The 144179-nt window shown below is 37.2% G+C and overlaps 4 protein-coding genes across 9 annotated transcripts in view; 2 read left to right on the forward strand and 2 right to left on the reverse strand.

The window, feature by feature from the left end:
• Positions 1-1730, forward strand: part of LOC115213022 — a 15339-nt gene extending 13609 nt beyond the window's left edge. For both annotated transcript variants that reach the window (XM_036504023.1, XM_029781921.2), the window contains exon 2: positions 1039-1730. In XM_036504023.1, the coding sequence (XP_036359916.1) occupies positions 1067-1498 (432 nt within the window). In that variant the 5' untranslated portion in view covers positions 1039-1066 and the 3' untranslated portion in view covers positions 1499-1730. The remainder of the gene's footprint in view (positions 1-1038) is intronic.
• Positions 1731-7179: 5449 nt separating this feature from the next.
• On the reverse strand, positions 7180-65391 carry LOC115212972 (exocyst complex component 7). Of its 2 annotated transcripts, XM_029781835.2 has the most exons (23): positions 65187-65391; positions 62884-63049; positions 58855-58939; positions 57587-57695; positions 54677-54794; positions 53579-53747; positions 51675-51744; positions 49464-49522; positions 45156-45205; positions 42800-42906; positions 42101-42205; positions 40730-40849; positions 39608-39667; positions 39402-39440; positions 35120-35182; positions 33857-33923; positions 32397-32438; positions 23426-23497; positions 18969-19089; positions 15236-15331; positions 13232-13313; positions 12265-12306; positions 7180-7747 (listed from the first exon to the last, which is right to left on the reverse strand). In XM_029781835.2, the coding sequence occupies exons 1-23, from the start codon at positions 65241-65243 to the stop codon at positions 7511-7513; spliced, it is 2136 nt and encodes a 711-aa protein (XP_029637695.1). In that variant the 5' UTR covers positions 65244-65391; the 3' UTR covers positions 7180-7510. The 2 variants fall into 2 exon arrangements, with proteins under 2 accessions (XP_029637695.1, XP_029637696.1); XM_029781836.2 differs by lacking the exon at positions 32397-32438 and having other exon boundaries at positions 65187-65390.
• Positions 65392-65583: 192 nt separating this feature from the next.
• LOC115213315 (WW domain-binding protein 11) lies at positions 65584-85813 on the forward strand. 2 transcript variants are annotated; one of them, XM_029782251.2, is made up of 14 exons: positions 65584-65757; positions 68830-68861; positions 69145-69238; positions 70768-70865; positions 72265-72352; positions 74648-74719; positions 75734-75839; positions 77936-78063; positions 79535-79627; positions 80410-80732; positions 82559-82748; positions 83580-83765; positions 84523-84828; positions 85345-85813. In XM_029782251.2, exons 1-14 carry the CDS (start codon positions 65694-65696, stop codon positions 85479-85481), a joined length of 1917 nt encoding a protein of 638 aa, XP_029638111.1. In that variant the 5' UTR covers positions 65584-65693; the 3' UTR covers positions 85482-85813. The 2 variants fall into 2 exon arrangements, with proteins under 2 accessions (XP_029638111.1, XP_036359917.1); XM_036504024.1 differs by having other exon boundaries at positions 65643-65757; positions 68830-68865.
• Positions 85814-95791: 9978 nt separating this feature from the next.
• The window catches only part of LOC115213529 (forkhead box protein J1-B-like), a 228762-nt gene continuing 180374 nt past the window's right edge, over positions 95792-144179 (reverse strand). For all 3 annotated transcript variants that reach the window (XM_029782550.2, XM_029782549.2, XM_036504025.1), the window contains 2 exons: positions 143668-144179; positions 95792-97406 (listed from right to left, as the gene is read on the reverse strand). The exon at positions 143668-144179 is cut by the window's right edge and continues 85 nt beyond it. In XM_029782550.2, the coding sequence (XP_029638410.1) occupies positions 96597-97406; positions 143668-144179 (1322 nt within the window). In that variant the 3' untranslated portion in view covers positions 95792-96596. The remainder of the gene's footprint in view (positions 97407-143667) is intronic.

Genomic DNA, 144179 nt, shown 5'->3' on the forward strand with positions numbered 1-144179 from the left:
GATTTGGCATGGTTTCTATGGCTGGATGCCCTTCCTAACACCAACCTCTCAGAGTGTAATGAGTGCTTTTATGTGCCACCAGCTCAGGTAAAAGTTGCATGATACCAATATCCACCATGACTACGATTTCACTTGGTTTAAAGGTTCTTCTTCTCAAGCACAGCATATTACCAAAGGTCCTGATCATTTGTCATTGCCTCTGTGAGGCCCAATGCTCGAAGGGTGCTTTTTACATGCCACTGGCACAGGTGCCAATTACATGATAATGGCATCGGCCACATTGTCTCCATGAGGCCCAATGCTTGACAGGTACTTTTTACATGCCACCAGCATGTGTGTCAGATGCTTCTGTGAGGCCCAATGCTTGAAAGATGTTTTTTATGTGCCACTGGTACAGGTACCACTTATGCAACACTGACATCAACCACATTGACTCTGTAAGGCCCAGTGCTCCACAGGTGTATGTACCACTGGCATGGGTGCCAGGTATGCGACACAGGTAATAAATATTACATACACATACAGACAATCTATGTATGTCTCCTTACTACAGTCATAGAAGTATTGAATACATAACTGTTTTCCATTTGTTAATCAATTGTACTGTCACATAATTTGATACTGGAACCTTTGCTTATTAATGAATTTGTAGGTGTACATCTTTTTTGTTTGTTTTCTTTTTTATCCAACACTGTTATTGAAAACTATCATTGTTTACTGATTTGCTGGAGCTTATACTATTTCAAACAAATGAAGATATAGTTTACAGTTTTTGAGTCTAGTTTAGTAAGCTAGAAGAGAATGCATTAATTATAATGTGCATATACTATCTCAACAGTAAGTAAACCACCTCATGGCACTTATTTAGAACACGAACAGAAAAAATTGTCTTAAACCCTCACCTTTAGACCTGGAGGCCAATACTTTATTGATTTAGTCAGCTGTGACTCAATACATGTATATTAAACATATTAACAACAAAGAATTATACAATTATGTTATTCTTAATTTCTTTAAAGATTTTTCTCTTGTTTTCAGTAAAACCAAAACGTTCAAATACACAAATATGACTGGCGTTCCTGAAGGTGATAAGAGTGACAAATATGATTGCATTATAGTCTATTGTGAAAAAGATGAAGATAGAGCTAAAGACATACAAAATGAATTGCTAAAAATTGAACTAAATGATAAAAAACCTCTCAATATTGAACTGGAGGAATATGTTGGTGGTACATCATTTAAACGACCTGAACATTTACAAAAACTTAAAGACAAGGCGTTATTCATTTGTGTTTTAATTTCAGACAAAATAACTGACATTACTAAACATGAATATCATGAACTCTTAAATGACAACCATGGTGGGATACTGCCAATCCTCTTGCATTGTCATTGTATGATTTCTGGTTTCCAAAGTCTTAATTATATTGATTGGACTAACAAACATAAACTAGACAAATTTAAAAACATTGTCAACAGGAAAAGGAAGGGAGACTAAAATTACTCAGGAAGTACAAAATGAATTGAATAGGTTAAATTTCAAATTAGTTTTCTGTTAAAATTAAGGCAATTTATAGAATGGCAAAAATTAAACTACTCTGGTGAATATAGTTCTATATTTAAGAGATGAGGAATTATGTACATTATTTACATTTGACAGATATTTGTCCTCATCTTTGTTGCTAACACAATGTTTCAGCTGATATACCTTCCAGCCTTCTTCAGGTACCTTGGGGAAATTTCAAACCTGGGTTCTCATTCCTAAGGTATTTTTTGATGTTTTTATTATTATTATTATTCAGGTCACTGCCTGGAATCGAACTTGGAATCTTGGAGTTAATAGCCCTCGCTCTTAACCACTACACCAGATGCCCATGGGAATCTGGTGTAGTGGCCAATTTCCCCAAGACACCTGATGAAGGCTGGAGGGTATATCAGCTGAAACGTTGTGTTAACAAACAAATAAGATGAGGACAAATATCTGTCAAATGTAAATAATGTCTGGTGAATATGTTTGGAAAGACTGAGTGAGTGAACAAGCTAAAGATGTATAATGAAAAATTTGATGCAAAGGAACAAAGAAATGAATACAATACTGTATGTCTTATGAACATGTCAATTTTTCTCTATATTAAATGTCTTAACATACATGTATCAAAAATATATAATCCTCTATATATGTGAATAGTATTTCATACTATTTTTTATTAATTTTCCCATGGTTATATGGACAAGACAGTTTGCACAGAAATTAATCAACCAACAAGAACACATTCATCAGCCTACAAAAGCACATAACGACATCTCATCTTACACATACACACATATCCTGACTGAACTGCCCACTCTCTTGGACTTGCATATCTTAACCACTTTCAGCACCTCTCCTCATCTACATACCAGCACTCTACCTGGATTACCACTGGATCTTCGTACTCTTTTGGACTCTTCATGGACCTCACTGATTTATTTTTGTTGATGTAAATTGCTCTAATCTACCATGACTTTTGAACTTTCTGAACTCCACATGTTCTTCTTATTTCTTTCTGTTGAAGAGCATAGTCTTGAAACGTAAAAGATTTTTTCATTTTCCCCCAGCATCAAACTAAAACACTTGCTTATTGTTCCTTCACCTGTCATCTTTCTTTTTCTATAAATTTGAACCATATATATATAAATATCATTTATCATCATCATTTTTATGTCTAGTTTTCCATCCTTGCATGAATTGGACAGAGTTTATTGAGGCAGATTTTCTATTGTCATATCGATAGAATAAGTACTAGGCCGACAAAGAATAAGTCCTGGAGTCGATTTGTTCAACTAAAGGCAGTGCTCCAGCATGGCTGCAGTCAAAATGACAACCAAATAAAAGAATATGTATACTAGACTACCTGTGACTTGGTAGGTCACCAGTAATTCAAGGTACCTGGAAAGACTGAGTTTCCCAGAAACGGAGTTTTGTTTCGTGGGTTTTTTTTCCTTTTCTATGTCATTTTGCATGCTTTCAACAAATGTGACATTGAAATCACGCAGTAAATGGCTCCTTTCCCCAGAAAAAGAAAGATTTGGCTGTTATTTCTTGCATGCTCTGCTACAAAGTAACAAGTATTTTGGGTCCTTTATTGTAAACAACTCTTATGCAGAGTAGGGCATGCTAGAAATAGCAGCCAAATCTTTGGAGGTGAGATATGTTGAATGCACTCAAAAGAGACCTATGGAAAAAAACTATTTCACACTGATGTTACGAACGGGTTTTTACAAAATATTTACAGCATTTTTAAAGTCATTTTCACTTTAAAATATTTTGATTATTATAATGTGTCTAATGGAAAGGTTAGTTTCTTCCCTTTCAGGGTTATTTTCCCATTATGCAGTTTTGGGTATTTATACCCCCAGAACCCCGAATATCTCAATAACTACTGGTCTGATTTATGCGAAACTTGTTTTATTCCGTTTGCATTCACATTTCAAACTATTTTCCCATTATGCGCTGGTTTGGTTGTGTAACATTGCAAGCAAGCAAGATTGAAGTTGATTTTTAATGTAATACTAGACTACCCATGACCCATTGGGTCACTGGGAAACTGAGTTTCCTAGCAACAAAGTTTTGTTTCATGGGTTTTTTTCGTTTCCAGGTTATTTTGCATGCTTTCAACGAATGTGACTTCGAAATCATGTCTAAATGGTTCCTTTCCCCAGAAAAGGAAAGATTTGGCTGCTATTTCTTGCAAGCCATGCTTCCACGTAACAGGTATTTTGGGTCCTTTATGGCAAATAACTGTTACATTGTAGCATGTAACAGTTAAAATACTGTGTTTAACAAAAGTGAAAATAGAAACATTTACTGTAAAAAAAAAATCGTATTTTTTTTTGCTGTCAACTCAGTCTAATTGAAAGGTAAGAGTTTCTTCCCTTTCAGGATGAAGATTATTTTCCCATTAAGCAACATTTTCGGTATTTATACCCCAAAAATGTCTAATATCTTGAAAAGCACTTTCCTGATTTACATGAAACTTGTTTCATTTTGTTTGTATTAACATTTCAGGGTAAAATTATTTCATATTATTTTCCCATTATGTGCCAGTTTGGCTGAGTAACATTGCAAGCAAGGAAGCAAGATTCATACGGACTTTTAATGTATTATATATATATATATATATATATATATATATATATATATATTCACACACACCAGGCTTTTTGTGTTTCCTTTTACTAAGTCCAGTCACAAGGCTTTGGCTGGCCTGGGGCTATAGTAGAAAACACTTACCCAAGGTACCATGTTGTGGGACTGATTGCAAAACCATGTGATTAGGAAGCAAACTTCTTGGATGAATATATTATTGGAGTTATTGTTTTACAGACAGTTGCCCTTCATAGCTCTTATCTTTTTTCTAAGTAAGAGAGAATTTATTCTACCTGGCTTCAAAGACATGAAGTGCTCAGACAATTGGTTGATAGGAGAAACTGACAACACTGTGTTCCACACTTTTGAATGAGCAATTGCAGCTGAAAGCAAACATACAGGCTCTCATATGTACCTGTGTGTGTGTGTGAGTATACACACACACACACATCAGTTCAGATCTGGAGAATATGGTCCTTAGTTACCTTCATGAAGTTAGTTTTCACATCATCCAGTCTTCTAGGGGTTCAATTCCCTTTAAGCCCTCTGATATAATTTCTATGGCTGGGTGCTCTTTCTCCCATGAACAACTTCACAGAGTACAAAGTACATTTTATTATGGCACCAATACAAGAGAGGTTGTCTTATCTCAGGCAAAACTAAGTAAAGGATCTTAGTTGTCTGAGTACAAGAATACTTATTTTGACCTCAGCAGAACTAAATAGAGTCCTCTCTTCCTTGCATTTAGTTTGTTCATGTACTTTGACCTACTCAGGCACCACCAAACCATTTGTCTTTCCCCTCTTGTACACCCATCCCTTTCTCACCAAAAAGCTGGCCCTCTGGAATTTTTTCCCTGCAAGATGTTGACCTGAAACAGTTTAAATGAACATCTGAACATTAACAATGTCAAGCTCACTGGTCTTACAGAACCTGCAAAGACCCAAGTGTTGCCCTTCTTCTAATCTCAGAAAATAACATATGTAGGGTAGGAAGAGAGCAACTTAGTGAGATATTAACAGAAGAGAACTTGAGTGACAGGAATAAGAGAGATGCATGTTCACCCTTTTGTTATAATATTTCTGTTGAAATAAAGTGGCAAGCTGGCAGAAACATTAGCATGCTGGATGAAATGCTTAGTGGTATTTCCTCTGTCTTTACATTCTGAGTTCAAATTCCACCAAGGTCGACTTTCCCTTTCATCCTTTCGGGGTTGATAAATTAAGTACCTGTCGCGTACTGGAGCTGATCTAATTGACTGGCCCCTCCCCCAAAATTTCAGGCCTTGTACCTAGGGTAGAAAAGAATATTTCTGTTGAAATACACTGCTAAATTTATATCATAGAACTTGTGACTGTATCAGGTGGGTTGGTATCAAAAAGGTTAAATAATAAATCATTTTATTAATTATGTCAATTTGCATATATATCATCATCATTATCTACTATCTGTTTTCTGTGCTGGCATGGGTTAAACAGTTTGACTGGATATGTTTAAGCTGGAAAGCTGCATCAGGTTCCAGTCTGGCTTGGTTTTTACAGCTTGATGCCCTTTCTAACACCAACCTCTAAACAGAATGTAATGAGAGCCTTTCATGTCACCAGCATATATATATATACACATACGCACACAGTCTGACAATGGCTTAACTAGCCGAAACTTTGAAGGCACTGTCAACAATATTCTTGTTTAAGAATAAACTTGTATTCTACAAAAGTATTCAGATTAATGTGAAACTGTTTTTATTATAACTGAACGTAAAAAAACATTAACAGAATGTGTGTGTGTGTGTATTTTCTCTGACTATTCTCTCACTTTCCTTATGCTTTTCTCTTTCTTCTGACGAAGGACTAATGTCTGAAATTCTTACTATTAAAGCTTTAAGCAAAAACCTTATTTGTTAAACCTCGTTTCTCTGGTGTTGTCATTTTTGTTTTTGTTCATTGTATTTACACTAGTATATTTGATGACAAAAAGGCCCCCAATTTCAGCTGTGCATATTCAGGACAAAAAGTTTAAGTGCATTAAAGCTTATGGGAGGTTTAGGGATATTTTTTGGAGGTAAAAAGTGTTTCGTATGCCATCAAATACATTATGTTTTGCTATTAAGAATGTATTTTAGAAGTGGAAACCATTCTGAATGAAATTTAAAAACTCTCATAGCTCTACTGAATGTATTGACAGCAATCATGCAGTTTCCAGATATAAAAGTAAAATAAGTAGGCTGGAGGGAAAGAAAAAGATATATTGTTTTATTCTTTCACTTGTTTCAGTCATTGGGCTGCAGTCATTATGGGGCACTGCCTTGACAGTTTTAGCTGATTGAATCCCCTCCAATACTTCTTTTTTTCTGAAGTCTAATAATTGTTCTCTTGATCTCATTTGCCCAGCAACTAAGTTACAAGGACATAAACAAACCAACATTGATTTTCAGGTATTGTGGATGGGGACAAAGACATGCACATATGCATACATACATATGAGTATATATATCGTCATCATCCTTTAACGGCCATTTTCCATGCTGGTATAGGTTGAACAGTTTGACCAAAGTTAGCAATCTGGAGAGATGCACCAGGTTCTATGGGTGGATGCCCTTCATAACACCAACCACTTTACAGTGTGCACTGGGTGCTTTTAATGTGGCACCAGCACAAGCACTTCTATGTGATGACAACATGGGTACTTTATATATCTATCTATATATGTAGACACAAAATGGGCTTCCACACAGTTTCCTTCTGCTAAATCCACTCACAAGGCATTGGTAAGCCCAGGGTTACCTTACAAGACACTTGCTCAAGTTGCTGTGAATGAACCTGAAAGCAAGTAATTGCAAACTTCTTAACATCACTTTTTACTATTCACTAAGCTCTAAATAAGAGCTATAAGGTGGTTTACTAACTGTTGGGATAGTATATGCACATTATAATTAACACAGTCATGGGAGTGATGAGGTGTAATTAATTTTTTTTATAGACAGAATTGATAAAATTAGAAAGAATGGAAATTAAAAGACAATTTTTTCTTTAATGTTATTTTCAGAAAGGAATCATAAATATTATTTTATTAAATACTTAATTCGTTTAAATAAAAAGCAAAATTAAAGCTTAATTTAAAATGAAATAATCATAACAACTAACAAATGACAAAAATTCCAAAGCACTTTGCAAGAGTTCTTCTGGTCATCAAATGGTTCTGTTCAATATCTTGCTAAACACAGAGTCTCTAGAAATGCAATCAAACATTAATATACTCAGCACTTTAATGAGACAGCAACCTTCTTGGCCTGAGATTTTGTAGCATTATCTGTACTGAGAGTATGTTGAGTCATGCTAATATAAAGAAACAAAAATACTTGATGAAAGTATGTAATCAAAGTTAAGCAGATGCATCAAAAAATTTATCGATCATTTTGCCAACATCTTCTACGGTGTATTTGATATATTTATCAGGATTTTTTGTGAAGTTCAACTGAGTATATTTGTCTCGAAACATTTGGTACATAGGAAGGATGTAATCTTTGTTTTCTTTCTTTAATGACTGTCTTAAATCGAGGTCTGGAATAGCATAGCTTTTTTGAATGCGGTAAATCTCTTCTAGTTCTTTGTTGAAACCCTAGAAAAGAAAATTTGAAGTAAATTTTGAAGACAGTAATAAAGTGCTGCTTTGAGTTACATAGTAAGCTTATACATACACACACATATGCAAATACAGATAATACATGTGTGTGTGTATGTATATTTATACATGCATACTCAATTTCAAATAGATTTGTTTATTTGCGAATAAAAGACTGGGAAGTAGGAAAAACATAAAAGAAACATAGAAATATCACTGATAAAAAAATTGAAATAAAGTACAGTAGCAACATTTTGTATCTTATCTTTATCTTCTGTTTGAGTCATTTGACTGTGGCTATGGTGGGGCACCACCTTGAAGGCTTTTAATGGAACAAATTGACCCCAGCGTTTATGATTTTTAAAAAAAGTCTTGTATGTTTGTATGTATGTGTGTGTGTATACATACACACATACATACATATACACACATATATATACACACACATACATACATATACACACATACATACATATATATATACTGCATGTATAGAAGCATGATAAGAAAACTGCATGCATGCATTAAGGAACACATGCAGGCAGACACTTCCCTGAAGAAACGTCTACAGAAATGCCAAGCCCAGTAATTCACAGTGCACGTGAAGGCAACACAGTGAGACAGGGGCAACCTTAGAATCTCTGAGGGCATCCTCATACACCAAAAGAAAACCAAGGTCAACAATACAAGGGAGTTACAGGAAGCTAGCTGGTTGCTATAGTAACAGCCTTCAGTGTATGTCCACTCCACACACGCTCACACATATGCTCATCAGCAACATTCGTCAATTTCTTGAATATGGGGTCATAACCCGAAATATTGAATAGAAAGTAAGTCTACATTAATTCACATATTTGTTTTCTTGTGATTTACCTTCCATTTACTTTGCATTGTTTTGGCCTTAACCTACAATCTTTTATACAATATATATATGTACTACAGAATAATTGTCACATATTATATTTACGGATATATATATACATATATATGTATATATATATATATATATATACATACATATATAATATAATATATATATATATATATATATATACATATATATGTATATATATATATATACCTAGCTAAAACCAAAGTCGTAATAAGTAGGAAGGCAGACAAACCACAAATCCCTTCAAGTAGATGGCTCTGCTTGATCTGTAGAAAAGACGTAGGTAGAAACTCTATAAGATGTATCCAGTGTAAGCTTTGGACACATAAGAGATCCAGCAATATCAAAGGCAGGCTAACTGGGAAGATTCCAGGGAGAAAAACTAGAAGCAGTTGATAGCTTCCATTACCTAGGTGACCAAGTCAATAGCGGGGGAGGGTGCACTGAAAGTGTAGCTGCTAGAATAAGAATAGCCTGGGCAAAGTTCAGTGAGCTCTTACATCTGCTGGTGACAAAGGGCCTCTTACTCAGAGTAAAAGGTAGACTGTATGACGCATGTGTACGAACAGCCATGCTACATGGCAGTGAAACATGCACCCTGATTGCTGAGGATATGCATAAGCTCGCAAGGAATGAAGCCAGTATGCTCCGATGGATGTGTAATGTCAGTGTGCATAGTCGACAGAGTGTAAGTACCTTGAGAGAAAAGTTAGACCTAAGAAGCATCAGATGTGGTGTGCAAGAGAGACGACTGCGCTGGTATGGTCATGTGACGAGAATGGATGAGGATAGCTGTGTGAAAAAGTGCCACATCCTAGCGGTTGAGTGAACCTGTGGAAGAGGTATACCAAGAAGACCTGGGATGAGGTGGTGGAGCATGATCTTCGAACAGTAGGCTTCACCGAGGCAATGACTAGTAACCGAGACCTTTGGAAATATGCAGTGCATGAGAAAACCTGGCAAGCCAAGTAAGACCGTAAACTATGGCCTATGCCAGGAGTGTAACCACCCACTTATGCGTATCTTTCCTTCATTGGACACTAAACTCTGCTTGTGAAGACCTGTTGAGGGAATTGAAACTGAATCAAATTCGATGACTGGCACCAGTGCCAGTGGGGTGCTAAGAGTACCATCCGGGCATGATCATTGCCAGAGAAGCTGACCAGCTACCATGCCAGTGGCACGTGAAAAAACATTCAAGCGAGGTCATTGCCAGTGCCGCTGGACTGGCTCCTGTGCAGGTGGCATGTTAAAAACACCATTTGAGCGTGGCCGTTGCCAGTACCACCTGACTGGCCCTCATGCTGGTGGCACGTAAAAGCACCTGCTACATTCTCAGAGTGGTTGGCATTAGGAAGGGCATCCAGCTGTAGAAAGTCTGCCAGATCAGATTGGAGTCTGGTGGGCCAGTCCTCAGTCAAATCATCCAACCCATGCTAGCTTGGAAAGCAGATGTTAAACGATGATGATGAAGACAGTACTCCAGCATGGCCGCAGTCAAATGGCCGAAAGAAGTAAAAGAATATAATATATATAACGGCTGAAGGAACCTGTGGAAGAGGTAGACCCAGGAAGACCTGGGAGGAAGCGGTGAAGCACGACCTTCGAACTTTAGGCCTCACCGAGGCAATGAATGGTGACCGAGACTTTTGGAAATATGCTGTGCTTGAGAAGACCCGGCAAGCCAAGTGAGACCATAACCACGTGGCCTATGCCAGGGGCATAACCAGCCTACTTATGTGTACCTTTCCTTTTTTGGACACTAAACTCTGCTTGTGAAGACCTGTTGAGGCAAGTGAAATCGAAATGAAATTTGATGACTGGCATCTGTGCTAGTGGGGCGCTAAGAGCACCATCTGAGCGTGATCATTGACAGAGCAGCTAACTGGCTTCCGTGCCGGTGGCACGTAAAAGGCACCAATCAAGCGTGTGTGAATGTATGTTATTTTCAGGTCACAACTAAACCCTAATCTAAGCCTATGCTAACATAGCAAAAGGGGGCTCAGGAGCCTTTAAAAGGCAGTGACTAATCCTGATCTAGTCCTAACCCCTCCTAGGGGTACTATTAGTCAAGGCTGCATCAAAAATATGCATTAGAGAAGGCTGCATCGAAGATCTGCATTGGAGAAGGTTGCATCGAAGGTTTGTATTGGAGATCTGCAGTGAAGAAGGTTGACTCAAAGATTTGGATCGCCTGCAGGGGGCAAGTTACCTGGTCGGGGAGGAAAGGTAAGAGGCCTTAATGCTTTGATTTAAAATTCGAATTTGCTATTTTTTGGTAAAAGGCTCAGTGCCTCATCTTGTAAGGATGATTGCGTCCATTCTTTGAACTTTGGTAAGAGGTTAATACCTCATTTTGTGTTATTGAGAAAAAGGGAACAATGTTTTTGGGAAACAGCAATCAGTGGGCTTTGTCTGCTTTCCCCACCGACCATCTTTTCATTTTTTTCATTCCATTATCATTTGCGTCTTTGTCCAGCCTGCAGCTACATCTTTGTAAGGCTGCATGGCCAATTTATGAAATAAAATAGCTTGCTTACCAACCAGATGGTTTCAGATTCAGTCGCACGGCATGGCACTTTGGGCAGGTGTCTTCTACTATAGCCTCTGTCTGACCAAAGCCTTGTGAGTGATTTGATAGACGGAAACTGAAAAATGCCCGTTGTGTGTGTGTGTGTGTGTTTGTGTGTGCGCACGTGCGCGTTTGTCCCCCAACATCGCTTGACAACCGATGCTGGTGTGTAAACACACTGCCATCGGTTGTCAAGCGATGTTGGGGGGACAAACACAGATACATAAACATATACAAACACACACATATATATATATATATGTACAAACATACATATATATATACGCGATGGGCTTCTTTCAGTTTCCGTCTACCAAATCCACTTACAAGTCTTTGGTCGTCCCGAGTAGAAGACACTTGCCCAAGGTGTCACACAGTGGGTCTGAACCTGGAACCATGTGGTTGGTAAGCAAGCTACTTATCACACAGCTACTCCTGCACCTATATATATCATCATCATCATCATCATTTAGCGTCCGTTTTCCATGCTAGCATATGTTGGACGGTTTAACTGGGGTCTGTGAAGCCGGAAGGCTTCATCAGGCCCAGTCAGATTTGGCAGTGTTTCTACGGCTGGATGCCCTTCCTAACGCCAACCACTCCGTGAGTGTAGTGGGTGCTTTTTACGTGCCACCTGTACAGGTGCCAGACAGAGCTGGCAAACGGCCACGAATGGATGGTGTTTTTATATATATATATATATATATATATATACACACACACAATGGGTTTTCATACAGTTTCTGTCTATCAAATTAATAATTCATTCAAAGACACTTGTCGTAGGTGTCAAATAGTGGGACTGAACCCAAAACCATGCGGTTGCAAAATGAGCATCTTAGCCACAAAGCCATGTCATGTAGTTAAGGTAATAACTTTAGAAAGGTAATTTTGCTGAAAACAATAAAAACTGTATTTAAAATATCATATATGCTAAATACAAAAACATATCATATATGCTAAAAAAAAAACAAACAAATAAAAAAAAAAAACTACTATTCACCAACTGCAAAGATAAATATTTTGAAAAATAAATGTAAATGTACTTACAGTAAACTTATCTTTAATATTTTGTCTTTCTTTATCTTTCAGCTGAAATGAATTATAAATGTACTATTAAGTACATGATTAAAAATGAAAATAAAAATTTAATACTGTGAGATACTGTGTTTTAATGGCTTAACCCTTTTGTTACCAGAGTTACACTGAATTCTATTATTTTTGAAAATAATAAAGATTTTTAGAAATATAACTTTGTCACTATTAAGTTGGTGTTTGGAATATAAATCAACATGAAATTTTGATTAAAGGTTTCAATTTAGATCAGGGATTTGTATCATGGAACCAATGATGGTTTCAGGCAGACTGGTATCAAAAAGGCTAAACTAATCAGATGCCACCTCTTGTTTGGATTTTCAGCAATTACAAGTAGAGAGTTGCTGTCACTCTTCATGGCAGAATAATTAATTATAACAACTCCCTGTATGAAATTTTTCCCCATTTTGTTTTTTAAAAGGAATGTGAGAAAGGGTGAGTAAATTAATTTGTCTGAATTTTGATTGGTAAAATTCTTATCCCTATCATCGTTTTAACATCCACATTTCCATGCTTTTCTATTCTAGGCACAACACCCGAAATTTTGGGGGGAGGAGGTGGGGCTAGTCGATTAGACCAACCCCAGTACTCAATTTATCAATTCCGAAAGGATGAAAGGCAAAGTCAACCTTGGCAGAATTTGAACTTAGAACGTAAAGACAGATGAAATACACTAAACATTTCACCTGGCGTGCTAATGTTTCTTATTTCTTTATAGCCCATTTGGCATTTCATGTGTTCTGCCAGCTTGCTACCTTAAGGTATTTTAATATTAAGGTTGTTATAATTTGGCCAGGTATGAATATATTTATATTGATTGTCATTAGACATGGACAAAGCAACAAAACATCAATAGTGAGAAAACATTTTAAGGCTTTCTCAAGTTTAATGACACAAATTGTTAGTAATGAATATGAATTACCTTAGCTAGTTCAGGTTGCTGTGCTCGTTGAACAGAAATTGGTTTGTGAACTTCCAAAATATAATGTAGAACTCGGCTCCAACTAAAAACAAAGAAAATAAACTTTAAAAATCCAGTAATAATGTAAAACATATAAAGTGGAGAAAATATTTTAAAAACTCATTTTAAAATCAATTAAAGATTCTGTAACAATTTTCAGTATAGTATACCCCCAAAAGCACTCTGTCCACTTTGTAACATGGTTGGTGTTAGAAAGGGCATCCAGCCACAAAAACCATGCTAAAACAGACAGTGAAATCTGATGCAGTCCTCTAGTTTGCCAGTTCCTGTCAAACCATTCAACTCATGCCAGCATGAAAGATAGATGTTAAATAATGATGATGATGAAAAAAGAACAAAATCTTTTTTGATGTACATCACTTCTAAAGGTACATTTATTAAGCATTTGGTGTTTGGTACTGCTCCTCTAAGCCAATCTCAGACACCACAGTCTCTCTAGCTATAGTTTGCACTAAAGTTCAACTGAAAAATTCATTAATGAAGCTGATGGGTGCAAAGGACTTCTACTGAACCCAAAACCTCTTTAGCACAAAGCTGGTGAGAGATTACCTGGATAGCACACTTCTTTATTCTATCAACTTTATATTAGGTACAATGATCGACATGGTACACAAGCCATTAATTACAGCATTGGTGAAACATTGTTCTATCATTATGTTTTTCAAAGTTAATAACCACCTGGAGCCATGACCATTCACAGGAATGTTATGGCCATTGGGGTTTATATCATTGTCTGCTCTCAAAAGTAGAGGCAACGCTAACAAGATAAGATTAATTAGAAATTCTTAGCCATAGTCTCTTACTTGAAGAAACCTGGAAGATATCTGTATCAGTTGAGCAAATTGCATCAGTACTTTATTTTATTACATTTGAAGAGATGAAAGGTAAAGTTAATTGCAGGATGATTTAAAAGATTGCGATGGGCTGGAACTAAATAAATACCACAAGACATTTTATCTGATGCTTTAACAATTCTCTTAATCAACTGCCAAAGCTATTGTAAGTCATTAAATGTACCAGATAGTCTGGTACATATATTTCTTTTAGGGAAACTGAACTCATCACATTTATAAAAGCTTAGCCAACAGTGTGTCTGGAGCTTCAAAATTAATCTTCAAATGAATTAAAAAATTTACACATAGGCGTAGGAGTGGCTGTGTGGTAAGTAGTTTGCTTACAAACAACATGGTTCTGGGTTCAGTCCCACTGCATGGCACCTTGGGCAAGTGTCTTCTACTATAGCCTCAGCCAACCAAAGCCTTGTGAGTGGATTTGGTAGACGGAAACTGAAAGAAGCCCGTTGTATGTATGTATATATATGTGTGTGTATATGTTTGTCCCCACAACATCGCTTGACAACTGATGCCGGTGTGCTTACATACCCATAACTTAGCGGTTCGGCAAAATAGACCGATAGAATAAGTACTAGGCTTACAAAGAATAAGTTCTGGGGTCGATTTGCTCGACTAAAGGCAGTGCTCCAGCACGGCCACAGTCAAATGACTGAAACGAGTAAAAGAGTTTTACTCTTTTTAGAGAGAGTAAAGACATTTATAAAAGCTTTAGTCAACTTTTAGTAATTACACTTTCAGTAGTCATACACAATATTGATCATAAAACTGAGGTTAAACAAAGTTAAAGCTAGTGGCTATTCACATAAGTTATTCAATGAAACACATAACTTATAATATCTAATAAACTGATATCCTGTAAAACAAAGCACAAAATCAGGAGTGGTATAAGAACACAATGAACACACAAGACATGATCTGATAGTATGAAACTTTGTCTACGTAGCTCTTTTCTCTACTTAAATTTCTGATACTACATGCAAATGCCTAAATCAGTAGCATCTCCCCACTTAAAACATGTGTAAAATAGTAACAAAATGTTTCACAAGATGAATAATATACTTATGAAAATTAAAACTAGAGAAAATTATACCTTTGAGAATAATTTTTCTTTTGTTCAGTGATGTTATTGTCATAGAATGTGCCAACATCTTTATTCCACAAGTGAATAAAGTCCAAAAGACCAGATCTGCAACAAATCATGAAAATCAATTTAAGAATTACTACCTAAGACTCAGGACTGGATTCAGATGGGGTGCAGCCCTAAGCTACAAGAACTTGTAGAGACCCTAGGTGGTAAGTATTGATAGAAAATAAGAGTGTAACAACTGAACTTAGTAAGAATCACCAAAATGTATAATAAAATCAATAAGTAGAGAAAGTGGAGCTTCTTTAGAACTCAAACACATATAATCATTCTACTTAACAACTTCAAAATGGAAATAGTGTATTGAATTGACATTTGGGCACAATTATAAAATAATAAATTATGATAAACTTGTGTAAATTTTTCAATGTTAATTAATATAAATCATTACTTAAATCTAAATTATAATAAAACTGTAGCAAAGAAAGGACAATTCCAAGATTTTGAGAGTCTCCTTTTAGAGTGTGTATTTGTAAGTTATAGGTTTTTACAAAAATGCCTAAATCAAGCCTTACTATTTTGTACTGAGCTGTGGCAGCTTATGCTGTGTAAATGATTTTTCCTTTACAGTCATTGTTTGAAGGTCTTCATTTAATGCAATGAACAGATTATTAGCGATAGAACAGAAACATAAAAACTTTAACTAACATTGTCAAACTACAATAAAGATGTTTTTTCTGCCATTACCAATATACTTAACCCTTTCGTTACTGTATTTATTTTGAGATGCTCTGTGTTTCTTTCAATTACTTTAAATATAACAAAGAATTTAGTAAAATAACTTAGTTATCATTCAGCTAGTGTTAGGAACATAAATTGTGACTAAGGTTTGGTGGAAGATTTTAATTCAAAACTTATGAAATCAAGACATTTGTACTCAGAGCCAGAGCTGGTTTCAGCTGGGTTGGTAATGAAAGGGTTAAAGAAAGCAAAAATAAGCAAAGTTGATGTCAAAGGACAGAAGAGGGAGATCCAGGAAGACATGAGATGAAGTATTGAAGGCTGATCTTAAGACACTGAGCCTTACAAAGGTGATGTCAAAGGACTGAGATGTCTGGTACCTTGCTGTACTCAAGAAGACTCATCCACTACAGCAGAATTGATACTGGTACTGGCGCCACATAAAAAGCACTGGTGCTGGTGCCACGTTAAGAGCACTGATGCTGGTTTCACATTAAAAGCACTGATGCTGGTGCCACATTAAAAGCACTGATGCTGGTGCCACATTAAAAGCACTGATGCTGGTTCCACATTAAAAGCACTGATGCTGGTGCCACGTTAAAAGCACTGATGCTGGTTCCACATTAAAAGCACTGATGCTGGTTCCACATAAAAAGCACTGATGCTGGTGCCACATTAAAAGCACTGATGCTGGTGCCACATTAAAAGCACTGATGCTGGTTCCACGTTAAAAGCACTGATGCTGGTTCCACATTAAAAGCACTGATGCTGGTGTCACATTAAAAGCACTGATGCTGGTTCCACATAAAAAGCACTGATGCTGGTGCCACATTAAAAGCACTGATGCTGGTGCCACATTAAAAGCACTGATGCTGGTTCCACATTAAAAGCACTGATGCTGGTTCCACATTAAAAGCACTGATGCTGGTGCCACGTTAAAAGCACTGATGCTGGTTCCACATTAAAAGCACTGATGCTGGTGTCACATTAAAAGCACTGATGCTGTGCCACGTTAAAAGCACTGATGCTGGTTCCACATTAAAAGCACTGATGCTGGTTCCACATAAAAAGCACTGATGCTGGTGCCACATTAAAAGCACTGATGCTGGTGCCACGTTAAAAGCACTGATGCTGGTTCCACATTAAAAGCACTGATGCTGGTGTCACATTAAAAGCACTGATGCTGGTGCCACGTTAAAAGCACTGATGCTGGTTCCACATTAAAAGCACTGATGCTGGTTCCACATTAAAAGCACTGATGCTGGTGCCACATTAAAAGCACTGATGCTGGTGCCACATTAAAAGCACTGATGCTGGTGCCACATTAAAAGCACTGATGCTGGTGCCACATTAAAAGCACTGATGCTGGTGTCACATTAAAAGCACTGATGCTGGTGCCACGTTAAAAGCACTGATGCTGGTTCCACATTAAAAGCACTGATGCTGGTTCCACATTAAAAGCACTGATGCTGGTTCCACATTAAAAGCACTGATGCTGGTTCCACATTAAAAGCACTGATGCTGGTTCCACATTAAAAGCACTGATGCTGGTGCCACATTAAAAGCACTGATGCTGGTGCCACATTAAAAGCACTGATGCTGGTTCCACAGTAAAAGCACTGATGCTGGTTCCACATTAAAAGCACTGATGCTAGTGCCATGTTAAAAGCACTGATGCTGGTACCACGTTAAAAGCACTGATGCTGGTTCCATGTTAAAAGCACTGATGCAGGTACCATGTTAAAAGCACTGATGCTGGTGCTACGTGAAAAGCACTGATGCTGGTACCATATAAAAAGCACCTAGTACACTATGTAAAGTGGTTAGTACTAGGAAGGGCATCCAGCTATAGAAACCATGCTAGAACAGACAATAGAGCCTGGTGCAGCTCTTGTCAAATGATCCATCCAACCCATGCCAGCATGGAAAACAGATATTAAATGACAATGATGATGATGATAGTAATGATACAATAAGTGCTCAGACCAAACCAAGTGCCTAAACTCAAGTAATAAGTGCTAGGATGCAGGATCCATAGCATATAAACATATAAATAAGTTTTAGTAAATTACATTTACTAAATTTAAAAGCAAAATTGTAAAGTAATCATAATGTGCAGGCTTACTTTACAACTAAAAATTAATAAATTCCTTACAAGTTTTCTGATGTGAAACAATGTTACATAAAGAGTTAACTTGGCTTCTACCACCCTAAATAAGGATCACATTTAAGTGTTGTCATTAGTAGTCAAATACCAAATATATGTGTACACATAGATATACTTGTGTCTATGCAAATGTTTATATTCTGCACTCTGCATAATGAAAGCATTCACAAACAGTGAGCTACAAATAGTGAAGTTTGTTGACAATTCCCTATGATCAAAGTATCTGATAGCTCTGTACTTTTGAAGATGTGTGGAATAAAACATCCTTTATTTAAAAAATAGGCAAGAATTGGTGAGAGAAGTGGTATCTGTTTGTAAAACAACGCCTTGATAATATGCATTCATCTAACCTATTCCAGCATGGAAAAATTGATGTAAAATGAACAAATGAATAACTGTTGATGAAAATTAGCCAACAATCACTAGAGTAGCCAGAGTGTGTGCCATCTGGGGTGGCCCTTCTGTTTGCTGCCCCTGGATCCCACAAAAAATACATATTGCCTACAGCAGACCCAAAAGTGCCACCAGGGATGGACCACTTCAGCTACGCTAGTGCCAACAATGTATCTGTAGCTGCAAAACAGATCTTTAAATGAATATAAAAAGTAATTCAACACATTTATAAAAGCTTGAGACAGCTTTAAGTTATTACACTTTCAGTTGTCATATCACAAAAGATGATGCTAAACAAAATCAAACAAAGCTAGTAGTTATTCTCATAAGTTATTCAGAGAAACATAATTCCTAATAAACTTCTCCTGTACTGCTGAAATGATAACTACTAAAAATGACCTTACAGAAAAGAAAAAAGAAAAAAAGATAACCACTTACGTCTTGAGGGATTTGATAATATAATTATAGTTGTTCAAAAGAAATATATATTTTAGAGTTTGGTCACTGTAAGTTTCTGACTTATTGGTCAAGTTCAGACCCAACTCAGAGAGAACTTTAGCTGCAAAAAAGAAATATCAGACAAAATTTCACAATTTATGTTAAATTGAAAAATCAGTAACAGTGAAAATTTGAAATTTTTTTTTCTAGGTACAGTTTTGCTTTATATTTTTTCACAACAAAAATGAACGTACAGTTCTATTTTTAAGAGATGAGGAATAATGTACAATATTTACATTTGACGGATATTTGTCCTCATCTTGTTTGTTGTTAACACATTTTGGCTGATATTATTATAATTATTATTATTGTTGTTGTTGTTGTTCAGGTCACTGCTTGGAATCGAACTTGGAATCTTGGGGTTAGTGACCTGAACAGTAATAATAACAACATTGGAAAATACCTTAAGAATAAGAACCCAGGTTCGAAATTTCCCCAAGACACCCGAAATCAGCTGAAATGTTGTGTTAACAAACAAGATGAGGACAAATATTTGTCAAATGTAAATGATGTAAAAATAAATGTGTTGGTTGCAAAAATTTTTTTAAATTTTCATAAATTGTTGAAGCAATTGTTTTTATGACTAAATGAATGCACTTTCGAAAAGTGGTAAAGCTATATATTTTTAACAGTATCATAATGAAGTCATTATATACAGTAATTTCTATTGTTCAAGGAAATTAATCAATACCTGCTATGTAAAAGGCACCCATGTCAGTGTCACATATAAAGCACCCATGCTGATGCCATGTAAAAAGCACCCGTGCTGGTGCCATGTGAAAAGCACTCAGTACACACTGTAAAGTGGTTGGTGTTAGGAAGGGCATCCAGCCATAGAAACCATGCCAAAAGAGGCAACTGGAGCCTGGTGTAGTTTTCTGGCTACCCAGCCCGTCAAATCATCCAACCTATGCCAGCATGGAAAAAGGATGTTTGATGATGAGGAAGATATAATTCCTTAATTGCTATTGAGTTACAAGAAAGAGAATTGGATTTATTTTACTCCTCTCCACTCCTTATATTCCTAGCATAAAGTTCCCTTCCTTAATCAAGTTTGTAGTCACGTGTGCTGCATGGCATCCTCACTAGTGGTGGAGTTACAAAAAAAGTGGATGGTGTTAGGAAGGGCATCAAGCAGGAAAAACCATGCCAAAGCAGATGCTGGAGCATGATGCATCATTGGGCCCACTGGATGCTGTCAAACTGGAAATCCTATGCCAATATGAATGTTAAATATTCGTCATCATCATCGTTTAGCATCCGCTTTCCATGCTGGCATGGGTTGGACGGTGCAACTGGGGTCTGGGAAGCCAGAAGGCTGCACCAGGCCCAGTCTGATCTGGCAATGTTTCTACGGCTGGATGCCCTTCCTAATGCCAACCACTCCATGAGTGTAGTGGGTGCTTTTTACGTGCCACCTGCACAGGTGCCAGACAAGCCTGGCAAACAGCCACGGTCGGATGGTGCTTTTTACATGCCACCGGCACGGAGGCCAGGCGAGGCTGGCAACGGCCACGATCGGATGGTGCTTTTTACATGCCACCGGCACGGAAGCCAGTCAGGGAGGCACTGGCAATGGCCACGTTCGGATGGTTCTCTTATGTGCCACCAGCACTGATATCACAGCGACAATTTCCATTCATGTTGATCAATTTTGATTTTTTCCATTTTTAATCTTTTAATTTTTTTTATTTGATTTTCACTTGCCTCAACAGGTCTTCACAAGTAGGGTTTTGTGTCCCAAGAAGGAAAGGTATGCATAAGTGGACTGAGGCCATGGGTGATGGTCTCACTTGTCCTGCCGGGTCTTCGATCATAACATAGGGGGAGTATATTTGATAGGGGATCCATAAATAGTAGCTAATCAACTAAATACTTTAATTCCTGTGGGAATTTCAATAATTATTGTGGCGGCTGTAAAGTATGCTCATGTATCTACATCTATACCAACTGTGAATACTTCTCACGCACAGCATACTTCCAAAGGTCTCGGTCTCTAGTCATTTCCTAGTCATTATATATATATATATATATACAACAGGTTAATGAACTCCTTTAGCTTACAGCTGTTTCTTCCTTGGTGAGACCTAAAGTTCGAAGGTCATGCTTCACCACCTCATCCCAGGTTTTCCTGGGTCTGCCTCTTCCACAGATTCCCTCAACAGCTAGGGTGTGGCACTTTTTCACACAACTATCTACATCCATTCTCGCCACATATTGATGATGATTTTTTACATTAATATCTTAAAAATATATTTATTGCATCAATTCATGTAAATACAATTTGTAGAATATTCTAGCTTATAATAGTTTGGCAGCATACATGAGGAAGGGAGAAATTATATTGACTTATTCTGTTCACATCTTACGAAGACTAGGAAAAAAGGAAAGCTGTCACATTGATAACTTTATATATCTTCAGTGCTCATGATTTCACAAATGCTAACCTTAACAGAATAGACATGGAAAATTTAAATTTTGAACAGTTACAAAAAGCTTCTTTGTTCACTTGGATACCTCAATTAAAAGTGTAATAGATAAATAAACAACATTATTGTAAATGTAAAACTTTAAATAAGCCAAACACTGTAAAATATTAACTTGGTGATAAATGACTTTTTCTGAATTCCTTTAGGCTCAAACAATATTGCATTCCTACAATGCTTGTTTACTTTTCACTATGAAAGACAGTTTAGAAGTCTTTGATCCTTAACCATTTAAACCAGCCACATCCGGCCCAAAAGTTTCTACCTGCTTTATGTTCAAAATGGTAAGATCTGGACTCTCACACCTACCCAACGATGTCATTGTTAAAATATACAATTACATCATTGAAATCTCAAAGCTACAAGCTACAACACCTGAATGTGTGTCAGTGTTGTATCATTTGTTCTCATCATCGTTAAATGTCCACTTTTTCAGGCTTGCATGGGTTGGACAGAATATGTTAAGGCACACTTTCTATGGCTGGATGCCCTTCCTGATGCCAACCTTTCAAGTAAAATAATATATGCCTGTAGCTGGACATGTTTTCAAGGAAGATTAGAAATAAAGGACACTGCCTATATGACGACACTCATTTGCAACAAACTCGTACACGATGGGCTTCTTTCAGTTTCCATCAACTGAAACTCACCCAGAAGGCTTTGATTGTCCCAGGGCTATAACAGAAGATATTTGCCCAAGGTACCTCACAGTACGACTGAACCTGGAACTAAGTGGTTGGGAAGCAAGCTTCTTAACCACACAGTCATGCCTATGCCTATTTTACCAATGAAAAAATATGATAAAATAGATTTTTTAAAAATGTCACCAAGCAAACATCAATCTGTTTAGGAGACCAATGACTATTACTACATTATTATTACATGATTATTATTATTGATTACATGATTAGAAGTTCAAACTATACTACTACAGAAATCCCTTGCCATATCACAGTTCACCTATCGCGCACTCAGTACATCAAGTATTTTTCTGGCTAATATATGTAAAATTATATCACAGACTCCTCAGTATATCGCAGGTTTCTGTGGCTGATACGTATTAATATTTTTTTAGATTTTACTAATTTGTGTGGGTGGTTTTGGAATGTAAAACCCATGATAGTCGAGGGATACTGCATAACTATTATATTATGTCCCTGAACAAGTCCTATAACTCTGCTTTCCTCAGTTTCACTGATAGACAAACAGGTTCAGCTGCTTTTCCAATAGAAAACGTATTCAGCTGTAAAATAATTGCTTCAACAATATGAAGATGTCGAGATTTTTGAAAATTCATCCCAACACATGTCAAACAATAATATAAAGAATAACATATAACATACTCTTTTCTGTCTTCCAACTTACTTGGAAACCTCCCTAATACATGTAAAAGGCACCCAGTATACACTGCAAGGTGTTTGGCATTAGGAAGAGCATCCAGCTGTAGAAAATATGCCAAAGCTAACACTGGAGCTTAACGCAGCATTGTGGATTGCCAGACCCTGTCAAACCATTTGACCTGTGCCAGCATAGAAAATGGATGTTAAATGGAGATGAAAATGATGAATATACTGTGGCTACCTCTCTAGTGCCGGTGTCATGTAAAATGCACCTACTATAAAGTAGAAAACTGTGAAGACTGTTTAGTCTCATCGAGGACATGACACCTCTCTAGTGTTGGTGCCATGCAAAAAAAAACCCATCTGCTTTACTCTGTAAAGTGGTTGGAGTTAAGAAGGGCATCCAACCACAGAAACCAAACCAAAAATGAAATGTACGTGGGATGAAGTCCTCTGACTCATTAAGGTAAGGAGTACTTCTGAATACATTAGTGATCCTGATTGTGGCAACCTGTTCAGGTCATACCAGCATGGTAAGTTGAGGACGAAAAAAAAATATGATGATACTTACTGATGTAATCTGCAAGTTTCAGTTTACTTTTTTCAGTGTCCTTGCCAACAGATGGTGCTGATGGATCAGTGGCTGTAGGGCACAGGAAAGAAGAAAACATTTGGTTTAATTTGTATCGGAAACAGAATCATAGACTAAGAAAGGAACTATTCTTAAAGATTTTCTTCCCTCAAGAATCTAAATTTAACATTTTAAAAGTAATAGCCTCCTCTAGTTGCCCAGATTTCCAACAGAAAGAATAATTAAAAAAAAGCAATGTACATTACTTCTATTCCCACCAAAGACTTAGGATGAAATACATAAAGCTAAAATAACTGGTAAATAAAAGTAATAAATAAAAAAAGAAACAAAAGAAAATATATTTTAACATGCAAAAGATTAAGGCTGGTCAAAAGAATTGAAAGGAAAATGAGAATATAAGATGGAAGTGATGAAAATGAAAAAGAAAAAAAATTAGAAAATGCAAGAGAGAGAAGAAAGGCAAAAAGAGGTAACATTCAGAGAACAGAAATGAGTCTTGGCAAAGTAAATATTATAAATTCATATTATATATTATATATTTAAATCAATGTGAAATATCTTATATAGCATATTTTTTAAACAGTCATAGGTCAAGGAAAGTCATTGTGTGTGTGAGAGAGAGAGATGCATACACCATAAGAATTTAATGAACTTTTGAGAGAACATGAAATAATTCTTTATTGGGAAAGTAGATCTTGAAGTTTTATGTGCTTCAAGATCAGCTATTCCAAAAGAAGGTATATACCCACATTAATTTTATACTATATATATATATATATATATGTATGTGTATATATATATATATATATATATATATATATATATATGTATGTATGTATGTATGTATGTATGTATCTGTGTGTGTATTTAGTATACAAACACACAGAAAAAAAATTGATAGTGACATCAATGTTGTGCCATGGGCTGGAATTATCTAATAAAGCCATCCCATAACAAAACTTCAAAGTTACTGTCAACCATTTCGTTATAAAAATGAATTTGATATTCAATTGTATAGAATGATCCGTCAGTTAAAGATTTATCTTTTTATACAAAATTATACACTAAAACCCCACACATTCTATATATTATACACACACACATATTTATTTTATTATACGGGTTCATAAGTATCAAGGTGCATCAACCTGCAGAACATCAGAAAAGGCAGGTACAATAACATAAGGCTCACATTGAAATAACATTCAATACATCAAGTGTTGGTAGGGGACTGTCGATAATGCAAGTACCAAATCAAATTTAAACCACAGGTCTGACTCAGGAGTGGGTCGTTGACATGACATAGATATAAAAATTAAATACAAATGGCGTTTAAAATTTATGACAGCTGTTTTGATGGACTTTTATTTATCTAATGAAGTCATAAAAGATTAAATCATAATATATAATCCACTATCGTCATTGTTGTCTATGCCCAGGTCGGTGTTTAAAATCTTACCTGATAATGGTAGATTATCTATTATGATGTAATCTTTTATGAATGCATTAAGTAAAATTCTATAGAAACAGCTGTCATGAATTGTAAATGCCATTTGTGTGTGTGTGTGTGTGTGTGTGTATGTATATACATACACACACATATATTAATACACACCCACACATATATATACACACATATATACATACACACATATACATACATATAGACACATATATATACACACACATATATACACACACATATACACACATACATATATATACACATACATATATAATATACACACACACATATATATACACATACATATATAATATACACACACATATATATATATAGACACACATATACACACACACACATATATATACACACAAATATATACACACACAAATATATGCACCCACACACACACATATATGTATATACATATACACACATGTATACACATGTATATACAGCTCTCTGCTAGCGGGCTCCATGTCAAACCGTCCAACTCATGCCAGCATAGAGAGCAGATATATATATATATATACATATTATATACATACACACACATACACGCAGCCTCTCCCTCAGAGTGAAAGGTAGATTGTATGATGCCTGTGTACATACAGCTATGCTACATGGCAGTGAAACACAGACTTTGACTACAGAGGACTTGTGAATGCTTGAAAGAATTGAAACTAGCATGCTCTGCTGGATGGTTAACGTCAGTGTGCATTCACACCAGAGTGTAAATGATTTAAGAGGAAAACTGCACATAAGAGACATTAGATGTTGGGTGCAAGAGAGAAGACTGTGCTGGTTTGGTCACATGATTCGTATGGATGAGAACAGTTGCATAAAGAAGTGCCAAGTTCAAATTGTGGAAGGGGTAGACCTAGGGAGATGTGGGATGAAGGATCTTCGGATGCTGGGCCTCACTGAGGAAATGACAAGAGACCAGAAGATGTGGCAATTTGCTGTACTTTATAAGACATGTCAAGCTAAGTAAAATCGCTGCCTTCCACACATAGGATTGTCCTTTTAGGTGCCAGTGTCACTTAAAAAGCACCTGTGCTGGTGGCATGTTAAAAGCACTCAACATGGTTGGCATTAGAAAGGACATCCAGCCATAGAAACCATGCCTCAACAGGCAGTTGGAGTCTGGACAGCTCTCTGCTAGCCAGCTCCATGTCAAACCGTCCAACTCATGCCAGCATAGAGAGCAGATGTTAAACAATGATGATGATACATACATATATACACACACATATATATGAACATAAGTGTGTGTATGTGTATATATATATATATATATATATATATACACACACACACACACACACACATATATATATATATATATATATATATACATACATACACAGCGCAGTGAACACATTGTGTAAATTACATAAAAATATTATCTTGAAATACTAAAGAGTAAATCTATTCAATAAAATCGCCATTGGCTTCGACTAGTCTCCAGACGATTTTGGAATCTCTTGCAACTCTTCGAGGGCGGGGTTCCTTGTTGAATGCTACCATAATCCTTGCCTTCAGTTCATCTTTGGTGTTACAAGGAGTTTTGTTGATCTCTAGCTCAACTGCTCCCCACACATAATAATCAAGGGGGTTAAGTGGCCAGATGTTAGTGGGTAATGTAGTTGCAGAAATTGTCTGACAGCTATGACTGGGTTCTCCTGTTTGTGTGGCATGGTGCAGAGTCCTTTTGCTAGACATAAGGTCTTCCAGCAGCCAACCTCTTGACCACGGCAGCACTACCTCCTCTAGGCACTTGTTGTAGGCCTCCGTGTTGAGTCTTACATAATAAAACAAGCTTAAAACATTTTCCCCTTACAATATGTTTTGTGCACACTTAATTGTTCCTCACAGTCTAAGCTGTTTCCATTGATATGTAGCAACATAACAACCATTTTAATTACCCAGAATGAGATTTTCATTTACCTTCAGTATTCCTCAACTGCCTAAGCTTACCCAGATTCATATGTTCCTACAAGGAGTTTGAATTATTCAATGATAGCAACAAGGGAATTATATCTGTATATTTTACTTGTTTCAGTCATTTGACTACAGCCATGCTAGAACACTGCCTTGAAGATTTTGGTTGGACAAATTAATCCCCAGTTTGGTGAAGCAGTATCAGGGCCATGGGACAACAACACAAAGACACACACGCACAACATACATACACACACAACAGGCACCCACAGTTTCCATCTATCAAATTTGCTCACAAGGCATTGGTTGGCCCAGGACTATAATAAAAGACACTCAGCAAAGGTGTCATGCAGTGACACTGAACATGAAACCATATGGTTGCAAAGTGAGTTTCTGAATCACACAGCCATACCTGTGCCTATACATAGATTAAGAAAAAAATTATTGGGTTAATCATAGGTAAATGTGATCAATAATGAAAAAAAAATTAAAATAATGTCCAATCACCACTGGACTCAAGATTATCTTTTCACAATCTTCTACAATAAAGATAGATTTATTGAACAATTTTATTACAATTAAAAGTAAGATAGAAATAAACAGCAATCTGAAGACCAGTAATCATTAATTCACTGAAATGATAGTAACTTATCTCTTTAGCATTCAGATTACTTTGCCAAATATAATGCTTATTTATTCACATTTTTATGAATTAATTATTCCCTATCTTGTAGTCTCAAGATTTTGATGATGTGATCACTTATTTTTAGAATGACATTGTAGGGTAGGTGTGAGAGGCCAGACTTAGCCAGCTTCAACATGAAACAGAGTTAATATTTGGACCCGATGAGACCAGTTTTAATGCTAATGGATTAGTACATTTGATTCTTCTGATATTAGTAAATATTAAGTACTGAAGCTTCCTGATTCACCTATTTCTACCAAATCAAATATACATTCAATTTAATGTTACTTTTTACCGATATACAATTAAATAAAACAATTTCACATAGATTTGTTGCTACACAGTTTAATGCTTCACAAAGTTATGCAATTAACCAAATTAAGCAATTATCTAGTATGTGATTAAACATAATTGCCAGCAAGTATCTGTTTGAGTGTCATGAATCATGAATTTTACTCAGTCAAAGAAGTTATTTATGTTCAATTACAACAGCTATATATATGTATGTAAGTGTGTGTGTGTTTATATACACACACATACACACATATATATACACACAATCAATGGTGTGAAGTTTATTACTTAGAAAATTATATTTCTGATCATCAGCATTAGAAATAGCAGCACTCAGAGATATGCTTCATGATTTGTCTGTTTTCAAGTCTTGACAAATCATACATACCTATGTTGCCAACAGTGAAAAAGTGTTTAGCAGTAGGAAAAAAAAGAAAAAAGAACCTTAGTACATTTCTTTACGAGATATTTGAAAGAAACTCGATATATCTGAGAAATTTATTATGTCCCATTTACATCTTCATGCCTTACTTTATTTTTCTGTCAACCAGGTACTACAATTCTATACAGTTCTATATTTAAGAGATGAGGAATTATGTACATTATTTACATTCGGCGGGTATTTGTCCTCATCTTGTTTGTTGTTAGCACAACGTTTCAGCTGATATATCCTCCAGCCTTCTTCAGGTGTCTTGGGGAAATTTCGAACCTGGGTTCTTATTCCTAAGGTATTTTTCGATGTTATTATTATTATTGTTAGTGTTCAGGTCACTGATTGGAATTGAACTCGGAATCTTGGGGTTAGTAGCCTGCGCTCTTAACCCACAGGCATATGGCGTAGTGGTTAAGAGCACAAGCTACTAACCCCAAGATTCTGAGTTCGATTCCAAGCAGTGACCTGAATAATAACAATAATAATAATGATAACATCGAAAAGTACCTTAGGAATGAGAACCCAGGTTCAAAATTTCCCCAAGACACCTGAAAAAGGCTGGAGGGTATATCAGCCGAAACGTGTTAGCAACAAACAAGATGAGGACAAATACCCATCAAATGTAAATAATGTACTACAATTCTATATTTTAAAGAAAGAGAAAATAGGTTGTTGTAATATTCATACCCTCTGCAATGGCTAAGGGAAGAAAATTGGCTTCAAGTGAAATTGATTGTATTGATTATTGGTTCATATCTAGTATTAAAATGTAATTAATTAAAAATGATGAATTTCAGGAATTAGAGTTGTATTTTCTCACTTTCACACCAGACAAAGTATGAAATCATCATCATCATTATTTTAACACCTGCTTTTCCACTTTTCCATGCTTACATTCATCAGACAAGACCACACTGAGGCAGAGTTTTTTCCTACAGTTAGATACCCTTCTTGACACCTGTTTCCAAGCAGAGTAGTATTCCTTGTTTGTCAAACAACCACCAATCCAGACACAGTTATGCAGGGGACTGGAAATAGTGTAACTTTTGTTTACAATCAGAGAACATGCATGTGAAGAGATGAGGGGAAAATATCCACTTACACACACACACACACGTGATGGTTTTTTTCAGTTTTCATTTCATCTACTAGTTTCACTCACAAAGCATTGATCAATCGACAGCTATACTAGAGAATACCAGCTGACAGTGTCCTCATAGTGTGGTCAAAACCTTAACCATATCATTTCAAAGCAAACTTCTTAATTACACAACTATCCTCACACCTATGTCTTAATCTGTTGTAAGGAGTGGGGACGGGAAGAGCATCCAGCCATAAAAAAAATTGTGCCATACACAAAGAACAGCTACTTTTCTCAGTAGCTCGTCTGTGTCAAATGGTTAAAGACCATGATGAGTAGCTAGACATTACTGGACTCAAACTGGTCACAAGTAGTTACCTCTCCAACAAGAGGCGACAACACCTTGGACCTGCTCTTCACCACAACTCCTGAAGCGGTTATCAATTGTACTACGGAGGAACCTCTAGGCGACTGTTCATGCTATGATCATCGCCAATCCGGCTCTTGCGGGCAACAACAAAAACCTGAACCATCTCCAATCTGCTTCCTTCAATTAGAAGAGAGCAGATTGGAACCTGTACCACACTGAATTACAGTACCCAAACTGGCGTGAATTCTACAACTCTGGAGATGTGAATACTATACTCCAGAGTATCCTGGACTTAATATGGGCAGCATGTGCAGCATCAGTGCCACGTAAACAGAAAAAGAAGAACCGCCCCAAAAGTGCAATTTGGGAAACTTCAGCGGTCCGACTTGCCAGGAAGGAACGTCGGACTGCTGAACAGGAATACAAGTAGCATAAATCAGACACCAACAGGAAAAAGCGGAATAAATCTTCCAACCATCTCAAGCAAGTGACAAAAAAAGCAATGCTTGAATTTGAACAGTGCATAGCAGCCAATCCTGACAGCAAGGTTTTCTGGAAATATGTGCATTCGAAGCAGAGACCTTACTCTCCAGTGGGCCCTCTTCGCAACCCTCACACAAACCAGATCACTGATGATCCCAAGGAATGCGCAGAACTCATTGCCGAGTGCTATGCAAACATATTCACTGTTGAGAATCAAAATGTACCATCTTCACCATCTCTAACAGCAAATTCCATAACAACTATGGAATTTACACCTGCAATGCTGCGACGTCACCTTCAAAATAAGCGCAACTATGCCTCCCCTGGTCTTGATGGAGTTACATACCTGCTTCTCAAATGTGGCAGGTACTTCCTTTTACACCAGCTTTCTATTTTCTTCCAGTACTGTCTCAACAATGGTGCTACTCCGGAGCAGTGGAAAACTGCCAGTGTCATTCCTCTGTTCAAAAAGGGCGACCGCACATCACCTGTCAACTATCGCCCAGTCAGTCTCACTAGCTGTATTGCAAAACTGATGGAATCGTGTGTCAGAGAAACACTTTGGAACTTCTGGAGCTCTCACAGTCTCATCCAACCCTCACAATATGGATTTGTCCCTAACTCCAGCTGCAGTGATCAGCTTGTCGAGTTCCTTGAGGAGATTACTCAGATCACTGACAGTGGCTCATGGGTGGATGTTGTCTACCTTGACTTTGCTAAGGCTTTCAACTCTGTGCCACACAAAAGGCTTATGGTGAAACTCTCTGCAATGGGTGTGACGGATGATCTTTTTAACTGGTTGAAATCCTTCATTCTCAGCCGAAAGGAGGTAGGACAGCATTCTACACCATATGAGATGTCATCGGGTGTACCACAGGGATCTGTCCTTGGTCCCCTCTTGTTTGTGGCATACATTAATGACATAGATGCCAATTTAAAGAATGTCACAGTATTGAAATATGCAGATGACATCACGCTGTACCTTGAAATCAAGAGGACAGATCCTGTTGTCTACAGCTCTTTCCTGCAATCAGACCTGGACACAATGCAGCAATGGATCGCAGACTGGCAACTGAAACTGGCTGTGGACAAGTGTACCACCATGCATTTTGGGAGAAAAAACCCTGCGTCCACATACTCCCTCCACAACACTGATATCAAGAAATCCTCTTGCGAGCGTGACCTAGGCATCACTGTCAGCAGTGATTTGCGTTGGACAAAGCATATCTCTAAAATTGTCAAGAAGGCCGAGGGTGTCTTGGCATCACTCAGCAAGACTTTTGTTAGCCGCTCTCCAGCCATCTATTTAAAACTGTATACAGCTATGGTACGACCACACTTGGAATTCGCATCATCAGTTTGGAACCACTATCTTGCTCAGAACATTGACCTCCTGGAATCTGTTCAGAGACATGCAACCAAACGCATACCCTCCATCAGACACCTACCATACTCTGAGCGCCTTGTTTCCCTGGGCATGGATTCACTGAAGCTCTGGCGATGGACTTGGTAAACACCCACAAAGTTATCAACCACCTCACCAACAACAACACTGAACACCTTTTTGATCTTCATGTGTCTAACACACGTGGACATGCCTACAAAGTCAGAAAACAACACAGCTCCCATGACTTTCGGAAACATTTTTTCACGCTCAGAGTTGCTGAAGCATGGAACAAACTGCCTGTATCAGTTGTTGACTGCCATGACACTGCATCCTTTAAGGCCCTCATGCTTTCCGAAATCTGCCGAAACTACACCTGATTATACATACACTTTAGATGAGTTGTAGAGCACCTGAGCACTGTACACAATGTTTTTTTTTTTATTTATTTATTATTATGAGAGCCAGCAAACTCATGCCAGCATGGAAAAACGAACATAAAATGATGATGATGATACTAAACTAAGTATAACTAAGTATTAATATATCTGAGAGAGAGAGAGAGAGAGAGAGAGAGAGAGAGAGAGAGAAACAGAAAGACAGACAGATGAATGGATAGACAAACAGAGAGAACAGTAGGGGCAACTATTCTGCAATAATTATGTAACATTATTACAGACCAAGCAGTTTTGATATATAGTTAATTACAGAAATAAATCTAAATAGATATAGTTGATAAGAGAATGTATCATCTATTTAGAAAGATTCATTCAAGCAGCACTGCTTCAGAAAGCATTCCGGTTTACTTTACCTAAAAATGACACTGTAAAGCTGAAGACAACGGTAGACACTCCTGTAAGAAAATATTGCTATTATGTAAAATGTCATTTAATTTTAAAAGTTGATCCCATCAGCCTCAGGGGGCTTGTGAAGGCCAGAGAAACAAACCCTTTGTTCCAGGCAAACCCAGTAAATGAATAAATACATATATAATTAAAAAGGTTTCAGACTATTAGTCCTGGTAGCAGAATCAAAGAATTATCTACAAAATGTATTTGTTCACTTTCATCCTTATTTTTTTCCCAAACTATTACAAGACCCTGAATGTTACTGAATTTTACTGGATTAAGGTGATGATCAATTATAGAAATTTACTATATTGCAGTCATAATGAACTTGATACAATAAGTTTTATTCAACAAATTAGACAGTTACAGGACAAAGTAGATATATATATCTACTATGGAGACATATATGCAGAATACTGATTGGTTAGAATCAGGCCACTTGCATTCCTGTTTTATACATTAATCATTATAATTTATGTCAGGAGTAATGTTGATTTCTTATGTTAAGGCTCGAAGCTAATTCTTTTAATAGTATCAGCTCTGTTTCTAGAAAGATGGATGTTAAACACTACACCACATGATTAGAACTTATGACAGTGAGGGAACAAATGAAATACAGCAATATTCAAAGTGTAGTGTTCCAACTGGGCTTGAACTCAGAGCAGTAAAGTACTGAACAAGCAGCAAAGTATTGAACAAACAGCAAAGTACTATACAGGATGATGTTTTGCTATCTTATCCAGTAATTAATATCGTAGTAACCATATAAACTCGTTATCAGTTCAAATATGTTAAAGTCATATTCAAATCTGTAAGAAAGTCATTCACTGTATTTTGTCATGAAGAAAAATTCTTGCTGTAGACAAATAGGTGTAAACACACCAATTCTCTTCAAAGCATCCCCTATTCAAATCAAAGGATGCATGCAAATTCTGAGGAGTTATCTCTTCAGTATCAAATACCAGAAAGGAGGTGCTATGAACAGACGAGAGACCAGGTCCTTATTATATTCCACTCCACACCACACAAAGTTAAGATAGGCTGGAATGTCTTTGATCACAGGTCTGTTGGGTCAGGACAGACTCAAGACAAACCAACATGTATAAATCAGCAATTCTTCAGTTGATTGGCTGACAATCAAACAATTCTGGTCCCCAAAGAGAGAAATACTAAAAATTAAGATACTATGTAAAAAATTCTTTTAAATTTATAAATTTTCTTAGAGTTTATCACTTATTTTTGTTAATTCATAACATAACATAAAGAAACAACTTTAAAACATCTAATTTTAATGCGAGCTGTTGGATCTTAAATACAATTAACAGATATTGTAAAATTTTAGGTTTAAAAGCAACACTGACAAGAACCAAATATATTTAAGGTTATTAACTAACAATGACTACAGAATAAAAACAACATTTACCATATTTCATTAACATTGCACCAGCTGTCTCAGCATATTCTTTTAGTTGGACAAGAAATATGATTGTCTGAAAATGTAATAAGAACATATTTTACAACTTGGAACATTTTTAAGAGGCAGCAAAAAGAAAACAGCTTTATTCTATTGTAAAATTTAGAAACTATTGCAAACATACTTTGGTCGTTGAGAACTTAGCAATTGTTTGTTCCCAATAACCAGAAATACATTTTGACATATTTCCAGTTTGATAATGATGATGGTAATTTCTTTGTATCCAAGGATCATGAGAATGAGTAGCAAGCTTCAAGTGACTTAGTAAACTGATCCTTGAGGCTGCAGGACTCTTCTTCTAGTCTGCACTTATCAGTTTTAAAGTGAGAGTTAGCCCGCACAATCCGCTCTCATTCTTTAGATTTGGAGGTTTCACCACAGCAGCTCAGAGGGTTAAAGCAGTTGTAGTGACCAGCAAGCTGGAGTGGCCATCTCCTAGGGTTGGAGAGCTCCAGCTACCTAGGAATTGCTTGAAGGGTGTAAAGAGGGCAGTGGATTGCTTGATGGACTCCATTCTTTAATTTGCTATTGAGGTTAACTCTTCGAGCCCTTTCTTTTTCTTAAAGCAGCCATAAAGCAGTGAGGGTTTATGCTTGGAGTTCTTTTCACAGCATGCAAATTAATGCATAGTTGGGACCCTAACAGATGTTACTACTCCAGGTCAGAGTAGACCTGGAAACAATTGGGACTAAGAGGTGGTTCCATACTCCTTTAAACCCTGGAACTTCCAAAACAGGACCCCCATTACCAAATACAGTTTGAAGTCACACCTGGGACTATTTCTACAATTCAATACTGTGTGATATAACAGCAATGACAATTCTGTTTTAATAATCCATGTAAATATTTCAGAACCATATAATCCATGCTAACATAATCTTTTCTAGTTCTAGGTTGCTTTTAACACTTGAAATCCTTATACTATAGGCCAACATAGAAAGGAATCTAATGTTTCCAATATGAGGGTAAAATTTCATTTTCAACCAAAACTCTCACCAGCTGTTACATATTGTTGTAAGAGATTTAAGTTTTAAAAAATGTTAAAGATACATACAAGAAACAGAAAAGTTCAATGACTTTTCAATAGCTTTGCTTTAATGAGAAAAATACTAAATTTATTTATTGGAAGGAGAATCAAATTTTAAAAATTTATTGTATCAAACAAAATAAAAAAGGTTTCCCCAAATCTTATTTTCTTCTTGAAATACTTACATGGTTTGTTAACTCATGGACAGTTCCATCTTTGGGCATATTTGAGACTTTCTCAGGGTCTATCTAGAAGAAATTGGAAACAATTACTTATTAAAACTATTCAGGTGAATATTCACAGATTATATATGTAACTATGTACCATTCAACATATTCTATGAAGAGAGGATCCTTTACCTGACAATAAGACAGTAACACATATGCATGCACATGCACACACACAGGGAGCCTTTCATCAATTTTTGGATATCCTTATTTTAAATTGTCTAATCATTCAATTTTTCTTCACTAAATGCCTTTATATTCTTTTGGTTCTTATAAATCCAGTAACAAGCAAAACTATATTTCACCGATGAGGTCTAATAAGAGTGAAACATGTTCCAAGTAATCATTTTACTCACCAGAAATCAGACTCACTCCCACTACACAATTTTTAATCAATTTTGATTTCAGTGTTATCCTCCTCCTCTTTCTTGACAAGCATTATCATTAATGTTCACAAGTTTTCTTTTCACTCCAGGTATAATTTTGCTGTAGACAAATAGGTGTAAACATCATCATCAACATTGTTTAACGTCCGCTTTCCATGCTAGCACGGGTTGGACGATTTGACTGAGGACTGGCGAACCAGATGGCTGCATTAGGCTCCAATCTGGTCTGGCAGAGTTTCTACAGCTGGATGCCTTTCCTAACAGCAACCACTCCGAGTGGCACTGGCAACGACCTCACTCGAATGTTAAAAATTTTACAGGACCTACTACATTAAATATGTTAACTGCCAATTAGCTCTTAGGTTCTTCATGCAGAGGCATCCTTGGGGAAAATTCCAGGCTAGTTTTTATGGAATATGTAAATAACATTTGTAGATATCCATGAATGTCATCAAGCTACTGCATTCTCATTGTAGTGAACACATACGTCAATGCAGCGCAGCTCCCAAGAATGCTAAAGAGCTTCATTTCATTCTACAGATTATATCTAATACATATCGAGTGCCAGGATTAACTTTGCTATTCACAATTGATGAAAAAAGTACCTATTGTAGGTGATGGGTTGGTAGAACTGTAACAATATTGACCAGATAGACATCCTATGGTAGTCATTCCAGTTTTAGTTTCTGAGTTCAAATCCTACTATAGCTTACTTGGATGATAAACTTAATCCCTCATCCAGTTTAACACCACTACCTGGCAACTTTGATGCCTTTAGCAGAGTCTACTCTGTTGCAAACATTCAGACCAGATCCCTACTCCAAGGATATTTCCATCTTACCCTTCCTCTCACCAGTCTTAGAGCCTTTGCAAAGGGTCATGGACATGGCCTGACTAAAAGATAAAAAAGAAAAAATATAACAGTATGTAAGACCTTGTCAAAATCCTTAAAATTTACATCATTATCTAACATCTGTTTTCCATGCTGGCAAGGGTTGGAAGGTTTGACAGGAGCTGGCAAGGGTAGGAGCCACTCCAACTTCCATAGTGTATTTTGGCTTGATTTCTACAGCTGAATGCCCATCATAATGCCAACCACTTTACAGAGTGTACTAAGTGTTTTTTTTTGTGATATGAGCATTGGTACTTTTTACATGGCACCAGCACCAGTGCCCTTCATGAGCAAGCACTATCAATGTGTATCGTTTCTGTTCTGTTGTGGTGGATGGGTTGTCTTGAGTACAGCAATGCACCATATACCTCAGTCCTTTGTCTACATAGCCATGATATTATTCTGAGTTCCTCCTTCACAAACAGCTCTTGTATAACCAGGTTCCTGAATATTTGTTCCTAGATACATCTCATAGATGTTCTGAGATGCAACATCAGTAAAGTTTCTAGGGTGTCAGGAGGTTGAGATTTCAGCATTAGACCCAATCACCCAGTTGACCTAGCCAGGATTGATCAAGTCCCAGTTTGCATCCCAGTAACAGCAAACCACTGGTCTGCTCCCTTTATTCATAGCCACTTTGTAGCTTTCTCTACAATGTCAATAAAAGAATTTGTAGCTCTTTCTCATCACAGAGAGAACTCGACCAAAGTGAAAATGTTGTCATCTTTGAAAGGAAGCCAAATGATTTTGACATTTTTCACAAGGAAGGAATTTCTGATATTCTTATTTTCCAAGAGTTGGGTGTTGGACTCATGATCATAAGATTGTGGTTTTGATTCCTGGACTGAGCAGTACATTGTGTTCTTGAGCAAAACACTTCATTTCAAGTTATTCCAGTCTATTCAGCAGGTAAAAATGAATAATCCTGCGATGAACCAGCGTCCTGTCAGGGAGGAACATATATGTCAGGAGAAACTGGGAGACCGGCCCTATGTTCCTTACAGAGTGATGTGGACTAACCAATTATTTTCCAAGAGTATAGTGAGTAGTGATGTAAATACTAACAACACCTACACCTCCCTACCTGTTGAAGACTATGGCATTAACTCTTTTGTTACCATATTTCTGTTGAGATGCTCTGTGTTTCTTTCAATTAATTTTAAATATAACAAAGAATTTAGCAAAATAACTTAGTCATCATTAAGCTAGAGTTAGGAAAATAAATTGTGACTAAGGTTTAGTGGAAGATTTTAATTCAGAATTTTTGAAAACAAGACAATTGTATTACAGAGCCAGAGGTGGTTTCAGCCGGGTTGATATCAAAAGGGTCAATTACCATTGTCCTTTAATAGGATTGCCTGATAACAAAGTGCTAAAATAGTTTATTGTATTCATCTCATTTTTATTTTTGTGCTTTCATTTGTTTGTTTTATGTCCATTTTTTCCATGAGTTGGATGAATATGCTGAGGTACTGTTTTACAGTTGGATGTTCCTCCTGATGCTAATCCTTCCCTGTTTTGCAAAGTCACAGATCACTTATTCCACGTTGCTTCAAAGGCACAGACAATTTGTTGACAGGAGAAACTGACAACACCACTACTCACCGCACACATGTGTATGTGATTGCAGATGTAAACAAACACACAGACACATATGCACATCATCACTTAATGTCCATTTTCCATGTAGGCATCGGCTGGACAGTTTCATCAGAAATGACCAGCTGGAGAGCTGCCAAGGCTCTAATTGTCTGTTTGCCATAGTTTCTATGGATGGATGCCCTTCCTTACACCAACCACTTTACAGAGTGGACTGGGTGCTTTACATGTGGCACCAACACGAATGCTTCACATGTGGTACCTGCACAGGTGTTTTTTCTGACACACATACATGAAAGTTTTCTTTCAGTTTTCTGTCGACTAAATCCACTAAAGGCTTTGGTCAACCAGGGGTTGTAGAAGAAACTTGCTGGAAGTGTTACACAGTGAGGCTACAATCATAATCATGTCGTTGGAAAGCAAACTTCTTAACCACACAACCATTTTATATATAAACATATATGACGGATTCTCTTGTCATGAACAACAAATGAAAGTTCAGTAAAATAAAGCATTGATCATGTTCTGTGGACATGAAAGTGTCACTTGAGGTTTGCTGGTGCCTCGCAAACCTTTTGGCAAATGGAACAAGTTGAGGACTCAGTTTGCTTGAGTGCTGGTGGATTATTCACAATGTGTTTTCTTGAGTGGCCGGCTATGCCTGCTCTGCTTCATGCCACAAAACGACAATGACACAAAGTTGGTCCTGGTGTTGGAGTCCATTTTGCTCACATTTTTGAACCGAGACGAAGCAGGACTGGTGCCAAGTCCTGCATTCTGATGTTTTGTTTTCCCAGGAAGAAAAGGGAATGTTGCAACGTTTCAGATTGTCTTTTAGTTTGTCTTTGAAGTGCAAGGAGTGGCCTTCCAACTGACTTTGGCCAAAGAGAAGTTGCTTAGGAATTCTGATATCACTCATACGTGAGAGATAACCTGACCATCTAACCTGTATGTGTGTGAGTGTATATGTGTAGTCAGTCGCCATGATAGATCGTTAGCCACTACACACATTTTTTTCTCTCCTTGTTTTTTCTGTGTCCCTTTCTGTAGAAGAGCATAGGCTCGAAACGTAAAAGACTTTTTCTATTCCTAAGCATTATACTAATACGTCTGTTTGTTTTGTACACCACCTGTCTTTGTCTTTTGTTTTTTTCGTAAACTTTCCCTCTATATATATATATATATATATATATATATATATACACACACACACATATACACTCACACACACATATATACTCATATACACAGACACATATATACACACTCACAAACACATGCACATGTATTGAAACAAAGTTCTTTTCCAGATATAAATAAATCATTTGTTATTTGAAAGAAATTAGCAAGAGAGAATACTTACTTTGATGTTTTCTATGAAATCATCCAAAGCTTTTGCACCCTACAATGGAAAGGCAAAATATAATAGAAATATGAATAGAATCACTTCTATTACAGAGAAATATTTGAGGATGAAAATATATTCTAATTTATCAGTTTTCTGAAAAGAAGTTAGGAACAATTGAATCTAGATAAATATGGCAATGACAGAAAATGAAGATTACTTACTGTAGAATCCAGTACAGATAGCAGTGATGCCAACTTAGATCTTGTTGGAGCTTGACAGCCCTATAAAGAATCAAAAAAGGTTTTTCTTGAAACCCTACATTGTTTAAACTATTAATATGCATAAAAAAGTGATATTTAGTTGAGGCGGGGGGGGGGGGGGTACAGAGTCAGCTTATTCAAAGATAGGGGGTTTCTTTGATGTAAAAGAATTAAGTTTCATTTTATATATATAAGTCCAGCTTTCAATTTTGTCACTAAAAAATTTTTTTTGCATCATCATTTAATGCTGGCATGGGTTGGACAGTTTGACCAGAGCTGGCAAGCTGGAAAGCTGCACCAGGATCCCAGTCTGATTTGGAATAGTTTCTACAGCTGGATGCCCTTCTTAAAGTGGTTGGTGTTAGGAAGGGTATCCACCCATACAAACCATGCCAAAATAGATTGGATCCTAGTGTAGCTCTTCAACTTGCCAGCCTTGGTTAAACTGTCCAACCCATGTCAGCATGGACAGCAGATGTGAAATGATGATGAGCATAGTATCTAAAGTGCCACAGATTATTAATGATAGGTATTATAAGATTAATACAATGCTATTGTTAATATAATAAAACTGGATCCTAGTGTAGCTCTTCAACTTGCCAGCCTTGGTTAAACTGTCCAACCCATGTCAGCATGGACAGCAGATGTGAAATGATGATGAGCATAGTATCTAAAGTGCCACAGATTATTAATGATAGGTATTATAAGATTAATACAATGCTATTGTTAATATAATAAAACTGGATCCTAGTGTAGCTCTTCAACTTGCCAGCCTTGGTTAAACTGTCCAACCCATGTCAGCATGGACAGCAGATGTGAAATGATGATGAGCATAGTATCTAAAGTGCCACAGATTATTAATGATATGTATTATAAGATTAATACAATGCTATTGTTAATATAATAAAACTGGATCCTAGTGTAGCTCTTCAACTTGCCAGCCCTGGTTAAACTGTCCAACCCATGTCAGCATGGACAGCAGATGTGAAATGATGATGAGCATAGTATCTAAAGTGCCACAGATTATTAATGATAGGTATTATAAGATTAATACAATGCTATTGTTAATATAATAAAACTCACCTCTAAAGTAAGATCAAATTGTGGTTTAATGCAGCGTAAATGCTGTACAATAGGAAATATTGACAAAACTGATGTGTATTCATGACGAGCAATGTTCTTTTTAGCATTTGCAGCTATAGCCTTGGAAAAAGAAAAAAAACAATTAATAATATCTTGGTTTCAAATTTTGGCACAAGGCCAGTAATTTGGGGGAGTGGGCAGGTTGATTAAGTCATCCCTAGTGCTCAACTGGTACTTATTCTATCAACCCCAAAAGGATGAAAGGCATAGGAGACTTTGGCAGAATTTGAACTCAGAGTGTAAAGACAGACGAAATGCTGTTAAGGATTTTCCCTAGTGTGCTAATGATTCTGCCAGCTCACTGCCTTTAAAATAAAAATAACAACATATAATAACATATTAGAATGAAATAACAGTTCGAAAGCAGCAGAGATTTAAATGAACAGTTAATGTGATTTTTACTTAATTTCAGATATTCTAAACATCATATTATTTTTGGTATCAAGAAATATTATGAAGGATCAGTTGGCAGAAGAGATCCTTATTCAACATTGAAAGGAGAAAAATAAATTAAAAGAAAGATTATTTTGATCTTTTACTATATTCAGCCACTGGGCAATGGCCATGTTGGGACACTACATTTAGAGTTCTGAGACCAATGTAATTTCAGTATGGTCCTTATTTTATCGATCTCTATTTAGCAGCTAAGTTACCTTTTGGCATAAAGGGACATGATTGAATACACTGGTTTACACTATTAGAAACAGGCACACAAACACACACATAAATATATATACATCTTTTATCTTTTACCTGTTTCAGTCATGGATTGTGACTAAGCTGGAGTATCACCTAGAAAGGTTTTAGTTGAACAAATCAATCTTAATACTTATAGTATCAGTCTCTCCTGTTAGACCATTTAGTTACAAGGACTTAAACAAACCTACACCACCATTTGTCAAACTATAGGAGAGGGGGACAAATATAACACAAAGATACAGACATGTAAGCATGCATACACACACACACAATGATGGCCGTCCACACAATTTCTGTCTACAAAATTCACTTATATGGCACTGGTTGTCCAAAGTGACACACAATGGGATTGAACCCAAAACCATGTGGTTGCAAAGCAAGATTTTTAACCACACAACCATGCCTGTGTTTATATATATATATGACAGCCTTTCACACAATTTTTATCTATCAATTTCTACTCACATAGTAACATGATATACGTAACTTTATCTAAGATATCATATCATTAAAACAAAATTACTATCCTCGATGCTCATTCACTTAGATGCATCCTGGAACTAGACACATGCAAAAAAAAAAATACTAAGCTTATTTTTGGCAAATATCTACCTCTCCTTCACTAACCACCATCTCTAGTGCTCGTAGAATGACTTTATCAAACTCCATACGTTGATATTTTTCTGGAATAATACCATTCATTAGTTGTGCTTCACTCTGAAATTATACATAAAACAAATTACTAAAATTATAGATAAAATAGACATTTGCTAATTATAGTAGAAAAGAAAGTTAAGACCAGTTTGGAATCATCTCAATCATTTTGGCTTAGAATACATGTAACCTTTAAGGTTCCATGTATTCTGAGGCAAAATGATTGAGTAGTTAAGTAGCTGAACCATTACAAACATTGTATTGTGTCCCTGAGAAAGATCTGTTAATACACTTTCCACAATTAAGTTAACAAGTTTACTTCTAGCTCATGGTCAGAGTGGGTAAAACATTAAACTAAGCAAATGCTTTACAAATGTAAAAGTTTACAAAAAGCCATCACATTAGATACTTTAAAATTAAATATTTGTGATGTCATACATGCATTTCTAGTTCTCAGTACAAAAATGATAATTTTACATTTCTTTTCATATTTTGAAAACAATGCAATCTTTTATGCTATCAAATACAGTAAGTTTAATGGTTTAAAGATCTACTGCAGATTTGTCTTGATTAAAATAACATGGGAAAATGGAGTGAATGTAGTTATGAAAAATGAAGAATGATTAACAGTTACAGTTTCAGATATCATGTTCTTACTTGCATTAACTTGAGCAAAGCAGTCATCTCTGTAATGTAAAACTCCACCTCAATTTCAGCAGGATCCTCTTTTACACCTTCTGTAGATGAGCCTGTTCGGCGATGACCTACACAGAACAAACAAACATTTTTCTTTCGAGTTAAAATATTTTCAAATTGAAAACAATTTTTTAATGAAATTTCCTTTCTTCATAAATCTACAGCATGATAGCCATCATTTTAATGTCCACTTTCCCATGCTTTCATGAGAAAAACAAAATACATTGAAATGTTTTCTATGACTGGATACCCTTCCGGTCACCAATCCTCACATGCTTCCAAGCAAGATAATATTTCCCCATGGCCATGCATGCTTTCACAAAAGATGGAAAATGAGTGATACTACTTGTGTGACAGCAACACTCATTTACAACTATTAGGTGATATCAAGACACACACACACACTAACGCATAAGCATTCACTCTCTTTCTCTCTCTCTCTCTCACACACACACACATACATACAGGCATCTTTCAGTTTGTCCATCAAATCCATTCACAAGACATTGACCTCAGGCTAAAGTAGAAAAAAATTTACCCAAGGATGCCATGCAGTGGAAGTGATCCTGAAACCATGTGATTAGGAAGCAAGCTTCTTAACCACACAGTCATGCCTGCACCTAACACCTCTGGTATAATTATGGTCATGTGCATGCATGTGTGTGTGTGCATGTGTGAAGCAGCTGCACTAACCAACTTAAGTGACGTAAGTAAAAGTTATACTTTGTAGAGTGTAAACAGTTGATCAGAGCTAAAGTGTTTCCTGCCTAGTATTCAAGCCTAATATTTTGAGTGCAGTTTTTAGTGTTATTATGTATGGTTACTATGTGAGAGCATTAAAAACATTTAGAGACTTATCAAATGATGACGGCTTCAATTTTAGCTGTGTATTATTCACAAGTAGGGACATTGCAGTGATTTTTACAGTTTTTTTTTTCATACTGGCATAAAGGGTTTCAACATTTTCCCACTCATCACAATTCATCATTTAACATCCGTTTTCCATGCTGGAATGGGTCAGACAGTTTGGTAGGAGCTGGCAAGGCCAGAGGCTGCACCAGGTTCCTAAGGCTGTTTTATAATAATAATAATAATAATAATAATGAAATTATTGTATACAATGCTCAGGTGCACTACAACTTGTCAAAAGTGCATATAAAGCATATGCAGTAATGTACAAATGTCTGGAAAGTGAACAGTGTATGAGTCAGATACATGCTTGCATGTGTATGGAGGGGAGAAAATCAGGTGTAGTGTTGGTGAATCTCAGGAAACATGGAAGTTTTGAAGGATGCGGTGCTTTGACAACTAACAACTGATACTGGCAGTTTGTTCCATACTTAATAATAATAATAATAAACATTGTGTACAGTGCTCAGGTGCACTACTTCAGCAACTCTTAGCGTGAAAAAATGTTTTGGCTTGGTTTATACAGCTGGATGCCCTTCCTAACACCAACCACTTTACAGAGTGTAATGGGTGCTTTTTATGTGGCATCAGTACTTCTTAAGTGACACAAACACCAGTGCTTTTTACATGGAATCAGCACCAGTACCCTTCATGGACAAGCATTATGAAGGTGAAAAAAAGGTAATTCAGCCAACTTGCTGTGCACTGTATACTTCTCTTGGTATGGTTTTTTTACAACTTGATGTCCCTTCCATTCACCAGCATGAGCAGTACATTTCATAAGCCCACTGGAACTAGAGAGATTATTTGCAGTAGGTCTAAAAGGGGTTCTTAAAAATGTTGAAGTAGAGACAGAAGATTGTTGCAGACATAACTGGAAGATGAAGTACACCAGTGTTGACAGAATGTTGGGGATTAGTGAGAAAGAGAGGACACAAATAAAATTATTTGCAAAACATGTGGTACCAATAAAGAATAAAGACTTTCATAAACATTTGGTATCTTAGTAAATATTTATTTTGCTTGGAGATAAAAAACATTTAGTGACCAATCATCATCATTTAGCATCTGTTTTCCATGCTGGCATAGTTAAATGGTTTGAGTGGAGCTGGTAAGCTGAAGAGCTGTACCAGGCTCCAGTCTGATTTGGCTTGGTTGCTATGGCTGGATGTCCTTCCTAACACCAACCACTTCATAGAGTGTACCATGTGCCTTTAACATGTCACTGATACTGGCTATGAGTATGATTACACTTAGTTTGACATGTCTTCTCAAGCACAGCAAAGTGACACAAAGTCCCAATTAATTTAATATTATGAGTACAAGATAAAATTTGATTAAATAACTGTCCTCAGAACCAGAATCACGTAACAAGCCTATTTTAAGTGAAGTATATAAATCAACTTACCAGATTCAAATGAGGATTTGATGAGAGATGTAGAGGCTTTCTTCAGATATCTGAATTAACAGAAAAAGGATTACAAAACAATGAATATGAAAAGAATAAAACTGAGGGAAAAAAAAATTTCTTTTAAAGTATGAAATAAAATTTTAACAAGGATATAGACATTGAAATTGATTTCAGTATAGTAGTAATAATTCCGATGGGATTTGAGACCAAAAGGATGAGACATCAAACTAAAATACACAAAGCAACTAGCTTGCTACTCAACTAATACAATTATTCAATAATAGGGAATTGACTTGCTGCTTGTATATTACTAGCATTAATGTTATTAACCCTTTCAACCTGGAAATTTTTCTCAAGAATTTTCTCTCAGGTCAGTAATGGTGGGGGGTTTGTATGCATGCGAGCCTTTTGAGCTGTCATTATAGTGTCATACACTCTGGTCATACATCTGGCGCTACTATGCTGCATCACACAGAATGGGAATTTTAAAGATTTGGGCTGTAAAACTTTCGACTGGTACAAATATGTACCAGCCGGGCCGAAAGAGTTAAAGTAACTGAACCTCTGTTCAAACCATACTGGCATACAAAACATGTAAAAGGATGAAATATTAAATTTCAATTCGACTGAAATATTTATTGTCATTGAACTTGCCCTTGAAGAGCCATCTGGACTAGCAGCTCATACTGATCGTTCTCACCCTTTCTTCTAAATGTGTGTAACCATGTAGCTCCTTTTATCCTTCCCTTCTGCCTTTTATATTTTAGCCCTTCATCGCCTTGCATAAAGCTGCCCCGTCTGCCTCAGTTCTGTAGTCCTGCAAACTAAATGGCAATCTTATTAATGCTGGTGACACAAAAAGAAATTTTGCAGTATACAATGTAAAGTGGTTAGCATAAAGGAGGATATCCAATCATAGAAACCATGCTAAAGTAGACACCGGAGCACAATGCTGTCTGTGGACCCATCAGATTCTGTCAAACCATCCAACCAATGCCAGCATGGAACACAGATATTAAATAATGATAAAAACATTCTACTTTTGCTTGAGTCATGTGTATAGGGTGCTAACCTAAACAGATACAGTTCACTGTGCAAACAGGACATCAACAAAGCACAAGATCATATCTGGCATGTCAATGCTCTAGTAAAGCTGCCTGCTTATGGGAGTCATCCATCTCAACTTTTGATTTGGGAGGCTTCCTGTCAGACCACACTATTACGACAAGCTGACAGAGCTCTTTCTCACCCACATTTTATTAACCCTGGTGTGCCCCCAGGTTTGGTTTTGTCTCTTACTCTTTTCCTTCTTATACATCAATGGCCTACTTGCAATCACTTCCAATGATGCTCACTCCCATACATGAAGGATGAACACCACCTTCATCATCATCCACATGCAACCTAGACACTTATACCAAACCCACATTGATTCTATGATCAGAGACTCTGAATACATTCTTCAATGAGATCTCCTGGTGGTTGCACATCTTCAATATGTTGAAAATTGAATCACATTGACTTGCCTTCCTTTTCAGAGTTTGGAAATACTTTGGTTTGTCCACATTACTTCATAAGGAGCCAGTTTCCCATTTTTCTTGTGTATATGTCCTGTTTGCACAGTGAACTGTATCTGTTTAGGTTAGCACCCTATACACATGACTCAAGCAAAAGGCTTTCAACTCTGTGCCACACAAAAGGCTTATGGTGAAACTCTCTGCAATGGGTGTGAGGGATGACCTTTTTAACTGGTTGAAATCCTTCATTCTCAACCGAAAGGAGGTAGTCACAGTTCTAGGACAGCATTCTACACCATATGAGATGTCATCGGGTGTACCACAGGGATCTGTCCTTGGTCCCCTCTAGTTTGTGGCATACATTAATGACATAGATGCAAATTTAAAGAATGCCACAGTATTAAAATATGCAGACGACATCAAGCTGTACCTTGAAATCAAGAGGACAGATCCTGTTGTCTACAGCTCTTTCCTGCAATCAGACCTGGACACAATGCAGCAATGGATCACAGACTGGCAACTGAAACTGGCTGTGGACAAGTGTACCACCATGCATTTTGGGAGAAAAAACCCTGCGTCCACATACTCCCTCCACAACACTGATATCAAGAAATCCTCTTGCGAGCGTGACCTAGGCATCACTGTCAGCAGTGATTTGCGTTGGACAAAGCATATCTCTAAAATTGTCAAGAAGGCCGAGGGTGTCTTGGCATCACTCAGCAAGACTTTTGTTAGCCGCTCTCCAGCCATCTATTTAAAACTGTATACAGCTATGGTACAACCGCACTTGGAATTCGCACCATCAGTTTGGAACCCCTATCTTGCTCAGAACATTGACCTCCTGGAATCTGTTCAGAGACGTGCAACCAAACGCATACCCTCCATCAGACACCTACCATATTCTGAGCGCCTTGTTTCCCTGGGCATGGATTCACTGAAGCTCCGGCATCTGGCGACGGACTTGGTAAACGCCCACAAAGTTGTCAACCACCTCACCAATAACAACACTGAACACCTTTTTGATCTCCATGTGTCTAACACACGTGGACATGCCTACAAAGTCAGAAAACAACACAGCTCCCATGACTTTCGGAAACATTTCTTCATGCTCAGAGTTGCTGAAGCATGGAACAAACTGCCTGAGTCAGTTGTTGACTGCCATGACACTGCATCCTTTAAGGCCCTCATGCTTTCCGAAATCCGTCGAAACTACACCTGATTATATATGCACTTTAGATGAGTTGTAGTGCACCTGAGCACTGTACACAATGTTTATTATTATTGTTATATATTCCTCCCTGAACAGGATGCCAGTCTGTCAACAGATTACTCATTTTTACCAGCTGAGAGGACAGCATGAAATGAAGTGTTTTGCTCAAGAACACAACATTTCATCCAGTCCAGCAACTGAAACCACAATCTTTAGAAAATGCTTTCACTCCTAATAGCAACCCATAACATAGCTCAAATGAGACCCACAACAGAGTACTGCTCTCACATTTGGGACAGTGCTGCTGCCACTGCTTAGACATTTATCTCAGACTGCATAAGGAAGCAAAAAATAAAAGTAAAACAACTGAGTGACATGAAGTCACTCACACTACAACTTCTGACCCACAATTGTGCTGTCTCCTCTCTTTGCTTTGCTTCTTTTACCCCCTCTGCACTACTACTGCAATGGCCTCTAGTCATGAGAGATGGCCGACTCTCATACCATCTCTACTCAAACACTTTTGAATCACTAGTCTATCTTCTTTTTGTCAACCATATTGTGTCCCCACACTCCCTGATCTTGTATCACTCACAATATCCAGTTCTTTCTTTCCAGAATGTTGTCTTTCTGGACTTCCTTCCCTCTTCATGGTTTCTCTGCAGCTGAAATATAAACTACCTTGATTTCATTGGTGTTGGAGGAGAGGGAGCTGCTAAGGCCATGGGTACAATCCCTTGCTCCATATCAAAACAATTAAAGATGAAACAAATTGAAGAACAAAGAACACTGCAAAATTTTGTTAGCTTGCACTACCAATGTCAAATAGTCCCATCAGATGAACTTGAATGAAAGGCCAACTTCGCTGAAATACACTTCCCAAGGGCACTATTTAGGAGTCACTCAATGGTTTATAAGACTCATCATTCTCTTTTCTTCTTTGCAATGCTGGTGTCATGTAATTGGTACCCATGTCAGTGGAGGCACAATGGCCCAGTGGTTAGAGCAGCGGACTTATGATTGTAGGATCATGGTTTTGATTCCCAGACTGGGCATTGTGTGGGTTTATTGAGCAAAACACCTAAAAGCTCCACGAGGCTCCAGCAGGGGGTGGTGGTGAACCCTGCTGTACTCTTTCACCACAACATTTTCTCACTCTTTCTTCCTGTTTCTGTTGTAACTGTATTTCAAAGGGCCAGTCTTGTCACACTCTGTGTCATGCTGAATCTCACCGAGAACTGTTAAGGGTACACGTGTCTGTGGAGTGCTCAGCCACTTGCACGTTAATTTCACGAGTAGGCTATTCTGTTGATCGGATCAACTGGAACCCTTGTTGTCATAACCAATGGAGTGCCATGATGACGATGACCCATGTCAGTGGAATGTAAAAAGCACCCATTTCACTCTTTGAGTGGTTGGCATTAGGAAGGGCATCCAACCATAGAAACCATACCAAATCAGATTGGAACCTGGTGCAGCCCCTCCAGCTTACCAGTTTCAGTCAAATCGTCTCACCCATGCCAGCATGGAAAGGAGACACTAAATGGTGATGATGATGATAAAATTACCAAAACTTACCCAGGAAACTTTAGTGCTTTCCATGGTGTCATTTCTTTTGTTGGACGTATTTTTCCAGTCTAAAAGTGACACAGAGAGACAGTAAATAACAACTTTAAATGAAAGTCAATACTCATCTAACTTCAATTCAGACATAAGAATGTATATACACGTTTTTATATGCAATGAAAAACTAAACACTATCATGCTTATATGTCTAACATAAGTTGTTAGCAAATTATAATATTTTGGACTATTACTCCCATCTTCAGAGAGGAAAGAGTTTTTCTTATGTCTACACATTTCTTGGTTTGAACTATGATTGTTATCAAGTATCTTGTTTCAGGATAAGTATATAATACTGAGTGGGATTTAAACTAGGACATGCACATAGTTACTTTTAGTTTAGAAATATAAGATCCTAGATTGAATTCCATCTGAAACCATGTACATATATTCAGAAATATGAAACTTGATAATGATTAGAAATTACAGTTGTCAAAGTATAATATTGATGTAAATACTAACAAGTCTTTCATCTCCAAAGATGAAAGTAAGAATTTGAAAAATTAAAATTAAAATCCAGTTCACAGTTGAATGTTTAATTATGTTATTTCAGATTATAACATGAAATACAACCAAAGCTCCTATGTTAAAAATTCAGGTTTAAGTATTTTAATTAAATTTAGGTTTTGTCCTTTTTTGGGGGGGCTAGATCTAAAAGTTTTGTTATTTTGATAACTAGATAGAGTACGTATTTTACAATTAGATGTTCTTAGAGCTGCAACAATAAAATCTGAGTGGTAGCTATTTTATTGCAACGAGGCTGATAACTGAGTCAATAGGGTAACAGATAAGCATCTAACAAGTCTACATACAAAAAAAAGTTGACTTCTCAGCTATTTGTCCAATACACTGTATGCTTGAACAGTCATATATTAGCAGTAGTTTTTTTTTTTATTTCTATAAACAAGAACAAAATTTAAGTTGCTTTCACACGAGCCAAATTATAATACAAAAATTTAGAAAGGCAAATAAGGTTTGATTTCACTATGTTAGTATCTTTACATTCTAGAACAATGGTTCCCAACTAGGGACCATAAGGCTCCTGGGAGTCAATATAAGATTTTGTGGGGCCCAAACAAGCAAAGTAGTAAATTGGAGATCCACAATAGTATTTTAGGGATCCATGAAAAAAATTTTGCTTTCAAGAAACAAACTAAGCTTCTTTCTCTAATGCTTAACTAAGTTCAGCATATTTCTGGTCATTGAATGTGTAAAAAACAAAATGGGAATTTTGAAAGAAGTACCTATAAAACTAGATTTTTAAACACTGAATGAAAATGGGGGTCCACAAGAATAAAATAGTAACCAAAAGGGTCCATATGTAAAAAAAAAAAGGTTCAGAATCATTCTAGAAAAATGCGTTTTTACCAAACAAGTTTTACTTGTTATAATAATACTTAAATAGAATTTATTTATTAATATGGCACAAGCAAATTAAATAAATGTTTTTGCTGACACATCTGATAATTTTTTTTTTTTTAAATCTCAGAAAGAATTTTGGTATTTGGATATTTATCAAAATTAAGAAGAAAACACTGCAATACAACTCAATTTAACTAATATTTCAAGCCATGAAGATACAGTTATTGTAACAATTCTCTAGAAATTTCCATTTCTTATACCTAAAACTAGATCCAAGTTTGACTGGTTAAGAAAATGAGAAGATTGTGAAAACATAATATCAATGCCTACTCATTAGTTATTTTAATTCACACAATTTTAGTTAAATAATAATTAAAAAAAAAATAATCGGGCCCAGGCATGATTGTGTGGTAAGAAGTTTGCTTCCCAATCACATGGCTTCAGATTCAGTCCTGCTATGTATCCTAGGCAAGCCAAAGCCTCGTGGGTGGATTTAGAAGATGGAAACTGAAAAAAGCCTATCATGTCTGTGTATATATGTATGTGTGTGGATTTGGGTCTCTTTGTCGTGATAATCATAAAAGTGTTGTCACTTGCATACAAGCAGTTCCAGTTATTTCTCATATCCTACAAGAATATGTCTGGCCATGAGGAAATACTATCTTGCATAAAAATAGGTAAAGATTGGCAAAAGGAAGGGCATCTGGTTGTAACAAATCTGCTTCAATACTATCCAACTCATGCAGGCATGGAAAAGTGAATGTAAATATGATGACTAAAAAAATTTAGTCAGTGTTTACTTACTAAAGCAGGGGAATGTTGAGTGTATCCACAGTTGCTACTACCACTAGCCGATTTCAAGTGCTCTTTAAGACTGAAAAAGAAAACAAAAAAAGAAACATACAATGAAATTGTTAAAAAGCTACATGCATAAATAAGTATCCATTATTTTGTGAATTATGAATAAAACTCCAACTTAATTATATTGTCAACATATTCAACATTGACAGCTGTGAAGCTAAGATGTTGGCATATCAACAGCCTTTACTAGAGCTCACTCTGTTGCAATCATTTAAACCTCTGGTTTCCCTCCTTGCAAGCTTGACATCAGCTGCAACAATCTCACTTATCCGGAACAATCAGGAAAGGTCAACAGCAGCAGTTTCACTTTTTCTGATTAAATTACAATAATCCTTTCTACTAGAGGCACAAGGCCTCAAATTTTGAGGAAGGGGATGGTAGATTACATCAGCTTAACTGGTACTTTTTTCATTGACACATAAAGGAAGAAAGGCAAAGTCAACTTTAGAGGAATTTGAACACAAAATACCGCTAAGCATTTCACCTGGCATGCTAATGATTCTTTTCTACTTTAGGTACAAGGCCTGAAATTTTGGGGGAGGGGGGGCAGTCGATTAGATTGACCCCAGTATGCAACTGGTACTTAATTTATTGACCCATAAAAGGATGAAAGGCAAAGTCGACCCCAGCAAAATTTGAACTCAGAATGTAAAGACAGACGAAATACCACTAAGCATTTCGCCTGGCATGCTAACGATTCTTATTTCTTTATTGCCCACAAGGAGTTAAACATAGAGGGGACAAACAAGGACAGACAAAGGTATTAAGTCGATTACGTCGACCCCAGTGTGTAACTGGTACTTAATTTATTGACCCCAAAAGGATGAAAGGCATAGTCGACCTCGGTGGAATTTGAACTCAGAACATAACGGGAGACAAAATACCACTAAGCATTTTGCCCAGCATGCTAACAATTCTGCCAGACTAATGCCTTTGATTAAATTATAATGATAATAAAAAACAAAAAAGAAAGACCTATTGATGTCTGCATATTCAATTTTAGTTCTATCTCTTCAGCTCTTCTACATTAATCATCCATGTTTTATGCAAAGTCAACTTATGTCAGATTAAATACAGATGATTTGAGAAAATAGAGTATTGGTCAAACTATGCATGAGCTGCAGCTACATTAGTATGAATATAATGTGAATGGATGTTATATGGAGGGTGAGACAAAGTAGTTTGAGATGAAACTGGAGAAGTTTCTGATCAGGAAAAATATCTGGGAATCTCAGAAGTGATAACAACACATCTGAAAATACAGAATGTCATGGAAGAGATGGCAGGGGATCAGAATGATTAATGGTTTCAGGTCCAGTCTCAATGCATAGCACTTTGGGCAAGTATTTTCTTTTCTAAAGCCCCAGGGTAACTAATAACCATATAAATAGATTTCACAGACAGAAACTGAAAGAAGCCTGTCATATATGAAGGGGTGCCGAAAAGTTCCTGGCTTTAAGGATATCACAAAAGGCTTGGTTTGAGGGCCAACCTTTCAAGTTCTTTTACAGAGTTTAGAAAAACTAAAGGACTGCTGCAATAAGTGTATGAATCAGAGAGGGGAATATGTTGAATAAAATCATAATTAACTGATCCTCCTGTTTTTTCTTTTACCCAAAGCCAGGAACTTTCAGCACTCCCTCATATGAATGTATACATATACATATATATGTGTGTGTGTGTGTGTGAAAGTAACTTTCTCTTGACATTATGTGATATGTGTAAACAAGCATCACCACCATACAAACAATGTTTATTCCTACAGTTTAATGACTGAAACCAGTAAAAGATAAATGACATCTCACTTCCCTAAAGAAAACAATGATAGAAAGTAAGGAAATACTCACCCATGTAATGATCGCACAAGTATGTCAGATCTGGACGATGTGTAAACATTAAGGAAATTCGTCGTATTGCCATTGGTTACTAGCCATCTACTGATGTCGCCAAGTTCTTTCGCCACCTTTTCTGGTAGATGTTCAAGTATATCTGGTTCTCCATTGCCTGATTGAAGCTCTGTCAACAGAAAACAGCAATAAACCATAAACATGGAATAAATATATAATGTATATAATAAACAGTTTAACAGAGAGACTTTTACATGTTGCACTAAAAAGCTAACTTGAAATATATTACTGGGGACAAAGCAATATTAATTAATGACTAATATCTTTATCTTTTTGTTTTTTATATACATAGATGCAGGCGTGGCTGTGTGGTAAGAAGCTTGCTTCCAAACCACATGGTTTTGAGTTCAAGTGTCTTCTACTACAACCACGGGTTGACCAAAGCGTTCTGATTGAATGTGGTAGATGGAAACTGAAAGAAGCCTGCCATGTGTGTGTGTGTTTGTCCCCCACAACCACTTGACAACCGATGTTGGTGTGTTTACGTCCCCATAATCTAGCGATTCAGCAAAAGAGACCGATAGAATAAGTACCAAGCTTAAAAAAAAAATTTCATTTCACTCTAATTTCTTCAAGGTGATGTCTCAGCATGGCCACAGTCTAATGACTGAAACAAGTAAAATATATACATCAAATATGGGAGACAACTCTAGATGTCTTTCAATCTGACCTCATCAGTAACACAGTTTTCACCACACTTACTAAAATAGTTATGAAATAATCATTAAGTAAGTGTACAAGATTGCACATTGGTGGCACAAGAGAACAGAATTGTTTAGAGAATACATAAGTAAAAATAATATGCCATCTCCATGAAAAAAATAATAGTTCAGTTAGTGCTAACATATTTAATGCAGGGAACATGTACAATAAGTACCTATAAAACCAAACAGCTAAGGAAGACAAAAAGCAATGTTTGTAAATATACATAATGTAAAAAATGATACTGAAAATCATTTTTCATGTGTCTAGTATAAACTGAATTTCAAGATTAGAAGTGATTGTTCATAAAAACAAATTTTTAAGCAGCCTACATACCTTCATCAGTTCCCAACATATCCAGAATGAGAATAGGGGGAACAGGTTTACCATATCTGGATAACTGAGACTCAAATTCTTTACCAAGCACTTCTTTACCATCTTCAAATAACTGAACCTGAAAAGAGAACAAAAATTCATCCAGGAAATTTATTATTATTATAAAGTCACCTCCCCACTTTGTAGCAGAAGCTTCTTTCCTCTTGCTGTCTTTTGTCTTTCAAGGTACTTAGGAACTTCACTAGAGCTAGTGGCATAAAAAAAGAACCCAGTACATACTATAAAGTGGTTGGTTGGCATTATGAAGGGCATCCAAATGATAGAAACCAAGTCAAAGCTGACATTGGAGCTCAGCATAGCCCTGCAGTTTACCAGGTCCTGTTAAATGATCCAACCTATGCATCATCATCATCATTTAATATCCATTTTTCATGCAGGTATGGGTTGGGTGGTTTGACCAGAGCTGGAAAAGGCCGGGAGCCTCACCAGGTTCCATAGTCTATTTTGGCATGATTATTACAGCTGGATATCCTTCCTAATGCCAACCACTTTACAGAGTTACTGGGTGATTTTTTTTACATGGCACTAACATTAATGCTTCTTTTTATGTGGCACCAGCACCAGGCATAGAAAATGGACATTAAATTATCTGATGATGACTGCACCACACAAATGATTGTAACAATGTTAATAAAAGTATAAAAGTAAAAGCAGTCCATCTAGCACAATATTCAAGTTATTTTATAGCTTCAAAATCAATCAACATCAATGGAAATTGTAGCTGTGATACCAGTGCCGGTGGCACATAAAATGCACCATCCAATTGTGGCCATTGCCAGTGCCACCCCGACTGGCCTCTGTGCCAGTGGCACGTAAAAAGCACCATCCAATCGTGGTCGTTTGCCAGCCTCGTCTGGCACCTGTGCCGGTGGCACGTAAAAAGCACCCACTACACTCACAGAGTGGTTGGCGTTAGGAAGGGCATCCAGCCACAGAAACATTGCCAGATCAGACTGGGCCTGGTGCAGCCTTCTGGCTTCCCAGACCCCAGTTGAACCGTCCAACCCATGCTAGCATGGAAAGCGGACGCTAAACGATGATGATGATGATGATGATGATGATAAACCCTAAAGCTAGACTGTCATGTAGTTAACAAAAAAGCAAGGAGAATGATAATGATTATTTCCAACATGGATGATAATGTTGTAAGGGATGATAAAGTCACTATTTACTTTACTGATACAGGGGGAGGGAATGTCAGGGAAAGCAAGTTAATCCAGATAGTATTTGAATTTAGATCATAAACTGACAGAACTAAATGCAGTCAGGCATCAAGTCTGTTTCTGATACTCCATGGTTTTCATAAGAATAATGATTTCTATAGGCACATTGCCACAACATTAGCACAAGGACAGACATTTTTGAGCTGATTAAAATGAACTCAGTATTTGACTAGAACTTTATTTCATAGGGCCCAGAAGGGGGAAAGCAAAGTTGATTTTGATAGAATTTGAACTCAGGCCTCAAGTTTCTGGCTTAAGTACCAGGTGTTGTCTCCTGATGTGTGTGTATGTGCACGTCTACACACATACATAGAGAGAAATGCATAATTCAATTTGTGAAATAAATTCTTAAAATACCAGACTATTTTGTACCAAATCTATGTAAAATTGATCAATTAATTACATATGTAAATAGTATCTACTTTGGTTCATTACATAAGACTTTTTTTCTCTATTTAAAAAAAAATTTGTAAAATGTAGCATAAAATTGAACATTTAATTTGATATGATAAGAATAAAAGTGATTATGGGAGATTAATTTTCAGGAGTTAAAATGTTTTTATTCAAATTATTTTTACAATTTCAATAAATTAAAGATGATCAAAATTAAGATTCAGTATTTTATCCTATTTTAATTGTGTAAATAAATTCTTTAATAAGTTGATCTTCATTACAGAAAGAACTTGTAAAGAGATAGATTTGAATCAAATGGTGATTAGATATTATTTTGTGGTTTTTATTATTGACCACATTAGGATAGCAAACTTACAGAATCATTAGCATGCCAGGTAAAATGCTTAGTGGCATTTCATCCATCTCTACATTGCGAGTTCAAATTCCATTGAAGCTGACTTTGCCTTTCAGCCTTTCAAGGTGAATAAAATAAGTACCCGTTGGGCACTGGGGTTGATGTAATCAACTAGCCCCCACCCCATCTTCCCCAAATGTTTAGCCTTGTGCCTATAGTAGAAAGAATTATTGACTCCATTAGCAAGGGATTGACACAATGAAATTTTTTTTTGAAATTCAAATGGACCTCATTGTTATCACTGAGTAATTCAAAGTGAATCAAAATTATGATTAGAATGTACAAATATGGCTAAACTTCAGTCACTGAAGAATATCAAAAGGGATATGTCAGTACACAACAAAAAACACTGGACTGAGTAGAACATAGCTAGCATGGTTGGCGAGCACATTCTGGTCAGAGTCAATTCTTATTTGGAGTTACTGCTCTCCTTTGTTCAATCAATTATTTTGATGATTAATTAACTATAGGAACACTAAGTAGTGGTGATTAGGATAAAGCTCACTGTTTAGTGTATTTTTAATAAATTAATCTCAGCTTGACAAAGCTTTGCACATGCCAACCAAGAAATTTATTATTTGCTGTTTACTTATAAGAACAGCAGTTCTTAGTAAGCTATGAATGATGGATACAGTGTCTGTAGTTAATGAAGTGCAATAACACAAGAGCATGTCCTATTGTCATATGATGTCATTTATAGCCCAGTTTAGTGTGTTTTCAAACACACATTATCCTACAAGAATTTTTCTTCCAAGACAGTTACTGCAGCAAAGGCCTTTTCACATTTGAACAGGATAATAAGTTTACATAATTACTTACTACTTCTGTCAGTTCCAAGCTACCAGGATTGTGATCTTTAAAATAGCGAACAGCTTTCAGAACACTTTCCATATGTTCCAGATATTTCTCCAGCCCACTGGCAATTGGTCTAGAAAAGCAGGCAGAAAACAATATAACCATGAGGGAGAAAGAGAAGAGGGAATACACACACACACAAAGAAGAAAGAGAGAGATGATATATCAGAGAAGTTATAGATATGAAAGAAATAAATAAAAGGGGAGTTAAAGAAAGATTCTAAATAAAGATTCTAAATGCTTGTTTTTTTTTTTTTGTTAATTTATATAACTAATTGACTGCTTTTACCAACTCTGTTGTAAATGAAATAAGTATCAATAATATAGTAAGATCATTTCAATGTCTTGTGCAGTCAACTCAGTATTTCATACTGACATATCCTATAAACCATACATCTTACTACTAATGCTCTTTGCTCTGTGAGAACTTTCTCTAAGATCCAAGAACCAGAAAATATCTAATATTACCTAAACACTAATGATAATGATATCTGGAGGAAGATAATTGTATGAAACTCCTATTTCTCATTAACAACACTAATTTTAGAAAAACATCATCAGCATTTCCAGCAAACTTCATGGAGCTGCATCAAAGAAACAAGGTTTTCTTTTCAGAGCAAGTGTTTCATTCCTGAATACTTTTTGGTTTTCTCCATACCCAAATAAAGCCAAATAATGCCCTCTACACTCATCCACTAATGGCAATCAAATCTGCAATTGAAACATATCCATTGATCTGATAAGATAAATTCTTAAACTTTTGATTTATCATCATAATCTATTTTTCATCTACCTCTTCTATTGATAACAAAGTGCTTATGAAAACTTGCTAGTTGCATCTATTCTTCATGAATGGAACTACTGTGCTTGTCTCTAAGCTTCCCAGTATTTGCTGTCTCTTCATCTAACCACATCGTAAACACTACCTGCTATATTTCATTCCAATGTTTTGTATCCAGTAAAATTCTCTCTCCACTCATAGGTTCCCACAATACATTAACCTGCTTTTGCAAGTTTCAGATTAACCACATCAATATTAGTCATACTCCTCTTTCACTTTGCTATTTGGAGGGTATTCTTTGGACTAGGGATAATGTCCTTCCTCCTTGTGCACACACACAGAGTATTGACAATAATTATGAAAAGATACATTAATTAAGGAATAAATGGATGCATTTTAGTGTAAAACATATAAAGAACTCAACAAAAAAGTTTCATAAAAGACAACTCACCCTTCCTTGATGGCAAACTCTAGATCTTTAGCTATATGATAATATCCAAGTACATTGTCAAGAGTTGACATTGTTTTATCAATGTCTGGTGACATTAAGGAATGAAACTAAACATAAATATAAACATATCATTACAGAAGTCAGCTCAGTATAATAGTTAAGCACTAACAACAGTATGCCTTTCAATTATGTACAATTAGACAGGTTATTACAGAAATTTTGAATTAACAGTATCAATACACAAATCTTACATACATACCAACTGAAAAAGTTAATTCCAAACTGCTAAAACCATTATGTGCTTTTCAAATGTTAGATCTTAAAATCTCTAATAGCATATCATGGAGATTACATGTTTGTATCTTGTGCTGGTAGAGTGGTAGCACCTATATAACTGGTCCATGGATCACACTCAGCTTCAAGTAGTTGCTCAACCATGACAGCAAGTAACAACAGAATATTGATATTGATTGATCAGCTAAATGTTGCATTGATGACCAGCTAGTCTAACTGTTGATGGGGGGTGGGCATGCTTTGACCCACCCTTAGTATCAAGTGGTTTGACGACAGAATTTAAATGAGTAAAGACGAATAAAACTGCAGGTGTAGTCCACAAATCCATACCCAGCTGCAGCACCCATGCCCATCTCCTGCACACTAAGGAAACATACTTGCTGTCACATTCCTCCAGATTTACTCTCTTTACTTGTTTCAGGCATTTGATTGTGGCCATGCTGGAGCACTGCCTTTAGTCAGGCAAATCAACCCCGGGACTTATTCTTTGTGAGCCTAGTACTTATTCTATTGATCTCTTTTGCCGAACTGCTAAGTGACGGGGATATAAACACACCAGCATCAGTTGTCAAACAATGCTAGGAGGACAAACACAGACACGCAAACATACATATATATATATACATATATATGACAGGCTTCTTTCAGTTTCCGTAGAAGACACTTGCCCAAGATGCCACGCAGTGGGACTGAACCCAGAACCATGTGGTTCGTAAGCAACTCCTGCGCCTATATTTAGTGAGTAAAAATTAAAAACAAGGATATTTTTATATATAATACACTACACACGTGAAAAAAGAATTAATCAAAACTGACCATTACAAAAAGAAGTTGCTGACTGCTAATCTTTACATTAGATGATGAATAAATGTTCTTCTTTTTATCAGCTGAGTCACTTTACCTGCACACATTGGCTGATACCTTTAATGCCTAGCTACTGTCACAACTTTTTCATGCTCAGGATTTTATGTAAATTGATAGTAACCATTTGTACATATATATAACATCCAATGAATCATTTATACTTGCGTGTAATTATCATGGTGTTTTTGCCGGCTTTGATGATCTCTGAGGGGATGCCGTCTTTTCCCGGAGCCTTGTTTCTTGCTAGGGAGTCAACAGCCTTGGTGAGCTCTGCTATAGATGGCGGACTGTCAAGTTCGCACATGACTGGCAAGATCTTGACACTCTCGACTGCAGCCTCAGCCACTGTAGTCTCCCGTGAGTAGAGACCCTGGTAGTGCTCCACCCATCTATCCATTTGCTTGCTTTGATCCCTGATGAGATCTCCAGTAGTTGATTTCAGAGGGGCTGACTTGGTTGCAGATGGACTGAGAGCCTTCTTCAAACCGGCATACATCCCACGGGTGTCGCCCCTGTCAGCAGCTGACTGGATACTCTGACAGATTTCCTGCCAATACCTGTTTGCACAGCATCTGGCTGTCAGTTGGGTTTTATTTCGTGCCTTTCTGAGTTCTTCGAGTGACTTTGTAGAAGAGTCGTTCTTGTATTGCATCAGAGCTGCACGCTTTGCTTCGATAACTGGCTCCAGCTCTGAGAGCCCAGCATTGAACCAATCTGGGTTTTGCTTTTCTCTCATGCCGAAAGTATCTATTGATGTCGTATACAAAGCTTCCATGATATAGTTCCACCTACTTTCAGCTGCTCCATCCTGCTTCGGCACCTTCATGAGCTTCTGTGTCAGTGCTGGGAAGAGGGTACAGTCCCTCAGGATATGCGGGATGCTAACATCATTACGCTTTACAAAAACAAAGGTGACTGTGGTGATTGTAACAATTACCGTGGAATATCTCTTCTAAGCACTGTTGGAAAGACCTTTGCCCGCATTATCCTGGCCAGGCTACAACTACTTGCTTCTCGAATCTATCCGGAATCGCAGTGTGGCTTTAGAAGAAGCAGATCAACTATCGATATGATATTCTCCATACGCCAACTTCAGGAGAAGTCTAGAGAGCAGAAAATGCCATTATATATGGCCTTCATTGATCTAACAAAGGCCTTTGACTCGGTAAGCAGAACAGGCCTCTTCATCCTGCTCCAAAAAATCGGATGTCCACCAAAGCTGCTGAGGATCATCAAGTCTTTTCATGATGACATGCAAGGCACCATACAGCACAACGGTTCAACATCAGCCGCCTTCCAAATAAAAAACGGGGTAAAGCAAGGTTGTGTCCTCACTCCTACACTGTTTGACATCTTCTCACTCTTACTCTCACATGCCTTTCAGACATCAGATGATGGAGTGTTTCTGCACAGTAGAAGTGATGGGAAACTGTTCAATCTCTCGCGCCTGCGTGCCAAGACCAAAATCAGAAACATCCTGATCAAGGAGATGCTATTTGCTGATGATGCCGCTCTGGTATCACACACAGAAGAAGCCCTCCAAAGGCTCATTAACTGTTTTGAGCAAGCATGTAACGACTTTGGCTTAGCTATCAGCCTTAAGAAGACCAACATCATGGGTCAGGCTACATCGGACATCCCAAACATACATATTGGAGACCACAGATTACAAGAGGTGGAGAAGTTTACCTATCTTGGCTCTACCGTCACCTACAACCTATCCCTTGACGCTGAGCTCAATATACGCATTGGCAAGGCAGCTGCTGCGATGGCCCAACTCTCCAAACGGGCTTGGGACAACAATAAGCTGACCAAGACCACGTAAATGAAGATCTACCAGGCATGTGTACTTAGCACTCTACTGTATGGAAGTGAGACTTGGACGCTATACACACGCCAAGAGCGACGCCTAAACATCTTTCACCTGCGCTGCCTCCGGAAAATCCTCCGCATCAAATGGCAGAATCATATCCCCAACAAAGATGTCCTCAGGCAAGCAGGAATACCAAGCATGGATGCACTCCTCACACAAAGACGTATGAGATGGCTTGGGCATGTTAGCCATATGAAAGATGGCAGAATCCCCAAGGACATACTCTACGGAGAGCTTGCTAGGGGTACTAGGTCTGTGGGTAGACCGTTCTTACGTTACAAGGATGTATGCAAAAGGGACATGAAGGCCTGCAACATCAATATTAGCGGTTGGGAGGCAGTTGCTGGCAACCGTGGAGACTGGCGACGTACTGTAAAAGAGGGAATACAAAGGAGTGACAGAGAGAGAGAGGAGAAATGGAAAGACAAGAAACTATGGCATTGCAACCAGCCAGGAACAGTCTTCACTACATTTGCGGCACCTGCAAGAGGGAGTGTTTGTCCAGGATAGGACTACACAGCCACAGCAGGAAATGTATTAGGACATGAAATGTAAAAGCCGGACTAGACTACTTTATGCGCAACTCCATTGTCTCCCGAAACAAAAAGGATGCCAACAACAATTATCATACAGTAATATAAAGCTCCATGAGGCTCCGGCAGTGGGTGGTGGCGACCCCTGTTGTACTCTTTCGCCCCAACTTTCTCTCACTCTTTCTTCCTGTTTCTTGAGTAACGCTGTGATGGACTGACATCCCGTCCAGCTGGGGGGAACACATATGCCACAGAAACTGGGAAACCAGGCCATGAGCCTGGCTAGGCTTGAAAAGGGTGCATAAAAAAAATAAATATAAATTAACAATTAGAAAAAAAAAAGAACTATATAAGTCACTTGCACTCAATGGAAAGTGAACAGTAAACACTAATTACTCCAGACTATGAAGAAAGTTTATTACATCACTTTGTTAAGAGTAATGGGGAAAGCTTCAAAAAGGATACTTTCTTGACGTCTTCTTAAGTTTTCTGTTTCTTGATATACTGGGAGAATTGTGTTTTCTAGCTTGCATAATCTTGTTTCAAAACTGTTTAAGATGGCTAACATGTTTTGTGTATTTGTATTGCTTTTATTAAGAGACTCCTTCAGTACAGAGAGATTGTACATCTCCTGAAAAGAAATGACAATAAAATGAGACTTTACAATTGCTCTACAGTAATAAAAATGAAAACCAAAACATTTTTACATTAAATATGAGTTGCTGCTGTTGTTTAATATAAAGTTAGTCCATATTGAACAGACCTATGACCATAAGTCAGCTCAATGGGAGTATTAAGGAAGGAAAGCTTACAATAATAACAGGAAACGGTAGAGTGTTGAAAGCATCTAGTGTAATGTTCCCATTATTTCAATCAGATCAAAGGTGGCGAGCAGGCAGAATCGTTAGCATGCGGACGAAATGCTTAGCAATATTTTGTCTGCCACTACGTCTGAGTTCAAATTCACAGAGGTCGACTTTACCTTTCATCTTTTCAGGGTTGATAAATTAAGTACCAGTCAAGTACTGGAGTCAATGTAATCAACTGTCCCCCTCCCCACAGATTCTAGGCCTTGTGCTTATAGTAGAAAGGATTATTTCAATCAGATCTGAGGTGATGAACTGCTAGACAAAATGTTTACTAGCTCTTTATATTCTGAGCTCAAATTCTGCAAAGGTTGACTTAGCTTTTATCCTTTCATCATCATTGTTTAACATCCATTTTCAATGCTGGCATGGGTTGGACGGTTTGACTGAAGTCTGGAGAGCCAGCGGCTGTACCAGACTCCAATCTGATCTGACAATGTTTCTACAGCTGGATGCCCTTCTTAACTCCTACCACTCCAAGAGTGTAGTAGGTACTTTTTACATGCCACCAGCACAGGAGTCAGTCAGGAGGTCCTGGCATCAATCACATTCAGATATTGCTTTTTATGTGTCACCAGCACAGGAGCCAGTCAGGCAGATCTGACATCGACCACGTTTGGATGGTTCTTTTTATGTGCCACCTGCACAGGAGCCAGTCAGGGGGCACTAGCCACAGCTATGATTTTGGTTTCACTTGACTCAACAGGTCTTTAGAAGTCAAATATTAGGATCACCATAGTCATTGACCAAATCCGGAGAAGATGAACTGCAGACATTTCCTTATGTTTTTTAAGCTTCTCCAGGAATGTAAAAAGGTTTTGATCCAAGTAAAGAAAAAGGTAACTATATTCAACACATTTCCAGCATTTTGTACATATCCTTAGTCCATATATAAAAACATTTTTTTCTATATGCAAAACAAAAGGGTATTAATGATCTACAATTGCTGTAATTTTTAACCTGTTTCCACCAAGTTATTTGTTGCTTATTAAACTTTTCTTGATGAGAACCCTTAATGATGTAAAAGATTTTTGTAGTAAAACATACTTGTATTACAGATAGAACAAATACTCACCCTGAGCATCTACCTTTACAACAAAGCTAACTAGATCTAAGAAGGATGCTTTAGGCATCTGACAATCAAGAATCTATTTTTGTCTAAGTGCAATTGATTCCATTAATAAAAGTTACTTTTTTAAGCTCTTCATGACCTTCCCAGGAATAGTGGGCTCGAAGTCTTTTTATGCCTTTTAAAAACCATTTTTTTTTGTGAATACATACCCTTTTATAATTATGATCAATTTAAAAACAATATAGAAAATAACACTTTAGTGTTTCTTTGCATTGTTTATTAGTAAATACACTATTTCATTACCCAAACTCGTTTATTTTATACTGTTTGGGATTCGATGTGTTTTCTTTATTTTTTTCCCTTATAAGTTCTGTATAATAGTTTTAAACAGATAGTGGCTTGCAAGAATCAGTAGAGCGTCAGATAAAATGTCATGCGGTATTTATTCCGGTTCTTCACATTCTGAGTTCAAATTCCGGCAAAGTCAACTTTGCTTTTCATCTTTTCAGGATTGTTAAAATAAAGTACCAGTCAAATACAGGGGAGTCAATGTAATCGACTTAATACCCACCCCCATCAAAATTTCCGGCGTTGTATCTACACCAGAAACAATTATTGTTATTCTTACAGTTTCTTCGAACTTTATCAGTGAATCACTTGTTGATAACTTAAACGTAGTAAAAGCAAAAGAAATTATAGGGAGTAGTTGAAATGCTGATATTTTACCACTCAAGACGAAATAAATATTTAGAAATCTTTCCTTCATCTTGATGTCCTGACCATCAGCTGTGATGATAACGACGGAAAGAAGTTGTCAACAAAATACTCACCTTCTCCAGTTTTCTGTCGATGTCTGCTTTAAGCACTGAAATATCATCCATGTCCATTTTGACAAAAGGTATCTGCAGAAATCCTCACACACCTGACACCACACTTAAGACATTCACACACACAAACACCAACTCTGATGGTCGCCTTCACTCTGCAAAACACACACCTCCTTCCTCACTATACCTCCTCTCACTACTACTTAGCCTCTATTGTCACTTAGGAATACCATTTTATGGTTGTCGTTCTTGGGTTTTGACAAATCAATGATAAAATTAAAAAAAACACAACTGAAATATATATTATGCATATTGATATTAATAACTATATTGATTTATTATAAATAAAGAATGCCGTAAATGTTGACTTACTATTTCATTAATTTCTTACAGCATTCCTATTTCGTTTTTGGTTGCAAGGTCACGTGGCTAACTATGGCGGCTTAAAATATCAACTCAATATTTATTTTAGTTTATTTTCCTATTATCTGACAATCTAAACGAAAGAAAATGGGACGCAGATCTATAAACACCACTAAAAGTGGGAAGTATATGAACCCCACTGATCAAGCCAGTAAGTTTTATTTTTCGTATCGCAATAAATGTTTAGGATCGATGTTATAGGAGCATCAATGAGTTTATTTATCGTAAGTGCCCCTGACCAAAGCTTAGCTCCTTAATATTCTGTAAATGGTTTTATTATTTGACTCCTATTAATTTTTACGCTTGGAATTATTGCATAGGAAATTTATTTTCTTGACATCATTGCATTAATAAACTAATAATTAACATTTACTTGTTATGCCAATTAAGTGTTGGTCATTGAAGTGAAGGGTTTTACAAACATATTTTGTGTTGTTTTTTTCCTGAGCTGAATTCAGTGAAATGGTAACAGAAAGTCCTTTCAGGCCGATTTTAGTTAAGTATGCAGAAAAATTACGGTCTACCCATCATTTTCTCCTTGCAACACATGTTAAAATCGGGCGAATTGTGAATTAGAGAAAAAGATTGCGATAAGGAAATAGGAAAACAACAGAGAAAGGATAAATTATAGTAAAATATCATTCATCAAGAAATGAAATAGAATAAACACTGATTATATTGACAATGACTAAACTTCTCTGATTTTGTATTTTACGTTTGAATGTATTTTAGAACTTTGGTATGTTGCATTTGCATGACCAGTTATTCCACTATGAAGTCTGCAATTTCAAACTTTTGCCAAAAGCCTTAGATATCTTTAAAAGAACGACTTTAAAATATCCTAAATATGTTTCTAATTAATATAAGACAAACATTCTTTTGATGTCTTTTGTTGTTTAGCCCTAGGTAAGTATTGATTAAGCGGATCTGTAATCAGATGTATTCCAGCCACATCTGATCCCATCTACATTTCAAGCTTAGTGTATCTAAGACAACGGGCGTAACTTCGGTATAAGTACCGGATACATTTCAAGAAAGTATTTTTTTTTATATATATATGGGGGGGGGGTTAGGGTTAGGGTTTGTGTTAGGTTTGGGAGAAAAGGGTTTCTCTTGTCTTCAGAAATGTAAACAAAGTCACGTGTGTACCTATACCGAAGGATCGCCAGACAACGTCATATATTATATTGTTGTTCTTTTAAAATTCTAGACTAAAGAAAGTTTGGCTGCTGTTTCTAGCAAGTCAAGTGATCACATAAAAACTTCCTCATCGTCTGGTTTTTTAGTTAGTGCTCACCGAAGTGGACGAAAGCTTCCATAACAATGTATAGCATATGTCATACATTGATAACCACATTTACGAATATGGATCACTTTTTATTTTTTATCTTATTCTCCTGAAAAAACTTCAGTCTGAGAGGTAGCAAGCAAATTTCATGGTCTGCAACAAAACTACGAACAGCAAATTCAATATCAAACATTTCAATCAAGGTAGTCATCATCATCGTTTAACGTCCGGTTTCCATGTTAGCATGGGTTGGATGATTTGACAGAGGTCTGGCGAACCAGATGGCTGCACCAGGCTCCAATCTGATCTGGCAGAGTTTTTACAGCTGGATGACCTTCCTAACACCAACCACTCCGAGAGTGTAGTGGGTGCTTTTACGTGCCACCAGCACAAGGGCCAGTCAGGCAGTACTGGTAACAGCCACGCTCAAATGGTGCTTTTTATGTGCCACTTGCACAGGAGCCAGTCCAGTGACACTGGCAACGACCTCGCTCAAATGTTTTTCACGTGCCTCCAAAACAAGTGCCACTAAGGTGATGCAGGTAACGATCACACTCGAATGGTGCTTTTTACGGGCCACTGGCATGGAAGCCAGTTTGTTGCTCTGGCAACAATCACGCTCAGATGGTACTCTAAGAGCACTCCACAAGCATGTATGCCAGTCATCGAATTTGATTTCGATTTCGATTTCACTTGCCTCAACAGGTCTTCGCAAGAAACAAAAAAAGAAAGCAACAAGCAAAATATATAAAAAAAGAAATGTAACTAGAAAGAATTCAGTAATAAATGATTTAATTAAGAAAAAAAGAAAGAACCATTAGAGAATTAGGTGCATCATATTATTGGATGGTATGTGGTAGAATCAATAGGGTATCAGAATAAATACCTGCATCTTTTAGTTACAGACTGTGTTCAAATCCTACCAAGGTCGGCTTTATCTTTCATCTTTTCCATGGTTAAAATTAGTAGCAATAAAGTACTGGGGTCAATATAATCAAGCATGTGTCCTCCTCTGAATTTATGGTCTCAGACCAATTGTAGGAATCAGTTTAAGTCTGTTTGAATATAGCAAGCTAGCAGAATTTTTGGCATGCTGGGCAAAGTGCTTAGCAGCATTTCTTCCATCTTTATATTCAGAATTCAAGTTCTGCCGAGGTCGTCTTTACCTTTTATCCTTTTGGGGTTGATAAAATAAGTACCAGTTAAGCATTGGGGTCAATCTAATCCCCTGAAATTGCTGGTCTTGTACCAAAATTTGAAACCAATTAAGTCTATTTGGGTCTTCTCATTAGCTTCCCAATTTTCACTACTTCTTCAAAGTAAGTAGTGGTTCTGAAGAATATTAACAGATCACATGTTAATTTTATGGGATGGCAATGAAACTAAGTATAAATTTTTTGTGTTTACAATTGTAGTAGTAAATACAGTCATAGCTATCTAGTTAAAAATGCTCACTTTGTAACCATATGGCTCAAGTTTGACCCCACTTTGTTAAACCTTGGGCAAATGTTTTCTACTGTAGCTTTCAAGAAACCACTAGTTTGGGGTGAAATTTTGGAGATGAAAACTGTGTGGAAGCCCAATATACGCACACACACACACACACACACATATATATATAACACAAATACACATCAAATGATATATATATATATATATATATATATATATCATTTGATGTGTATTTGTGTTTGTTTCTGCCAAGATTGTAAAACTTCACCATTGTTGACCTGGGACTACACAGTTGATAACTTACTGAGTAATAAGTCAACATTAAGGGGCATAGCCAGTTGAAACCAGTTCATGCAAATATTCAGCTTTGAATAAAGCTATAAAAAACATAAATGATAAGGTGTAATGAAAATTTATTATTTAAAATAAGATGTCTAATTGTATGTTTTATTAATCAGACACAACCTGTTATTTTTATTTCAGGAAAAGAGGCGAGAAAAAGGGAGTTAAAAAAAGTGAGTATTTGTTATGCACAAAATCAGTCTATTAAAACAAAAATATGTTGTAATGATACAGACGTTTTAGGCTTAATGCTTGACTTCATATCCTCCTCTGCCTCCTCCTCATCATCACCACCAACATCATCATCACCACCATCATCATCACTACCAACATCATGATCATCATCTTCTGTCATTGTCATCATCATTTCCACAGCCTGCATTACCATGAAAAATTTTTGAGTTTCACCTGAATCTGATAAAATTGACTTTGGTATTTTTACTTTTGTATTTTTAGAACAAAAAGCAGCGTATGCTTGTACGTCAAGCTGTGCTGAAAGGAAAAGACCCTACCAAAATATTGCAAGAGATGGAGATAATCGACAAAATGGGTAAACTTACTGTTTATCTTTATTTTATTTTAGCTTTTTTTTTTCCAGCATTTCTGACTAAAGTTCTTTATTTAAAAATCAAACTTGGTGATCATCAAGTACAGTTTAATTTTAACACCATAAAAGTGATGAAAGGGTCCTAGTAATAATGTTCTGAATATAACCTGAAACTTATTGGGTCAGCTAACTAGTAATACAACCTGTAGTCCCAATCTGGCCTACAAACTTTACGTAAGCACTTCATAAAAAAATTCTTTGTTTTCTTTATCAATTTTTACTTAACCCTTTGACTGCAACATTAAATTTCATGATTATTCCAGTTATGATGTTGAATATTTACAAAAAAATAGAATTGGTATTTTCTGGAAGTCACAATGCTTCAATAAAATCAACATATCTCAACAAAAAATAGTTTGGGGCATGACATTCCTCAACAAAAGATCAATTGGTATATAAAGCTGCTTTCTGCAATTAAGGTTAATGAAATTTTGAGTGAATATATCTGATTTCTGCTGTAAAAGGGTTAATGATCTATGAAATTCAGTATTGAAAAATAGAGTGCCCCCTGGCTGGATCCTGTGCTGGTGGCATGTAAAAACCACCATCCGAACATGGTCGATACCAGTGCTCTCTGACTGGCTCCCATGCCGGTGGCACATAAAAAGCACCCACTACAACTCTCAGAATGGTTGGCATTAGGAAGGGCATCCAGCTGTAGATTAGTTCAGATTGGAGCCTGGTGCAGCCCACTGGCTTGCCAGACCTCAGTCAAACCATCCAACCCATGCCAGCATGGAAAGTGGACATTAAAGAATGATGATGTTATTTTTGTAGTAGGCTCAAATGAATCATTATCATCTTCATCATCATCATAATGATAAAAAGAAAGATAACAATGACAACATCCTGGCCTCAGAAAGTTTGCCTACCTCTGATCTAGTCAGGTATCAATGTTCTCTTATTATCATAACTCAAAATATCAATCAATGATTTAGGTTAATACAAAAGGAAAAGTGATTACTTCATTTGGTAGATTTTTTAAACGATAAATTGTTTTCTCTTTCATAAATGAATTGATCTACAAACACTAACAACATGTTATATTCTGTTGCAATATAGTTTACTTGAATAATCAACTCTAAGAAAGGAGAGAGTGACAAAAAAAAAAAATTTACTTGTTTGTTGGGAAATTGAAGTGGCCTGATTAGTTCCACATTTGCCCTGAGACAACAACCATCTCTGGCTCCCCTCCCTGTTCACCCTAACCAAAAATGTTTTAATTCTTCACTGTGTGTTGTGTTATACATGGCACATACTAATTTTTAAGTCATTAAATGTAGAGTGATTTCTTTGTTACAAATTTTATTATCACTTTTCATCATCATCTTAATCTCCACTTCTCCATACTTGCATGAGTGAGAGGGAATGCATTGAAGCAGATTTTCTGAGGATGCCTTTTCTATCACCAGCCCTTGCTTGTTTCCTATTTGCTTTGTAGATATATCCTCTGTTTTTAATTTTTTTTCCAGAATATGATCCGACCCAACCGCCCAAACTAAATGAGAAAGTCTTGAAAGACAAACGGAAGAAACTTAAAGAAACTTTCCTGCGAATTCTAAAGCTCTATGTAAGTAACCAGTTGAACCAATATAGTATAGTGGGGTGGTGTCATTTGAAAGCTGAAACAATCAGAAGCGCATTGTGACCAGCGTTGTATAACAACATCCGATAGTTTGGTTGATGCCATGATACCATCATATATGTATATAAAAAATAGTTCTCTGTAACAATTGCTTGCTGAGTTTGTGTAATGTACAGAATTTGAACAATAGCATGTAGATATGTAATGTGCAGAAGTAAACTTCTATCCTTTTCTTCCTGTTTTCTTGGATGAAATTGATTTTGCTAATACATACTCATAGACACAAACTTATAGCAAATATTAATACCATTACATATAGCATTTTGTTTTGTTACTGAATTTCTGTGTTTATATGCACATGTTTATATTAGTGCTATAAATACATACGTACATACATACACACATACCACAACCACCACGACTACCATCACTACTGTCACTGTCATCAGCATCAGCTCACACACACACACATATATATCATCGTCATCATCATCAGCTACATACAAGCCTGTAGCAAACATTAACAACTTTCTGATATCTTTCAGTTTTACTGCTAAATGAATGTCTGTGTATATTTGTATAGTATATATTAGTACATTGGTATATGTATGTGTGTGTGTATGTATATACATGTGTATATATATATATATATATATATATATATATATATATAATATATATATATATATATATGTGTGTGTGTGTGTGTGTGTGTGTACAGGTATGGCCATGTGATTCTCCCAATCACACACCCTATCTTCTTAAAAAGGAAGGTTATCATATATAAAAGCCAATGTCAGTCTTCAAAAAATCTCTCATGCTACAGTCTTTAAAAAAATTAAGTACACATAGAATAATATTGCCCTTGTTATACAAAAATGACAGAATGCTCATGACTGGAATGCTGTTTATCATAGGTCTGCTCCTCGAACAAAACCTGGGGATAAGCAGTAACAAATAGGAGAACCCTCATGTGGTAACCAACGTCAGAGCTACTGAATGTTCATAGAAACATGCTAACCATATTCTAAATTGTAGTAGTCCATTTCATATACATTTTACATAGTCTTGGATATGGTGAGGAGAACAGATGTTAAGAAATAATGACACCAGTGCTAATTATAATGATGATGAAGCTGCAACAGAAAAAAGGGTTGATTGAAACATGCATTGCGATTTTAACCTAAATCTTATTGCCACTTTAAACTAATCTCTCTATATGGAAATATCCATGTAAGATATTATTGAATAGCATTTTGAAGAACACGTAAATTTTTGTTAAAAAGTTAGATGCATATTTGACATTAATAGAAAAGAGTCTATTATTGCTTGATTTTGTGTGCAATATTTTAGTATGACTTTTGTTTTTCATCTTGTCTTACAGGATAAAGAAAATCCTGAGTATGCATTAGAACTAAGGAGAGCAGAGTCTGAGTATGATAAGAAGAGGATCCAGTTACAGATATACTTTGGTTAGTTAGCCATTTACATCAATTGCAACTATTTTTTTTAGCCAATAAGGGAACCTCTAGAAATAGCTTCTTAATCTCCTTCAAACCAAACCCCATCATCTTTAAAGAAGGGAAGGATGTATTAGACAGTGTTAGTCCTATATAGAGAGAAACACACATGATGGACACTCTAGACAATGTTAGTCTTAGATATACAAAGAGAGAAGATGAGGACAGCTCAAATGCTTTTGATCATAAGTCTGATCAGCCAGGCTGACCTAAGGCTAAAGAGCACAACAGAGGTCACAGCTTGGATACTTTTGATCATAAATCTGCTTAGTCAAGAATGATCGAGTGTTGAATCAGTAGCAATGTCAAAATAACAACTAAAAGAGTAAGTGGTTCCAATACTCAAATTTTCCTCTAAACAAACAGCAGATTTCTAGCCCATAGAGAACAAGCCAAAACAGATGAGAGGGTGTTGTTTGAGGGTTAACTAAATTATAGGGAACCACTGAGTTGGACACGCTAATTTATAGATCATTAATGATTTACCTTGACCAAGTGGTGTGCCCCGATGCAGTTATTGTAAGGGAGATAACCACTTCTAGATTTATCTTAGCGTGGTTCGAAATTTAAATCGAAGAATAATGAAGGAGTTATAAGATCTTAAATTTTATAGTCATAAATAGCCATATATAGCACCATTTCATCTTTATTTGAAATCAGCATGGTACAACCCTTGGCAAATAAATTACACTTGTTTACTGGAGGTTCAACAGCAGTGGATCATGGACTGGCAACTCAAGCTGGCTGTGGACAAATATACCACCATGCATTTTGGGAGAAGAAACCCAGCGTCTACTTACTCCCTCCACAACACTAATCTCAAAAAGTCTTCGTGTGAACGTGACCTGGGTGTTATTGTCGACAGCGATTTGCATTGGACAAAAACACATCGCTAAAATTGCCAAGAAGGCTGAGGGTGTCTTGGCATCACTTACCAAGTCCTTTGTGAGCCGCTTTTCGGCTATCTATCTGCGGCTTTATATGGCTATGGTACGACCTCACCTGGAATTTGCATCACCAGTCTGGAACCCCTATCTTGCCCAGGATATTAATTGTCTGGAAGCCGTTCAGCGACGTGCAACCAAAAGAATACCCTCCGTCAGGCATTTGCCATATTCTGAACGCCTTACTTCCCTGGGGATGGACACATTGAAACTCCGACATCTGGCAGCTGACTTGGCAGACACCCATAGAATTATTAACCATCTTACAAACAATAACTCTGAGCACCTTTTCAAACTCCACCTGTCTAACACCCGTGGACATGTTTACAAAGTCAGAAAACAGCACAGCTCCTATGACTTTTGGAAACACTTTTTCATGCTAAGAGTTGCTGAAGTATGGAACAGACTGCCGGCATCAGTTGTTAGTTGTCGGAGCACTGCATCCTTCAAAACTTCCATGCTTCCTGAGATTCGCCAACACTACACCTGATTTTCTCCCCTCCATATACACACAAGCATGTATCTGACTCATACACTGTTCGCTTTCCAGACATTTGTACATTACTGCATATACTTTATGCTCACTTTTTGACAAGTTGTGGTGCACCTGAGCACTGTATACAATAATTTCATTATTATCATTATCATTATAAATGTCCAAATTGTATGACTGAAATATGTAACATACAGTAAATTGAAGCTACAACTAGAATGCTAGAAATTATTTATAAGTTCTGTTCATTTTTGACAATCACTCCACCATGCTTGCATGGGTCAGATGGAATTTGTTGTGGCAAGTTTTCTATAGCCAGATACCCTTTCTATCACCATCCCTTACCTGTGTCCAAGCTAGGTAATATTTCTTCACGGCCAGGCATCTTTTTCATGGAAGACTGAAAATTAAACAACATCGCTTGTATGGCAGTAATGCCCATTTATAATCATCACATGATGTCAAGACAAAGGTACACACGTGCTCGTATATAGATACATATACGATAGGCTTTATTCAGGTTCCATACCAAATTCACTCATAAGGCTTTGGTTGGCCCCCAGGTTATATGAGAAGACACTTGCCTAAGTTGTTGTGCAGTAAGATTGAATATGGTTAGGAAGCAATCTTCTTACTGACAAATTTTATAAAGTTAAATTTAAAAATAAAAGCATAAAAGGATTAGAATTAAAGTGATTTGTCAAATATTCCAGTGGTTTATAATCTCAGAAATACTTTGTAAGATTCAATCATCTTCTTGTCACCACTAGCCCTTGTGTATTTCAATTAAATATTACTTTTCTATTTCAGAACAAGTGAAGAATGCTGAACGTGTACAACTGGATCAGATTCCACTGCCTGACTTACCCTTGGAATACACCAGTAAATTAACATCTTTGTTATCTTCTTTCTTTGTGTCCTTGTAATGATTAATGATGTTCTTCATTTCCAGTGTTTAAAATAGGAATGTTTCAGAATTACTGGATGAAAATCTAATTAATGTTAACCAAAACTATTGTATTATATATAAAGTGTGTGTGTGTGTGGACTCTGCAAACTATGTCCCAGGTAATCCATTTGGAGGACACTAACTCTAAAGAAGGAGTTATTCAGAGCAGAGGCTACTCTTTGGTCCTCTTTCATTGGACAGCTTCTTTAGTATTTGTGGCATGATTGAATGCTTTCAATACACTTTGTATAGAGGCTGGTGATAGAAGATACATCCAGCATAGATAGCAAGCCAAAAAATGAAATACATGAGCAAGACATGGACTCTGCAAGGTGCAATGCATGCTAGGCATTTAGTTGGGTTGTAACTCTAAATAAGAACTCGTACAGATATACAGGGGATCTCTTAAATATTTCTGCATAGGAAAATATCTCACATGCAAGGAGCACAATAAAATACATGCAGTTCACACTATATGATGTATTGGCTTGCTTTCTCAGTTGCTGCATGTGCAAGATGATGCAGACCATGTCAAGTATATAACTTATCTGACCCATACCAGAATGGAAAAACAGATGTAAATTGGTGTGGTGATGATTGTATGTATGCTTTATAAACTATGTAAATATCAAAATATAATATCTTATCTTAATGATTGTTATTAATTAGAAGTTTTTTTTTATCTAGAAACATACTTAAATAAATTATGTTAAAGTTTAATTGTGAAAATGATTTCATGTGATATAAAAATTAAAATTAAACCAACATATTGTAAGATCAAGGAAGATTGTTTAAATTCTATAATCATCTTTTAGCAATAATTTAGTTAATCTTCTATATTTCTGTTATAAACTTAGATTTAAAGAAGTTTAACACAAATCATTGAATACTTATTTCCACTGTTTGAACTATAAATATTTCATTGGATTTTTTTTTTCTTTACTCAGTTCCTTCTATGATTCCTTTACCAAATGAAATGCCTCCTCTTGGTGCAATACCAGCTCCAAACCAGAAACAACCTGTAGGCATTCTTAAAAAACCATCCTTGTTTGTGTAAGTATTGCTTTATGAGTTGTTTCTTTGCTCGTCTTGATTAGCTTTTTCAATATCACCCTACCCTGCTTATACTAAAGGATTCATATTTAAATAAAAATCTCAATTGATGTGAATGATACAGTGAAATTTCAGTTGGTCAACACCATCATAATATATACAAGTAGTAACCCTCCTCCAAAATCTTGAATATATCAAAATATCGAATACATTTGAGGTTCAGGCATGGATAGGCACTGGTGTGGCTGTGTGGTGAAGAAGCTTGCTTCTCAACCACTTTGTCCTGAGTTCAGTCTCACTGCATGGCATCTTAGGTAAGTGTCCTCTACAATAGTTCTGTACTGACCAAGGCCTTGTGAGTGGATTTTGTAGACAGAAACTAAGAGAAGCCCTCTGTATCATCATCATTGTCATCATTTAACATACGCTTTTCCATGTTTGCATGGATCAGACAGAATTTGTTGAGGTAGATTTCCTATGGCTGGCTACCCTTCATTTGTTTCAAAACAAATACTGTTTCTCATAGCCTGGTATAATTTTTCATCCTTTTCCATTAAATTTATTAATTTACTTATTAAAGTCCTTTGTTACTGTTGTACCTAATGTAATGGAAGCAACTCATTTTCATCCTTGAAGAGTTATGCCCCCATGATTTACCTACAAAATGTAAATACAAATGATTGTATTTGTAACTTTTATGCTGATTTAAAATGTATGGATTTCAAAATTATCCCGTCAAGACAAGAAGCTTAAATTAACCCATTTATAGTTTATTTTGCTTAATACACACACACCCAGTCTACTTCCATATATTCATTAAAACAAAGACTAGAAAATTTGGTACATTTTTAATTCCATGTTACACTTCATTACAGTATAGGAAATACATTATAAATATTAGTATTAATATTATAAATATAATAAATTTATAATAAGCATATACATGTTGAGAATATGTGGAGGATCTCCTAACTGTAACTTCTCATACATTTGATTACGAGAATATACATAGAGTGACTCAAGAGCTGATTCTTTTACTTGTTTCAGTCATTTGACTGCAACCATACTGGAGCACCACCTTAAGGGGTTTTAGTCGAACAAATCAACTCCAGGACTTATTCTTTGTAAGCCTGGTACTTATTCTATTGGTCTCTTTTGTAAAATACAAAATGGGACAAGAACGCAAAACATCCGGACAGTCAGGTGATACAAATATGGGACAACAAAAAATCCAGATAGACGATACAAAGAAAACAAGGACGGGTCATTCAAAGTTTTCTTTCCTCAGTCAAGTACCAGCTTATCTTCACAATTTCGGCTGATTATATATCCCCAACTCCCTTGATTTTGTATACTAGCAAGCTGCATGGGGATGTAACTAGTGCCAGTGGCACAAAAAAGGCCACCACCTACACACTATAAAGTGGTTGATGTTAGGTATCCAGCCATAGAAACCATGCCAAAGCAGACACTGTGGTATGATGCAGTCCTTGTACCCATTGGACCTTGTCCGATGGTTCCACTCATGTCAGTATGGAACATGGACATTAAATGATGATGGGGATGATGTCTTTTAACATCTGTATGTTCCATGCAATCAAACATTTGGAAGTCTTGATTCAGTTTCTGTTTAGAGAGTGAACTGAGGTGCTGTTAGAGTGTTCTCTACAAAGTAGAAGCCTGGACAAGTTTGTTTGAAAATTAGCAGTTGCTTATGCTGAAGCTCTCTTCTCTCTGAGCCACTGATGTTGTCTGTGAAGAAGGGCCAGTGCAACTTAGTAGTAGCATTGTTGCAAAAGCTGCCAGAACAAAGTTTAAGACAACTTCAGACTGACTTAAAAAATTTGTTGCCAAATTTTACAGTCAGTAAAATTAATCCCAATAATTGATTGGATCTGATATCTTTTTTTATTGACTTGATGGAATTTGAACAGTGTCTAATGAGCTGGAACAAATACTGCCAGGCATTGTATCCAATGCAGCCATCCTGTATCTCTTCCTCTTTCTCTTAATATATATATATATATATATATGTAGTCAGTTTTTACTATTAATGCATTTATTCTCTTAATGAATATAAATCTTTTTTTTTCTAGTCCTAAAACTGGTGATGGTAAAATCATTGATATGAAACTGTACATAGAAAAATCACCTCCAGGACCTCCACCTGGCTCACCGCCTCCTCTTACTGACAGTGAAGATGAAGAGTATGATCCTGAAAAAGGTAAGACATTCTTATTACTATTTCTGCATATTATACATTTCCTTTTAATCTTTTCTTTCTTTTATTCATATACCTTTCAACCTTTACCTGAATCTCTTGTCCTTATCATCTTTTCATTAGTTAAAAAAATTCCAATATTTTTTTTTTATTTCATTCCAGCTTTTAAGTCTTAACTGTTAAATTCTAGATTGTCTATTGTGTTAATACTATCACTACATATTATCTCATATAAAAATTTTCATTAATTTTTTTCCTACTGTAGCTTGTTTTGTCTTGGTATAAAAGATGGGCTGCAGCAAATATTCTGCTCCATACCACAGATTTGCTTGTCAGTTGTTTGACCATGATCAGTTAAGCATGTCCCTTATTGGCTGATGATATGTGCATCTTTGATCATGAGCAGAAGTAGTAGGGGAGCATTATAGTCATGTGTTGAGAGGAATTTTGGGGATTTGAATAATTCACCTCTGGAAACATGAGTATTTCATTCAACATCCTTAAACAAACCTTATTCAGGGACCTTTTGGGCAGGATGGGCTACTCGACCTGAAGAAAATTTTAACTGGGCCCCACCTGCAAGGTCATGTGCTATTTATCTTGATATGAGATCACCATATTGTGCACATATGGTTGTGATGCATGTGTCTGGTATACCCTTATCAGTTGTGTAGTCATGATCCTTATACAAGGCTTTGTATATTTTACCGTAGTGTCACTTTGATGGCATGCACTGCTCTCTCATTCAATAATAATAATAATGCCACCACCTGAAGTTAAATGAAGGAATAAGATTAGCAGACTGTTAAAAGTGGTGAAAGAAAATGTTGAGCAAACAAACCAATAATTGACACTAATTCAGTTTGTAATAAATGTATTCATGATTCTATTCTACATGACTCTTATAAAATGTGAGTAGTCTTGCAACTTCTCTACACCAAGAGACTTGTTCTGTTCTGACTCTTCTCTCATACTTTACCCCTCATCTCTCTTGGCGTTCATAGTCTTACAAGCTGTATGGCACTGTCACTAGGCTAGTGGCTTGAAAAAGCACCCAGAATATGCTGAAAGTGGTTTCTATGGCAGGATGCATCCAGCCATAGAAACCGTGCTAAAGCAGGCAGTGGAGCATGATGCATCCTGGGGCTCTTTGGATTGTCAAACTGTCTAATCCATGTCAGCATAAAACATGTACATTAAATGGTGATGATAATCTATCAGTTTATATAAAAGAAAATGGCTAAAAATTTCAGAAATAGTTTTGTTACAGATCTCAATTCACATACTTAATTCTTATTGACAACCATAACATTCTTTAACGATACTGGGTAAATATGAATATAACTGTAAATCTTAGATTGTATACGGGGTGATTCTGCTACCTGCAGGTGTAAAACCAAATCAGTAACTGCTCAGATTGGTGCAATATTTTTCTCACTACACATTTTGACATTTGTGTTTCTTTCTGTTGTAGATATTCATGAAATCATTGGTAATGTAGATGTTGAGGAACATGCAGCTGAAGTTGTACAAAATGTTCCTGAGCCTGTTGGAGAACCACCTGCTGGTATGGCTTGGTACTTTTTCTTCTTTTTTCTCATAACCCAATACACTCCTTATTTGTTACAAAGTCTTAAGCCTTGTTTCTACTGAATGCATCAATGAATAAAGTGTCTAGTGTTTGCAAGAAAGGAAATGTATTGTATCCTTAATCTATCATTTGAGATTTTTATTTATTCTATTTCCTTCAACATTACAAATGTGTGTATGTGTGTGTTATATACTCGCATGCACATGTGCGTGTATGTGTGTAGGCATGGCTGTATAGTTAAGAAGTTTATTTTGCCATTGTGTGGAATCTCGGGCAAGTGACTTTTAATACAGCCCTGAGCCAACCAAAGCCTTGCAAGTGGATTTGGTTGATGGAAACTGAAAAAAGCTTTTGTAAATGTGTGTGTTTATGTATATGTATGTATGTGTGTATATATATATATATATATATATATATATATATATATACGCACACATAGATAGATAGATATGTACATTTATATGTGTTTGTGTGTACCTTTAGCTAGATATCATGTGATGTTTGTAAGGGGCATCACCATCATACTAGTGAGGTTATCCATTTCCAGTCTTCCATGAAAAATATGTCTAGTGATGTAGAAATTTGTTGGCCAGATGGGCATCCAGATGTAGAAAATCTGCCTCAGAAATTCTATCTGACCCACACATGGAAAAGTGGATATTAAATGATGACAAATAGCATTAAATTTATTGGTTGAAATATTTTAGATGTCTCTCTCTAATTTGGTTTTTTTATTATTTCTTTTTCAATTGTTTTAGCTAAAATTAGAAAAATCCGTTTTGCTGATGACAAGGCAAAGGCAGCTCCTGAGGAAACTGAGAAAGAGTTTAAGTATCAGTTTGCTAAGAAAATACGTAAGAATGTCACCCCTCTACAAGCAATGATGTTGCGTATGGCTGGACAACAGGCCCCTGATGTACAGGAAGAGGATGAAGACGAAGAGAAAGATGAAGAGAGTGACAGTAAAGACAGCAAGGAGAAAGACAGTAAATCAAGAGAGCAGAACAGTTCTGATAGTGAAGAGGATGACTCTAAGGATGTCAATGAAGAGGATGAAAATACAAATACTGAACAGAAAAATGTAACACTTCATCTTTTTTTGTCAACTTGCTTTTATATTTTATAAGATATACACTGACACTCCATTGCTTATGATGACAAGTATTCCAGTTCATCCAATCAATGGAACAGCCTGCTCATGAAATTTATGTGCAAGCATCATGGCTTATGAGGACTTTTTATTTTTGTTGAGGACAAGACAACTTCCATAATGCTAGTGCATTAAAAATATACTTAGTACACTCTGTAAAGTAGTTGGTGTTAGGAAGGGCCATAAAAACCCTTACCAAATCTGAAACACTAGAGCAGTCCATGGTCTTCCAGTCTGACTGATACAGTCAAACTGTCCACCTCATGCCAGCAAGGAAAGTGGATGTAAAATGATGATGATACACAAACACACACACACACACACTTCCTATTTTTCCTATGGGCATGGATTGCACAACATGTATATGCATATGTTTATTAAAAGTGGTTGTTTTCATGTGTAGTTATATATAAAAATAATCAAACATTAATTAATTGGTCACTCGATACATTTAAGGTTAACAATCATCATCATCATCGTTTAACGTCCGCTTTCCATGCTAGCATGGGTTGGACGGTTCAACTGGGGTCTGGGAAGCCTGAAGGCTGCACCAGGCCAGTCAGATCTGGCAGTGTTTCTACAGCTGGATGCCCTTCCTAATGCCAACCACTCCGAGAGTGTAGTGGGTGATTTTATGTGCCACCGACACAGGTGCCAGACGAGGCTGGCGAACGGCCACGCTCGGATGGTGTTTTTTATGTGCCACCGACACAGGTGCCAGACGAGGCTGGCGAACGGCCACGCTTGGATGGTGTATATGACTTGGAATTTTAGCTCCATTGTCTTTCGACTTGACTGTCTGACAAAGGCAACTGAGTCAAAATTAAGATTGCATCCTTTTCTGATCAATGAGCTTAATGTGTCCATTTATACTTTACTTAGTGTTGACATGTGTGAAGGCACATGGTGTAGTGGTTTGGGTATTCAGCTTACAATTATAAGGTCATGAATTCGATATCCAGTGACGTGTTGTATCTTTGAGCAAGATATTCTATTTAGCATTGCTTCCGTCCACTCTGCTGCCAAAAATGAATATGTACCCCTGTATTTCAAAGGGCCAGCCTTGTCACACCCTGCGTCATGCTGACCTCCCTGAGAACTACTTTAAGGGTATGTGTGCCTGTGGGGTGCTCAGCCACTGGCATGTTTCTCTCTTATTTTTTCTCTTTTATCTCTTTTACTTGTTTCAGTCATTTGACTGTCACCATGCTGGAGCACCGCCTTTAGTCGAGCAAATCGACCCCAGGACTTATTCTTTGTAAGCCTAGTACTTATTCTATCGGTCACTTTTGCCGAACCACTATGTTACGGGGATGTAAACACACCAGCATCGGTTGTCAAGCGATGTTGGGGGGACAAACACAGACACACAAACATATATACACACATACATATATATATATATATACATATATATATGATGGGCTTCTTTCAGTTTCCATCTACCAAATCCACTCACAAGGCTTTGGTCGGCCAGTGGCTATAGTAGAAGACACTTGCCCAAAGTGCCATGCAGTGGAACTAAACCCAGATCCATGTGGTTGGTAAGCAAGCTACTTACCACACAGCCACTCCTACGCCTATTAATTTAATGATCAAGCTGCCTGGTTGATCAAATCAAGTGGAACACTCATTATCATAACCGATGGAGTGCCATAAAGAGTGTAGACATAAAGATTACTTGTTTGATTTTTATTATTTACGGTGTAAATGCATTTTTGGTTTTATAGTAAACATACGGTGTTTTCTCTTTCTAGCTCTCAGATGAAGAAGACAATGCTAAGCAGAATTCCGATACAGACACTCAAGATAATAAATCTGGACCAATTATGTCAATGGCACCTGTAGTACCAACAGCAACAGACATCCCTTCACATCCTAATAAGCTGATTCCTCCAGGTCCACCTCCAGGACTACCTCCTGGAGGACCACCAGGGGTTCCACCAGGTCAGTAAAACTTTTTTATTTCTGAAAAGGACAAAAACAGAAGAAGGGGATGGTGAGAGCCAGAGTTTGGGAAGGACAGAAGTAGGAGTTAGTACATTATGTTGGAAGTGGGGTAAATGTTGAGAACAGGGCATTATGTTGGTGGGAGTCAGAAATTAGGGGACATTGTGTTATTTTAGGAAGGTCAAAGGAATGGTAACAGTGCATTATGTTGGGCAGAGCAGGCAGAAGTTTGGAGGCTATTTCTGTTAGGGAGAACATTAAGTTGTTGGGGTAACATAAGCAAAGGTAAAGGTTACCTTTTCAAGTCATGCCGACTTGTAAGGGCCATCTGGATGGGATGCCAGTCTGTCACAGGATTACTCATTTTTGCCAGCTGAGTGGACTGAAACACCATGAAATGAACTGTTTTGCACAAGAACATAACATGTTGCCTGGTCCAGGAATTGAAACATTGATCTTATGATCATGAATCCAACACCTTAACCACTAAGCTATGTGCCTCCACTAACATAAGTAAGGGATAGTACATTATGTTAGGAGGGGAGAGAGCAAAGGTTCAGGAAGAGTGCATTATGTCAAGGATAAAAAGAGATTGGGAGACAATGCTTTATGACAGAGAGGTAAGCTGAAGTGGGACAGTACTTAATCATTTACTTGGCTGATGAACCATTCGGTTTCTAAAGGAAGGAGTTCTTTTATTTATTAAAGATACAATATTTCAGTAGTTTATCTACATACAAATGGATTTCACTATTTGAATTCATTTTACTTTTTATTTTGTCAGGTGTTTGTGAATGTATTTATTTTGTTAATTCTTTATCATTTTAGGTCCACCACCTGGAGCACCAGTATTCATGAGACCTCCACCGCTGCGTCCTCCAGCTGGCACTATGCCGCGTCTGTTACCACCAGGTCCACCACCAGGAAGACCTGCTGGTTTACCTCCTGGTCCACCACCTGGCCTACCACCTAATCTGCGTGGCTTACCTCCCAGATTGCCCCAAGGACCACCTGGTGAGTGAATTTTCTGTTGTTTTTTGTTTATATTTTTCTCCTTTTAATGAATCTCTCTGAGAACTGCTTTAAGGGTATGTGTGTCTGTGGAGTGCTCAGCCACTTGCACTTTAATTTCATGAACCAGCTGTTCCATTGATCAGATCAACTAGGGCACTCATTATTCTAACCAGCAGAGTGCCAGAAAAGTGTAGAGACATCATTTTTGTATTTGATAATGGTAAAAGTTAATCTTTTCACCCACCTCAGGTCTAGTACCTTGTCAATTTCTGCAGCATTATTGTTTGGGTATATAAATCTTCCTCAGGAGAGAGAGTGTCAGCGTATCACACCAAATTTTCTCTGAGGGGCTCTGGTAGTTACCCCCTTTTAGTCAGAGGTTTGACATGTTGCCCTGTTTCATGCCACCACTTCTAGTACTTTACATGAAGTTTTATTCTGTTACTGACATTAGGACTTTTCCTGCTGTTTGTCCCTGCAGACTTGCAGACATGCCAAATGAATTGAGCCACAGCACCTGTGGTGTCAATGTAAGAGGAGAGAGAAGGGTGAGACCCAAAAGGAAATGATGGCCTTACACCATTATGTTACACTTGCTCAAATACATAGATGTAAGGTATAATTTTTCAACAAAGAAAACATCACATTTTCTTTTGTTTTCCTTCCCTGCTCTCTCTCTCTCTTTTTTCTTCTTCCTATTAAATACTAATGTGCATAAAAAATTTTTGGTTTTTGATTCTGTTTTCTGTATTTTCAGGTGTTGTTCCACCCCGACTCATACGACCTCCTGGAGCATTACCAAGCATCCCACCTCCTGGCTTGCCTCCCCCACCTGGTGTGACTGGGCTCGGTCCATTAAATGCCAGTGTGTTGAGTGCCCCTCCAAGCATTGTGAAACCTCCATTAAAATCCAGTGAGGACAATGTGAAATCTGGCAGCAGTGCTACTATTGAAGCTAAGCCACAGATCAAGAACCTCCTAGCTGATGTGACACGGTTCACTCCAACAGCTCTAAAAGTAAAGAGAGGTATCCGTGATGCTAGAGGTCGTGTAAAGATAATCAGTAAGTATTGTTGCTTCATGTCTTTATTTCTGCTTTTCCTGTTTGCAGTTTTATTTTTATGTCTCTATGCTTGCATGGATAGGTTGGTTTTACTGCTGAATGACCTTCATGTTGCTAACCACTCTACTTTGAGGTAGAAGTAATACATGTTTTTTTTTTTGTGTTAATCCAGCAAAGAGGAGCATGCAAAGTTATGTTTGTTGCCAAATATGGTCAATGCTATGCTTCACTGATGCTGTCATAATAAGTTTCAGACAAACTGAAAATAACTGTGACACCCCTTTCAAGCCATACCAGCATGGAAAGCTAACAAAACAACAGTGATGATGATGATGAGATATATATATATAGATATAGATATATAATTTTAATGTCCACTTTTCCATGTTTGGATGAGAGAGAGAGATGGAGATGAAAGAGAGAGAGAGAGAGAGAGTGGGAGATGGATAAATAGGTGTACATGTATGTTTGTGTTCACATTAACATATATTCATGTGACAACTATTTGTTTTTTAGATCCTAATCTGGCAGCGAAGGAAGAAGAAAAGAGACCTTCCGGAATGCAGAATAAACCCACACCCACAGTGACACAGACGAAAACTAAGGATGATGTGTATGAAGAGTTTATGAAAGAAATGAAAAACCTTTTGTAATTACATTTCTCCTGTTGAGAACTGCGTTTGCTTGGGTATCGTTGGCAAGATTACAGCCTCTGTCTTACCTTGGGTGGCTTGCCTTATATCCAACACTTGTCATGTACATTGTCATTTATTAACAACCTAAGCAAAACATCTTTATTAAAACATTAATTATACATACATAAATACATATATATACACACATATATATATATATATATATATATATATATTCCATGGGCTAATAAGTTCAAAAGAAGCTGTGCCTGGCCACTTAGAATAAAAAGCTCAAAGACAAATCTGAGAGTGAATAAAACATGTATATTGAATCCATAATCATAAATCCAATTAAATGTATTTTGTTTTGCAAGAACAATTCCCAAAGAGGCACAGGTGAAACAATATATTTTGTTGGACTAATGATTGTGGATTAAATATCTGTTTTATATATATGTATATATATATATGTATATATATGTGTGTGTGTATGTGTGTATATCTATATATATATATATATATATATATATATATAGCTTAGTTTGTACAGAATTCCTTTCTTGAATTGGTTTTATGATTACACTACATCTGCCTCCCTTTCAACTCCTCTTCCTCTATATTTTGTGATCTCGAGTGCATTGTGGGTCTAAAGAAACTACAAGCTCTCTATATTAGGCCCAGCTTCACAAAGACAAAGCTTAATTTCTTTTTGCTTTGTTCCCCAGAAATCCGCACACACACGTGTTCTGTTATACAGAAACAAGTAATGGATAGGATGCTAATTTTGAGGAGGTTTTTTTTTTCAAATATTTTTGTTATATTGATAAAAAAGAAGAAAAAATAAATATGTATAAATTATTGAAGCTTCTTTGTCTTGTATTTTTGTGTTTTATTCTTTTCTTTTATTTGTATCAGTCATGCTGGATCAGCACCACCTGGTGGGTTTTGTAGGTTACCTTTCCCCTCTGACCTACTCAAATGACCTCCCCTATGCCTCTCTTTCCTTCAGTGACTTTCACAAAATTCCTCCCCCACCTTGGTCTATTGCTCCCTTCCTGTTCCTTTTCCCTCACACCTTATGTTTACACATGCCCCTTATAGCTTTTTTGAACTTCCCTTTTTCTCAACCCTATCACTAATCTCTTTCCTCTCCCTTGTTCCCTGTAGTTTTCCACCATCTCTTACTTACCATTCTCTCATCCCTCAGCCAAGGATCATTACCCAGTTTCTCTTCTGGTCTGACCTGACAAGTTACAAGGTGATCATCACTAGTGCTGGTGCCATGAGAAAAGCATTCTGTAAAGTGGTTGGCATTAGGAAGGGCATTCAGCCATTGAAACCATGCCAAAAATAGACATCAGATTGTGTTAAAGTATCCAACCCATGCCAACATGGAATATGGATGTTCAATAATGATGATACATACATATGTATGTACAAGGTCTGATCAATAAGTATCTGGACTGGTGCTATAAAGACAACTGCAACATGTACCAAAGTAGTCCCCTTCGGAAGCCACACACTTAAGCCAGTGCTGTTTCCATTAATGGAAGCCATTCCTGGAACTCATTTTTTGGGATAATCAGCAGCTGCCTTGTCACATTCACTTTGAATTCCTTGACATCCTGAAATCTTCCCTTCAAATGGTATTTGATTTTTGTAAAGAGGAAAAGCTGCAAAGGATGAAATCTAGGGAATACGTTGGCTGTGAGACCTCGGGAATGTTGCACCTATCCAAAAGCTGTTGCGTAAGCTGTGCTGAATGGGCAGGTATGTTGCCAGCTGAAAGCAGTTTTGGCATGCGTCTCTTACCCAAATCTTCAGCGATAATGGTCTGAACTGAACCATAATTAACCTGCACATCCTCTGTTAACTCACAGATGGTGATCTGACAATTTCTTCTCACAGATGCATGCACATCTGCAATGTTTTTCTCAGTTTTGTTGGTTGCAATCTCCCAGAATGTTCATCACTATCGACATTTTTTTGGCTCATACACTCCTCTTCATACACCTTCTGTAACTTTGTGTAGACCTCTGAGCAGGTGTTGCTAAGCTTTTGGCAAAATTTGATGCAGATTCATGGTCAGTGTGATGATCACATGCTACACACGTTTCTTCTTAGCACTGCTGTAAACTGCAGAAGTGAGCTAGAACATTAAAACTTAGTGCACATGCACAGCAGAGTTCAAGGTCAATCATGTTTGTATGATGGTTGCAACTTGCTTCAAAGCAAGACCATCACTTGATTTTTCTTTTAAATATTAGCAGCTTTTCAGTCTAATTAGGAACCTTAAACTCTTGCAAAGATGTGGCAATGATGGGTGCCTCTTAAAGTAGGTGTTCAGAGAGAGAGTTTACCACCCAAACTGACATATGCCTTTATTCCATTATGTAATTCTTCAGTGAATGTTTTGCCTGTCTACTGCCTGCCATAGTTTGCAGCACATAATAGAGATGTTAAAACAATCAAGTGAGAGGCTGAGTTTAATGTTTACTGAAGTTACCACAGTGGGATTGAACATGAAACAATGTGGTTGCAGAGCAAACCTCTTAACCATACAGCCATGTCTGTCTGCATCTACTGGATTTTCTTTTTTTTTTTTTCATATTTGTTTTTCTCCAAGCAGTAATAATTTATTGGCCTTTAGGGGGAAAAGAGAAACCCCCAAAAAATGTTTGACACTATTAGAACAGTTTCTCAACCATTTTTTTGTTCATCTATGGACCCCTTTCATTTCTATTTTACTCCAGTGTAGGGAGTAGTCATTTGATGTTTACAAAATTCTATTATATTTTTATGATTAAATATTATTAGGAATTGTATAAAAAGTTATTTTAATATTTTGGATATTGTAGATGTATAACCAGTTCATTCTTTTATCTCATACTTGTTTCAGTCATTAGACTGTGGCCATGCTGGGGCACCACCTTGAACTTTCTTTTAAGCCTGGTACTTATCCTATCAGTTACTTTTTGTTGAATCACTAAGTTACAGGGACATAAATCCACTAATATCGATTGTCAAACTGGTGGAGGGCAGACCCTGGTTGAGAAAGGGGTTAGTTTTCATTTAGCCTGTGTCATAAATTTAATGTCTATTGTTGATCAAGTAAATCTCTGATCAAAGGTATTCCAGCAATGAACATTCCACCTTATTTTCAGACATTATATTTAAAAATACATTATCCCATATGCCATTCTTTTTCTAAAGATGGTAAGGTGTGAGATAAGGGAAATTTGGCTACTATTTCTAACAGGCCAAGTGACCATGTAGAAACTGTTTTATTGGCCTATTTCACCAGGGGTCAGTTTTCCATGAGACTCTTGTGTTGCATGCACACAATCAGCCAGGCTCTTGCCTCCAGTCCATTCTTCGATGTTGTCAGCACACAAACACCTTTGATGACCTCTTGCTCTCTTCCTTTCCATAATGTGGTCTTGAGTAGTGACTTATGGCACATTGTATGTTCAAAATATGATGACTTTGTGGACTTGATTTTTGACAATAGTTTTGGCAAAATTTGATGCAGATTCATGGTCAGTATGATGATCACATGCTACACACATTTCTTCTAAGCACTGCTGTAAACAGCAGAAGTGAGCTAGAACATTAAAACTTAGTGCACATGCACAGCAGAGTTCAAGGTCAATCATGTTTGTATGATGGCTGCAACTTGCTTTAAAGCCAAACCATCACTTGATTCTTCTCTTAAATATGAGCAGCTTTTCAGTCTTATTAGGAACCTTAAACTCCTTCTTTTCATGACATTAGAAACTTAACTAATCCCAAATTTACAACAGAATTTTTTTGAACTGAATCAATGCAGTGGTTAACACATGACCACTATTGTTCTTCCCTGGACTAGTTTCGCCTCTCAGGTTTTCTAGTACTGCAATGTTTATTACTTTGTCCTTCCAGTTTATTCTGCTCAATCTGTGAATGATCTGCATTTAATAGGCTTCTGTTTTTTTCTCTATCACTATGTACATTGCCCAAGTTTCTGCCTCATAGAGGACAACTAGTATAATATAAGTTTATTTGCTTCAATTTTGGTGCAGTGTTATGTCTTCTGATGTGAAGATCGTTTTCATTCTTATAAATGTTGTTTTAGCCTTATTTAAAAGGCAAAGACAACGGTTATTAAACAGAACAAAAGGAAGCAAATATGAAACTAGAAGGAAAGAAGCTTGAACAAATAATAAATCAGGGAGATCACTGTGTAGAAGATGCTCAAAGAATAAATAAGGTTAAAATTTATTGTCCCTTTTAATATTGTATTAATGTCTGCTGGCAAAATGTCAAAGAATTGGATGGCATGGTTAGTTCACATTATACTCTATAAGGGGCATAGGACCAATTTCTCTAGTGTATATATTTTATTCCAGGATGAGTTGCTGGTCTGTCAAAGGATTCCTCATTTTTGCCAGCTGAGAGGACTGGAGAAACGAGAAATGAAGAATACAATGCATCACCCAGCACAAGAATTGAAACCACAAATTTACAATGATGAGTCCTACTCCTTAACTACTAAGCCATATGCCTTCACATTGGATGGAGTATTTTGCAGTATTTGTTGCAATACTTGTGTTCTCAGTTCAAATCTTGCTAATGTCAACTTTACCTTTCATTCTTTTGGGGTTGGAGTAAAAAGTTCTGTGGTCTGTAGCAGGAATATTTAGCAGACATGAGCACCTATGAAGAAAAACTGAATCACTGTACTTGATGTAGAAACAAGTAAATGTCATGAATGCAATTCATTCAATTATTGATTCTGTCATCAAGCACTGATCACTTGGATCTATACTAGAACAGGATCTCATTAACAATTCCATTTTTGGTGCCATTTTCTCTCTGAAAGAAAAAGTTACATATAGATCTGTTTTTCTTCTAACCAGTGGTGTGTGTAAGAGATTAGTGGTGTGTGCCTTGAACTGGTCAGCTACAAGTGTGGCTATAGCTGTCAAGACCAATGGATGATGACTTCAGTGGCACAGCCAAAATCACCTAGCTGCTAAAATCACACAATGAAGGCTATTACTTTTTTCTTGATACACAAATATATTACAAACTGCTGAAATATTTTAATTTGGTCAGGACATTTTTCTGTCGTTGGTTGTGATGATAATACATTGTTCTGTTTAACAATAAAATAAATAATTTTGTATTTAAAAATCCAAACAGAATTTGTGTTGTTGCATTTATTGATATCAACTCAACTTAACCAAAATTGCTTCACTGGTGAGAACCCCACACTTGTAAAGGACATTATGCAGCTTCACAACATATTAAACAAGTTCAAAAACATCACTGAGATGTCAATACCCCAGCAAAAATGCTGCACAAGCATCAAACAGTAACCAGTAGTGTCTGTAAAAGCAGGTCAAAGAGAAGCTCCTTCAGAGCCTTTACATGAGCTTGGGAGTTGGCAAGAGTTGAATATGTTACCATCAGTATGGAAACAGATGTAGTTGCCCTTATGCAAGTCTTCCTTGGTATCTCACAGCATCATGCTGAAGATCATGAAGGGAGGTGGGGCTAGGACACAACCTTGTTTCACACTGTTCTCAATGGGAAAAGGATTTCAACAGGTATTTGAGCTGTCCCCACTGGCCCTTGGGTAGAAGTTGGAAGACAAAGAGAGACTTGAGCCACTCAGGATTCTCCACAGCCTATACTTACTAACCATATCAAATATCTTTGTCAGATCTTTGAAAGCAGCATAAAGGGCCATGTTTTGCTCTCTGAATTTCTCCTGTATCTGGTGGAGGACAAAGACCACAATGATGCTTTGGACAGACTTCATCAGTTATGGCAGAGATGAGTCTTTCTAGAAGAACATACACCAGCATCTTGTCTGCAAGGGAAAGCAACATGATGCCTTTGCAGTTGGAGAATTCTGACTTTTCTCCTTTGGACAGAGATATTTCTGTGGTGTTGTGCAGGTCATGCAGGATTTCCCTTCTCACCCAGCACCATTAAAAGTGGTTAGTGAGCTTCTGAAGTCAGTTCCCACCATACTTGCATATTTCTCCTGGAAGACCATCTACACCAGGAGCTTCATGATTTCTCAGCTCAGCAATCACTGCCTTTATCTCACTGATGGAAGGTGTGTTGTCCAGCTCTGTTTTTGCCTCCTGTTGTGGTATTCTGGTACTGCTTGCACTGAGTGTATGCCTGTCCCCAAAAAGGTTTGCAAATTGTTTAGTCCAGTGATGCATGATGTCCTTATTCTCTGTCAGTAAAATTGATCCATCAACAGAGTGCAGAGGGGCTTGATTGGTAGGACTGTATACTGTGTGAAACGCATTATAGAAAGATGTCTGCTTGGTCAGCATAACAATGTGTTCTCTCAGCAAGTGTTTCCCACCAGTTTTTCTGGATATCCTGCAGTTTCCACTGGAGGATGCTGCTGGTAGACATGTAGGAAGATTTGGCTAACAAGCTGTTGGGGTTGGCAAGCACTGTTTGGTGACAAGTGCACTTCTAGTAGAGAAGTTACTGGATCTCGTCATCCTTTTCATCAGACCAGTCCTTGTTCTTTCTCAATGAGGAAACCCACAACATCTGTTTTGTCATCACCAATATTCTGTTTCAGCAGAAAGCACAGTTCAAGACAACCTGAAGACATGGATGGTCAAAACACTGGCATTCTGCTGGACTACATCTTGTTGTGGCAGGCAGATATGAAGGACATGCTCCATAAGAGTCATGCTACACAAACCATAGGTTTGATTGTGAAAAAGTCAGATTGTCCATCAAGCATGTCAAAGAGACAACTCCTCTAACAAAGAAACTAAAGAACAACAAACTTCCACAACAGCAGGAAGAGCTTCAGTCAAGTTTGAACAGTAAGTTTGAACATCAAAGTAGCTGAAACAGACCCACAGAAGTTTTGGTAAGACCTGAAGATTAAGATATGAGAAACAGCAGCCAAGGTATACATACATGCACCACACACACACACACACACATACATATATTCATTCATTCATTGTGAGTGATGCCTTTAGCAGTTTTTATTGTTGAATCACAAAGTCACTGGATTTTGAGCAGGATCAATGTAAAAAACAGGCGTATACATATAAATACATATGCAAACACACAGATATGATGGGCTTCCATACAGTTTCTACTTACCAATTTTCACTCACAATGCATTGGTCTGTTGGCTATAATAAAAGGTACTTGCTTAAGATTGAACCCAACATTATATGGCAGCAAAGCAAACTTCTTAACCACACATCTATGCATGTGTCTATAAATGTTGCTGAGAAAACTGAAAAACTGGTCCTTTATGAAGGAAGCTCTTTGAGATATTTGTTTTGCATTGAATTATCGACAATCCTTATGTCACCCTTACCAACAGAAATGCAACGAACTAGTAATAGGCTGGAATAACTGGAAATCTGTAACCAATTACACTTTTGTCCACTTAGTGTAGTATAAATATATAAAAAATTCCTCTGAATAGATTTGAATTATAAGAAATCTGATGATATTTGCCAGATTTAACATGAGCAATGTTCCTCTAAAGTTGGCCATTGTCATTTTAGATATTTTTATATTAATGCTTTCTCTCTACTGACTCGAAGAAGTTCTTTGGTTAAAGACTTTGTTACAGACATGTAGCAGGTTCTCCACTGAGTTTCAACAGTATATTGAAAAATTTCTACAATGATTAATTTTCTTTTCTTAGAAGTTTCCTTCTTTTCATGACGTTAGAATCTTAACTAATCCCAAATTTACAACAGAATTTTTCTGAACTGAATCAATGCAGTGTTTAACATATGACTACTATCGTTCTTCCCTGGGTTAGTTTCATGAGAGGCAGAAGATTTGCTAAACTGATTCACAAGCTGTGAAGAATTATGGAAGATTATCATAAAAAAAAAAAACTTCTGCGAGTCATATGTGTGTAAGACCTTAAGGGCTTTGACTTTGTAAATTGGCAAATTATATGGGTTACCTTATAACACTACAGGGTACCTGCAAAAGTTATTAATACCATTTATAGTGACAGTAGTGTTGGATTATTTGTCTTCAGCTAAAACCAGAGAGCATGGCATCATGCTTTAATTCTTTAGCATTCAGATTACTCTGTCTTATTTATTCACATTGGTTTGAATTAACCATGTCTTATTTTGTAGCTTCAAGATTTCAATGATGTGATTGTATATTATTAGAATGACATTGTAGGGTAGGTGTGAGAGATGGGTTGATTTCAACATAAAACATGTAGAATCTGATTTCAACATAAAACATGTAGAATAAATGCTAAAGAATAAACGTAGATTAAACGCTAAAGAGTTGGTGGTCAGTGGCTCACATTTCTTGATATGGAGTTCAAAGATGATAATATTCTCCTGGATGATAAACCGTCTATTTAGCTCCTAATAAACCTTTAATCTGTTACCTTAGACATAGATCTTGAAGCCAATCATGGAAAAATTAAAGTGATGTGCATCAGTTTCAGGACAGATGGAAATTCATTCAGATTATCATATGATGATGTAAAAGATTGTGCAAAGCATCAAGTACCCTAGATCCATATATAATTTGAAAGTGATCTGCACATGTTACTGGTTTGACTAAGGTAACACTACAGTAACTGGATCAACATTCTTTTCTCAAGTTGCAGTTGTACAGTACAATGGTTCTCTCAAAGCTACTGTTTAGCAAACATGGTCGATAATAGAGTATATGGGGAAGAAAATTAGGCTCTTTGCTGTAACCTGTTACGGAGCTTCTTTGCTTTGGCAAGTGGAAAAACTGTGTCATAAGGACATATGTGTGTAAAGTGATAATGAGTATGTTGGATTTAACATGTGACAATGGCATCATCAGTAATTTACATTATACTAAACATACCAGCATAATACCATCAGTACAAAAAAATACATACCAACATAACTAGTACTAGAAGTACAAACATTACATATCAATGTGGTTAGTTCAAACAGTATAACCATGATTCTGTTAAATACATGTTGAGAATCTCACTAAAAATGTGAATGTGCATGTGTGTAGCAGGACGAAGTGCAGGTTGTTGAAGGATTGCTTAATTTGGCAGAATGACGTGACAAAAGTCTTTGATAAATTTGAGAATTGGGTTTTTACAGTTCTCTAGTTTATTCTGCATGAAAGTGAAGGAGGCAAATGCAGACTGAGATTCCTGAACATATATGGAGGAGTCTACTTAATATTGTCTTTAAAAAATCTATTGTTTGTAGTGTGTGTGTGTGTGTGTGTGTAGAACTATCACATCTCTGAAGAACAAAGACCATTATAGAAGTGGTTGAAAGATGGAGAGAGGAGACTGCATGCCTGTGGGTCAGTGGCTGGAGCATGTCCCTAAGTGACTGAATACCAGTTAGCAAAGTGACCTTTCTCTTGATGCATAGCAGCAACACTGTCATGGAAAAGGGAGTACTACACCACTGTGGGCCTCACTTCAGTCTTGTAAACTGTCAGTTATTGTTGGGGACTCAAATATCTTTTGGCTTTGATGCAGTCCTAGCTGCACTAAGAATGTGCATTTGCCTAATTGATACAAAGCTCAGCACTAGGAGTAACTGTGAGGGCTCTAGCAGAGTGCTGCTCATGTTTAGCAAGGGTGTGGAATAGTGGTGTTCTCTTTTATGAGTGGTGCTTGAGTCAGATAAATATCTTCCTCTTTTAGAATCTTACCTATAAAAATATGAAAATTTTGTAATTGTTATTTACTTTTAATGCTTGGTATTATACAGAATGTCAAAACAGTAACTCTTTTCTGGCTTCTGTAAATTACTGCAACGTTTAAAACATGTTCCAATTTCTAAAGAGGGTTTTAGAAGAATACAAGCATTGAGAAAACACACTCAAATGTAACAGTGTATTTATTATTTCAGTCAAATATAAAATGGACGGAGGTTTTTTTAAAGGCTCAATAGAAAATCTCACAAGGAATATATATAACAAAGCACATAAGACTTTGGTATCTATTTCTTAAGATTTCCATTGTAATCAATCTAACAACCAAGATTAAAAGATTAAGGCATTGCCACAGAGTAGAAGACTAATATAAAGACACAATTAAAGAGACACACACACACAACATGCATACACTTATATACAAACAACATTCACACATGCATACATAAAACAAACACTTAAGATATATGATTTAGACAATAGATTAAATATGTCCTTGTAGAATGCAACTTGGACTGTGTGGCTCTGTCCATCAATACCATATGGAAGCTATGAGTAACTGCAGTCAACAAATATTAGAACCGGAAGTTGAAGAATGTATTCAATGTTTTTAATTTTTGTAAATTTTTTTTCCAAATTTTTATTATTTTTTTTTTCAATAGATTTTCAAAACATGAAAACTGAAAACCTACCACATGGCTAAATTATCTTCTTAGAAATCTGATGCTTTGTTGTAATGAGCTGAAGGAAGATGTAGTTGACAACAATTGGGTAGAAAGTTCATTGTGTTAGAATTTAAAGGTAATAATGGAGAATACACTTTATTGAAGTTCATATCTATGACAGCAAATGGAAAAACAAACTCCGCCCATTGTTAAGATATCAGTCGATCCTCTACAGCAACTTCAGGAGACCAAAATCATTAATGGTTCATTAAGTCCTAGTTACCAAGTGATTGTTCACATAAGAAAAAGAAAAAAATGGGTGGGAGGGACTAAATTAAAATAAAATATAGCATCTTAAAATTTTTCAACATTGACCAGTGGTACAATATTTTTATCTCATTTTATATATTTTGTTATTTTTGTGTTGCTCTGTTTTATCTCTTTTTTTCTTTTCTTTTTTTTGTTGTAAAATAAAACAAAACAAAACAAACAAACAAACTACCAAACCAAGCCAAAATGCTGCTTTTTAGGTTACTGCAGGATGTATGAATCTGAGAGGAGATTGGAAAGGCAAACAAAAAGTAGTAATATATCACCAAGAAATTATTAAGATTAGAAAGATATGTTTAGAAGGTGTTTAATGTTAGTAGAAGTATCGTAGAATTAGAAACCAAATAACTTTTTGGTGTTTAAATTTTACTGATCTTTTTGTGAACCATTTTCCAAGATGATGTTGTTATATGTCACACTCAGTTACCATTCTTTTTTGTCTGGTTTACATTATTGTATCAATATCAAAAGTTGCTGTCATATCGTCAGAATGGGTTCGAGATTCTGCCCAAGGGTGGGGATTCTCAGGTAAAGGTGAACTTGATTCAGGTGTGTTCAGTCCATCAGCACTGTCACATATAGTGAATATAGTGCTGTTAAGAAAGTCTCGAGTCTCAGCACTAAGATTGAAGCTGTTGCTACACATGTCATTCCCAGCCCACCAATGTTTGATACCAGTACCTTTTACAGTTAAATCGAGGGGGTTATTAGTTAGAGAACCATCCAGTGAATGCCCCCGACCATTCATGGAAGAATTTACAGGCTTGTTTAATATATTGCTACAGAAAAAATTGTCCATGCTGATATCGTCAGCGTTGGATCCATCAGAATCTGGAGGACTAAGCGCCATCAAAGAACCATAATCTACTTCGTCAATAATTGCTTCTGTTTTCACTTTCACATCGCCAACCGTGATGTCTTGGTCAAACAGGAAGTTCAGGTTAAAGTCATTACTCACTTCATCAGTGGGAGGCAGGTGAATGACATTTGACAGCATTTCTGCAGCTTTGTTGCCTTCCCAATCAGGTCCTGATTGGGAATTCAAACTGTCTGATTGACAGCTAATGTCTGACCGACTTCGCTTCAAGGGTGTGTAGTTAAGATCATTGTGCTTTCTTTTCTTCAATATACCATTTTCTATCTGGTCAATATATTCAGGATTCACCTTCCAGAAACCTCCTTTACCAGGTTCATCTTTTCTCCGAGGAACTTTTTGGAAACATTTATTCAAAGACAAATTGTGACGTATAGAATTCTGTAAAGAAAAAAGAAATGAGAGAAAAAAAAGCATTAGAAAAATTTGATATCTGAAAAATATACATAACCATTTAACATATAATAATTCAGTTACCCAGTTGGGCTATAACAGAGATATTGAGGTAAAGTATTCAATCAAACCACCTGACAGTCTTTGGGCATAGCACTGATGTCCTCATGTGGAGGATGTAAGTACTAGGTTGGTTCCCTTCTCTGCTGGTTCAGCCTGATTGAATTTTAGCAGCTGATTTCCTCTTCAGGATCACTGAAGTACTTTCGCCATCACCACAGTAATAGCATAGGAATGATTCAGAGAAGAGATGTAAGACATCTTACATTTTGTAGCTGTAGTCTACTAATCCAACAATGTGACCGAATTGGAGACAATGCTTAACAGAGACATTCAAGTAATGAAGAACTTCAGTGACTGGCATCTGAAAATGAACACCACAAAATCTAACAAATACAGCACAGTAATAAATTACTCCACTCAGAGAAATACCCTAAGTATCTCAGAGTAGTATTCAATAAACCCCTAATATTTATACAGAATGGAGAAAACAATGTACAAACATTAAAATGAAAAAATTTGCTGATCAGGAGTTAACTAGAACACACTGACGAGTGTCTCAAAATTGCACCAAGGACATCCACACCAATAATGGAAATGGATTTTTAGGGACTTGGGGTTCACCAAGGTCTTTGAGGCCGAGGTTTAGTTCAGTTCTGGAGAGGGAGCATGTGAAAACACTACAACACTCAAGGAAGGCAGCAGGTGTGCAAATTACCCACTCTTGGCACGGGGAGGTAGTGATGAAAAATAATGACACAGGACTTTATCGAGACCCTGCAACTGGAATGAATACAGGGAGCTGAAAAGTAAGGGAATGTCATACCCATGAGTACTACCCTATTTTCATCATTAACCTACACTGACCTTATGCTATAAAAAATAGCTGAAATCTGTACCCCATATAAATAAAAATAATACCAAGCTAAATGAAGTGTCTATTATATTTGATGCCATTAAATCTATTCCTTTGATCTATCTACCAATGATTGCTCTATTTTACTGCTACTGAGAGGAGACTACTCAAAAGCAGTACCATGATATCAGGAACACAAATAGAAACTCAATGGCTGTGGTTTGTCCCTGCCACCACTTGACAACTGGTATTGGTTTGTTTATATCTCCATAACATAATTTTGGCAAAAGAGACTGATAGAATAAGTAATGCCATTATAGTGCTGGCTGCCTTCCGTGCCATGTTGCCCTTAAAGAAATCATAAAGGGTGGCCTAGATCATGCAAATGCAACCTGTGGCCTGCAGGCTGCTTGCGGCCCTCAACATGCTGTTGTGTGGCCCTCGACAAGTTACTAATTTCATACCAAGACAAATAAAATTTCATACTAAGACGAATAAACTTTCATAATAAGACAAATGAAATTAAGAACTGTAAAAAATCCAGTGCATGTGTTTTATCATGTGGCCCTCTCCCACTTGGAAATGATACAATGCAGGACCCCAGTTGATGAAAAGTTGCCCATCCCTGGCCTAGATGCTACAGACTTCTCTTTCCAACTTGAGCCAGCAAGGCTAGAGCAAGGGGACAGTAGAAAGCCTGACGATATGACTATTTTCTTATTCCATGGCAGTTGCCCCCATCCCCCCATCTGGGATGCCATATGCAATAGCAACTTGGTGTGTTGAACTACCAGCCCAGGCTCTGCTGCTCATCAGGATGAGAAAAAGCAAATTGTCAAAATATCGGTCACTCTCTGACAGGTCTAGGTTGAACCTGTGGCAGTGTGTGTGTATAACAGGCTTCCACACAATTTCCATTGACTAAATTCACTTGCAAGGCATTGGTCAGCACATGGCTATAGTAGAAGACACTTGCCCAAGATGCCATGCAAGGTAAAATATCATGACATTTGGAACTGAAATGATAATACAATATCATATGAGATATTTATCAATAATGTTATCAATACAATATTATTGCATAAAATGGTCAAGAAGCGAATTAAATTCATGTTGTTACAATCAATAAAAGTGGAGTTCTTGTTGATTGTATCATTCACCAACACACTCTGGCCTCTGTCTCCTCGTTCTAATTTTTCTACCACTGCTATAGTGGCCCCTGCCCTTCAAAATGAGTTGACTTTATGCAACCTTCACTCAACTCAAATATCTCTCCTCTCCTCCCAACACCCATATTACAACCACTTCCACCCCTAAAAACCCACACTAACTGCTAGGTCCAGTCTGTCCTCTTTGGAAAGTCAATCCTCTCACTTCTCTCTTTGTCCATGTTTTCCATGCAGCTGTTGACTCACAACTGTTCAAGAGAAACATTAATCACATAGATTTCATGGGTCTTGAGGGACCTTTAAAAACCAAGGGCACAGCCTCTTTCTCCTGATCAGACCATGAAAAAACAAACAGAAAAAAATGAAAGAGGAAAGGAGATGAAATAAATTTGCAATTCATCTTTCGAAGGTTTAAAAGAAAAGTACCCGCAGCAGCATTTCATGTAGCTTTGGGACCTATTAACCTTTTTTGATAACACATTTCTTTTAAAATACACTCCCTTTGTTTCAATTCTCTTTGAAAATAATGAAGAGTTTAGTTAAAATAGCTTTTGTCATTATTAAGTTGGGGTAAAATGGCAAAATCGTTATCATGTTAAGTGAAATGTTTAGCAGCATTTGTCCCTCATCACGTTCTGCGTTCAAATTCCACTAAGGTCGACTTTGGCTTTCATCCTTCTGGGGTTGATAAAATAAGTACCTGTCATGTACTGGAGAGGGGTTTCAATGTAATCGACTCCCCTCCCCAAAATTTCAGGCCTTGTGCCTTTTGCAGAAGGGATTATTAAGTTGGGGGTGTATGGAACATAAATTAACACCAAAAAAAAAATGTTCTTTTTTTTTTTTATAGAAAGTTTTAATTTAGCCCACTTTAAATCAGGAACTAGGGTCAGTCTCAGGTAGGTTGATATCAAAAGGGAGTAAAAGCTACACAAAAACACAAAAAAGTCACATTTTTTAATAAATTGCCTTAGACATAAAAATCACTTTCGTAACCATAGGTCTATTTAACCAGTGCAGCTGAGCAGTCTGCTTCATTGACAAGGAGTAGAAAAACAAGAACAGAAATATAACCAACACCACCACCACCACCACCATTACCACCACCACTAACAACATTTATATGAAATGTAAATGTGTTTTATCTTTAGAATCATTCAGGTACAACTACAGTTTATCTTGCCAATTATCTAAGAAGGACTGGTCAAAATATGTTCTGCCTGACTGCTTTGATGGATGGTTGGATAGCAGGATAGCTTGATGATTACACTGCTGGCTGGATGGCTGACTGGTTGGCTGGCTGGCTGACTGGATGGCTGGATGGATGGTTGAGTGGATGGTTAGGTGACAGAGTGTTTACTGATTGCATGATTATGTAGGCTGATTGTTATTTGATGATTGAATGGGTAAACGGTTGGCTGGTTAACTGGCTGGTTGGCTGGCTGAGTAGCTGGTTGGTTGGATAACTAAATGAATGGCTGATTGCCCAGCTGATCAAAACATTGGGTGTCTGCAATAATTCCATGGATGTATAGGTAGATGAGAGGATGGATACAAGACTGGATGCAAACTTCAAAGTCCAATATATAATCACCAACATAATACATGTGATATACTACAATATATAAATATTGGGTTATCCCATAAATAATGTAGGTTTTTTTATATTTCTTTTATTTTTCAAAATTAAGATAAATAAAGTTCTTTTTTAATCCTTCATTTTCGACAATGCTCATCCATCTATCTGGTAGACTTGAAAGGGCCCCTCTTCCAAAATTCCCTTGTCTGTGATGAAAAATACACTTCCAGTACTGTTCTGACCTCATCTACAGAATTCATATTTTTTCTGTCCTATGATATTGAAGACTGCAGAATAAATTATAATCAGAGGGGGCAATGTCTGGCGAATATGGTGGGTGGGGCATCATTTCTTATTCAAACTGCTCCAGCCTTTGGAATGTCATCCTCATTGTATGTGGCTGAGCATTATCCTGATGAAAGAACACCTTTTGTCTTGGAACCAAAAATGGTCATTTTCCTTCTAGCGCTGACTTAAGCTGCTCACAGTAGATCTCCTTTGTTATTGTTTGGTTTGGGTTTAAAAGTTCAAAGTGGACTAAACCTTTCATATCCCAACAAACAGATAACAATACCTTATGTGGTTGAAGACCTTCTTTAGCCTAGGGTGCCAGTGTTTCTCCTTTCCCTACTCACTGTTTTTGGTGTTTGACATTTTTATAGAGAACCCATTTCTCATCACCAGTCACTATTTGGTCACAAAAAAGGGTCTATTTTTGAAGCGTGACAGCAAAGAAGCGCATACATTCATTCTCTGTGCGTGATTAAACTCAGAATGTTTGTGAGGAACCCATTGACCCAATTTGCTAACTTTTCTGATGGCATGCAGGTGTCAATGAATGGTTGAATGACCAAATCGAAGCATCTTTACTAGTTCCTCAACAGATACAATGAGATTTTGTTTCACCAGGGTTTGCAGGATGTCCTCATTGAGCTCTACAGATCTTCCAGGACAAGGTTCGTCTTCTAGGCTGTAGATTCCGACTCGGAATTTCTGGAACCACCATTGACACTGGTTTACACTTATTGTCTGATCCCCATATACTGCATTAATATTCCTCGTATTTTCTGTTGCATTGTTGCTTTTATTGAACTCATAAAGCAAAACATGCCGAATATGCTCCTTTGTCACTTCTATTATAGCTTTGAAAAGAAAAAAACTATTAAAATCGAACTGCACTCTTCAAAACTTGCACTAAGAATAAGTACAAGGTAAAATTACTACCTGCTTTTATAGCAAGTTGATGCAAATAGTATTATTTATGGAATAACCCAATATATATATATATATATATATATATATATATATATATATTATATATATATATATAGTATATCCAGACATGTTTTTCCTCTCTCTATTGTTTTCTTTCCTTATTCTTTTCTGTACAAGGGCATAGGCTTAAAAATTAAAGACTTTTCTATTTTTCCTGAGTGTCAAACTAATACACCTTGTTTGTTGTTCCCTCATGAGTCTGTCTTGTTTTTTGCTTCTTGTACAACTTTCAGCCATGCATGCATGCATGCATGCATGCATGCATGCATGCATGCATGTATGTATGTATGTATGTATGTATGTATGTATGTATGTATGTATGTATGTATGTATGTATGTATGTATGTATGTATGTATGTATGTATGTATGTATGTGTTGTGTATAAATGTATGTATGCCATAACCAAAAATATACTATTCAACAATATAAAAGTGTGTGTGTGTCTGTGTATATTTCATCATCATCATCATCGTTTAATGTCCGCTTTCCATGTTAGCATGGGTCGGATGATTTGACTGAGGACTGGCGAACCAGATGGCTGCACCAGGCTCCAATATATATATATATATATATTAAAGAAAACAAAAAATAAAACAAAAATGATAAAAGCAAAAGGCTAAATATGTGTGCAAAGGTATTCAATATGTTGGTTCAATATTTTGGTTCAGTGTTCAGTATGTTAGCCACAGGAATTTCTGTCAAAGAGATATGGTTAAACAAAGTTGTCCATCATCTCCCTCTTTCTCTCTCTCTTATTATTATTTCCACTGCCACTAGCAACACAACTTACTTTTATTAAAACATCACCAACTCTCCCCTCTTTCTCTCCCTCTCTTTCTTTCTCTTTCTAACTCTCCTCACTCTCTTCGCCACTGCCCTCACCGTCTCTATGCCCAGCACGAGGAATAGTAGAAATGTCATTGAATAGTGAGAGAAGAGGATGCCAAAGTGTGACACACTGACACACAGAAATATATATAATATATCATAATGTTCTAATACTGGCACTGTCGGTTATGATGACAAGGGTTCCAGTCAATCTGATCAACAGAACAGTCTACTTGTGAAATTAACATGCAAATAGCTGAGCACTCCACAGATACACATACCCTTAATGTAGTTCTCAGGGAGACTCAGCATGACACAGAATGTGACAAGGCTGGCCCTTTGAAATACAGATACAATTCATTTTTGACAGCTAGGTGGACTGGAGCAATGTGAAATAAAGAGTTTTATTCAAGAACACAATGCCCCACCAGAAACTGAACTCACAACCTTACTATTGTGAGCTGAATACTCTAACAACTGAACCATAGTACCAGTATAATATCTGAAGCATACACTCATATATATATACACATGATTATCACTGTAGTATTTATAACTGTAGGATGTTGTAGCAAATACAAAGTATATAATACTGGCATGTTCTCTGTATTATATAATGCATCCTACAACTATATTAAGGAGGCATTGATTGGTTTGTTAAGATTTGTTGCTTATAAAACAATGTTTCATGTGAGGTGAGAACCTCTGTGACTATCACCAAAGGCTGGTAGATTAAGCATAATTCAATTGTTAATCTTGAGTACATGACTGCGAGCTTAATGAACTGTAGCTAGAATATGTGCGAGAGTGTGTGTGTGAGAGAGAGAGAGAGAGAGAGAGAGAGAGAGAGAGAGAGAGAGAGAGAGAGAGAGAGAGATGCTGGTGATGAAGAGGAAGAAACATGTTCAGACATGTAGCTTATAGGCTGAGTGGACAGAATACATTGGCAGCTCATCAGCCAGCAGGGCCAGCAAACATAGCTTAAACACACACACACATACACACACACACACACACACACACACACACACACACACACACACACACACACATATATGTATATATGTATTTGTGTGTGTATTATATGTATGTTATATATGTATATAACATATATATAATATATATATTATAAATATGCTATATATATATATATATATATATAAATTACACAACAAGATGGGTATAAAATCAGTCAGACCAACCAACATATGAACACAGAGTTTTGTCGGATTTAAGTGGAAAGCTTCCAATAATCTTTTGTTGATCAATTTCTTTTCTTTTACTTTTTTTCTTTAAAGAGAACACCTATAACCAACTGAAAATATCAAATAAAAAAAAATACATTGAAATAATATATTTATTATAATTTCTCCTTTTGACTGGGCACTTAACTTACCAACTCTGTACGACCATTGCTTAAATCTATCCATTGTATGATTTTCTGTCTCCCATTGTTCTCAACCAACCAACCCCAAGTCAAACATAATTCATTGATTAGCTCCCATAATCTTGTTTGGAGGTTGTTTGGGCATTTCTGTTGCAATGTCTTAGCCATTATCTCTCTATATATAAACGGCAAAATGTCTGTCTGTGTGTGTGTCCTTTATACAAATCCACAATTTTTCAGTTAGAGGGCTCGCACTTTCTATGGTCATTCAAAACCGTCCAAGGGTGGTCGTGCACATCTTTACATTTCCCCAGTCACCCCGCAAAGCCATTAAAAAATCAATAGAAGTGACTTTTTTGTGAATTTTCCATCCAAAACCCAATCAAAATGCCTGAAACTTGATACGCCAATTGAATGCCAGCTAGCTGTATGTGATTGGTCGGAGATTTGGACAGTACTTGCATGTATGTGCACATGCACGCAGCTGTATATGCATGCACCAGCACTAGTCAGACACTTCCAGGACAGACCACTGATCAAAACAAATTTGACAGGACTTGAGACCAGAGATAAGGCTCACACAACTGATATACTGGATTTCAAATGTTGGCACAAGGCCAGTGATTTCAGGGGAGTGAGTAAGTCAATCACACTGACCCCAATGTTTAAATGGTATGTAACAGCTAAGCATGTGTCTGGAGGAAGAAGCTGTGCCCATGGCCTTTGCAAACCCTCAAAGACTGGTGAGATTGATGCCATTAATATTCCATAAGAAAAAAAAAATGAATAGAGAGTGAATTCTAGCAGGATAATGTTCTGGAGAGGAAAGACCAATGGGTAGAGGGATAGATAGTACAGGATTAAAGGGATGAATGTGTGTGTGTGTGTGTGTGTGTGTGTGTGTGTGTGTGTGTGAGAGAGAGAGAGAGAGAGAGAGAGAGAGAGAGAGAGAGAGAGATGTGCACCTGAGTTGAGACATCATGTGACCAGTATCCAGTGTAGAAGAGGGTAGAAAAGAGGGAGAGAGGTAATGACAATACAACTATAGGCCACAAGTTGAACCATATGTGAGAGATTTAATGTGAAGGTGCATGGCCTGGTGCTTCTGGTGTTGCACTCATGATTGTGGATTGTGTTCTTGAGCAAAACATTTCATTTCAAATTGCTCCAGTCTGCTCAGCTAACCTTGTGATGCAAGGGTGAGATGGTCACTTAGGAAAGTCACCTGAATAGAGGCCTCATGAGCCATGTTTTGTATTTGGTGATTGAAAGGATGAATAGTAGCAGCCACACTCTGAAACCTGACTTGTTGGGATTGGTTGTTCAACCACATCTTAAGTCATCATCAGCAATGCCAATCTATCAAATGACCTTGCTCTAGATCTGGTCTTGTGTGTGTGTGTGTGTGTGTGTGTGTGTGTGTGTGAGTGTGTGTGTGTGCATGCGCGCGCGCGCGCGTGTGTGTGTGTGCATGCGCGCGCGTGCGTGTGTGTGTGTGTGTGTGTGTGTGCATGCATGTGTATGTAGCAACAGCACTCTCTCAAAATACACACGGACAGGACTTTAGTGAAGGTCTCAGCTGATCTTTGTAGATGGTCTGTAGTTACCAGGATGAGTAGAGTAGAAGGGAATGAAGTAATTTTTTTATTTTTCTCTTGGGAATTTACATAAAATCTTACCCAGTCTGAGTGAAATGTATCAGTAAATAATATTATCTGTACATTTTAACCCTTTAGCATTCAGATTACTCCATCAAATGTAATGCTTATTTATTAACATTGTTTTGAATTTATCATGCATTACCTTGTAGTTTTGAGATTTCAACGATGTGATTGTTTATTAGAATGACATAGTAGGTTAAGTGTGAGAAGCTGGATCTGGCCAATTTTAACACAAAGCAGCTAGAATATTTGGGTCAAATCTGGCCAGTTTAAATACTTTGTATTAGTAAAGTCAGTTGAAAGGATGAGTTTGTTAAAAAAAAATGGAAGAGTAGTAAGTTAGGTACTCTATAAGATTTGCCTCTTATTTTTCATTCAAAATATTCCTCCACAGTTAACTTAGAGAGAAGGTCACATTTGTGTAACATTTTATTGTTGTTGTTTAACTCAAAGAATCACAATGATTCTAGTCATGTGATCAAGCTGTCCTTTTTTTCCCCCCAGATGTAGTGCGTCTCAGTGTATTGCAGGTAGGGTGTGGCTTGTAAGAGATTTGGCTGCTATTTCTAACAAATCAAGCAACTTCATAGAAGATTGTTTCTTGGTTTGTTGTGTGATGTGACATTTATATATTTCTCAAGGGCATCAGTTGGCATGACTAAACTGAATTGGTTTCAGCCAAGAATCAAACAAAGCAGCTGGAAGTGTTCATTTAACAGGAACTTATTTCTTGCTCTACAGCTTTTTGCCATTAAGAAATAATTATGATAATAAGTGAGGGTGAATGCCCTTTTTATTGCTAACCACTCAATCTATTTTCAGTTATTTTGATTACAGGTAATGTCCTTTGCCTTGGTTACTGCAACACAGTGGCAGCAGCTGGAATATGAACCATATAGAAGCCAAAACACAAGATATAAAAAAACATACACAAATACAGGTATATCAAATACCATACAATACAAGTTCTTGATGTTTTAAAATTATTTTTGCTTGTAGAATATATATCATGGATGTAGCAGGAATATTTAGCAATCAGATCATTTACATAGGTAATTGCTAGAATACTACCTACATCATATGAAAACTCTGACCCGACAAGGCTTATGTGAAGTTGGCTCCAATAAACAGCACTTTCATTTTTGGCATGCTTCTGTTAGAGCCAAATCACCTCTATATATTTAACACAGCAAACCCCATTGACAACAAATGTTGGATGGCAGCTGATCCAAGTGCTGGATCAACATAAAAGCAATGAACATACAGTGAATGAGAGATATCAGAAGACAGCAGCATAACCAGAAGTTAACCACAATGGATGAACGGCAACAGCAACACACAATGACCAGTTAACATTTTGACTACTGTTACAACCATGCCAATCCAAAAACAATAATTTCCAACTCTTGATGTTTTGTCAGTTGTAGTAATGATAATACTTTTTTTTTATATTTATTACAAAAATCATAAATACTTTTTATCTAAAATCTCAAATAGTTATCAATGTTCTTAATTGTAATATGGTTATTAAATGGTAAACAAGAACAGCTTTGTATGAGAGGAGCAGATAACATCAAGAATCAAGGATTTCATCAAAGTTGACATGCCATTAAAGAAAAGGACAGGCTTATCTTCAGGAGACAATAGGACAGTCATGGACATGTGTTTCTTCCTTGGTAAATGTCAATATGACAACTGTCAAACCTTTGGAGAATTCTCAATTCTTGAGATGATCTTTCCTTCTGATATAGAGCTGGTCTTAGCTACCAGTGGTAATTAAGAAACATGCACTACAGGTAGAGATAATTAGTGCTGTGTGGTATTTAATATATCTGTATCAGTCTATATGGTTCAAATACATGCCACTGGCCACTCTAAGTTATTTCTTCTAGATGAGGATGGATTAAAACCCACAAAAGCCTGAGGTACTTAAAAGATTTTGGTGCCCCCATATACATGTAATTCAAAATCCAGACAATAATAAACCATAAAATAAATTTTGATTTTATAAAATTAAATGAAACTAACAGTAAGAAGAAAAATGATGTTTATTTTTGTATACTTTATTTATATTTGAAAAGTTTTCTCCTCCTTTTTTCAGTTGCAAAGTCTTTGATTAGATCCTCGCTATAGTACCATTAACACTTCAAAACTATGTTTCCAATCATATAAACCACTTTGAATATTATTTTAGCAAGTTTAAAGTGATTTCTTTTGTGCTGTAAACCATATACTGTTTCTTATTTCTTTATTGCCCACAAGGGGCTAATATATAGAGGGGACAAACAAGGACAGACAAAGGGATTAAGTCAATTACATCGACCCCAGTGCATAACTGGCACTTAATTTATCGACCCTGAAAGAATGAAAGGCAAAGTCGACCTCGGCAGAATTTGAACTTAGAATGTCAAGACAGACGAAATACCTATTTCTTTACTACCCACAAGGGGCTAAACACAGTGAGGACAAACAAGGACACACAAACGGATTAAGTCGATTATATTGACCCCAGTGTGTAACTGGTACTTAATTTATCAACCCTGAAAGGATGAAAGGCAAAGTCAACCTTGGCGGAATTTGAGCTCAGAACGTAACGGCAGACGAAATACCACTAAGCATTTCGCCTGGCATGCTAACGTTTCTGCCAGCTTGCCGCTCTTTTACTGTTTCTGTGGTACACCCTACTTCCCTTGATGCCCTAAGCACATGCTTATTTTGCTTAATGGTTAATCCAGCACAGCTCCTAAACTTACTTTAGTAAAACATAAACATTGTTTAGAACTGTTATTGTTTGTCAAACAACTGAGGTCATGTATTGAAACAAATCTATCATGGAATGGTCATGATGTCTAATTAAAACACACAAATGCCACATTATATTCATTGCTATCATATTTGTTAGAATATCAAAGTCTTTCATCATACATCTACGACCTGTTTGCTGATAATCCATTTGTCTGTATCCATAAAGGGTCCATGCAGAGGAGTAGATTGCATTGGTGAACAGGATTCAAGTGTATTATGAAAGTCTGACATCCCTGCCAACACTGTCACTGTCGTCACCATCAATGACGCTGCTACCATGGCTTCCATCACCAAACCACCACCACCACAACCACCAGCATCACCACCAGCATTACTACCAGCATCACCATCACTATCACCACCATATTCATCACCAGCAACACCATCATCATCATCATGTCTGCTTTTCCATGCTTGTATGGGAGTTGGATGAAACATATTGAGGCAGTGTTCTATGGCTTGATGCTCTTCCTACTGCCAACCCTTCTTTATGAAGTAAGGTATTTTTAATTCATGAGGCTTCACACCCCTTCTCCTCCTCCTCTTCCTCCATTTCCTCATCATCATCATTGTTGTCATCATCATCCACTTTTTCCAGCAGTTTCTCTCCACTAGTTTCACCATAGTATAGAAGTTATGCCCCCTGACATAATACTGGTATATTTCATGCAGGGGGTATTAGACCCCTAATCACATTGTTCTGAGGCAAACTTCTTAACCACTCAGCTATGCCTGTTTGATAACAATGGAACATACACTGACTAGCACACTCTGTACCAAACGTAGACAAATTCATTATAGTATGTGTGTGTGTGTGTGTGTGTGTGTATGCATGTATGTATTTGTGTGTGTGCATGTATATATGTATGTGTGTGTATGCATGTATATGTGTATGTACGTATATATAAAGGTATATGTGTAGATGTGTGTGTGTATGTAGTATGTATTCATGTATGTATAAATGTATGTATGTGTTTGTGTGTGTGTGTGTGTGTGTGTGTGTGCATGTGTGTGTATGTATATATGTACATGTGCATATATGTATGTATATACGAAGGTATGTGTGTATGTGTGTAGGTGTGTATCTATGTATATTATTATTTTTCTCCTCTGTTACTTGTTTTAAGTCATTGGACTACAGCCATACTGGGGTACTCTCTTGAAAGGTTTCAGCTAAACCAATCTACTCTACAACTCAGCTTCTTTTTTTAAGCCTGGTACTTATTCTATTGATTGTAAAGTGGTGGTGGCAGACAAGACAAATACAAAGTCTCTCACACATACACACTGTTATATATACCCAGTAAGCCAAGTGAGATCGTAGTCGAAGCCTAATGCCAGTGTCGCATAACCAGCCCATTTAAGAGTACCCTTCAATCGTTGGGCAATATGCTGTGGTTGAGAAGAGCTGTTGAGTCAAGTGAAATCGTTGTCATGGCTGATGCCAGTACTGCCTGACTGGCTCCCATGCTGGTGGCATGTAAAAAGCATCATTTAAGCAAGGCTGATGCCAGTGCCACCTGAATGGCTCCGGTGCCGGTGGAACAGAAAAAGTACCATACGAACGTGGTTGATGCCAGTGCTGCCTGACTGGCTCCCACACCGGTGGCACGTACAAAGCACCATTCGAGCATGGTTGATGCCAGTAGCACCTGACTGGCCCCCATGCCAGTGGCACATAAAAAGCACCCACTACACTCTCAGAGTGGTTGGCATTAGGAAGGACATCTAGCTGTAGAAACTTTGCTAGATCAGATTGGAGCCTGGTGCAGCCTCCTGACATGCCAGTTTTCAGTCAAACCGTCCAACCCATGCCAGCATGGAAAGCAGATGTTAAACGATGATGATGGTGATATACACACATACAATAGGCTTCTTTCAATTTCTGTCTACTAAATCCACTCACAAGGCTTTGGTCAACCCAGGGCTAGACACTTGATGCATATATCATATACGTATGTATGTATACATATGTACATGCATACATACATACATACATACATACATACATACATACATACATACATACATACATACATACATACATACATACATACGAGGTCCCCATCATATATTATGAGGCCTAGCATTTGTAACAATGCCAAGGGTTCTCATTTTCTGTTGTTCTTGAAAAGAAAAGCTGAAGTAAAAGACCATTTCTTTGAGATGTGTAGTGAGTGCATCTTTATGCTATTTAAGGGCACTAGATTGCTATCTTTCTATAGAAGAAGATTTCCAAGATCCCTATTGGTAAAAGTAGAACAGATTTGGAATGAGGCAGCTTGATTTACAGGAATGACACCCATGTGCTAAATGTTTATTTAGAAGGAGTTAAGGGTGGTATCAGCTGCATAGGAATGAGTTATTAGAAGTGGCAGTAAAATACGTCATTAATGTATAGAAGATAGAGTGAAACAGACTTGACTGAAATTTGAGGCACACTAGAAATAGGGGCCATGTCAGAATGCATTGTAATGGTACAATCAGAGAGAAAGCAATCTAAATGAGTTGATACTGGCATGGTTGAGTGGTTGAGAAGTTTGCTCCACATGATACTTTGGGTAAATGTCTTCACCAAAGCCTCAAGTTGATACAAGCCTTGTGAGTAGAAAAAACTCATGCTCTGTTGGTTATGATGATGAGGGCTCCGATTGATCCAATCACTGGAACAGCTTGCTTGTGAAATTAACAATCCACAGACATAGGCTGTGTTGGTAAGTAGCTTGCTTACCAACCACATGGTTCCAGGTTCAGTCCCACTGCGTGGCACCTTGGGCAAGTGTCTTCTACTATAGCCTTGGGCCAACTAAAGCCTTGTGAGTGGATTTGGTAGACAGAAACTGAAAGAAGCCCATCGTATATATGTGTGTGTGTTTGTGTGTCTGTGTTTGTCCCCCCAACATCGCTTGACAATCAATGCTAGTGTGTTTACGTCCCTGTAACTTAGCGGTTTGGCAAAAGAGACCAATAGAATAAATACTAGGCTTACAAAGAATAAGTCCTGGGGTTGATTTGCTCGACTAAAGGTGGTGCTCCAGTATGGCCACAGTCAAATGAGTGAAACAAGTAAAAGAGTAAAGAGTAAAAAGAGAGAGACATGTGTGCCCTTAATCTAGTTCTCAGGGAGATTCAGCGTGACACAGAATGTGACAAAGCTGGCCCTTTGAAATACAGGTACTACTCATTTTAGCCAGCTAAGTGGACTGAATTAATGTGAAATAAAGTGTCTTGCTTAAGGACCTAATGCAATGCTGGGAATTGAACTTACAAACTTACAATTGTGAGGCCAATACCCCTAACCACTAAACCCCATGCCTTCACCTTTCTGAGTGAAAATAAGTAGATGGAAACTGTGTAAAAGTATGTTGAATGGATTGTATCTGTAATTCAAAAGTTCAGCTATGTCACATACTGTGTTACATTGATTTAGCTGGAGAATTACTTTAAGGTATATATGTCTTTGGAAGGCAGTGACATGGCAGAAATGTTAGCATGCCGGGCAAAATGCTTAGTGGTATTTCGTCTGCAGCTACATTCTGAGTTCAAATTCCGCCAAGGTCGACTTTGTCTTTCATCCTTTCGGGGTCGATTAAATAAGTACCAGTTACGCGTTGGAGTCGATATAATCGACTTAATTAGTTTGTCTGTCCTTGCTTGTCCCCTTTATGTTTAGCCCCTTGTGGGTAGTAAAGAAATAGGTACATATGTCTTTGGAATACTCTGTCAGTTCCACATAATCCTTCTATTATTATATTTCTAGTGAAATACACTGCATTTGTTTCAATTAATTTTGAAAATAAGGAAGAATTTAGTAAAATAACTTTGCCATAATTAAGCTGGCATTTGAAACATAAATTAACATGAAATTTTGATGGAAGGTTTTAATTTTGATCAATTTAAAATAGGAAGTCTGTTTCATAGAACCAAGGGTAGTCTCAAGTGGGTCGATATCAAAAGGGTAAATTTAATGAGTCAGATGCTCAGTTGATCAATGAAAAACTGAAGCTTGTCGTCCACATCTTACCTTTATCCAGGCATTGATGGTTGAATAAAGGCTGGATTAGTGGGTAGTGATGGAAAGGTAACTAGTATCTTGTGTGTCAGTGAGTAAGTCGGTGATACAGGTTAAGGAGGATAACAAGACATAGGCAGTTCAGAATGATAAAGGATTTGACCATTGCACAAACAGTAACTTATTGAAAGAGCACATGAATCAAGAAGAGCTGAGAGTGAACATGAATTCGAGTGGGGGCATGTTTCAGTGGGTTGTGGGCAACAGTTTGATGATGCTGGATGGTTAGAAGTAGTAAACAAAGTAAGCTATACCAGTACTATGAAACTGAGTATAAGAGAAAAGACATTGCAGGCAACTAAAATAAATGGATCCTGCATTAAATTGCAGAAATAGATGAAAGCAATTTGAATTTCTAATGGCCATTTGTCCATGGCAAGTAACAATTTGAAATGTAATGGTGTAATTAATAACAGGAACATTCATAGACTTTCTGATGATTTGTAGGAAGTTTGTGCTTGGTATGTTGTTGTTGTTTTTGTTGCAGCTGTTATTGTTATCGTTGTAGGCAGATTATCTCTGTCAGCCGTGCATGATCAAACTTGTGACACACAGGGAGTTAAGTGGATAAAGCATTTGATTAACATTTCTGGATGTAGTCATGCGGCCTTTAATGTGGAGCATGTTAGCCTAAATATTTCCAGCACTTAGTCCCAAATTTTCAATACGATAGACAACAACAATGATGACAATGATGACGACGATAATGACAACAACAGTTCTTTCTAATTTTGGCAAAAAGGCAAAAGAGCAATTTTAGGGGAAGGTGGTTAGTTGATCACATCAACCACAGCATTGTATTCTATCAAACTCAAAAGGTAATTTTTGTGAAATATCAATTTTGGTGAAATTTGAACTCAGAATGTGAAGACCCAGACAATATGCTGCTAATCATTTACTCCAACACGCCAATGATTCTTCCAGCTTAATAATAGTGACAACGATGACAACAATGATGCTGCTGCTGCTGATGATGATCATGATAATGATGATGATGGTGATGGTGATGATGATGATGATGATGATGATGACGATGATGATGATGATGATGACCCTTTCTACTATAAGGCCTGAAATTTTTTTCTGCGGTGGGAGGGAACTAGTTGATTACATCAATCCCAGTTCTCAACAGGTACTCATTTCATTGACTTCAAAACGATGAAAGACAAAGTTGATCTCGGAGGAATTTGAGCACAGAATGTGAAGACAGATGAAATGCCACCAAGAATTTTGCCCAGTGCTGTAATGATTCTGCCAGCTTGCAACCTTAAAAATAACGACGATGATGGCGGCGGTGATGACGACGATAATTCTTTCTAACTTTGGCACAATGCCAAAAGTTTTGAAGGTAGGGTATTAGCCGTTGCCATCAACACCAGTATGAGACTGCTACTTTAGTTTATCAATTCTGAAGAACAAAAAGCAAAGTTTATTTTGACAGGATTTGAATTGGCATTTTGTCTGATGCTCTAATGATGACAATGATGACGATGATGGTAAGGATGATTAGAATGATGATGGTGATGACAATGATGATGAAGATCTTTTTCTTCTTCTTATCATTGTTATCACTAAGACAGTGATGACAATGAGAAGAAGGGGAGGGGGAGGAGGTAGCAGTAACAGTAGTTGTTGTTGTTGTTGGTTGTGGTGGTGGCAGTAGTAGTAGTAGTAGTAGTAGTAGTAGTAGTAAAGATTATTATCAAGGTCAGCATGTAGTAGTAACAACAAGATAATAAGATTTAATTTTTTCCATTGAAAGATGTAAACTCTGAAGCTAAATAATTTGGTTGATAGTAATTAAAGGCAAGAGCATGTCACAGCCTAGGAAAGTGTCCCACCTTGGTCTTAAAAGCTACAGCTTCCCAGTATGTTTGTTCTGTTAACTATTCTTGACAGTGAAGTCAACTGAGACAATACGGAATAAAACTTCGTATCTTGAAACAAAACAAAATGCGAGTAGATTTGAACTCAAATCCATGGATAAGTAATCTGATACATTATCTGCTCAGCAACTTTGGTTTGGTGACAATTGTTAGTAAGCAAAACATAACACACACACACACACAGGTATGCTTATGCACACCCACATACACACTGGAGTTAAATCAATGTGGTGGTAGTAGTAGTGATGAGGATGATCATGATGATGGTGGTGGTGGTGATGCTGCTGCTGCTGTTACTGGTGAGGATGATGATGATGATAATGATGGTTGTAGTGGCAGTGATGGTGGTGGTGGTGGTGGAGGTGTTGACGACAATGATAACAACGACAGCGACAATGAGAACAATGACGGTAATGACGATGACATTGTATCACCATAGTCCAACAAATCACAAACTGTATAGTGTGAATGCAACCAATCGTAAGAAGCAAAACACAGTGGTGCAGGACATCTACTACATATGTGGGAAATTCTGTCTGTGGGTGTGTTTGTGGAGTTGTTAGCTAACTCCTCCTACATCATTTTATCGAATTTGATGAAACTTGATATGTGAGTAGAACTCATGTCTGCAAACCACATGGTATACTCAGATTGTTGAAAAAATTAATAATAGGGCCCCTGGAAGGGATCCTTATATATATCTAATATAACCCATTCGTCCAGATTTTAACAGCCAAGGGAAATAACCCATTCATTTTCCTAAATCATTTGGTATAAATCAAATTGAGTATGCTTATTTCTTAGTATTTGAATGGTTAGAGTTATTTTAGCAATTTATCCAGTACAACCCTTAAACAAGTAAATAGTATTTTCCTTAACAATAGATCCACATATTTTCGGTTAATGACTTATTCACGAATATACCAACATTACCACTCCTGAGGGTAATATTCTCTGGGAATGCACAAAAGCCCTTTTCAGAGTTATTTACTTTGAATTGTTATTATCGCATATCTGATTAGCCTGTTATTATGTAAGATGCTTCACGCTTTTAGTATACATACCTTATTAGCATTTCCTCCTAAATTCTATATACTCTGGGAATGCAGGACACTGCTTATATGATGGTGATACTTGTTTACAACTATCATACAAAGCCAACACTAGGAAACAGTAATATGTTCACACACACACACACACACACACACAATGAGCTTCTTTCAGTTTCCGTCTGCCTTGGTTGATTTAAATGCTTAAAGGTCAAAACAGTGTTGCCAAATGCCTTTGATATTTAGTCCCTTTCTCACACATACAGGTGTGGCTGTGTGGTAAGAAGTCTGTTTCCCAACCACATGGTTCTGGGTTCAATCCCATTGCATGGCACCTTGAGTAAGTGTCTTCTACGATGACCTCAGGTTAACCAAAGCATTGAGAGTTGGATTTGGTAGATGCAAACTGTCAGAAGCCTGTTGTATATCTCCCTCTCTTTCTATATTTATATATATATATATCACCGTGATCACCATGACCGATCAGGCTATCAGATGTTGCTACACATCGCTGGTCACAATGTGCTTCGCATTGTTTTAGCCTTCAAATGATGCCACCCCACTGGCTAAGCGAGCAGGCCAACAGAAGAAAGAGTGAGAAAAAGTTGCAGTGAAAGAGTATAGCAGGGATCGCCACCACCCCCTGCCAGAGCCTCATGGAGCTTTAAGTGTTTTCGCTCAATAAACACTCACAACACCCGGTCTGGGAATCAAAACTGCAATCCTACGACCGCGAGTCCATTGCCCTAACCACTGGGCCATTGTGCCTACACACACACACACACACATATATATATAATATATGTGTGTGTGTTTTTGTGCATGTGTTTGTCTCCCCGCTCCACCTCACCACCACTAGACAATCAGTGTCAGTGTGTTTATGTCTCTGTAACTCAGCAGTTCGGCAAAAGAGACTAATGGAAAAAGAACCAGGCTTTACAAAAATATAAGTACTGGGGTTGATTCAGTTGACTAACATTTTTCAAGACAGTGCCCAAGCAGGAGCAGAGTCAAATGACTGAGACAAGTAAAAGATAAAAGTTAAAAGTCACGTATCGTAAATTAATTGAGCACCTAAAGGACCCTGTTTATCTTGTTCCTCTCTAACTCCTGTAGAGTCTCTATATTCACAGCACATCTTTCATAGCTAAACACCATCACACCCAATCTGCCTCATATGATACACTGAAAAAATGACTGGGTGTTAAAAGTATTTGTTAACACTGTTCTGAGAAGAAGATTTGTTGCTGACAGAAACAACAATTCTCTAAATTACCTCTGTAACTTCTTTGATCCCTAGCCACCAAGCTGTCCCTACCCCCAGCATTAATTATGTCACCTAAATTACTGAATTTATCCACAACTTTCTGCAATTCAATTAGTTTATGGCTTCATTTCATGTTATTAAGTTTATTCAAAGCATCAAGTAGAGCTAAATAAATCCAGTACCCGCTGTAATAATAACAACACAGCTTTTGTTTACAATATCAACATAATGGTGAACTTTTGCCTGCTCCCTTCCTAACCATTAAGCAAGGCTACTTGTTTGATGTTGAGCTAATGAAAAAACCTCTATGTTGTCACTCGATCAGCTAGAAATAGTAGCCAAATAGCAAGCTGGCAGAAACGTTAGCAAGCCGGGCGAAATGCTTACTGGTGTATTTTGTCTGCCACTACATTCTGAGTTCAAATTCCACCGAGGTCAACTTTGCCTTTCATCCTTTCGGGGTTGATTAAATAAGTACTAGTTGCGCACTGGGGTCGATATAATCAACTTAATCCGTTTGTCTGTCCTTGTTTGTCCCCTCTGTGTGTAGCCCCTCGTGGACAGTAAAGAAATAAGAAATAGTAGCCAAATATCCTTCAAAACATACTCTCCTACTTTCTTTTGAAAACAAACGTGTAAAAGAAATTTAAATAATGTCGTTCTTGTGGATACACTATCCCTGAAAGCAAAACAGAGTAGCCATGAATGGTAAGTCTTTAATCATATGTCTATTCAATTAAAGATGACTTAGGGTTAAACAATAGCATCAACAACAATAAATAAAAAGCTTGTCTGGTGTTAAAGGGTTCCTGCTAGCAACTGGTAACTTGTGTTCACCTTTAGGTTAAATACTTTGTTGCAAGTTTTAAACTTTCCCCATTTTACAACCAAGAAAAAATACCATCAAACAAGCAAACTTCCATCTACTAACACTCCCCTTCACCAATGCTCTCCAAATACTGGATAAACTAGTTACAGATGTACAAACATATCTGGTGAGGACAATTAATTATTTAACTAAAGGAAGCTGTAAAGCAATCATTACTATAACTTAATTTATAATGTCATTATGTTTTATGTAAGTTTTACCACACAAAAAATTCTATCTTTATCTTTACTCCTTTACTTGTTTCAGTAATTGGACAGCAGCCATGCCGGGACACCATCTTGATGGGCTTTTGTCAAATAGACTGGGCCCAGTACTTATTTTTAAGTCCAGTACTTATTCTTACATAAGTACCACACTTATATAAGCCTGGTACTATTTACTAAGTTATATAGGATGTAGACAAACCAACACTAGTTGTCAAGCAGCTGAGAGAGGTGGGTAGACAAGCACAAACACATTCACATATGGTGGCTGCCCCTCGTTATCGAGTATGGCCATTGCACAAAGCTTAATCAATGTTGTTATCGTGCAATGCCTGTGCAAGAGACTTTTTTTAAAGTGAGGAAAGGCTGTGCACTGAGCCAATCCTACTCACTAAGCAACAGCAGCCATAATCCGAAAAGAAGAACAAGTCAACATCATTGTGAACCACTGAGCTGCAGGTTTTATGTCGGAGTTATCCCAGTTACCTGAATTACCTTCTCCTAGAAGCATGCCCTAACAAAGGCTAGGAGTCCTTCACTCCCAATGGTTTAACCGCGCGATCGGGTATTCAGTCCGATTATTTCTATGTCCCTGTGCATAATACAGCCTTAAGACATTTATTGGATGGCCGTTGACTCTCAAGAGTTCCTCCGCCCTTTGACGGGTTTTGTTTTTCATCCCGCAGGGTGTACAATAAACACCCTCCTCACCAAGCAAGCTTGGTGGGGTTGCCGGTTTAGTCGCTGACGGCCCAACCATGCAACAGGTTGTACTGGGTTACATGTTACCAGTAGCACTCGAGAGTGACCTGACATTCACATATACATCTATACATACATACATATACAGTTCTATATTTGAGAGATGAGGAATTATGTACATTATTTACATTTGACAGATATTTGTCCTCATCTTGTTTGCTGTTAACACATTTCAGCTGATATGCTCTCCAGTTTTCATCAGGTGTCTGTGGAATGAAGTTAAAATAATAGACAGAGAACACCACTGGAAAATATAAAAACTAAAAGAAGCAGCACATATGATAGGACATAATAACCCCCTTAGCAGACCGAGTGCAGATAAGAGTAGCATATGGGAATCGGTATTGAGGAAGGATAGGAAAATATTAGGTTTATTAACCCTAAAATTCACTCCATAATTGCCCACGGGCATATGGCATAGTAGTTAAGAGTGTGGGTTACTAACCTCAAGATTCCGAGTTCGATTCCAAGCAGTGACCTGAATAATAATAATGACATTGAAAAACACCTTAGGAATGAGAACCCAGGTTTTAAATTTTCTCAAGACATCTGATGGAGAGTATATCAGCCAAAACGTTGTGTTGGCAACAAACAAGATGAGGATAAATATCTGTCAAATATAAATAATGTATACATACATATATATATATATTATCCACAGTTTCAGTATTATATATTCATTAGAGCTGACCTTACCAATAGGTTTCACGCTAGGGATTCAACAGAGTGTTAGATAACAATTTGATTATGTCACCCTACGCTCATCAGAGGTAGCCAATATGGAATGAAATATTGGCGACACATATGTATGTATATATATATATATATATATATATATATATTTTTCCTTAGTGAAGGCCGGTTTATGGTGTTACCCATCCATAAAGGGTTTAACTTTATGGCACATCATCAGAACCCAAAACCTGTTGGCCAACAAGTCTTGGGGGTCTTACAATATGACATAAATTAAACCCTTTATGGATGGGAAACCCAGGGTAATCCCATAAACCAGCCTTCACCAGGAAAAAATATAGACTGCTCTACTTCTTCGAGTGTGCTTCTACTCCAGATTTAGGTTTTTCTAAAAGCTATATATATATATATATATATATATATATACATACATACAGTATATACATACATGTGTGTGCATGTGTATGTGTGTCTATATGTGTGTATATGGATGTATGTAAGTTTTTGCATATATGCATTTCAGTGCTTTTGTGAATAAATGTGCAAACAAATAGGACCAGATACATCCTTTATGCTAAAAATAGGTCAAAATTAGCCATTCAATGGAGACAGTTAAAATAAGTACCAAATTGGAATAAGCACTAGGGTTGACATCATGGATGAAAAACCCTAAAGTAGTAGCAGACGCTCAGGGAAGGAAAGAAAGATGGTTTAATGTTTCGAGCAATGCTCTTCTTCAGAAACAGAGGAAAGTTCAATAGAAAGGAAGATGGAGGAAGAAAATCGCCAATACATATTTTGTTTGCAAGATTCTTTGATGTGAATTCGTGTGTTGAAAAAAATACTATTGAACCTTGGGAGGGGCATTATGCTGGTAATAATAAACACACACACTGGTTTGGTCCTTTATTGTTATTGTTAGTTAATGGGTTAATTACTCCGATTAGCAGTTTTTTTACTAGTTTTTCAAACTCATATGTTAAATACTTTAGTCAAATAGTTAATCATTCAAATGTCCAGTATTGTTAGTGTTGTCATTTCTTTTTCTTTTTTTTGTCTTGTCAAATAATTATTTCATCGCATTGTTGAATCTCTTCAGTGAAACGTCTCTCTACTTCCATTTCTTTTGAACTTATATTCCAGCATTGGGATTCGTCCGAGATCTGTCCGAGATGAGTATATGAGTGTGTGTATGTCAGCATGTGTGTGTGTTTATACATAAGTGTGTGCATCCGTATGTGTGTGTGTGCTTTTTTAAATACTATGTCATTTTTCATATAAATAAGAAAGCTATTTTGGCTTTCTCTTTGTTTTCTTCACAAACTCACGCATTCAACCATATAACGTTTCTCTCAAAGACAGTTAAACCGTCTTCTTTCTTTGATAAACGTTGAATAAATTGATATCTATCTGTGTGTGAGCATGAGCATACGTATGTGCGCGTGTGTCCATGTGTGTATGAGTGTGTGTCTGTGTTTGCATGTACGTGTGTGTGTATGAGTGTGTGTCTGTGTTTGCATGTACGTGTGTGTGTATGAGTGTGTGTCTGTGTCTCAGTGTGTCTTTATGTGTTTGTGTGTATGTGTTTGCATTCACATGTGTGTGAGTTCCTCTGTGTTTGTGTGTGCATCTGTACTTCTGTATGCATGTTTGTGTGTGTGTATGTGTATATGAGTGTATCTGTGTGGGTGTGAGGGCATGTCTGTGTCCTTGTTTGTCTTTGCATGTGTGTGTGTGTTAGTGCATGCATGTGTGTCCGTCCATGTGTGTGTGTATGTTTGTGTGCATGTGTCTGTTCGTGTGTGTGTGTATGTGTGCGTCCATGTGTCTTTGTAAGGACTCTGCTTAATGAACGTATTTACTATTCAAAACCAGTTGTCTTTCATGAGGAGTCTTCATCAGGGTGCCTCAAACTAATAGGTATATGTTCTGAGCGCTCAAATAGGTGTGCCACCAAAATTTTACTATTTTTACCTTTCGTTATTTATATTAAATTAAATGTCCTTATCTTGCCCTACCTAATTGTTTGCCTTTCCTCACTACTTTAACCTATAAATTATATATATATATATATATATATATATATATATAGTTGATGCTTTTTACGTGCCACCAGCACAGGGGCCAGAGGAGGCTGGCAATCGGCTATGATCGGTTGGTGCTTTTTATGTGTCACCGACATGGACGCCAGTCAGGCGGTGCTGGCATCAGCCACATTCGGATGGTGCTTTTATGTACCACTGGCACGGGTATCTTAACTTCAATTTCCATTTGATTTTTATTTTGAAGTTTATGTACTTGACTCAATAGGTCTCCTCAAGCACAGCGGGTGGCTCTACAATCCAAGGTTAGCACAGCAGCCTGTCCTGCGAGCCATGAACTCACTTCATTTGTCGGGTCTTCGCAGTCACAGCATATCACAGAGGTCTTGGTCTTTTGTCATTTCGTCTATGAGGCCCAACGTGCCACTGGCATGGGTATCACAACTACAATATCCATTTGATTTTTATTTTGATGTTGATGTACTTGACTCAATAGGTCTCCTCAAGCGCAGCAAGTCACCCTACGATCTAAGATTAACATGGCAGGCCGTCCTGTGAGCCATGAACTCATTTCATTTATCTTCGAAGTCACAGTATACTTACTTCATTTGTCGGGTCTTCGAAGTCATGTATATAAAATATAGTGATTATAGCACAGAATGTTATATGGTGTTGTATAGCTGATGTGTGTATATGCAGTAATATAATTAGCAAGATCATTTTTATATTTTTCTTTCTAGTGCTAACAGCAGGGAGTTTGGCTTCATGATTTACGTCATTTATTTTTCAGAGTTCTTATCGTGCTTAGGTTTACTTTGCTGTTCAATCCTTCCAAGATCAATAAATTAAGGACTGATAATATACTAGTGGAGTGATAATACTATTGATCCAGTATTGCTGTCAACCCATCGAAAATGTTCTCATACCTAATGAACGGAAATCACATTAGCCAGAAGACAGTCATACATAGTCACACACAGACATTCATGTATGGCTTGCATGAATATTCACAGTTGGGAAGAGTCCCATAATCTGCTGGACCACAGGCTTCTTTCTTCATGTGGTATATCATGGAGCAAATAAGGCTTGGAGAGATTATTCTCTTTAAGATTTAACTACAGAAACAGTTGGATTCAAAACAGAAAACTTATGGATCACTATGGTTATTATCATTGCCATCATTGTCATTTTAATCTCTGCTTTTACATGCTTGCAAGGGGCAGATGGAATTCATGGAGACAGATTTCTCTGCAACTGGACAGGCTTTCATGAAAGACTCAGAATAAATGACACCACTTGTATGATGGTTACACTCATCTACAACTATCACACAAGATGCAGAGGCACAAACACGCACATGAATAGATTATCTGTCTGTCTGTCAGTCTCTTTCTCCCTCTCTCTCTCCCTGCCCCTCTCTCTCTAAATATATATATAATTACTATTATTGTTAAGGCATTAAGGCAGAATTGTTAGCACGCTGGATGAAACGCTTAGCAGTATTTTGCCTGTCACTACATTCTGAGCTCAAATTCCACCAAAGTTGACTTTGCCTTTCATCCTTCCGGGGTCAATAAATTAAGTACCAGTGAAACACTGAGGTCGAAGTAATCAACTAGTACCCTCCCTCTAAATTTCAGGCCTTGTGCCTTTAGTAGCAAAAAATTGTTAGCATGCTGGCAGCATTTCAACTGAGAATGTAAAGATGGATGAAATGTTGCTAAGCCTTTTGCCCAGCATGCTAACTATTCTGTCACCTTGTCACCTTAAGACTATTACAAATAATAAAGATTTCAAATTCTTGTGCAAAGTCAGTGATTTCGGGGGAGGAGTAAGCTGATTACATCGACCCCAAATCTCCAGTGCTCAACTGGTACTTATTTTATCGATCCCAAAATGTTGAAATTCAAGGTCAACATCAGCGGAATTTGAACTCAGAATGTGAAGATAGACAAATTGCCACTAAACATTTTGCCTGGTGCAATAACAATTCTGTCACCCCACTGCCTTAATACTACTACTAATAATATCTTTAATACTAATAATATTGTCACAACCGATGACCTTTACTGCTCTGAACTCACTAAATTTGCTTTGCCTCTTGAGCAATTTTTTCACCAGAATTGTGGCTTTCTCAATATCCCTGTTACTGATTAGCGCAGCAGTTTGGATACAATCACATTAATTTCATCCAGTTGTCTTAGATCTTCCATCCAAGAGGGTTTGATAGTGCTGCTACATCGCAGGCTAATAAAAACTAATAACTCTAACAATAATAATAATAATCCTGTCTACTATAAACACATGGCCTGAAATTTGGTAGCAGGGGGGCGATTCAATTACATTCAACACAGTATTCAACTGGCCCCTAATTTATCGACCCCGAAAGGATGAAAGGCAAAGTTCACCTTGGCAGCATTTCAACTCAGAATGTAAAGATGTAAATGTCGAGCTGGCAGAATTATTAACATGCTGAAGCATTTTTCTGTCTTTACATTCTGAGTTCAAATTCCACTGAAGTTGACTTTGCCTTTCATCCTTTTGGGGTTGATAAAATAAGTATCCGTCAAACACTGGGGGTCAATGTAACCGGCTAACCCCCACCAAACTAGCTAGGGTAATTTAGGGTAAAACCTACACAAAAGACTTCGATTACTCTGCTACACTCAAGGCATCAAAACTGCCCTCTTCCAGTAACTTTTCACCTGTATAGAAAAGCATATTCAGGGTAGGCCAATCTGGTGGCAGAGGGCGAGTTGTTTACATTGACTGTTGTATTCAACTGGCCCTTAATTTATGAGTCAAAGTTGGCCTTAGTAGCATTTAAATTCAGAATGTAAAGATGGATGAAATGCTGCTAAGCATTTTGCCCAGCATGATAACTATTTTGCCACCTTGACACCTTAAGACTACTACTAATAATAATGGTTTCAAATTCTGGCACAATGTCAGCAATTTTGGGGAGGGAGTAAGTTGATTACAATAACCATCAGTGCTGGTACTTATTTTATTAATCCTGAATGGTCGAAGGGCAAGTTTTTGCCACTTTCATCTATCTTTCATTAACCCTTATGATATCAACCAACATGAGACTATCCCTGGTTCCATGATACAAATTTCCTGTTTGAAAGTCATCTAAATACTCTTTTACTTGTTTCAGTCATTTGACTGTGGCCATGCAGGAGCACCACCTTTAGTCGAGCAAATCGACCCCAGACTTATTCTTTGTAAGCCTAGTACTTATTCTATCAGTTTCTTTTGCTGAACTGCTAAGTTACAGGGGCGTAAACACACCAGCATCGGTTGTCAAGTGATGTTGGGGAGACAAACACAGACACAAACATATATACATATATATATATATATATATATATATATATATATATATGACGGGCTTCTTTCAGTTTCTATCTACCAAATCCACTTACAAGGCTTTGGCTGGCCTGAGGCTATAGTAGAAGACACTTGCCAAAGGTGCCACACAGTGGAACTGAACCCCGAACCATGTGGTTGGTAAGCAAGCTACTTACCACACAACCACTCATATGCCTATGTTAATTTATGTTTCAAACACCTGCTTAGTAATGACAAATTTATTTTGTTAAATTTTTCATTTTCAAAATTGACACAATAGTAGTGTATTTTAACAGAGATATGTTAACAAAGGGGTTAAACACCCTAAAAGATAGCACCTCCTACACAACCTTCCTCTTCCTTTTCAACTAGAACTTGAAGTTGATGAGAACTTGGCCAGAAAGGAAAATGTCTTCAAATCTTTCTGACAAGCCCACCTCTCAATTTCTTTGGTGGTAATCAGAAGACAGAGAAAGGTTAGTAGCCCTTCTTTGTCAAAGAAAGATGGCATGTTGATTTCTTCTATAGATTTATCCTACACAAAACAGTAGCTCTTTGATACAAACCCACAAGTCAGTAATACATGGCTATTATTGATTGATAGTGTGGATGATGGTTTAATAATAACTGATAATAATAATAATAATAATAATAATAATAATAATAATAATAATAATAATAATAATAATAATGTTGAGCGATTGCTTGGAAGAAGTATGGAGAATTGGAGGACGGACTTGACAGCATATGGAAGAAGTTTAGGGACAGTAGAAATCAGGAGGGGCATCTTCCAAGGGGACTGCCTGTCCCCACTGATCGTTGTACTGTGTTTGATATTGCTAACACTAATTCTGAGGAAAGCAAAAGCTGGGTATGTATTCAAAAGCCACCAACAAAAAGTCAACCATTTGTTACTCATGGATAACCCCAAACTTTATGGTAAAGATGAAGCCCAAGTCAGTTCCCTCATTGATACAGTGTATACTTTCAGTGCTGATATCAGAATGGAGTTTGGACTGAGAAAGTGTGGTGTGTTAGTCTTGAAGAGAGGCAAAATCAAATGTATGGATGGGCTAACGATACCGTCGGTGGAGGTTATGAAGCAGATAGAAGAGACGGGCTATAAGTACTTGGGGACTTTGGAAATGGATAAATTGATGGAGAAAGAAATGACAGAAAAATTTAAAGTGGAGTACTTGCAGACTGAGACCGATCCTTAAGTTGAAATTAAATGGATGGAGTAAGATCGAAGCTATCAACACCTGAGCGATTTCACTCCTTAGATATGGAGCAGGGGTAATCACATGGACAGTAGACGAGCTAAACAGATTAGACAAAAAGACAGGGAAGTTGCTAACTAGATATGGGACACTCCACCCCAAAAGTGACACAGATAGACTGTATGTTCCAAGAAAAAGAGAGGGAAGAGGACTTGCTGGATGCAAACACAGCATTAGAGCAGAAGAAAACAACATAGCATGGTATGTAAAAAATGCCACAGAACCGCTATTATTAGAAGTAAGAAGGTCAGGCTTGTGTAGGATGAAAGATTGCAAAAATAAAGCACTGTACAAGCAATTGAAAACGAATGAAACTGAAAATAGGTGGGTAAAGAAAAGAATGCATGGACAATTTCATAGGGATGTTGAAGATAAGACAGACAGAGAAAAAAGATGGCTGTGGATGACTAGAAGTGATTTAAAACTGGAAACGGAGGCTCTAATCTGTGCTGCCCAAGAGCAAGCACTAAGAACAAACTACATAAAATACAGAATAAACAACACAGCAGAAAGAGATAAGTGCAGAATCTGTGGACAAAATGGTGAAACCGTATGGCACATTACCAGCCAATGTATGCCACTAGCCCAGAAGGACTATAAGAGATGCAATGATAATATAGCAAGGCTTGTCCAGTTGAGCAGGTCCCTTGGTGGTTGATGATATGTGCATCTCTGATCATGAGTAGAAGTAGTGAGGGAGCATCATAGCCGTGTGTTGAAAGGAATTCTTTGGGGTTTGAATAATTCATGTCTGGAAACATGGCTATTTTGTTCATCATCCTCAAACGACCCTTATTCAGGGACCTTTTGAGCAGGATGGGCTATTTTGACGTGGGTCCCACCTGCAAGGTCATGTGCTGTTTATTTTGATATGAGCTCACCATGTCAGGCACATATGGTTGTGATGCATGTGCCTGGTGTACCCTTATCAGACAGATAGTCATGGTGGGTATATTGGGCTTCGTATATTTTACTCCAGTGTCACTTCGATGGCATGCACTGCTCTCTCACTACTACTACTACTACTACTACTACTACTACTACTACTACTAATAATAATAATAATAATAATAATAATGATAATAATAATAACAATAATAATAATAGTAGTGACATTAAATTTTGGCACCAGGCCAGCAATTTTGAAGGGAGGAGGTTACTTGGTTACATTGACCCCAGTCCTTGGCTGGTACTTTATTTTCATTGACCACGGAAGGTTGAAAGGCAAAGTTGGTCTCAGCAGGATTTGAACCCAGAATGTAAAGGCAGAAGAAATGCTACCTAAGCATTTTGTCCAGCATGCTAACAACAACAGCAACAATAATGCTATGATTTATTTTGATAATTACTCATATATTTGTTAATATACTGGTATTGTGCAGCATATGAAATTGACCCTAGGATATTACTAGTACATATTTCAGTAAAACTAGAAAGTTGAATTTAATATATTTTGAACAGAGAAACATGAAATATCAACTACATAAATCAGATGGTATCAGACATTGTAAATACCAATGTAAAACATAAAAAAAAGAAAAGGCCAACATAAGTTTACTTTGATCACATGTCTATCTTTCATGTCTACTACTGCTAAATAACAAATTTTCTTATGGAGATAAAAATATCATTGGTAAAAAATGCATACAAAAATTATGGTATCTAACTTGAGGGTATAGAAAGACAGGGGTTCTGTAGTGTTGTTGGTAATACAGTTGTCTAGAAATTGATAGGTATATGGTTTAAGCCTTGTTAAATGAACATATTTTTCTTTTCTGTCTCCAACTGATATTTGTAATGTTTAATGTTACATTAAAGTCTGAATGAGTCAATTCATAAAAAATATTGTTTTATAGTAATATTGGTTTCAAATTTTGGCACACGGCCAGCATTTTCAGGGAGGTGGGCTAGTCAATTACATCAACCCCAATGCTCAATTGGTACTTAATTTATTGACTCCCAAAAGAATGAAAGGCAAAGCTTACCACAGCAGCATTTGAACTCAGAATATAAAGACGGGCAAAATACTGCTAAGCATTTTGCCCAGCATGCTAACAATTCTACCAGATCATTGCCCTCATATAATGTTTTCAAATGTTGGCACAAGGGCAAGAATTTCAGGGGAGGGGGTAAGTTGACTACATCAACCCCAGTGTTCTTGTTTTATCAATACCAATGAATGAAAGGCAAAGTTGAACTCAGAACATAAAAACAGACAAAATGCAGCATTTTGTCTGGCATGCTAAAGATTCTGCCAGCTGACCATCTTGTTTTAGAGTAATATTGCCAATATTAAAGAAAAGCCAAGGATTCAGAGTAACATAGAATAGAGAGTATATGAAGGACATAACATATAGAGTACATAAAGAGTAGATTGACATGACAATTGTATTTGTAAGGAAAGTAGCAGGGATCAAGGAGCAGATTTGTAAGGAGGGCAGTAGGAGATAAGCTATGAAAAAACTGGCTGGTGCAGTTTGAAGCTTAGGTTTTTGAATCCTGTTTCACCAAATTGCCTCTCCAATAGTCAGTATGCTTCTTTAAAATTTCCTTGTTGGCAGAAAGAAAGGATAAAAGAGCCCTGTAGAAAGATTAAGTGTAATAACTCAGAAACCTACAGCATGCAGGTTGGTATTAATATTCAAAGAAAAGCTCTGTTATTTAGAAAGAAATGGAAGTTCTTTTTATTTATCCTATTAGTAGTTTTTGGACTGTCAGTCAGAGACAAAAGTGCATTATTTCAATGTAATCTTTGTGGAAACCAGTCTTTAAGAATGGAAAGCAAGTTCAGACAAATGAATTCTGTGGTTTTATCAGAGACAATTACACTCATACTGATGTCAAATGGATTCCTAGATGACTTCATTATCCATAATGAGTTGTCAAAGTATTATGGTCCTTTTGGTTTGTAAAATATTCTCTTCTTCAAAATCATTTTAATATTTATGTATGTTTCAACAATATTAATCACTTTGATGCTTTATGGTAGGGCAATGAAAGGATATTGTAAAACCATGTTTATCAGCATATCTGGTAGGTTTCTAAATTGGAAACAGAAACTGAAATCTTCTGTTAGAATAATAGAACAATATTTCGAATATTATGTCTTATCCTATCATCATCATCATCATCATCATCGTTTAACATCCGCTTTCCATGCTAGCATGGGTTAGATGATTTTGACTGAGGGCTGGCAAACCAGATGGCTGCACCAGGCTCCAATCTTGATCAGGCAGAGTTTCTACAGCTAGATGCCCTTCCTAATGCTAACCACTCCGAGAGTGTAGTGGGTGCTTTTTACGTGCCACCGGCACAGGGCCCAGTCAGGCGGTACTGGCAATGACCTCGCTCAAATCTTTTTACACATGCCACTGGCACAGGTGCTATTAAGGCAACGTTGGTAACAATCACGCTTGAATGGTGTCCTTTTACGTGCCACTGGCATGGAAGCCAGTTGGCTGCTCTGGCAACGATCACGTTCGGATGGTGCTCTTGGAGCCCTACTAGCACGGGCACAAGTGCCAGTAAGGCGACGCTGGTAATGATCACACTCAAATGGTGCCTTTTATGTGCCACTGGTACAGAAGCTGGTTAGCCGCTCTGTCAACGATCACACTCGTATGGTGCTCTTTGCACCCCACTAGCACAGATGCCAATCATCGAATTTGATAGTACTAGGCTTACAAAGAATAAGTTCTGGGGTGAATTTGGTCTACTAATGGTGAAGCTCCAGCATGACCACAGTCAAATGACTGAAACAAAAAAAAAGAGTAAAAAATAATTTGTATCCCAAATTCAATGATTGATTGATTGATTCTAGTTTCAGCTCATGAGCTGTGGCCATGCTGGGGCACCGCCATTTTTACAATGTTTACAATGCTTTACGAAAATTGTTTAAATATTGGTAGAATTAGTAAATATATATATATGTCTTAGATAGGATTGATTTGATTTCACAGACCTGTTGAGGCAAGTGAAATCAAATCAATCCTATCTAATACATATATATATATATTTACTAATTCTACTAATATTTAAACAATTTTTATAAAGCATTGTAAACATTGAATTTGGGATACAAATTATTTTTTACTCTTTTTTCTTTTGTTTCAGTCATTTGACTGTGGCCATGCTGGAGCTTCACCATTAGTAGACCAAATTGACCCCAGAACTTATTCTTTGTAAGCCTAGTACTTATTCTATTGGTCTATTTTGCTGAACCGCTACATTACAGGGACGCAAACACAGTAACATTAGTTGTCAAGTGATGGAGGGGAGACAAGCACAGACACACAAACATATATATATATATATATATATATATATATACGATGGGCTTCTTTCAGTTTCCATCAACCAAATTCACTCACAAGGCTTTGGTCGACCCGAGGTCATAGTAGAAGACACTTGCTCAAGGTGCCATGCAGTGGGACTGAACCTGGAATCATGTGGTTGGTAAGCAAGCTACTTACCACACAGCCAATTTATCATTTGTTTATAATAAATTGTCCAGCGACAAATTAATGCACCAATGACTTACTAGTGTTTCATTCAAAATTTCAATTCTATAGTGGTTCTGTATAATTTTCTAACACACACACACACACACACACACACACACACACACACACACACACACACATGCACACACACACACACATACACACATATAAATGACCCATTCCGGTCATGAATGACCATGGGATTGCACCTAGAAAGTTCCCCTCCTAGGCATATGTCTGAGCAAAGGTTGTTTGTGGAAGGCCAGCAGTCACTTATGCATACCAGCCTCCTCTCTCCATGCCCCTGATGTTATCCAAGAGAAAGGCAAAGACCAGATTCAGCTTGGCACCACTTATGTTGCAACTCATTTCTACAGATGATTGAACTGGAGCAATGTGAAATAAAGTGTCTTGCTCAAGAACATAACACATAACCCGGTCCAGGAATTGAACTCATGACCTCACAATCACAAGCTCGATGCTCTACCTACTAAGCCATGATATAGATATATATCTTTCATCTTTTACTTTTTTAGTCATTAGACTATGGCCATCCTGGGGCATCACCTTGAAGAATTTGTAGTCAAATGAAGTGATCCCAATGCTTATTTTTTTAAGGCAGGTACTTATTCCATTGGTATCTTTTGCTGTACTGCTAAGTTATGGGGACATAAACACACCATCATTGGGACATAACCCAGAAACATGGGGTTGGGAAGCAAATGAGCCTTTGTCAACAAATATTACTGATGTCATATCATTTATCATACACACATCTATAGGTACATATAAATATATATACATATATACTTTTAAAGACATGGATGTATGTACTCGGTCTAAAGCACTTGGTTTAAAATACTTCGGCCTAAGAACACTAACCTAAAACACTCTCATCTAATAAATATTATTGCTACTTTTTGAGGTACTTCCAAGATTCTTCACCATTTTCTGTATTATTTACAGTTACATCTAATTCTTATCTTCAGCCTTGAGTGATTTGACATTTACAGATCTAAGAACTTTGATATTTTGATAGCATTGGTTTCTCAAGAGTTCTGAAATATTTTGTCGCAAAACAAAGAGCGATTCAATACCCAACTAATTGCAAAGAATGAGTGAGTAGACGAACATCTCTTTTAATTTCATTTTCCAGTGATTATGTAATCGATCTTCAGATCAAAGATGCATCAAAGTTGTTTTATAATTAATTGGTTGCTGGAACAGTGTGTTTGCCACAGGGAGGAAAAATTCATTAGAAAAAGACATCAGACACAGACCATAACTATTCTTTTCGCCTACACTGCTTATCAATGGCACCAGACCAATTACCAGAATCAGAAGTTACCGAGCAGTAGGATCTTGTCATTATTATAGGCTTATGAGAAGGTAGAATGTAAGCTATCAGAAAAAGCATTTTCTGAGATTGTCAAAACATTATTTAAAAAAAAAATTTCTTGAACTCTAGGCATTATAAGCTCAGTTAAACAGTTTCCATGACTGAGATCACAATATTCCCCCTGAATGGGATGATGGTCTTTTGCAGGATTCAAGACCATCAATTTTTCAGGTGAGGGGATAAGTTGATTGTATTGGCCCCAGTACCTGAGTGGTACTTTATTTTATTGTCTCTCAAGGAATGAAGGGAAAACTTGATCTCAGTTGGATTTGAACTCATAATATAAAGACCAAGAAGAAATGTCACTAAACATTATGTTCAATAGCCTAATGGTTTTGCCAGCTTGCTTTCTTCAGAGGATAGTTTATAAAATATGTTGAGTACCTCTCCTTCACATCTACTTTTAATGTCATAATCTCTTTGACCTTGACAAAGGGCTAATAGTTGTTTAGCAATGATAATTTTTATTGCCAATCCATGACCAGATGACCAAGTTTCATTTTCTCCCTTGAATTTCCAATAAAAAATATATTTCTCCTATTTCATATAGTTGACCTACCCCATGAGAATATGTTTCATTAAGAATAGTAATATATTGGTAGATTTTACTGGAAGCTGAAACTTTACAAATTGTTTCTTTGAAGTATATGTGTATTATACACACACACACACACACACACACGTACACCTTTTCATATATATATATATATATATATATATATTTCAACAATTGAGGGCAAAATTAATTAATTATTAATCAATTTCACCAAGTGTTCAGTATGCAAAGGGACCATTCAAGGCGAATTCAAATTATTACATTATATAAAAGGGCTTAGTAAAATAAATTACTTTGCCGCATACTGAACTCATTAGAAATAGCAGCTTTTTAGCTGCTATTTCTAATGAGTTCAGTATGCGGCAAAGTAATTTATTTTACTAAGCCCTTTTATATAATATATATATATATATAAAATCAAAATAAGCAACAAGGATATCCAGAGGCAATGCAGTATGATCGTTTCATGCGACTCCATTTACTTGAACAATGAGCATTGTTCAATTAAATGAAGTTGCATGAAATGATTGTACAGCATTACCTCTGGATATCCTTGTTGCTTATTTTGATTATAATCACCTTATTTTAAATTGTATGGATAATACCATACTAAATTCTGGTGCCTCAACTTAAGTACCATATTCATCTGAATCTAAATTTTTTACTGAACTCATCGACCATACCTAGAGTATATATATATATACACATATATATGATGGACTCTCCCATCAAAGACAACATACTAGCATTCAGCTTTTGCCAAACAATCTGCACACATGATTTGTTTATAGTGATCAAATGTTTGTGCCACAAATTAGCTCACTCTCTCCATCAAATCAATGTTGTCTGAACAGAGGTGCATTGTTTACCACACGTCAGGTGTCAAAGTGATCACAAAACAATGTGAGATGAAGTGTTTTGATCAAGAACACACCACCTGGTGTAGGAATTGAAATCACAATCTCACAATTACAAGTGCAACAACCTAACCACTAGGTCATTCACTGTGGTGAATTCACCGTGTACTAGCTATAGAAAATATTTTGATATTGGAGCATATAATCCCTTGATGGAAAAAAAAAATGAGAATAAGTACATGGGGGAATCAAACCCACATCTCTTATATTGATGATAAGTGTGCTGACCAATTACACCAACTTGACTATCTGAGTTCTTTCTATTATATTTAACAACTATAATTTCATAGCGTTATGTAAACAAACAAAGATGTGTGTATTCTGTGTTAAATTAAGAAATGGTGACAAGTGAAAATTCTGTAAATAATAATTATAAGCTTTAAGTTTATAAGTATTCACCATGTATAGGTTATAGAAAATAGTCTGATATTGGAGTGAATATAAGAGGTGTATATAAAAGGTTCAATTCCCACTCCTAATGCCTGTGATGGGCATAGGTACAGCCCTATCCTTTATGCCACCCCATTAAAACTAAAATTATGCACATGTGTGCATGTGTATGTGTGCATGTATGTACACATCAGTATGTGGTGCATGTGTGTGTGTATAAGTATGTATATATACACACACATATATATGCACACTCATACACACACATGTATATGCATATATATATATATATATATATATATATACATACACACACACGTGCACACACACACATACAAACACATGCATACACATATATACACACACACACATATGCGCACAGACACACACATACACAAACACGCATACTCATATATATCTATCTATTTATTTATCTATACATATATATATATATGCACATACACACAAATATTTTCACATATACATATATAGACACAAACAGATAGACACATGCATACGTATGAATATCTGTCTATATATATCTATGTACAATTCATGTTGTATTGTCCTTCACTAGGGCATGTAATTTTGTATGCTGTGTAGTGTGTGTGTGTGTGTGTGTTAAAGGATATCCATTAAGGATCTAGGTATATCAAAGTGAAAATCCAAGGATGAATAGAACCATAAATGTGGCATAAAAACATAATAAACACAGATGATTGGGTTATCTGGTATAGTTACAATTGTTTTGTCAACTCTTAATTGTGACATGGTATACTCAGGTATGTAGTATGCACAAACTCCTTTAAATCATGTAATACATTATGCAACCCTCAATTCATCAGATATACCAAATATACAAGCGAGCAATGACATGCTGAAGAGTCAACAGATCATTAACAAATGAAAGTTTGAATCAGAATTACCAACATTTCAGAAATGTAAAGTGGGTGGAACTATAATCAAGAGGGTTGATAGCAGAATATGGTTGTAAATTATAGAATAGTTAAAAAGTATAACTAAGATGTCATTACATTTTGTGACATCACTCATAAAAACTGGTACTAGCAAAACAGGCTTATATAGCATCAGATAACAGGTGCTGAGTATGACATCTGACTCTATCAAAACATTTTTGAAGTCAGTTGCTATTGTCGTTCTCAGAAAAAAAAAAAGAAAGAAAACAAAAAGAAACCATTTACAATTTATAATGTCTTGTACATCAATGGCATGATCAGTATCAACATAAAAGATATAAAGGGTATAAAATTTACATTAGTTAAATATCAAAATTTAGAGAGATCGATTATATAACTGCTATGAAGTTACAAGTTGAAAGGCTAGAATTGGTAGAGATGGAAAAACAAAACCAACAGTCACATTAAAAACTCGAAAAACCATGAATCCCAATATTTTTATCGATATTGTTACTTTATTATTATTGAGAGTAAAGCAAGTCTATTAAAATCATATAGGTTAAGTAGATAGGTCATACCAGTAATAATAATAATAATTTAAAATTACGAGGAACATTCAGAAAATGTTAAAAGAATTTAAAATAAATTACAAAGAATTATAAAAGAATTAAAAAGGCCATAAATGTTAAAAGAATTTATAAGGATTATACAGAATTGTAAAAATCATAACCAGGGAGGATGAAGCAAGTATAAAAAGCAAATTGATTAAAGTTATTAAATTGTAAATTATATAAAATTACAATTACAAGAAGTGTTCATTGAAGATTTCCCCTGATCCACTTCCCAAGGACTGGGATAAATGAAACTTGACATAATTATTAGTCCTCCTCTACATAGCCACCACCAATGATGATACACTTTTCCCATTGCTTTATGTAGCTGTGATGTCCTCATCTGAAGAAGTCGGTAGGTTGCATCTGGAGCCAAGACTTTACCCCAGAAATAAGTTCATCATCCAAAAAGTGCTTCCCCTTCATAAAAGACTTCATGGTTGGAAAGAGGTGGAAGTCAGATGGTGCGAGGTCGAGGGAGTAAGTGGGATGAGGAAGGATTTCATAGCTGCAGGAGCATGCTATCATCTGGGCAACATGTGCATTGTGAACTGGGGCATTGTCTTGGAGGAACTGGACTCCTTTGACAGCATGCCACACCTCCCTACTTTGACGGTGTCCTGCAATTTCTGCAGCAGAAAAGCATAATGTCCTGTTAATTGTACTGCCCTTTGCCAGAAAATCCATCATCACTACTCTATGCTGGTCCCAAAAGACTGTGAGCATCACCTTGTCTGCTGAGGGTTGGACCCAAGCCTTCTTTGGAGGTAATGAGTTATCATGCTTCCATTGCTTTGACTGGACTTTAGTTTCAGGATTGTAGTAATGGACCCATATCTCATCCTGTGTGATAAGCCTGCATAAAAATCTTCCTCGTTTTCTTGGTACATTGCCAAAAGAGCCTGGGAGCAATTGACTCATTTCTGCTTCTGAAAAGGTGTGAGCATCCAGGGAAACCATCATGCAGACAACTTCCACATGTGCAAATGGTCATGAATTATTTTTTCCATAGACCCTACACTTATCGTCACGTCTTCGACTAGTTGTCAAATAGTTATGCAGCGATCCTCTAAAATGACAGCTTCCACTTTATGGATGGTGTCATCATCAGTGGCAGAATGTGGTCATCCAGTAATAGGAGCAGTTTCCACTGACGTCCAACCACTTTTAAACTGGCAATGCCAGTGCTTGACTACGTCATATGATGATGAATTGTCACCATAAACTTCTTTCATCTCATTGAAAGTCTCTTTTGGTGTACGACCTTTCAAGTATAAGAACCTAATCACTGATCTGCATTCAACTGCCTCCATTATAACACTTTAGTCCACTTCAGCAGTTGTAAAAGACAAATGAATATTAGTGGAAAGCTACAATTTATATTGTGACATGTAGAGACATGTATAATTACACCTGTACAAGTTCCATTTCCTGCAATAACTGGAAGTGGGTCAGGGGAAATCTTTAATGAACACCCCTCGTATTGGCATATGTTGTTAGAAGTAATGTTATACAAAGGTAGTTAAAGTATGATCAAATTATTAGTATTAATAATATTAGGATATGCTAGGCTGCCTAAATACATAATTCATTGTAGGTTTATTGATATGTATCTAGTGTTCAGAGATTTTATAGAATCTATTGAAGTATAAGAAAGTTCTTATTTTTTAAAAATATTCTATTTTTTATTTTTTGTCCACAAAGAGCTAAACATAGAGGGGACAAACAAGGACAGACAAAGGAATTAAGTCGACTACATCAACCCCCAGTGTGTAACTGGTACTTAATTTATCAACCCCGAAAGAATGAAAGGCAAAGTCGACCTCAGCGGAATTTGAACTCAAAACGTAACAGCAGATGAAATACTGCTAAGAATTTTGCCCGGTGTGCTAAGGTTTCTGCCAGCTCGCCATATAAGAAAGTTCGGTGGATCTATTAATAACATCACCTGTGCATTTTAAAATTTCCAACAATTCCAGATAGCAGAGAGATTGTATCCATATCTATCACAAGCATAAAGCTTAGCATATCTAGTGATGCTCCATGATACTTTTGGCCTTTAACTCCAGGACTTCATGGAGAGTGATGTTATTTTTGCATTATCTCTCCTAAATGTTTGAAGATGATTGTGTATACTCAATTTAAAATCTGAAGCTGAGCTTACGTAAATGAAACCATGTACATTAGTTTTTAACATTACTTTTATAAACAATCTTTTAGTTAGGAATTAATTTCCAAGTGGACATTCGTCGCTCAACTCACCCCCCAAAAATGTGTTAAATTTTTTTTTATCAACGAACAAGTCACAGTTTTGAGCAATGAAAATTTTGACACCAAATTGGAAATAAATGTTTAAGTGAAGTTAACAGCCTCTGCATTTCGGAATGGCTAACTTGTGTCTTCCATACTGCAGGAGTGGCTGTGTGGTAAGTGGCTTGCTTACCAACCACATGATTCCGGGTTCAGTCCCACTGCGTGGCACCTTGGGCAAGTGTCTTCTACTATAGCCTCGGGCCGACCAAAGCCTTGTGAGTGGATTTGGTAGACAGAAACAGAAAGACGCCCATCGTATATGCGTGTGTGTGTCCAACATTGCTTGACAACCGATGCTGGTGTGTTAACGCCCCCATAACTTAGCGGTTCAGCCAAAAAGACCGATAGAATAAGTATTAGGCTCACAAAGAATAAGTCCTGGGATCGATTTGCTCGACTAAAGGTGGTGCTCCAGCATGACCACAATCAAAATGACTGAAACAAGTATAAGAGAATACAATCTCAGATCAAAACACTTACTATGCAAGTATATCTCTATAATATGTATGTATGTATGTATGTATGTATGACAACTGGATTAGTGTAAATACACTAATAAGATAGGGAAGTAGGAGAGAGTGAGAGAGAGAAAGAAGGAGAGAGAGAGAGAGAGAGAGAGAGAGAGAGTGTGTGTGTGTGTGTGTGTGTGTGTGTGTGTGTGTGTGTTGGAAGTCGTTTGTGTATTCATTGTTTTAACAGCAGGGCTTCTGTTTGTTCATGTACGAATATAACTCTCTCTTCATTGCTTTAACAATCATTAACGTATATTTGTACGCGTATGAAGCATTGCGTTATAACATTCAGAAACACCTTCCATTATACCAATTTTCACTTTCAGTTGTATCCAACATATGGTTAATAATGACAACAACAACAACAGCAGGGGAGGACGCAAAATGGCCCAGTGGTTAGGGCAGCGGACTCGCGGTCGTAAGAATGCATTTTCGATTCCCAGACTGGGCATTCTGAGTGTTTATTGAGCAAAAACATCTAAGCTCCATGAGGCTCTGGCGGGGTGGGGGTGGTGAACCTCGCTGTACTCTTTCTCTCACTCTTTCTTCTTACTTCTGTCACAAAGCAGAGGAACTATGGTGTAAAAAGCCAACGTAGCTTTCGCGCCCGTGCAATCGCCAGTCTAGTGCATGTGGTAGGTGGATCGGATCTTCAAGTTGCCACACGCATTCTTAGTAGCTTAGAGTAGGCTCGAATTATGAGATTATTATTTGTGGTTAATGGCGTGAGTCCTGGTTGGAAGAAAAAGACAACACCAACAACAAAGCACTACCCAGCGATATGACTATTACGAGTGAGCTTTTCTGTGGTTGCTCGACCTGTAATAAATAGCAACCAAATCCTCCTCAAATCACAATCTACTGTCTTAGAAAAGAAGGGGTACATTCAACGTAGTAACCCCCCCCCCACACACACACATAGCTTTTAACGTTTGTTTCAGTCATTGGACCTCGGCCATGCTGGGGCACTGACTTGAAGGGTTTAGTAAAAAAAAAACATCCACACCAGTACTTATTTTTTAAGTCTGGTATTTATTCCATTGGTTTCTTTTAACGAACCATAAAATTATGGGGACTTAAACAAACCAACACCGGTTGTCAAACGATGGTGTTGGGAAAGGAAAAACACACACACACACACACACACATACGACGAGCTTCCGCACAATTTCTGTTAACCAGGTCAGATCCGTCGCGTGACTTTTAGAGGGCCCCCTGCAAGTTTTTGTTTCGAGGCCCCACCCCTTGAATCAAAATTCATAATTTATGCACCTTTTATTCATAACTATATTTTACTTTATTCTATCTGAAGTTCAATATTTCACGTTATCCTAAAGAACATCTTTAAAGGTACAAGTTTAAAAAGATTTATTTAGGTCTATTTCAAATCGTTTAATTCATGTTCAACATCTCAACCAAAGTAAACAGATGACTCATCTACGTATTTTGATCTTAACATGGGGCCCCTCAACCGCGGAGGCCTCCTGCGACTGCAGGAGTTGCAGAGGCTTAGCAACAGCCCTGAACAGATTCACTCAAAAGTCATTGGTTGACCTGAGGGCTATAGTAGAAAAAAAACAACTTTGTCCAAGATGCCGTACATTGACACTGAACCTGAAACCAAGCGATTGCAAAGCAAACTTCTTAACCACACAGTCACCCAAATGGGTACGTGCAAGAATGCTTTCGATAATATTTCATTTGCTCAGTTTTATTTGAATAAGACGAAACAACGCCGTCTTGAGTTGTATATTTCATTCGTATATCTCTGACCATATATCTATATATACTTATTTGTATATTGACGCGTGCAAATGCGTAAAAGAATATGCTAGCAAGAAAAAGCCAACACGGTTCAAATAACTAACTAAATAAATAAATGCCACCAATTTATAACAGAGGTGAGAATGTTATGAAATACACAGCAACAGCACAAAAGCAACAGAAAGAATAGAGATGCGTTTTTATGTATATTATTCTGCAACCGCTTGCGTTGTGTAAACGCTCTTATCTTTATAACGAGATAGAAAATGTCATTTATATTATTCGTAATGACTGAAAAATATCTATTTTAAATCAAGTCTCTCTGTCTGTTTGTCTGTATGTCTCTATTTCTTTCGCTCTCTCACACATGTAGATTTGGTTGTGCAAACAGATAAATATAGCTCAAAACATAAGTGCACGTGTGTGAAGGTAACGCAGCTTAGCAGTAAGAGTATTCCGCTCACGATCGTAAAGTCGTGAGTTCGAATCTCGGCGGCGCGTGGTGCCCTTGAGTTATTTTATTTATGCGTCTTTTTCAAGCCTAGCCAGGCTCATAGGCCCGGTTTCTATGGCGTATGAGTGAGAGAAGTTGGGGCGAAAGAGTACAACAGGGGTCGCCACCACCCCCTACCGGAGCCTCGTGAAGCTGTAGGTGTTTTCACTCAATAAACACACACAACGCCCGGTCTGGGAATCGAAACCGCGATTCCGCTGCCCTAACCACTGGGCCATTGCACCTCCACAGGTGTCCTTGAGTAAGACATTTTATTTCACGATGCAGGAATTAGATGTATCACGCTGAACCTCTCTGAGAACTACGCTAAGGGTACGCGTGTCAATGGAGTGTTCAGCCACTTCTACGTTAATCTCACGAGCAGACTGTTCTGTTGATCGAATCTACAGGAACACTCGTCGTCCTAACCAACACACACACACACATATGGTTTATAGATGAGAATCAGATAGTCTCCGTATAGAATACACTTAGCAGGGCTCAAGAGAATTGAACTTGAGAGCGGGTATAGAAATAAATGTGGGGTTAAGCAAGTTAGATCAATATATAAGGTTTTACTATATTAATACCTGAAATACAAGAAATGTATACAAATTATATATATATATATTATATATATATATATATATATATATATATATATATATATATATATATATATACGTGTGTGTGCGTTTACATACAAAACAGGTCCGACTTACACAGTATACAAATGAAATAGAAAATTTAAGGGGTTGCAGAAAAGTATTACAAATCCAACAGCTGTTTCTGGGGGCTCGGTGGTCCAAAATAATGTTTGTGGATTGATTCCATCATAGGATGTGATGAGCCTCCGTCTTCAGGGAAGAAGATCTGACATTTGAGGTTTTAAAGGAGAGAAGTTCAAAGATGGGATGATTTTGTGGAGAGCTAAGTGTATTGGGAGGAGGAGTTGGAGAAGTATTCTGATAGGGAATAGTGAGAGGAGAAAAATAAGTATCAGGAGTGAGGAGTTAATAGTAGGGAGTTATAGTAGCTGACGTGGAAAGTAAGAAGAAGAGGGGAAGGTTTTGTAGGTAGCATGTAAATGGTAGTCTATTGTGCTATTTCTCTCTCTCTCTCTCTCTCTCTCTCTCTCTCTCTCTCTCTCTGTGCGCGCGCGCAGCAGGACCGAACCCGAAATTAAGTGGTTGTGAAGCAAACTTCTTAACCATACAACCACACCTTACAAATATATACATACACATTTGGGACCACTTTAGCGAGCAGTTTAACTCTAAGCCCCAGCCCTAACCAGATCTGATCATTTCACAGTGTAGACTAAGGGTGGGTCTTACTGTAGACCGCACGCTAAAACAGCACCCATTTTATATGAATACACATATACATATATTCCCAGCGCTTGAATTCATTTAGATCCAGGGACAGAGAAAACTCCACTTCCTTGACACGCTTTCTCTGGAGACTTCGTAACTTCTGAGACGAAACACCCAGCATCAAGTGGACTATTACAGACAGGGTGCCACCATATTCCCCCAGCACACCTAATTGTCAGCTGTGCCTCCACGAAAAACTGCATATCATCTACCAATCCGTAGTATCCATCAACAAGAAATCTGAGGTATCGTATTGCTATCACCGGAGATACACCCTTCTGGTAAATTTCAAGCCACTGACCGCTGACAATCCTGATATACCTCCTTAGTACCAGCCACCCATAGTACCACCTGCACCAAGGTGACCGTCACAAATGAACCCCTATGAACAGTACCGCAAATCACCAATCTCCAACACTTCTCCATGCCTATCTACCCGCATACCCTCACTCCTTGTGCATAACCACACGAGTATATGTGTACGTGCACGCATGTGCATGACTGCGCATATGCATCTGCTCGCCGTATGCATGTGCACTTTGTGTGCGCGGGTGTACATGTGCGCGCATGCGCACCCATATACATGTGCACCTGTGCATGTATGTACGCGTGCACGCTCGTTTGTGCGTACGCGTGTGTGCTTGTGTGCATATGTACATGGAGATAAAGGTGTGCACGTGTGTGTGTGTGTGTGTATGTGCGCCCGCGTGTATGCATGTGTACCTTCGTGTTTGTATGTGAGTGTACGTGCGCGCGCGGATGGATGTGTGAATGTACATCTAAGCACACATGCACACTTGTGTAAGTACGGATGAATACACGCACATATATGGACATGTACATGTACATATATACCTCCACATCTACCGCCTCTTCCTACTTCCCCCAATCACACGACCGATTTCTTGACCACCACGCAGTCGATTTCCTGTTCACCATGCGGTATTTTCCAACTAATTGCTGTCACCGGAATACCAATATTAAACCGCTACATCGCGCGACCTTTCTCGGCCAATCGCAGGCTAACATCTAATAGTAAACACCGACTCTCTACAACCGAACTCTCATTCAGACCCCAATGGCCGAAGACTACACTTATTGGTTTCAGATTTTGGCACAAGACCAGCTAGTTCGAGGAAGCGGAGTTAATCGATTTCATCGACCCCAGAACGCAACTGATACTTATTTTATCGACTCCAGAAGAACGCAAAGCAAAGTCGACCTCGGCAGAATTTGAACAAAGAACGTAAAGGCGAACGAAATGCCTGTAAGCATTACACATTTTGGAGCCTTTAAATATTCGGTGAACAAATTGCTGAAATGGAATCGATAAGAATAAATTATGTAAAAAGAAAAAAAATCAAAGAAAACAACTGCTTACTTGCCAACTTGGATCAGCCATCCGATAGTAAACAAAATTGTCTGTAATCCAGGAATATATCGCAGATAGAGTCATTTTGTTTGACGGACTTGCTTTCATTGCCATACATATTAGGGCAGCATAGGAAAATGGAGGTTTTACACAAGAGTTTGTTTTATAATCAATTGTCTGATGCTTATTTGTATTTTTGGAATTGTTTAGATACATAAAATGGCTGTATTTTAATCTAGAGTCCGATTCTCCATCATCTTGAACAACCCGTAAAACTCCGTTGTCGTCAGCTTCTTCCGATACCCCTCCTCTACGTCCCATCGATGTTGTCAAAACCCGCGCTGATTCGCAGTTTGGAGACGGCGACGGATTTGGTACCCGAAGAATCTTTAAGTTCTGAAGCCAGTTCAGACTGGTGAGACTATCGTCCAAATTAATTGAGCCGGTATTGTAGGTGTCAGACGGGTATTTGGATAACCAATTTTCACGCAGTTGTTTTGCCAAGTTACTCGTCGTGTAAA

Source organism: Octopus sinensis, linkage group LG6 (genome assembly GCF_006345805.1).
Source record: "Octopus sinensis linkage group LG6, ASM634580v1, whole genome shotgun sequence".
Taxonomy (NCBI): Eukaryota; Metazoa; Mollusca; class Cephalopoda; order Octopoda; family Octopodidae; genus Octopus; species Octopus sinensis.

Excerpts from the sequence above, each read along its gene's own strand:
- LOC115212972 (XM_029781835.2), bottom strand. The coding sequence starts at position 65,243 with ATGGACATGGATGATATTTCAGTGCTTAAAGCAGACATCGACAGAAAA. Across the intron at positions 33,924-35,119 it reads TCCATGAGTTAACAAACCAT|ACAATCATATTTCTTGTCCA; the intron begins GTAAGTATTTCA and ends TTACATTTTCAG. Across the intron at positions 19,090-23,425 it reads GAAACTTGCAGATTACATCA|CTAAAGTTCTCTCTGAGTTG; the intron begins GTAAGTATCATC and ends TCTTTTTTGCAG.
- LOC115213315 (XM_029782251.2), top strand. The coding sequence starts at position 65,694 with ATGGGACGCAGATCTATAAACACCACTAAAAGTGGGAAGTATATGAAC. Across the intron at positions 72,353-74,647 it reads CCAGTTACAGATATACTTTG|AACAAGTGAAGAATGCTGAA; the intron begins GTTAGTTAGCCA and ends TTTCTATTTCAG. Across the intron at positions 82,749-83,579 it reads ACCACCAGGGGTTCCACCAG|GTCCACCACCTGGAGCACCA; the intron begins GTCAGTAAAACT and ends TTATCATTTTAG.